This window comes from Amblyomma americanum, chromosome 1 (genome assembly GCF_052857255.1).
Source record: "Amblyomma americanum isolate KBUSLIRL-KWMA chromosome 1, ASM5285725v1, whole genome shotgun sequence".
Taxonomy (NCBI): Eukaryota; Metazoa; Arthropoda; class Arachnida; order Ixodida; family Ixodidae; genus Amblyomma; species Amblyomma americanum.
In genome coordinates, this window is record NC_135497.1 from 511,438,195 (window position 1) to 511,564,920 (window position 126,726).

At 46.8% G+C, this 126,726-nt stretch overlaps 3 protein-coding genes and 2 pseudogenes across 3 annotated transcripts; 4 read left to right on the plus strand and 1 right to left on the minus strand.

Moving 5' to 3' along the window:
- Window positions 1-10,468: 10,468 nt before the first annotated feature.
- LOC144128346 (uncharacterized) lies at window positions 10,469-15,139 on the plus strand (annotated as a pseudogene).
- Window positions 15,140-19,720: 4,581 nt separating this feature from the next.
- Window positions 19,721-29,543, plus strand: LOC144128351 (uncharacterized; annotated as a pseudogene).
- A 33,124-nt stretch (window positions 29,544-62,667) lies between these two features.
- Window positions 62,668-65,005, minus strand: LOC144106772 (THAP domain-containing protein 2-like). Its single transcript, XM_077639707.1, has 3 exons — window positions 64,929-65,005; window positions 64,588-64,762; window positions 62,668-63,009 (listed from the first exon to the last, which is right to left on the minus strand). Exons 1-3 carry the CDS (start codon window positions 64,997-64,999, stop codon window positions 62,866-62,868), a joined length of 390 nt encoding a protein of 129 aa, XP_077495833.1. The 5' UTR covers window positions 65,000-65,005; the 3' UTR covers window positions 62,668-62,865.
- Window positions 65,006-85,443: 20,438 nt separating this feature from the next.
- On the plus strand, window positions 85,444-93,634 carry LOC144128359 (uncharacterized). Its single transcript, XM_077661710.1, has 4 exons — window positions 85,444-85,491; window positions 88,085-88,232; window positions 92,899-93,115; window positions 93,583-93,634. The coding sequence occupies exons 1-4, from the start codon at window positions 85,444-85,446 to the stop codon at window positions 93,632-93,634; spliced, it is 465 nt and encodes a 154-aa protein (XP_077517836.1).
- Window positions 93,635-99,412: 5,778 nt separating this feature from the next.
- On the plus strand, window positions 99,413-104,359 carry LOC144128362 (uncharacterized). The gene is made up of 3 exons (XM_077661723.1): window positions 99,413-99,634; window positions 102,241-102,607; window positions 103,863-104,359. Exons 1-3 carry the CDS (start codon window positions 99,413-99,415, stop codon window positions 104,357-104,359), a joined length of 1,086 nt encoding a protein of 361 aa, XP_077517849.1.
- Window positions 104,360-126,726: the final 22,367 nt, after the last annotated feature.

Genomic DNA, 126,726 nt, shown 5'->3' on the forward strand with positions numbered 1-126,726 from the left:
AGTCCGCAACGAACAACAGATGTCTTAACCCACATGATGACGCCTAGCGCGCAACTAACGAACCTTCGTCCAAGGTTACACCTTGCACTCTTGACGGTAGAAAAAATTTCCGCATCGAGATCAGTGTGTGTCGCAGTAAGGATCAACGGGCAACACAGCCTCAAACGGAGTGGTAAATTGACGTCCGAAGACAAGCTGAAAAGGGGTCACGGGTAGCGTCTCCTGAAGGGCCGTGCTGTACGCAGACGTGACATACTGAAAAATTTGGTCCCATGTCCTGTGCTCTACATCAACATACATAGAAGGAATGCGGCCAGTGTTCGTTTGAGTCGCTCCACCAACCCGTTTGCCTGCGGGTGATAAGACGTCGCACGTCAGTGGCTGGAGAGTCACCACAGAAGGGGTTTAGCGTACCGTGAAAGCTGTCCGAGGGTCAGTAACAACGGTGGGGGCGCCATGACGCAATGCATTGTTGTGGACGCAAATCCGTGCTACTTCAGCAGCAGCGTCTTTGACAAGAGACGCGCTCTCAGCGTACACAGCTAAGTAGTCGGCCGCGACGACTATGGAAAGTTTTCTTGATAAAGACGTCGGGAAAGGACCAAGTAGGTCCATGCCCGCTACCTAGTTGTAAGGGGATATTCGGTGGGTCTAAGGAGGAAAGTATTCCTGCAGGTTTCAATGGCGGAGACTTGCGACGTTGGCGGTCCCCGCTTGTTCTTACGTAGGCCCGCGCCGATGGGAGTGACCTAGCTAGGCTAATAGTACTTTTGTCTAATCCGCGCGAGTGTACGGCCGACTCTCAGGTGGCCGGCGGATGGTGCATCATGACAAGCACTCAAGATAATGGAGCGCAACTGGGATGGCACAGCAAGGAGATCCGTTTCTTTGTTGGCAAATTTCGCTTGTCGAGAACATTACATTGCAGAGTGAAGGTTATGAGCACACGAAGAAAAGCAGACGGAACTAGAGCGTCTATGGCTCCAAGGTAACCGATGAGGGAAGCTAACTCTGAGTCCGTCCTCGAAGCTGCCCCATCTCGGAAGTACTCACAACGCCAAGGAAAGGAAAATAATCGGTGGTTTCTTCAGGATCCATTGCGACAGGTACGCTACAGACAGTCCGAATCCTGATGCTTACACCCCGTTTTGTAGACGAGTGTTAAGCCATACACATGCAAGCGAAGGGTCCATCGAGCCAATCAACCTGAAGGGTCTTTGAGGCCCACCAGTCAGGTTAAGGAGTGGTGGTCGCTGACAACACAGAAGAGTCTCCCATAGAGGTACGGTTGGAGCTTACTGATGGCCCATATTACTGCGAGACATTCTTTCTCAGCCGTATAATAGTTGGTCTAGGAACGCGTGAGTGTTCGGCTCGCGTAACTGATGAGCCGTTCTGCACCGTCTTGCCACTTTATCAGTACCGCACCGAGACCAACATTGCTGATACCAGTGTGGACTTCCGCTGCAACGCGTTCATTGAAGTGACCGAATGTCCGAGTACTTTGTAGACGGCTGCGAAACTCGAGAAAGCGGGCTCTTGTTCGCTTTCTCCAGGAAGGACGTGTCGTCCTGAGTCAGCGAGGCTAACGGTTCAGCAATTCTCGACAAATCTTGAAGACAGCGTCTCTAATAAGAGCACAGACCAGAAAATCGCCGAACGGCCTTCGTGTCAGTAGATCGCAGAAAACCAGAGACTGCAGCGGTCTATTCAGGGTCCGGCCGAACACCCTGGGCGCTGACAACGTGACCGAGAGAGCGCACTTACACAAAGCCGAAATGACATTTCTCTGCTTTGTGAGCTCTGCGCCTTTGACAGCCTGTAGCGAAATACGGAAACCCTCCAAGTATTGGTGACAGGTGGTACAAAATATATCGACATCGTCCAGGTAGGCCCTACAAGACTGCCCCATAGAACGCTATCCGCCAAACGTTGGAACGTGGCCGGCGCTGAGCACAGGCCAAAAGGGAACGCCTTAAACTCGTACAGGCCATCTTCGACGAAAGCCACGAAAGCCGTCTTCTCTCGGTCTCTCTCGTCCACCTCTGTTAGCCAGTATGCACTTTTGAGATCTAGTGACGGCAAGTATCGGGCATCCCCCTGTCGGTCAAGTGTGTCGTTGATTCTGGGCAGCGGGTAAACGTCCTCATTGGTCAAGCGATTACATTTCTTGTAATCTAAACAGAAAAGCAGGGTTTTGTCCTTTTTCTCAATAGCCACTGGCGATGCCTACGTGCTTGCAGACGGCTGAATGACATCTTCGGGAAGCACTTCAGCAACCATATTCTTAAAGGCTGCTTGTCTCGTCGGGGAAGCACGGCATGGGCGGTGGAAGGCGAGTCGCGTAGCCTCATCGGTGCTTATAGGGTGCTTTAGAACGACCTTAAAGAAAGGGTGAAGCAGTCTGCAAAATCTTCTAACAGGTCCGACAAAATAGCCTTCTAAACTATTAGAAAGTGGGGGTTTATTTTGACGGACTGAACAAAGTAGCGTGGACCAGCATCGGCGTGAGGGGTTCCTCCCACGGCGCATGAGCCAGGGAATTAACAAGTGTCTTGAAAGGAGGTGACAGCTATGCATTTCACGAAGCCCTGAAATTCGTTTGTAAAGATTATGAGGAGGAAGTTGGTGGAGCCATCACGTAGTTGGAGGAGGCCTCCGGCAAGTGAAAGTCCCCTCTCATGCTGCAGCGGAATAGGGCCGCCCGACATGCCATCGTAGTCGCGGAATAAGTCGGTCCGCCCAAGTACAAGGATCTGCATCGTGGTGACACCGTGACGTCGTTCTCGACAATACACAGAGCGTTGCTGCTGGGATATCAGGTGTCAAAGCGCGCCACGGCCCGTTTGGTCGTGAACGCCACTCGCACGTCCTGAAAATCAATTATAGCGCCGTCTGCCTGCAGCAAGTCATTCTCCAGGGTCAAGTCTCTGGAACACTCAGCAATTACGACAAAGTCGCCGACGTACTTGGAAACTCCGGATGCCGACTTACGCTGTGCACTTGCCCAAAGGGCAAAGTACGTAGCGCCAAACAGTGCAAATGTGGATCCCTGTACCCGGTATCAGAACCCTTTTAAGTTCTCAGGCGAATGCACTGCTCATTACGCAATAACTAGCACCGTTATCAAGAAGCGCGTTCACCTCAGCACTGATTATTTCCAGAAGCAAATCGGACGCAGCGTATCGGATACTTTCCTTGCCGGACTTCATCACGGTATCGCCAACTCGGAGGTTTCCCGATGGAGGATCTTGGCCTGTCCCGATGTCAGCGGCCTTGCCTCTAGAGGTCGCGGGTGTGTTTTCAAAGCGGGAGATCGAGAAGCCATGGCCTGTGGAGCTGTTCGGGCGGCCGGGCTTAGCGAACGTAACGGAGTGGCGAAGGCAAACAGGACACGCGGAGCCCGGAGTAGACAGGGTTTTAGCGCAACCAGAGATGCTGTTCAGCCTCACGTGGCCGCTTGCCGTTCCAGGGAAAGGAACAGGGTGCGCCGGGTCGTAAACAGCGAAGGTGACCGACCTCCTCCAATTGGTACCAATGGGGTCTGCGTTTCTGTCTGCGCGACAAATCAGTTCTAAGGTGTCGTGAAACACCGGGAGCAGGTGCGTGATAGGGAACGATTGGCCTCATGGCAGGCGTCCGGTTAGTAGGACCATAGCCAGGCGTCTGACGTGCAACAGTGTCGAGTCTATCGACCAGCGGGGGCTCATCGGGAACAGGTTGTTCTTGTGCAGCCTGGCGCACTTTGTCCTTGACACGGAGCAAGATTATATAGGAGATGAAACTCCCATTAGGAGGTGAAACTCCCGTCAGCGCGGGCAAGCGCAGGCGACCAGATAAAGTCACAATTCTATGCGCCGACGGGGTCGCATGCAGTGGCGGCGCCATGCGGCGCCTCGTAGGAGCAGCAGAGAAAAAAATATAAAAAATACATCCCCCGGGCAGGCGGCACCGGCGGCGTGCGCTCAGAGCAGACGACGAACAGACGACACGGGCATTTGCTTCAGCGGGCACGCCGTTACGTTGAATTTCAGTAGTTTCTTTCCAGGCCGCCAGGCGCCGCCAGCAGGATAGTGGCGCCGCGGGCTTGTGATCTTTTCTGGTCGCCGCAGACGGGGGAGTTTCCACTCCCATATAGTCTTCCTCCGTGGTCCTTGACGACTTTGGCCAGATATGCACGAGGCAGAACTTGGGGCAGAGGGAACCGTTGGAGTTCCTCCCGAACAATGGACCGAATAAGTTCGCGCAAGCCGCCTAGGCGCGAAGCTGGTGACATCCTGATTGTAGTGCAGGGCCTGTCGTTGGAGCGTTGTCTCCATGGTGGTCGCCTCCGTGAGGAATTCCGCGGTGGTCGCCTCCGTGAGGAATTCCGCAACAGTGCGCGATGGGCTGCGCACGGGGCCCGCGAAGAACTCCTGCTTATCTAATCCGCGCACAAGGTTTCGAAGATTCTCTGTCGTGTTGGGGTCGTCGCACTAGAAAAGACGAGCCATGTCTTCAAAGTACATGCGCGCACTTTTGCTTGTCCGCTGGATCCTGAAGGGCAGTGCAGATCCAGTTATCTCCCGGCGATCGGCGTTAGGGAAGGTGCATGGCCAGGAGATTGCGGCAAAACGTTGCTCCTTCGTGATTTTCAGGCCACATCCGGGCACTCTTCAAGCACAAAGTAAACTTTATTGAGCTTACACTCGCCACTCCAGCCGCTGCAGCGGGCAACCCGTTCGAAGGTCTCCAGCCATGTGCAGCGTCTTCAAACACGTCGCCGTGAAAAGATGGTGGTGTTCGAGGCGGGTGGCAGAGAACAGTGCCCGGAGCTGTGGTATCAGTGGTCAAGTCAGTTGGACTCAACAGCCAAGGCAGCGTCGTCCTTGTGGGGGCGGGAAGGGGCCCGAATACAGGATATTTTCCGCGGAGGTGGCGCCTGGGTCTCTGGTCCCTGTTGAATGCTGCAAGGTGTGCGAAGGTAGGGAACCGTACACAGCACTACTCTACCAGAACGTAATTACGTAGAGGAAAAAATACGAATCACTTAAACAGACAAAACAGTGGAGTACCCCAGAGGTCATTGTTGTTATTGCTACCTTAAGGAATAAGTGGCGCGTAGCCACTGCGGGGGATTGGCCAAGACACAGGCGGCGAATAATAGATGCTCAAAAATGTTAAAAGAAAGATTTGCAGATTGTGATCCAAGGTTTTCTTGTCATACAAGAATGCATTAAATATCAACAGCTTCGTCTCACCATGTCAGCGAATTATTTATTCGCCCATCTGTCCGCACCACTAGAGAACTCTCGAAAATAAAACATGAATTAGTCGCACCCACCACAGGAAGCGTATATGCTGTCTCCGCAACGTAACACTGCTCGTATTTTCACTTGCAAAACTGTGTTGTCTGCGATGAGCGTACAAAAGGAATGGCTTCAACGCAGAAAAAAACAAAAAAAAATAAAACGAACCTAAGAGACACAGGGTTGACGCCGCATGAACCACGAAAAAGTTAGTTAGCCGTATCGGAAAAAGCAGAAAAAGTTGTCAAGAAAAAAAAAGAACAATGACAAAAAACGCTCATCCACTTTCTTCTTTCGTCTATTGCGGCGTCTTGCCTATATAACGAAAATAAGTTATTTGAGGCAACATTTCTTGCAAAACCCTTCCTTTTCGCACTTCCTACTGCGAGGTTTGGGGAAGACAGGAACACTAAAACTAAGTTAATACAATAGATATCGCGGAGTAGAGTCTTTTGGGCTATGTATGACTCGCAACACGTTTCTCATTGTTTTATTACCGTATCTTTACATGCGAAAGCTGGAGATCTGTTATCGGCATGGTGCAGAGAAATTAAGTTCAGATTATTTTGACCATCTGGCTTCTTTGACGTGCGCCAAGGTGTCAGTACAGCAATAAATTCGAATGTTTAACGGCCAAAGGAAAGGGGCACTGATTCTCGCACTCTCAATGGATGCCTGAAACAAATCGTGAGAAAAGGGTTTATAATAAATAGCTCGGAAGAAAAGAAAGGCGCATTAACTGCCTCCTTCAGGGTGAACACCTAAACCGTGCCATGAGGAAGGAATAAGGAAGAAGGAATAATCAGCCTAGCCAAAGTAAACAAATTGGTAATAGTGGGAGACTTTAACGCCAGAGACACAAGCCTGGGCTATGGCAGAGCAGACAAAAAAGGCAAGAATATAAAAGAAGCGGCGGAAGCCTCGGGGTGTCAATTGATAACGGACCCATGTACCCCCATTAGGACCGGGAACAGAGACACCTGTCCAGACCTGACGTACGTCAAAAGAACATGGCAAACGTCGTGGGGGAAACCTTAATGAATATTTAGGCAGCGACCACTATATTATCAGCACGCAGATTCAGGTGGAGAATTCACACTGCCAAAGTACGTATTGAGATGTGTTCAGGCAGGCATGTAAAGAAAGCCCAACCGAGGAAATAGACTCGACTGAGGCATGGGGGAACATGCTAAAAGACAAACAACGCAGCTACACCAGGGAGATAGACAGGACAGAGCCGACCCCCGAGGTGGACCCCAAACTCTTTAAGCTATGGGATGCACGCAAGGGGCTCACCAAGCGGTGGAAAAAGCAAAGATACAATAGGAAGCTAAAACTGAAAATTGCGGAAGTAACAAAGAGGGCAGAGGAGTACGCGGGAGAACTAGCGAGAACAAATTGGCAGCAATTCAGCAACTCGCTATGCGGTATTCTAAGTACAGCCAGAGCGTGGCACATACTCAGAGCCCTCCTAGTTTTAACTAAAACCAATAACGAAAACAATAAGGCGATCCACAGCTCGTCCATCAATTTCAAGGTCCAGATTCGGAATTAATAGAAAAAGTTAGGCAGAAATGCTTCGGCAACAGCGACCCAGCAGCGTACACCGAAGACTACCGAGGACAGGAAAACCAAGAATTAGATAAACCCATAACTAGGGAAGAAGTCTACGCAGCAATTAGAAGCACAACAAGAAATACAGCCTCAGGGGCGGACAAAATTACAAATGCACTCATCCGTAATTTAAGCGACGGAATGATTGAAGAGCTGGCCGAACACTAATAAGCTAGGGGAATCAAGGACTGGTCTAAAAAAGTGGAAGCACGCGGAAATAGTAATGATTCCCAAACCAGGTAAACCATTGCAGTTAGAGAACGTCAGGCCGACATCTTTAACCTCGTGCCTGGGGAAATTATACGAAAGAATTATAACCAGACGGGCGCAAGATTGCATGGAGGAAAACGAGCTATAGTCCCATAGCATGTTTGGATTTAGGACAAAACTGTCCACGCAAGACGTCCTGCTGCAGATCAAGGAAGAAATATTAACCAACGTACTCAGATGCCGCGAACGCATAATCATGGCCCTAGACATAAAGGGGGCTTTTGATAACGTTAGCCACAAAGCCATACTAACAGGCCTGAACGATTTGAACTGTGCGAAAAGAATCTACGGATACGTAAGAGCTTTCCTCACAAATAGAATGGCTACAATAGGGCTCGGGGAAATCAGGTCCAAGTCCTTTCAAACACCCAATAAGGGAACGCCGCAAGGGTCAGTGATTTCACCCATACTCTTTAACATAGCAATGGTTAAGCTGGCTAGACAGCAAGAAACCATACAAGGCATAAGGCATGCAATGTACGCGGACGACATCACTGCGTGGGTCACGGAGGGCTCACTCAGCGAAAAGGAAGCGAAACTGCAGGCTGCCGCAACGTGCGCAGAAAATTATGTTAGAGACAGGGGCTTGGATAGCTCGACGGAAAAATCAGAACTACTAAGAGTCTGGCGAGGCAAACTCAACCGATCCGTACCGGAAACAAATAACTAAAACTAAATGTTTATCTAGAAGGGCAACTCATACCGGAAAAAACAACCATCAGAATATTAGGGATGTGGATTCAATCCAACCAAAGGTGCACGCAGGCGCTCAGACCAATACAGAACTCGGCGACACAGGTCGCCCGCATGATAACCAGGGTCTCTAGGAAAACACGGCATGCGGGCGAGCGACACGCTTGAGCTTGTAAAAAGCCTAGTGGTTAGCCGAATTACATACAGCATACCGTACTACAATTGCAACAAAGCATAAATAAAGCTAGCGGACACGATACTTAGGAGAGCATACGAAACAGCGCTACACCTACCGTAATCAACCTCGACGGAGAAGATAATGGCTCTAGGTCTGCATAACACCTTAGAGGAGCTAAGGGAGGCCCAACTAGTAGCTCAGCTCCAGAGGCTAAAAAAGACCAAAAAGGGACAGAGCTGCTCAAAAGATGCGGCTACGAGGGTGCAATGTCAGATAAAAAGATCGAAACGAATACCCGATGAACTGCGGCAAACAATTAGGGTAACACCAGTTCCCAAAATGTGGGTCCGAACCTGCACAAAGGGCGACGGGAGGCTAGGGCACAGTATGTGCAACAGAACCTAGCCAATAAAGAAAACATTACGTACACGGATGCGGCTGCATACGGAAGAACTAGACAACACAACAGAAATAGAGCGGTTGCAACGGCAATTAACCATGAGCTCAAAAAAATAGCCAGCGCAACTATCACGGATGGCACGATTATAGTGCCTAGAATATCCTACTAGTGTGTCGAGCGGAGCGCTCTCCCAATGGAAGAGGGTGGCAGCGCGCGCGATGCATTCCAACTTTGTGCGCGAAGGGCCCTGCTCGTCGTAAAGGTGCCGTCGCTGCCGGACATGCCGCAGTCGCTGCAGTTGCATTGGTCGTGCGTGGTGCAGATTATACCATTTTGGTCACATCTAAGCTTTTTTCTGTCGTTTTTTCCGTGCTGTTCCAGGTGAGGGAAAACCACACCGACTAATTATGGTAAAGTCGAAGCACCAAGGCCGGGAAAAAAACATGTTTCGTGCCGCTCTGTCGGAGTGGCTACCGGTCGAATCCGGGCAAGGCTTCCATGTTTCGTATGTTGTCGGACCCAACACGGCTTGCGGAGTGGGAGCGGCTGATCAAAACACAGGACCGCAAGTTGACTCCAGCATGTGTTGTCTGTGAGAAACATTTTGGAGTCTGCCACATCGAGAGACGGTGAACGGTGTCGTCAACAAGCTCGCCAGGGATAGACCACGTCTCATGCTCGATTTCATGCCAGCAGTATTCGACAACTATCCGAAATACGTTCTGCCTAAGGAGACATCGAAAAGAAAAGTGAGGAACCTGTGTGACCAACCTGCCGCTAAAGGGCAAACGCGCAGTGCCAGTGCAGGCGTCAGCCATAGACCGTCAAGCGCGCTCGACGATGTTTCCGACTAGCCGGCAGCAACAGAGCAGCCGAATGAGAACTCATGCCCGCAGCAGCAGATGGGTTGTATTGCTATTGAAGATCAGCATCCGTTGGACTCAGTTTGTATCCCTGCAACCTAGACCAAAATATCTGAAGCACCTGCTGGCTCTGTAGCTAGCTATACGCACGTTATGGAGCGGAGAAAAACAACTTTGCCACTTTGTAATAGAAAGGATGGTAACATTTGGAAGCTTGATGCCAGAACGCAGCCTTGTGGTCGCTACAGTGTATTTTCTCGCAAATCAACAAAGCAAGTACATGCTTACAACAAGCTCTGATTTTGATCTGTTTTTACTGTATTCCAGATTTGTAAATAAGAATCAAAGGTACAATCACCATTTTCTTTTCTTCCGTTACAAAGGGAAGCACAAGCTCATACACACCTGCACAAGTTGTATGAAGCAAGCTTTGATTTGCAAATAAAACACATCAGTATATAGTGAGACCTATTCCAACTGCTTGTGTTGATCTCGCATATGCGATCTTTCTAGACGGAACCCGTAGTGGGAAAGAGCGACAGTGTCCTCCTTTTCTTTTACCTATATGCGGCGTCATTCCGGGCTAGATGTTCTGCTCGCCATTGAGAATGAGGGCCACGACTCGGTCTTTCCACCTAGACAGAGCTAGCCGAGCGCTCACTCAGCATGAAGGTGTTTACGATATCCTTCACCCGCGATCGCGATGCGTGGATCGCAACCGACTGGCCTGTAGTCGAATAAAATCTCTATTGGAAGTTTCCATGTAGCAACAAATCATGAGTCCGGACCATACTCCATCGTTCAATCACAAAACGTAATGCGGCCAACGCATCAACTTTCGTTGCTTATTTTCAAGTTGGGTACCTCGCTGAACATTAGGCAGTCAATATGACTTCTGCTTAACTGTACGAACACACTGGCGGCAAAGCACGCGCGGCACGCCGCCGGTGGCAAGAACGGCGCGCGGCAGAGAGGCCACATTGGTTGTGCGCGCGACGGCCGCCGCGGAGTCACGTGACAGCGCTGATCTCGCCTTGTCTCGAACTGCGCGAGCATAGGCGCGATTTCGCGGTTTTCGCGCGCTTTTTCCTCTCGGTAAACAGACTACATACCAGCTCCTCGTCCCTCGTCATCTACCGCGCTGATCGCGTTGACTTCTGCAATGGCAGGTGCAGACGACGATGTTCTGACGACGATGAGTGTTTTTGTCATTGTGTGTTCCCTGCTGTTGCGACGGCGGCGCGCGCAAAAGGCACGCAGACGAAGGTTTTGGGTGCACCCCTGCTGGCGCTACCGAGACGTTGTAGGGCAAGCGAATGCTTTGCTTCACCGGCTGCGCGCCCGAGATGAAGGCTTCTTCCGAGAGTGAGTGATTACAACCTTTTTAAACGCGTAGTGTGCCGCGTGTGTGACGTGATAGTGATGTTGTCTTTGATTCTTGATTATAGCTTCCTTCGGATGCCGCCGAGCCCGTTCGACACACTGCTCCACCTAGTTCGGCCTGTGATTTAGCGGCAGGACACCCTGTTCAGGCGGTCGATATCTGCACACGATCGACTTGCCATGACAGTAACGTAAGTCCGAAAGTCCGTCACCCGGTACTGTCCAGTCACAGTGCCTGATCAGCAGTCCCTCGGAAAATATTGTGTAAAACATACCACATGAGCACTGTGATGCAACTCACCCCCTCCTCCTCATTTATACTTTGAGACGTATGTGATGAGCATACGCTTTTCAGATTTCTCGCAAACGGCGACACAATGAGAAGTTTGCAGTTCAACTTCCTGACAGGACGATCAACGGCTGGAATGATCGTAACACAAACTTGTGCTGCATTATGGTAAATACTTCAGCCAATCTATGTAAGATTTCCACAAAGAGCTCAAGAATGGAAAAAAAGTAAGTGCACTGCAGTCCGTTTTGTTACTGCGGAGAGGGTTTATAGTGTTGACAAGCGTCCAGCTTGCCTTTCTTTACCTCATTTGTAATGCCACTGACTTTCCCAAAGCCCCCTGCGTACCGACTTTTCAAATGTGTTTAACTCCTGCATCTCATAACGCATAAGACAACTAAAGGTTGCCTTATGCATTACTACAGTATTGCTTTGTCACAGTCTCATACTATATTGCCTCCCGATCACTCTTTTAGATTGCCACGGACATGCTTGTCGAGAGGAATTTTCCCAACTGCATTGGATGTATTGATGGAAAGCATGTGAACATTGAATGTCCTGCAAATTCAGGGTCACGAAACTTGAATTACAAGAAGTCATTCAGCACAGTCCTCATGACAACATGCGATGCACATTATAGGTATGGTGCATTCATGGCAGAACATAACTTTTGTTAAACTACTCCTTAATGGTGCATTTTTCTTGTGAATCATGAAAACAGTGTATTATATTCATTGAAAGAGAGTGCTATTGTATGCACTGAAAGAAAAGAGAACAGTTCAGTGGTGTAAGTTACATGACGAATTAAGGAGCAAGCGTAGACAGGTGTATGATTGCAATAGTTTTCTCATGCAGGTTGACAGTAAACATATTTGGTTCTGCACAAATAGCAGCATATGTTAAAATGGTAATCTCTGAATTGTGATTATGTGTGGCATGTATATTTAGTAAAACTATAATGCAGCACAGAAATCACTTTACCAGACTTGAACGCAGTAGTGACTTCAGAAGGAGCAAGGAGAAAGTCATGTGCTACATCAGATGCTAAATGGGCTACGCTGAAACTTCTTGCTTTATTTCAAATTTGTGTATGTGGTCGTTGGCCACTACGGGGGAGAAAGCAATGGAAGAGTTTTGTTAAGAACGAAGTTGATGCACATATTGGGCGAGTGCAGATTTGGGATCCCCCCAGCAGCAACAGTGGGCTCAGCGGGACTGATATCATAGTTGATCGTGGGCGACGAGGCCTTTTCATTGAAGTCTTACCTCATGCGGCCTTATCCTCGACGTGGCAAGTTGCTTCAATTACTTTTAACGCTGATATCTTCCTCTGATTGCCGAGATGAAATATCAATGCAGCTGTACTGTGTTTGCTGCAATTTTAATGCCCTGACCTTTTGTTTTCTCTAGCTCTTCTTGCCTACAGGGTCGCCAGTACAGCGAGTACTTGAAGAGGGCAGTGTTTAATTACCGGCTGAGTCGTGCAAGGAGGCTCATAAAAAACACTTTTGGTATCCTGGCTAGTAGGTGGCGAATACTGAAGAGACCCTTTCGAGCATCAGAAGAAACCACTGAGAACATTGTAAGGGCATGTGTGGCGCTCCACAATTTTCTAATGAAAGATTTAGTGTTTTCAAGGACAACGTACAACCATCCTGGATTTGTTGACCATGAAGACTGGCAGGGAAATGTCACAAATGGGGCATGGAGGAACGACAGTAGTGCCCTTCCTGGATGGACAGACAAGGGGTACCACTCTGCTCGGTAATTATTATTTCCTTGACGGCATGAAATCAATAATAGTTTGCATTTCCTGCTTTATTTACATCAAAGCATTTGAAGCTCATCAATAACAAACAGCGAAACCTTCAAAACATTTGATTTAACTTGATCATTTAACACATGACATAAGATCTTGTTCATTAGAGTTTGCGTTAAGAATTGTAGCAGTGCAAAAATACATGCGTATTGCATGTTTTCAACAAAGTCAGTGGGTACAGCTAACGACAAGGAGTAAAACACGCCCATTAGAACTGTGACCTAAGTCAGACATGCAGAATAACCTGAAGGAAAAGTTGGAACATCTCGTGCATTTGTGAGTTACAGGGCTGCATTGGAAATAAGGGATAGGCTGGCATCCTACTTCATGAGTGACGGTCAGGTGCCATGGCAGGAATGTGTCGTGACCCGTGCAGGACGCCAGGTAATTTCCGATAACAGGCAGCTACTTGTCAGCATGCACAAATACTATCATGTCAAAAGAAAGCCGAAATTGCTTGCTTTCATAAAAAAATATTATGGATTGCTTGCACTTTACATTTCATTTATTCGTACTGCTCCATTTCGGCTTCATACAGCAGCTTGTGGATTTGGAATGTTACCTCACATCTTTTTTTTGTGTGGTAGCATCCTCAGCTTAGCAGCTATCCAGTTTGCTGCCTCTTGACTCATTTTTCAGTGCAGGCATTCCATTTTTTTAGTTCTAACAGCGTAGCTGAGCAGCTCCCCAAGACATCTTTCACCGCATCGTCGAAGCTGTCAGACTGCCTTCTTTTGGTCCTGCATATAAATATATCCGCACAATGTTTTCTTGCAATCACTGATTATCATTAAAATACTGCAGGAAATGTGAACCATGCCAGTACCGAGAGGAAGGTCCATTGGATGCTCGCCTTTTGGCAGACCTGCAGGACAGGCCACATCATTCGACTCAAGAAATGCACTGGAAAAGTATGTCTGCATCCAAAAAAAGAAAGTGCGCACAGCTTTCTTACCCTGGATCTGGGACAGCGGCTCCTGCTTGTGAAGTTGACAACCTGCCTCGAAAAAATGTTTGTTATGGTGTCATATCCGACACAAGAAAGTGAACACCAACTTACCCTGAAGAGCCAGCAGCAGATGCCGCACCTTCTGATGTGCTGGGGAGCCTATAGAAAAAATAAAAATGCTGCAATATACGCCGTGCAAAAACATGTTGTCAACTTGCAATGCTATGAAAAGGAGCACGACACATCACACAAGCACCCGAAAGCTTGGTTTCACACCTTGTTGCAGTTTTTAGACGTGCAGTCATTAAATAGAACACTTAAGTTTTTCCCCGTACATTGCAATGCAGTGCTGAGTGTGTGATTCACTTGAAATTGCAGACCAGTGGCGAGTCATGACAGCATCTAAGCCAAGATCTTTATGCACATAAAACTAATCCATTTCTATGGTAGTGCAGCATAACACTGCATAATAGAGTAGACGCACTCTTAAACGTGAAAGGCTGGTGAAAAGGATGTATTGATATGGAACCTGTGATGCACCACAGCTAGGAAAACTGAAAATCACCACCCACCTCAAATCGCCCTCATCGGTAAAGTCATTGGGGCTGTCAGAGCACCTGCATTATATAAAGACATGGGATGTTGCTACTATTGGTGGATAATGACACCACAATCAGTACAGCTTACATTTCTTGAAAAAACGCAGCAGCCGGGCTTGATACACAGCTGCACAGGTGAATGAAATGACAATGCTGCACATAAACTGTTTCACTACAGTAACCGTTATGGTAAGCAAACAATGAGTTGCACACCTGGCTACCTGTCTCGGACTGGAAGGGCTGTTGGATGACAGTGGAGATGTCAGAATGGAGCTGCACAAAAGCACAGATGCATAACAAGTTAAATCATTTGAAGCTTTACAAACTGAAGTTACACTTCTGGAAAGAAGACTTAACGTACATGTCTTCTTCTGGGGGCACATTTGATTAAGACCTGAAATGTAAAATTTGAGGTGTTTTGATGCAAAGCCTGCAGATTTCTTGCCAGAAAAAAGGTAATGTGAAAATACCAATAGCGGAGCTATCAGCGCAGCTGAAGATAAAATAAATTCTTAAAAACACAGACGCTTGGGCAGTCAAAGCAGGTAAAAAGATATTAAACCCGAAGAAAGCGGCTTAAAAAAGAATGGTAGGACAGATGGCAGTAGTGAAGTTATCAATGCCAGGCTTGAGTTGGCGCAGATGGCTACGCAACTAAGTTGCCTTTTTTACCTTTCGGCATAATGTGGTGTGCTCCTCAGCGTGCCATCCACGATGTCAAAGAGTGTCCACTTCGTGTAGACCTTTCCGGCCTCTCCTCCGGCGCCACTTTTTCGGCTCCCATCCGACGCTGACACAATTTTCAGCCAACGATCCTTCACGTTTTTAAATTTTGCGGCTGCTTAAGGTCCTACAGAAATGCCACTGTTTATCACCGTTAGAAGTCGAAACATAGACACGGCCGAAGAAGTTGCAATAGCGCTCGCTTGCGTTGGCACGGAAGCCAGTACGATCATTAGCGACAGCAAAACAGCTGTCTGGAACTTTGGAAAAGGGAGGGTCTCGAAGGAGGCAGTCAAAATCTTGGAAAAGGGAAAACTCGATAGACGAGTGAAAATGAACAGCCTTCGCAGTGATGTCAACGCCAATTAACTCTATGCAAGCCGTCGGCCCACTTGTTTTGTTTGGTTTTTGAGGAAAGGAAATGGAATAGTAACCGTCTCACATATCTCGGTGGACACCCGAACCGCTCCGTAAATTAAGGGATAAAGGAGGGAGGGAAAGAAGAAAGAGATTGAAAGTTGGATTTTGAGGAAAGGCGCGGTGCTGCGCAGCGGCGGAACACCTGTGGCTCAGTGCTACTAGTGGCGCATGCGCACCAGTGACTAGGGAGCGAGAGAGAGAGAAATATCCGCGGCGAGGCGCGCGTTGTGACGTCATGTGCCTCCTAGGAGCACCGCCACGGCGAAATCGCAAGTTCGTGGCCAGTAAAGCTTTTGCTGTAAAACCTCACCCCGTGAGCCAAAAACCTATCCTCCTCTTCTTCGCAAAGTGCGCCACTGCTTAAACAGATGGCGCGCTATGCCAGCGCCTCTTGCTTGTCTCGTTCGGGCGCAGTAGGACCGTTCCTAGCTTTTCTAGTATTTTTAGCCCCGAATGGCTCGGTAGGAGTCGTTGCGCTACTCTGGTAGCCTCAATGAGCTCGTCCAGTGTGTTTGAAATCCCCATGTTAAACCTTTTCTGGGTGGATGTATACGGGGGAGGCCCAGGGCGGTTCTTACGCCTTTCGATGGGCTCCGGAAAAATTTCGGCCATCTGGAGATCTTTAACGTGCACTGACAACGCACAGCCCCCGGCCGCGGCGGCCGCATTTTGATGGAGGCGAAACGCAAAGGAAACAAAACTGAAAATTCCTTTTTGTGGAAAGGAAATGGCGCAGTATCTGTCTCATATATATCTCGGTGGGCACCTTTACCGCGCCGTAAGGAAAGTGATAAAGGAGGGACTGAGAGAAGAGAGAAATAGGTGCCCTAGTGGAGGGCTCCGGAATAATTTCGACCACCTGGGGATCTTCAACGCGCACTGGCAGCGCGCAGCATTTGGCCGCGGCGGCCGCGTTTGGATGAAGGCGAAACGCAAAGAAAAAAAATTGAAAATTGGTTTTTGGGAAAAGGGAATGGCGCAGTATCTGACATTTTGGCGGACACCTGATCCGCGCCTTAATGAAAGGGATAAAGGAGGGGCTGGAAGAAGAGATGCCATAAGGTACGGCTCCAGAAAAAATTGTCAGTGGTTTAGCTCGGCTATGCCAGGATATACGTAGCGAAAGCTAAGGCATACCATTGTTAGTCTTGGTTAATCTTGAATGCAAGTCCTGGTTAGTCTGGTTGTCTAGCTATGTTGTTGTCGCATTAAAGACGACACGACTGTGGTTGCGGCGCACGCGAGCCCTCCTTTTGTGGCCAAGTGGTTGAGCATCCGCCTCGCATGCGGGAGGTGCGGAGTTCGATCCCCAGTGCCGCCGGGTACCCACCGGTGACACAATGGGTACAAGCTTCCCCTGGTCTGGTGCTCAGCTTCTTTGGGGTGAAATGCTTGGGAAATGGGTCTTTGACCCCACCTTGAGAAATGGAAAATACCTTGTGCCATGGCGCTCTTTGGCCGTAGATGCCCTTGCGCCATAAAAATTCATCATCATTATCATCAATCCTCCGACATCTTATCAGGCATGCGACACAGCTGGCGAAGCAAGCGCAGGCGAGCGCCGCGACGAGGAACGCGGTGTGACGTCACACCAAACGGCGGCGGCGGCGAGCGCGCGGTGTGACGTCATGCCAGATGGCGCGGCAAGCGCGCAAAGCACAGTAACGATCTCACATACCTCGGTGGACACCCGAACCATGCCGTAAAGGGAGGGCTAAAGGAGGGAAGGAAAGAAGAAGGAGAAAACTGAAAATTGAAAGTTGCATTTTGAGGAAAGGCGCGGCGCTGCGCAGAGGCGGAACACCTGTGGCTCGGTGCTACTAGTGGCGCATGCGCAGTTGGGACTAGTGAGCGAGAGAGAGAAATGCGCCGTGTGTTGTCACTGCTTCTCGCGCATTCGCAGCACGGCTCTCCTGGAATCACGCGAAACTGTTCAACCGGCGGCCAGTAAAACTTTCACTTTAAAATTACTGATGACCATGCTCTGGTAGGCCAGGATATACCTAGCGAAAGCGCAACGATTTCTGCATCGGAAAAGGGCATTCACTAGATGCGTCTTTATTCTTGGTTATACCTTGAGCCGTCGTGGCTGAGTGGTAGCGTCTCCGCCTCAATCGCCAAAGGTCCTGGTTCGATTCCGAGCCTCGGCACTGGGTTTTCTTTTCTTTATTCAGTGAGTGTGCGGGAGGTTTCAGTGGCTCCCACAGATGCCGCCACCGAATACGTTGGTTAGCGGTGAAGCGCAGGCTCTGTTAGGGCGCGTTTATACTCCGGCGTAGCGTGCGCTGCTCGGCAACGTCGCGTCCGCTAAAGCGAAACCTTCTCTACTCCAACTGTCCTTGACCACCGACGCGTTCGGCGGCTTCGGTTAACTCTGAACGCACTGGCGAAGACCCGGAGCACGTCTCTGTTTCGGCCGAGTCTGCCAGCCGCTGCCGAAACAGCCAGACCGGTTAGGCTACGCGACGAGGCGCGTTTTGTGACGTCACGTGCCTCCTCGGAGCACCGCCGCGGCGAAATCGCAAGTTCGCGGCCAGTAAAGCGTTCGCTTTGAAATTCCTGCTGGAAGATATTCGTGAAGCAGCGTCCATGAATATCACAGGCATACTGCAACTTTACTAGAGCCCCTTTCAGAGCCCTTTTAACATGCACTAAGGACGCACAACACGCGGGCGTTTTCACACTTGCCCCCTTCGCCGCGGAAATGAATATGGACGTTAATTTTTGAGGATCGGAGGTGGCGCGCGACTCGACACGGTGACCTTGTTCTCATCAGAGGAACGCCATGACAACCGAGCCACTGCGGTTAGCTCTTAGCACACCTGCGCTTCTGGGCATTGATGACGTCGATCGAAACGACGGGGCAGTTAATCATACCTGCAGAACTACGCTCAAATTCAATGCCCATGACCAACATGCTCACTAAGAGAATGCAGCCCGTTCCTCTAGTTCGCAGTCGTAAAACACTTTTATGACAAAATGGCTTAGCTGCAGCTTTTTATGCATATGAAAGAGTTCAACAAGTGATTGGCGAGTAAAAGAAGAAATAGTACCTTTCTATATTCTCCTTTCAATCGCTCGGCTGTCCATCCGCTGTAATGGCGGCAGATTTTTCGAACCTAGCCCAACGTGTCCGGTCTGCTCAAAAAGCAGCAGGGTGGTATTTCTCTTTTGACTATTCAACACTGCACAGTACTAGGTTAGGTACGCTACAGACGAAACGTGCACCGTTTCTGAGTACTAATTCATTGGAGTGGGGGTCTAAACATACAATGAACCCGAAGTTAGATCTGACTTTAGCGCATTTCGCAAGGTCTTAAAATCCTTGGTTTAACATGCAAGTTCTACAATTGCTTCATTTTTAAAGTTCGCACTTCATTTCGAGCATTATCAAAAGGTTACGCGTATGTCAGCAATTTAGTCGGACATATTGGCAGACTGGCTACCGAAACATCGATTCCAGCCATCAGCGCTCCCTCTTTGGATATCTTCTGGCTTGGCTAAAGTTTAGTTTTCAGTATGCCGAGCCGCTGCCTGTTCCCCCACCACGAGCAGCTATGCGCTAATCTACCTGGGGCCGTACGTTTTTTCATATTCAGTTAGTTTTTTACTGCTCCATTCTTTTGCTCCTCTGTCGTCGGTACTTTTCACCTTAGACGTTCGGCTGCTAGCTGTCGAGGAATGTTATGTGCCGGCTTTACAAAAGTTTTAATAACGTCACCTCACGTTGAGAGGTCACAAAAAGAAAAAAAATGATGTCAAAAAGTCGTACGAACCACTCCTGTGAAGACATTGCAGGATATTATCACAGCCTTGTGAGGAGGTTTATCTTGCCTCTTCAGGAAATCGTCATCTGCAACATACACACCACTTTATTCAAATCTGTCGCGCTTCCAGAAAAGTTTCAACTTATATCAAGACGTCGTTTATGAGAAGATTTTTACCGTCTCATCAGTTTCCTTGTAACGAAGATCTCCTGGTGATAACTTGTGGTGATAAGTGGACCAAACTAATTTAAAGTCATTTCGCGTGTAGGCGTATGCAGTGTCAAAATATAAATTTCACACGGGTTGCGGAGGTGCATATAGAGTTTGAGGAAAATATCAACCCACGGAGAATGTACTAAATCCTTTGCACCACGAGTAATAAGTTGAAAAAGTAGAAAACTGCACGCGCGCACATAGGGCCTCACAGGGCTTTCTTCCTTTATCGCAGAGCGCACACGAGCGACCATGGCGGTCCTGGGACGAGCTGGCCTGTTGCTGCTGACCAGAGCGATGGTGGTGGAATGCGGCCAGGCCAGTGGCACCGACGACGCTGCCGCACCCATCGGAGTGGGGCCAGCGGGGGCCGAGCGCCAGCACCGTGGGTTCCAGAAGCTGCGCCTCTCGCCGCCCTGCTCGGGCACCACGTGGTCCTGCACCGGCTGCCCGCTGCGCAGCAGCCCGTATAAGACTCGCCTTTATTTCGGCCGCTGTCTTCTCGGGTCTTGTGAGGCGAAATGAGCAGTAGCTCGAGTCGAGGATACCGAGAGTGGAGCGCCCTGCAGACAGCCAAGCTCTCTCGCCTACATGTCTCTCAGCTCTCGACCAGATTCCAAGGGCCAGCCATTGTGCTTCGGGAGCGGTTTTTTTTGTCAGGCCTTCTTTCATACTGATTGAATTTCTGCAGCCACAATCCGTTCATGGCTGTTCCCATGCCTACCGAAGCCTGCCGCCCCGTATTGCGTTAAGGCGGTGGAAAAGCGGTGAAGGACACTACTCGGGGCACCGGAGTCTCATGTATCGGTCACAGCGGCCTCCGACTGCAACCTAGCGCTATACTCTCGCGGCGCATACGAGAGCCAAAAATGTCTCAGCCAGCCATTGAGCTGTGAAAAGCGGTGAGGATCGGTACAGCTAGCCCTCGGAGCGGACATATTATGCCAGTTCCGCTCCAACCCCGCAAAAAGGATGGACATGTAGCAAGTTGGCGTTGGTTCGACATGTGATTGAGGCGGAACTGGGAATGCGCAGGAAATCCGACTGCCATGTGCTTTGTTTGTGTTCGCTCCGTGTTTACAGGGACACCTACGGCAGCGCTGTAAAATGGTACAACACCTTGTTGATAAGCAAGATTGGACTTTCTGCTGAGCGCAAAGACGGCAGCACGAAAACATTGCAAGCGAAGAAAGGAAACGCTAGGAGTACGCTGGAAACGACTGATTCAGTGTCCGCAAATGTTTCACGTGAGAAACTCGCGTAACTATCGAGAATTCCGCAATGCAAAGAAAGTCATGTCATCCAGAATGCTTCTCTGTCAAACTCCTGTAAATCGCGAAGCGCTGAAAGCGGGTTTAATTTAGTGAATATAATAAAGGCAATAATAAGACAAAAAGGCCAATTCATATTCTCGTGCATCATACAGACCTCGATGACTCACATAAACTGGGACATAACTCTCTAGCAGTTCGAATAGAGTGATGGACATATCGATTACCGAGGTGAAATCATGATTAGGTATGAAAAACTGTCAAGCTTGAAAGGCAGGGTAAAATAGCCGTTTACTCTAAGCTAACTTTCTTTTCTCAAGCCCAATCAATTAATTCAACAGCATTTCATTTTGGCCATGTCGGACAGCATTCGGTTCGGTTCGAATGCACTCAAGAGTACAGAATGCAGGAAGGAATGTTCAGTCGAGCCCGGATGTATTGAATCCGGATATTTATAATTATTGGCTGTATCGAAGAGACAAATAATCCCCTTGAAAATCTCGTATAAAGGTATAGGAAAGTCGCGCATCATATCTAACTCTAATTTTTCCGGTCGTTCGATATATCGAACGGCGCACCATTCCCCTGGAAGGGCCGCTTCTCCTAAAGACTCTCTTCGATCATTTTTTTTTCGTGCGCAGGAATGAGTCAGCTGCGCGTTCTTGAGCACCTGCTGAGAGCTGTGAAAGTGTGTGCCGAAGGGAAACGAGGGGGGGGGGGGGCTTTTACTCCCTTTCAACGCCTGATCACGGTCCGTGCGGTGCAGCCATCCTAACTAATGCCTTGCAGCGGCTCTCGCCTTGTGTGCTTCCCTGTCTTCGCTGAAAAGGCGTTGCGGAATCCAACTGAGCCTTGATTTTAACGAACGATTATTCTATATACAGTGTACTGGTAACAGGATTAGACCTCTTGTACGCAGTTCCAAACAACGGTCCGCTGCGGCTTAGATGCGCGAAGCAGGTTATGCTGGCGCGCTGCCAGTAGACCGGCGGGCAACGCGTCACAGCAAGGAGCGCTTTACTAGCGTCGTGCAATTTACACTTGCTTCAAGTCTGCTGATAAGCTTATCTATTGCCATATTTTAAATATCGAAGTATGGATACATCGAAATATTTTGCGATCCCCTCACAGTTCGACTGAGCAGGGTTCGACTGTATAAAATTCGTTGCAGACATTTTTTGACATTAACTCTTTTCGCTAGTTTCAAGACTAGGCAACGACAGTTGGGATAGTGCACTTTTCAGGCTGTTTTGTGCACAGAGTACACTAAATTTGGGCGATGTGTCAACATTGTACAACACTTGTGACTTGATAGGTTTCGTCTCAAAACCTGGTCCTTATTTTCCCAAATAAAATCTATGAAGCCTCTTTGCGGACGTCGCTCTCTTACTATGTCATATGACGCCGCCTTTGATTGCCGTCGTGTTTGTGGTGCTACTTTGCCACGGATTATAACCAACTCGCTTAGTTTGCCTCCCGGATACGGAATGCACTCCAAGAAAATATTACAGCGGAGCATGCAGACACAGAATGAATATTCAGTTAGTTTCGCTTACTTTTGACTTCATATTGCTACTCACCACAACTTCTTGCCCAGAGAATCAAGAAAGGCCTTCGCACCATCAAGATCTCGAAGGCCAGGGGATTCGGAAAGCACGCTGACTCCGTCACTTTGTTTTCGCTGGACAGCGTTGACTCGATCCAATGGATTACAAGTAAGAATAGCTAATGTGATCTGCGTGGCACTGTGAGGCCCTTAAAGCTTGATATGCACAAGAAATATAAACCGGTGTTCTTTTCCGACAGTCTATTCGGGTAACAGTGTGAGCACCAATTTTGCACAAATTTTCGCAATCCTTTTTTGTGGCTTACCCGCAAGCCTACATTGATAGCAACGGTGCACGCTTTACAGGCAGCTGCGATTTTTCAAGGCAGCACGAGCGGTCCCGAATCTGGTGCTACGTCAGAGGTTGTTTACTTGGATTCCCGATAGTGTCAGTGCTCTGCAGGGCAGATGTCCACTCTAATTTTGCTGGGACGCAATGCGGTGCCAGCCAGTTAACGTTACTGTGCAGAGCATGGTCTCAGTGCTGCAGGCACATCACTCTCACCCTTTTAATATGCGTGTGGTTTCATTTTCAACAGGTCGGAAAAATTCTCGGCACCTCCTAAATTATTTTGTGATAATATGTACAGGAGGCAGCAAGTTAAGGAGCAGAAACAAAAATCGGCGCTTGCTAGGCTTTATTTAGTTTCGGTAGATCTTAGAAAATGGAAAGTTTAACGGGGTGTTTAAAAGAAACCGCTTTGCCGAGTTCTTAACTCATCTCGACGTACACACGGCGTGAAACGTTTATTGCCAGATAAGGCGACACCTGCAGTAATCACCAATTCATCTAATGACGGCTGTCGAAAATATAATAAACATAAGGAGTTTGGGACCCTGACCAAACTTACGTCGTAGCTTGTCGTAGTCCTTGTGACATTGAGTCTTTGTCCTTGACTTGAGCCCTTGTCAGAAAGGAATCCAAATATACGCTCCAGCTTTCTTTCTTTCTTTATTTCTTTGTTGCTCTCTTTCTTTCTTTCGCTCTTTCTTTCTTCCTGTCTTTCTTTTTTTCCTTCTTGCTTCCTATCCTTCTTCCTTTCTTTCTTTTTTTCACTCTCTCTCCTAGAGCGTGCAACAGTGATTGTGCCGGTACACACAAGCAACCGCCGCTACCATAAGCCCGTGAATCAAGCTCAGGCGCAAGTACCGCGAAATTTTTGCGCTCGTCACCTTTTCTCTGGGGCTCAAGAAAAAAAAGCTGAAATTATATTATAAAACCATTATGCCCCGAATGGCATTACTCGTCCTTAATGTCACGCAGAATATGAAATTTAATTATAAAGATATTTACGCAGGAACGTCGTTTTGGTGAAATAGCTGTTTGTCCATGCCTCTACGACAAAAAGGCCACTGCCACAAAATCGTTTCCTTGGTTTGAGTTTAAACAAGCACCATTTTAATTATTGGCGCTGTAAGATGATAATGAAAATTTGTTTTCAGGAACTTAAAAGATTTCATCATTTCTAGGGGGACCACACCGTGAGGGAAGCAGTTAGTGAAGAAACACAAGAGACGCGTACACGCGTGGTGGAGGCTTCCTGATTGATTTCGACCACCTGGGTTTATTTAATGGTGCTCCGAGTATTTTCATTTTGTAGATATTTCAGAAACATTGAAAACGGAGCTAGAAAACCACAGCACAAATTGTAAAGGCAGCACGCTAGTCCTGGCCTTCAAATTCCAATAAGCCGGTCGGCTGGCTAATATTGAGGGTTTCGCCAAAAAGTAGCATTTCTCCACAATAAAGAAACAAAGAAAGAATAGGGGCACAATGACAGATTGCTATCGGATTCTGTCGTCTCTTACCGTATTAATCATTATTGTAACTTCCAATCTAACTTCGTGCCTATTTTTCATTGGGACACATGTTACCCGAAAATTCGACGAAAACATCAAACCTTGACGGCGGAAATGTTCACCATCCCGCCCTGTGGTTCGGCGGCCGGACAGCATTTACTTATGAACGTCCTTGCCAGACGGCACATGATTGCCAGTGTGTAGAAAAGTTGCACTCCCAAGAAACTGATTTTCTCAGTAGCGTATAGACAACGGCAGTTAAAAGGACATCGCAGGCATTCACAAACAATCCTTGTTCACAAGCATTCCTAATAGTTATCGTTTGCCGCCTTCTGTTTATTGCAGCCTCGGCGCGTTCAAGAGGGACGCCAAGCATTCAATCGTGACTATTTCTCTGTTTTATTACTATCAAAAGGAAGTGCCCTTTAAAGCATCTCGACCTTCCTTGATGCCTTCCTTGTTTCCACAACAGCAGTCAATGATTGCCTCTTCTTGAGGTCGTCGATTTGATGGCAAGCGATAAAGAAATGTTTAGTGCTGCCACGCAAACTTATCAAATTCGGGACAGATTTGCTACATGTATCGAGCATTTGCTTTCACACTGGCTCGCACATTACGAGATACCGGTGCTCTTGTCTGCGTGTCTTCAGATGATAGTATGGGGCCCCTTGCCGAAACACGACAGGACGCGGGCGTCCTAATAAGGCATTCTTTGAATTTATATGCGCGCTGTAATTAACCATCTTGATGTGAGACAACAAGACGTTTAGAAGGATTCGCTGTTTTTATTTTGTTTAGGCGTAAAAGGGTAATCCGTAGGATCAGCTTATCTACGGCCAGACGATTTGGCAAGAGGTTAAGCCCCTGCTCATCTGACGAGTCCTACCAACCTGCTGCGTAAGCGACGCTTGATTTTCTGGTTTTTATTGTTTAATATTAAAATATTTTTAGAATAACGACCTTGTATTCTTTAAAGAAATTAAAATTATTCTACAACAGTCACTTCTAAGCACAGCATTTATTTCAATTTCAGATATTCAAAGCATTCAAACCGCACCAGCCTGAAATATAATCCATGTTCACAAAAAATGAGAATCCCAACTATTGTGTTCACACTAGCAAGTGTTGAGAACTCAATTTGAAAATTCAGAATTCATACTCCCACAGTGCCACAAAGATACACTTCTGCACCAAATCTCCGTCTTTTAAACGAGTACAGACACAAAATTTGGAACGCAAGTAAACGGTGTGATTTGCTTCATATACGTAACGAGATGCCTTCTAGCAAGTTTCAGGCGCAGGCATTGAGTGGAACATACAAGTCATTTAATGAGATTTTGAATGTTGTCCGAGGAGCCGCTCGGCATTCTCACCCGCATCTTGTAACGCCAAGGAGCACTGTAATTATAATGACGTCACCGAGCCCGGTTAGCCGCTCGACCGTGAGCACAGACGCCGACCTAGACCGAAATTGCCGGTACAAAATAGTGTGTAATTTATTGATCACGCTGCGCAATGGTGTTCTTGGTTCATTTTCACGATCACTAGGCTCCTAGAGGCTCTTTCAGGGCGAAAAAACGGACACCTCAAAACTTTGTCTCTGCACCTCTTTAACTTTTATCTTGTGCCCAAGGATATTGCAAAAAAGTGCTACACAGGATAATTCGCCGACGTGGTGCTCCTCATAAACAAAATTAGTGATGAAATTTGAAGTGCGGGATCAGGTGACGTGTTTGTGTATCACTGTTTACCTGTTGCCTGCGCACGAAGGTTGCCGGGTGAAACGTGTGATAGTCAACAGATCCCGGGAGGCTTCGTTTGAAAAAATGAGCTTCGTGTGCTTTGCTCGTGCGCTTCTCGCAGGCAACTAGCCGACACTTGGGTAGCAGAGGAGGTGGCCAAGGCAGACTTCAATGGTGAGTGTCCGAGAGATTCTTCACCAAACGGTGTTTGGTAAATTGTATGGCACAAATATAAACAAAATGAAATCAAACTACTTACCGCGTCACATTCCAAAAGGCAGCACTCGTACCGCGAACAACCAAAAAAATAAAAGAAAAGCTAGCCGTTGAGCTGAACTGGTTGTACTCAAGACAATATAGCAGCGTGTATTCGTGGCCCCTTCTTTTTCCGGTTTATTTTCTTTTTGGAATTTGGGAGTAAAATTCAGGGATATTTTTCGAGCTCAAGAAGAGAGGTGATCAATTCTTGCCCGAAGACTAATTGTGGGAAAATGTGAATACGTCCCAGTCAGGTGAGCGACCAATGTCTCGTATAGAACCTCATTTAGCAAAGCTTGAAAAATCGCTTCAAAAATTACATTCACGTTATAGATAAAACCCGATGTTCAGTACCAGCACCAAAAGGCGCTTCGGGTTGCTTATAGTCCACACGACTCGGAAACAAGCCTAGGGTTTAGTGGGGAAGGCGCTGGCGCCAGGCGAGGTTTTATTCTATCGGCTACGAAAGCAGGGACTGCCTTAATAGCGCGGTTCATCCGAAGGGAGCCCTTGTGAAAGGCTGCTTCTGAGAGCTGCACGAGATGCAAGCGCAGCAGCCAGCTTTTCATCAGACGTGGACTCCGAACCACACCAATAAGCTTCTTGCTCTGGTTTCTTACTCATATGAATAATACATGTTTGCCTCAGAACCGCGGCTAATATTTAGGGAACCTGAAATGCTATTAAAACTATGGTCACTTATTTCGACGACCGATCGGGGAAGGTGATTCCATTGTGCCGATGTGCTGGTGATGAATGAGTTGTAAAAGTGGTTTGTTTGGCATGAAAGAATACCAACTTTATGATGATGATCGATCCGAGCTGAAACGTAGCAAGGTGGCGTTATAAATTTTCTCTTAAGGATGGGGTTATCGTAGTAAATTTTAGAGAATAGACAAAGGCGGGATTATTTCTACGTTGCGACAGTAGTGGGAGTGATAAGCTTGATTTCATGGCACTGACACTAGAGTTACGGTGATAATTCGAGAGAATGAAACGGGCCGCACGATTATGTATAGATTCTAGTGTGTATATTAGTGTCTCTTGATTGGGGTCCCAGATAGATGCAGCATATTCTAGTTTACTACAAACCAACGACTTGTAGAGAAGCAGTTTTACGGAGCTAGAAGAAAGATTAAAGTTACGGCGTATGTAGCCCAGCATGCGGTTAGCGTTATTGCTTACATAGTCTATGTGTACTTTCCAAGAAAGATTATGGGAAATGAAGACACCTAAATATTTGTAAGAAGGCACAGACTCAAGGCTGCAATTATTAAGACAATATGAAGGCAATGTGGTGTTATGACGAGAAACCCGCATGTACTTGCACTTTTTTATGTTTAGTTGCATGTTCCATTTGTTAGTCTATTCAAGAGCATGATCAATATCCGATTGAAGAAGAGCTATATCAGAGTCACTGTTAATTTCGCGGTATATGACGCAGTCATCAACAAAAAGATTTATTGTTCAACATAGATTGTCAGGTAGATCATTATTATATATAACAAAAAGTAGAGGCCCTAGAACAGAGCCTTGTGGTACTCCAGATCCAACTGGAGAAGTGAAGGAAGAGACATTATTAGCGGTGACAAATTGTGAACGATTAGTGAGAAACGAATGCAGCCACCTAAGAACGTTAGGCTTACCATGTATTGATCTACGCATGGGGCTTTGACGCATGTTTGGGTGTCCATATGTTCCCAGTAGGCAGTGCTTTGTAAATAAATGAATGGCACCACTGCGAAGATATTGAGTGCAGGAAAACGAGGCGCGCATTCACGAGCGTTAACCAGTGCTCAAGGGCAGTTGCGGATAAGAGTTAATGGAGAATACCTAAATAATCTGCGATTCACTGATGACATTGGCTTGATAAGTCACTCGGGTGATGAACTGCAAAGCATGATCAGTGAATTGGACAGGCAGAGGAGAACGGTTGGTCAAAAGGTATACATGCAGAAAACCAAAGTAATGTCTCGCAAGAGATCAGTTCACCATTGGCAGCGAGGTGCTGGAAGTGGTAAAGGAATACGCCTACTTAAGGCAGGCAGCGACCGCTGATCCGGATCATGAGAGGGAAATAACTACAAGGATAAGGATGGAATGGAGTGTATATGGCAGGTTCTCTCAGCTCATGAATAGCAGGTTACCAATCTCCCTCAAGAGAAAAACATGCAGTAGCTGTATCTTACCGGTACTTACCTACGGGGCAGAAATGTGGGGGCCAACGAAAAAGCTTCACCTTAAGTTAAGGAAAACGCTGCGAGCTATAAAAAATGATAGGTGTAACATTAAGAGACCGGAAGAGAGAAAAGTTAGCGAGGAAACAAATGCGGGTCAATGAAACCGGAGTCGAAATCAAGAGAAAGAAATGGCCTTGGCATCGCGTGTAATGCGAAGGCAAGATAACTGCGGCTCCTTAAGGGTAACGGAGTGTATACCAAGAGAAGGCAAGAGTAGCAGGGGGCGGCAGATGGTTAGGTGGGCGGATGAGATTAAGAAGTTTGGCCGCAGCTGGCAGAGGACATAGTTAATTGGAGACACATGGAAGTGTCCTTTGTTATGCAGTGGGCGTAGTCAGGCTGGTGATGATGATGATCATTGCCGAAAGAATAAAGTACGGTTTGATTTACAAAGTGTTGTTTACGTTTTATTCGACTTTTCATGTGGTGCGCTAAGATGCCCTAAACACGTTTCTGGTGAATAGCCCGTTGCTTTCTGATTTGTCACTATCTTGCGGTATTCAGCACTTGCTGCAGTTTATCTATTCGAGGAAATATATTGAAACATTGTGTTCGAAAATTCCTTCGTTTCATCCGCCGGATTTTGAGCACTAGCAACAAGCTGTTAAGGGTCCGGTCGACTCAGGACGCGTTTTGCGCCAGATGACAGGGTTACAGTTATTGCCCTGTAACCACAGCGGAAGTGATAGCCGATAGTGCATGTGAGCTTTATTAGTTGATCATAATGTGTGCAGCTGCAACACCAGTTGGGACGTAATCGACTGCGAAAAATGCTGCTGATGGTCCGGGCTTGTTTTTTGGAGCAGTGGAAACGCTCATATTGCCACTGTAACGTGCAATCGACTGCACTGCAGTAGCCAAATCAATTTACGCTGCTACAAGTGCAACCACCTCATTTAAGTCTCTCTCTCTTCTTAAAGAAAAGTACGATTGTTACTAAGATGACATAAGGCTGAATGTCGCGAATGCTGATTTCTTGTACTACATTTAAAAACTTTGTTTTTCAGCGTGGGTCCACTAGCTCGTATATTGCAGTAAGTGTATTATTGTTTGGCCACTTGATCGTTAAAGACGTTTCTAAATTGACTGATTCCTCACGCTGCTCTTTCTTTTTTTGCGTTTTCAGATTTCGGCGCTGTGTATCAGGACACCTTCTAGACACTACTTAAAGATATGATCGACACGTTCCAGCGGCGGGCATCGATTGTTCCTTTCTCGCCATGCCTATAGGGTAAAGCTGTACATACGCAAAATAAATTGTCGCACAAATGCACTGAATGCTGCGGGAAGACGGCTGCCAGAATAATCTGGAGAGTTTTGAACACTATACGCTGTGTTCACAACCCACTACAGTTCTGTACAATTCTTACTTTCAAATATATATAGAACTTGTTATCTGAACTGTCTGTGTTGAAATTGAGCGCTTTAAATGATGACAAATGTTAAGACAACCTATCGACATTGAATAGACAGTCTTTTAAATGTGTTTATAGTTTGTAGTAACAACCTATCAACCGTCTTCCGACAACTGGCCACCATTACCTAACAGGCTCAAGTACATAGAAAGTCTTTAAACTTCCTATCATCCCCTTATCGACTGTTTCTACATACAGAAATCTCTCGTTATAACGAATGCAGCATGACGGCGAAAAATTCGTTATAGGCGGTAATTCGATATAAACGACCACCCGAGAAAATCTAAAGAAGTCGAGATTTAATTGTGCCACAACGGCGAGGAAGTCGAAATTACAATGTATTCAGTGAAGCAAAACTTTATTCAGGTGCAAAAAAGGCAGTGAGCTTTGGCTGTTTCAAGTTCTTACCGGGCGCGTGCAACCCCTGCCCTAATCTGACCAAGCATTGCATGAGGCCGCGGTCGCCGTGCCCATGCATTCAACCTTCGGGGTATTTCGAATCGCGAAGGTAGTGGCCGCTTTAATGAAGGTATTGCGGGGTATTTCGAAGGCCGTGGCCGCTTTCATGCGGAGGAGGGGGGTCACGGAAAGTCCGTGGCTCGAGTCTGAGGTTGTATTTGTTGCGCTCAAGAAACGATTAGCCGCTCATTGTAGCTACGCAGCGCGATCGTCAAAACTGAACGGTTTTGTTTTGGTTTATGGGAATTTAACGTCCCAAAGCGACTCAGGCTATGAGAGACGCCGTAGTGAAGGGCTCCGGGAATTTCGACTACCTGGGGCTCTTTAACGCGCACTGACATCGCACAGTACACAAGACTCTAGAATTTCGCCTCCATAGAAATTGGACCGCCGCGAACGGGATCAAACCCGCGTCTTTCGGGCCAGCAGCCGAGCGCCATAACCATTCAGCCACAGCGGCGGCTGAACGGTTTTACAATGGGGGCTTCGCATAATTATTGGGCAGTTTTTTCCAGATACGTACAGCTGTGAAGTTTGCGATTGAGTTTTTCGGCGCACAGTTGTCAACGACACTGTTCTAATTCTACGGTTCGAGTGTCAGTGTTCGCGCAGCCTCGCGTCCGCGCTGTTGACAGATGTCTAGGAACCAGTTTCAATGACTCTACCACGCATGTAGACCGTGTGTCTAGTCGGATGGCGCGAATCAAGCATGACCGGCTCGAGAAACACCGTGGTTGCGTTGACCCGCCATGTTGACAGCCTGACTCGCCGCTGGAGACGCTTGAATTTTTCGTGGTTTCGGCAAGTTATCGATCTATTTAACCGTGAAATGTGCAACGAAGCTAGGGGCGGTGTTTTATTGCGATGCAGGCCCATTATGATGAGCGAAAACCAGATTTCTAGTCCGGCTTCTCCAAGTCGTCTTCCCGATTTGTTGAAAGGTGCGAATATAGTCCGACGTAACGCAAGCGAGTGGGCGCGCGCACGCACGCTTCGTTGCGTTCGTGAAACAGCTCGGTACTGCAGCGGCCAACGTAACCGGCGGCTGCCAGCGTGCCCCGACGGGCCCGGCGCATATTTGGCTCCTGCTCCAATCGCGCGCCGGCGCCGTCGACCGCGTCGACCCACAATGCATCGCGCGGAGAAAAATGGCAGATGCCTGTGCGAGCGGCGTGAGTAGCACGAGCTGCCCAAATATTTAAATTGTGCCGGATATTGTTGTGGAACGGTTTATCGAAGCCATCAAACGACACCCTTGTGTATACGACGCCAAACGGCTGGATTTCAGAGACCACCAGGGCAAAGAGAACGCTTGGCAACAGAAGGGGAAGCACCGGTCTCTCCACGAGTGAGTTGTTCCCGTGGAGAGAGTGATCTTTCGCACATACAGTGTTGTGCGTTTTTATCGTGAACACTTAAAAAAATTATCATCATCATCGTCTGCTTTTCACAAATGATTTCTCTCCGCTTACTGCCTCCCTGTGCATTAGTGCTGTCTCATTATTTGGAAACCTAGTAATGAACGGTGCAAATATGACATTTCTTCAAATCCTAGCGGTGAATATTCTATTTGCGCGCATGCATGCGTGAGACTTTCTGACATCTTTGCTAAAGCAATGTATGAATGGTGAATACTCAAAACGTAGGAAAATGACAAAACTATTACTACTTTGAAGTAAAATAACCGACACCATCTTGCTCAACAAGTTAAATCTAGCGCCACGCCGCCCGTAGCTGCCCGTCCCTAGCGGCAAAAGGTATGAACTAGAAGGTAAGCGCTGTAGCAGTGCCAAGTGTGCAGGCATCTAGTTGAGTAGGTCTTTGACAGAAAAACCCCTGACGCTTCTAGCATGTTCTTCAGGAGGCATTGGATAGAGATTGGTTCGATGATATGCGCGGGGTCTCGCTACCTAGCTCAAGATAAGCATGCAGTGAAGAACGTTCACTGCTGTTCTTATTTTAACAGCACGAATTCACTGAAGAGCAGAAACACCATATATTGACCATATCGAGCAGACGGCATACGCATGGTGATGGTGATATGCTGAAACACTATGCAGTAACACGGCAAGACAAAAGACGAAACGTTGGACTACATAAACTACCGATATGATTTCGTGAGCTGCTGTTCGTGCGTGTGGGTCGTGAGTCAGAAAAGCATCTGAAAATATCATCCAACCGAATCCAACCTAAATCGCATCAATCCAACATGACGACTTCCACGGCAGCGGTTGGTGGCTTGTTGTGTTTCGGCGGTTCCTGGAGGATGTTAATAATTTGCGTGGATGCTGTTTCTGCACAGAACGCTGCCGGATTCCGCGATGCAACACCTTCTTTACAGGTGACCGTAGATAAGCGTGTTTTATTGTTTTGCATTCAGTGCATTGTCTGTGTAGTGCAGCGCCTGCCTTCGGAGCATTTTCCCAGGGTGCATACAGCAGTAAACGCATATAGGTATCTGTTCCCTAATGGAACAGGATTTGAGGCAGTGTTATGTCAAAGTTCGATCAATCTTGAGTCTCTCCTGAGCTGTAAGCGTCGATGCTTCCTCTCCTGAGCACTGCGAGCTGTCGGGGATGCAACAGCACTCTTATTTAGGATTTCTAGCTTTTTGCTGTATCCCTCGCTTGTGCAGCCCGCATTCAAGTCGTTTGCCATTGTCCATGGTTTTTTTTTATTACTGATTTCCACTTTGTTATTTATTCTTGGTTGCGTGCCATCAGCTGTGCTGGCGGCGATTCTCCGAGCTCGGAACTCTTCCCAGGCACGGGATCTTACCCACAGACCTCCCTTCACCGCACTCACCAGTGTTCTTTGGTATTTGTGTTTCTCTTGTCCTTACTTGCATTGCCAGTCGACAAATTTGTGTAGTTTTTAAATGTATGTAGATTTGTTAAATGCGCTACCAATTTTTTTTTATGATGCTAAGCTGTGATGTGAGATATCAGGCTTCTTGCTAGTGAAGGCATGCTTTTTTCCAGTCTCTTTTCTGATTTATCAAAGGCAGACTGGTAGCAATGTTTAATTTAATACCTACATATTGGTGCAACGCACCGTGATGGGAATTAATGAAAACCTGTGCATCCTATATTCAAATTGGTGTGTGGTATTTCAGCCAGCTCATTATTTAGTGTGATTATGACAATCATCCTGACTGTCCTCAAAGAATGCATGTGGGTGCATTACATAAAATCTGTTCATTTCTTTTATCATGGGCTAGCTCATTGGTTTTTCGTTACTTATATTACGTCTAATTTTAGTTTCTAAAGCAGGTGATAATTTCCTCTCTTGCCATTCATGACATTGCTACAGCCACTGACAGTTGTTGCTCTGGATGTATTTATTTTAGTTGCCGGCTGCAAGCATCTATTGGGCCATGCGTGCTTCCTGCCTTCCGCTGTGTCATCCCTCCTGAGCTGTTCATGGTAGTTATTCTTTTTCAGTGATGCATATCTTACCTGCCTGTTTAGAAAAAACAAATTTCAACATAGGCTTGCAGCTAGGTTTAGGAATGCATGCAACATGCACTTCACAGCAGTACCTCAGCTTATAATAAGAGGAACTGTAGACTTGTTTAAAATATAGTCGCTCATGTAGCTCTTGATGCAGCTGCTGTTAACATAAAGGAGTTGAGCCTGCTTCAGGTGCTTTGACATTGCACACTTGTTGCCTCTTATGCGCATTTGTCCTCGAAAGGTCCTATATGTTCATTTATCCCATTTAAAACATTATGCTCTACAACGATGGTCTTCCAGTATTTCTGATACAGAGGCCAAAATGCCAGTCAATAATGTAACATTGCATGATGATACCAATCGTTGTATGGCATAGCATCCTTGCAATGCACTGGCCAAGCTGCTGTCAGCACAGATTTATTTCTGCTTTATTGCCACGACATATGGTTATACGGCACAGTTTGTACCTCCACCTTCTTAAAACTGCATCCTTGAAAAATTTAAAATTAGTTGAAAGAAAATTGAAGAAAATATCACAGTAACTGCCTCACATTTTGGTGGACGCTTGAACCTTGATGTAAGAGAGTGATATAGGAGGTAATTATAGAAGAGGTGTCACAGCAGAGGGCTGACGCCCTTGTTAGATGCCCCCTCTTTAGTTAAACATACCACGCAATTAACACATTTGGTGCAAAACAAACATGAGGCTTGCACACTCACGAGGACCCTCATATCAGTCAACAAAAGGTGCCAATGTTGCCGTACTTTAAAGCTTTGGTCTTAAATGTGCAGCTGACTGCCGCTCAAAGTTGAGAGCAAAAATATGTCTCCTTTTCCTCATGTCCAGTCCGCAGTGCTGGTGCCATTTGCAATGGTGATTGACATTGAGTCGCATGATGCGCTGTCCGTTCCTTGAGTTGGTGAATTTGTCTGTCGTATGAATCTGCCGTTAAAATTACTGCAGAGCAATGGTTCTCCAGTTGATCTCGGGTAACTGTACTCTGCGCCACCTGCTACCACCCTTTTTCCTCAAATTTCCTAATCTTCTTTGGCCACCTGATTGCCACCCATTCATGCATTCACCTACTCTTTACTCTTGAAATCCTCCCAGTTTTGTAGTGCGGTATTGCTTACATCTTCTTTGCATTACACATGCATTGCACATCCTCTTTTTTCGATTATTCAAGCTACCTCGGTTCCTGTTTCTTGCATAAGCAGCTGGGCTCTTGCTCTTTAGAGGGGAGGGGTACAGAATTTTAAACACCAAAAAGTTTAAACACCAAATTTTTACTGGTCGTAAACAGGAACATCCTAGCAAGTTTCAATCACAGGTACTGAGTGCAACATAATATTGGCCGACCTAGAAGTCACTTCAACCTTTCACCTTTGCATTGAAAACAAGGGGCGCAGCCTCAAATTTTGGTACGTCACTGATATCACCTCTCAACAGTCGCTGCTTGCTAGTGATGCTGATGGGGTCCTGTGGGCTAGCTAGCAGAACTTGTTGGCATAGTCCGCTCGGTCACGCACATAAAACATCTGTGACCACTATAGAATGACTACAGCAGCACTAACTATGGCCAGGTATTCATCGGTGTGAAAGGCTTTGTAACGAGCGATGCCGACGAAACTCTGACAGCCGCCAAGCCAGGCCTGGGCAGAAAGCTGGCCAGCGAAAACTTGTCATCAACGAGACAACAAACTGAGTATCCTTCCTTGTATTTGTGAGTATGTCGAGCGGAAACAGCAACGAAATTCAGTGCGTGTGTTCATGCGAGAACACTGATGAGAGATAAACACCACACTACAGTGCCAGCCTCCATCTGTGGCGAGAAAGCCTAGTGAGTACGTTTATGTGATGATTGTGGAAAGCGAATTCTTAAGTCCTAGCGTGTGAAGTTTGTCATAAGTGTAGTCTTGGCAGCAGTGACCTGAAATCATTGGTTGCTTACTGTGTAGAACACATAGAATGAATGAGATGTGACAAAAATGCTAGATGAGGTGACCCTCTTTGTCTAGCAATGGATTGGTTTGTGAAACGCAGACTTATGGAGAACGGCTTAGTTGCATCTGATTTCGTGATGTTATTGGTGTAGCATCAGTGATGAGGAATTGTAGTTCACGATTGAGGATATAAATACTCAGTGCGCAAATTAAGAGAGCTAGAATACTAAACAGTCTGGAAACAGAACATTTTACGATAGGTAGTGAGGTAGGGGAAGTGGTAAAAGAGTACATCTAGGCCAAGTCATCCGCACATCTAAGCCAGGTCGTGCGCAAGTACAGAGCATTTGAGAGAAATGGTTGCGAGGAGATTGTGGTTTAAGGCGTTTGGCATGCACGCAGAAGTTACGAACAGCGCCTTGCTGTATACTCAAAAAGAATTTGAAACTGTATTGCTGCTACAAATCTCTCGCGCAAAAAGTGGTACACTAAGAAGTTTAAAATAGCGAAGAGTGCATTCAACCACTGAAAGAAAAACACAGGGTAATCCTAACATAGGCAGGAGAGAGCTGCGTGAGTTGGTAATAAATTAAAATAAAATTCTGAGCTGAAATCTTGAGTAGACTTAGCACGACATGCACTTTTAAAAGCTGACTGTCCTTTTGGGTTGTGGAGTGGTTGCTGGCAGCAAGAAACTCTGCTCTTGCCTTCATTTTATGGACATATTGCTTTGTGCTTTAGGTCCCACAGCCTGTCATAGGCCGCATGTATTTGTAACGAATAATCTGCACAAATATATGGCACTCGTAGACTAGACAAACTCTAAAACCTCATCAATGCTCACTTTCTCTGTAGTGAACTTTGTAAAGCCTGTTAGTCACCACTTTGTTGCTTGCCACCCCTTCACTACAACGTCCTTCAACGTGGGAGGGTTGGCTGGGTCGTGTGGCCTGGAGTGGTAGAAGGAGAGTTCTGACTTAGAAGGGGAGCAGGCTAGGCCGCGCGCGCGCGAGCGTATGAGTCGATGATGTTGAGGGCCGACTGTAGGTTGTGTTCCATGTTGGCATCACTGCCTCGATTAGCCCAGTGATGTCAACATAGAGGCTGAAATGTATTTCGGGTATTTGGGCGAGTTGGGGAAGTGGGGATTTGGAGAAGGGCTATATTAAAGAATATAGGAGGCAGTGCAGTACCCTGAAGAGTTCCCGCGCTCGCAATGAGACACCGGACAGCTGGTGGTCGCCCATGGTGAGTGTGGCCGTTCGGAGAGGAAATCGAGGACGTAATTGTACATCCGCGGGCCTACGCCTAGAGCGTGGAGGCCTTCTACGATGGCTGCTTGGCTAACGTCGTCAAAAACTTTTGTGAGGTCGACGTCGAGGATTGCCTCGGTGTCGCCCGCGGGGAAGTCAAGGTTGTGGTGCTTGAGTTGTAGACAGACGGCCTCGGTGGACAAGCCTGGTGGAAACCAAACATGCATACAGGCAAATGGTTGTTGTTCTCCAAATACCGGCTGAGCCGGGTCTGGAGAACGTGCTCTGTGAGCTTGCTCACACACGACGTAAGAGAGATGGGACGGAGGTTAGCGGAGAGAAGTGGTTTGCCGGATTTGGGAATAAAGGCTACTTTGGCTTGCTTTCACTGAGGTGGGAGGGCGCCGCGCAGCCAGCATTCGTTGATGTAGTCGGTTAGGGCTTTGACGGAGGGAGAATCGAGGTTGCGGAGTGGATTGTGCGCTCCGTCGGGGCCAGGAGCTGAGGACGCGTTTAGGCGTGGCAGTTCTGCACTCACTTCCGCCTCGGTGATTGGTTGGTCGAGAAGGTTGTTGGGGGAGCCTCAGTAGTCAGGGTGGTCTGCGGAGGGATATGCGAGGAAGTAGAGACCACGAAGCTCCTCGAGGAGTTCCTGCGGGGAGGCCTCGGATGTGTGTGAGATTTATGAGGTTGTATTTCTGGCGTGTCTTAGAATGAGTGGCATCAATGAGCTGGGAATCCCTCTTTAACAGGCTGGACGGCAACATGAGCCTGCCCCCGACCTGGAGCCTTCCAGTGTGTGTTGGCTTCTAGGAGAGGACTTCCAAAGTTGGCGGACGCTTATGCTTCGCTTTTGAGAGCAGGACGCGAGAGCATGCTGTAGCGCTGCATGGAGTCCACGGAACGCCATCGACCGTTCGCGCGATTTATGCGCCATTTTCTCTCCTCAAAAACGACTAATATGAGAAAGAGCCAACCGCGAAGGGATGAAGGTGGGAATTAAATAATAACAGAGAAATGATGAGTCGTAGCGGATGGAGGTCTCCGGAATAATTTCGACCATCCGGGGATATTAACCTGCGCTGACATCCCACAGCACGCGGGCGCGTATTGCGTTTCGCCTCCATCGAGGCACGGCCTCCAAATTTAGGTGTAATTGACACAGGACCGCGGCGGCTGCGTTTCGATGGAGGCGAAACACGAAGGCGCCAGTGTGCTGTGCGATGTCAGCGCACGTTAAAGATCCCCAGTTGGACGACATTAATCTGGAGCCCTCCACTACAGCACGTCTTTCTTTTTTTTCCTTCATCCTTTATTCCTTCCCTTACGGAGTGCGGTTCAGGTGTCGGCTGAAATGTGAGACAGACACGGCCCCATTTCTTTCCCCCCAAAAAAACCAATTGCCAATTTCCTACCTTCAGGAAGACAGTGGGATTCCTTTGCGACAATGTTGTTTCCACTCCCCTGCCGTCTTGAATTTCCTCCATCATAATTATTAATAATTGCTTTTTGGGGAAAGGAATTCGCGCAGTATCTGTCTCATATATCAATGGACGCCTGAACCGCACAGTTAGGGAATGGATAAAGGAGGAGGTGAAAGACGAAAGGAAGAAAGAGGTGCCGTAGTGGAGGGCTCCGGAATAATTTCGACCACCCGGTGGTATACCTGGAGTGGCTGGTAGCACGCTTTTTCTTTTTCTTTACTAAAAACCTCCTTGTGATCGAGGTGTTATGCATGCAAACTGTGATAAGCAGGACGAAATAGCCCCCATAAACGCTGACCAAAACAGGTATTTTAAGCAGTTTAATAAAAGATCATGCGCAAGACTTCGACATGTATTCATGGGTAGTCTGATTATAATGGTTCACTCGTTCTGAAAGAAAGCACTTAGCGCAGCTGTAATGTGTTTCAGTACACCTTTGGTCGTCAGGCATGATGACTTCTGCAGTAGTACGATTGAAGCGATGGCTTCGAAAGCAGTGTGTAAGCATTGTTGCTCTTCAATAAGGTTCCAGTTGGCGCTCGCCGCCGCCGATCTCTCCTCTGATCTCACTTAATATTGTTGGTTACGTATGCTGAGTAACCATTTTGCCGTAATTATTTCGTGATGATGGAAGTGATGACGAATGACGAAAGCAGTAGGTACCGATATATATATATATATATATATATATAACCTTTAATGGTCCTCTTGTATGTGTAGGGTAACTTATGCACGGACATGTGTTGCGCCTTATTGATATTATGTGTATGAAAAAATGGCGCTGCATGTTCCGAGAATGACACATTTTCAACTGAGCGCAGGGTTCGTTTCTGGAGAAGGGAAATGTTCTGCATATTCGTTGCAGCGGTGTTGACTCATGCTAAAACAATGACACAGGTGGGAAGGGAAAAGATCATAATAAATCACGTGTTTCATTTCAGTTGGAAGAAAATTAATTAACCGGTCTATTATCCCCACAGTACTGTTTAATTTTGATGAAAGGTATTTGACATGATCATTCCATGACATATTGGTACACTGCTCACATTCTGCCGGCGCCGCCATGCGGCCGAGTGGCATGCCTTGGCTCGTGAGAGTGCGAGGAAGACGAAGTTTCTGATCGGATGCGCGCTGCTGGTTTCCTTGGCCGTTCGATTGGCTAAAGGAGTTGAATTGAAGTTTTAAACCAACTGAAATGTGTTTTATGAGTGATAATTAAGCGAAAAAGTTTGAGTGATATGGAGTGATTAGTTAAGCGTTAGAAGCAAATTGCGTAAGGCTGGACGGGGATATAGTAGGCGGACGGGAAAGCAGATCTGGCGCCAAATTTGGAAATGAATATGTGATTGGAGTAATAGATGTAAATGCAGTAAATGTGAATAATTAACAAAAGTAAAAAAGAAGAAAATTGGTAATATAATTGCAATCGATAATCGTAGCCATTAAGAATGTTTAATTGGTAGCCGGAAATTGAAAATAATTCCTTAACTAATAAGTTCATTAATGCTAATAGGGATGTGTCGACTCAGCATTTGTACCTTGCTCTAAACTTGCCGCGAGAAACAGCTTCACCGTTCGTGTTTCGCAACATGTCCTTGAATCTGCTTAATCGTCCGATTGTTGTAGTAGATGATTTTTGAGTGCCGAGGAGGCGTCAATGCTTTCACGTTCTCCCACTGCGGGTCGCCGCACTTATCTTTAAATATTGGTAGAAAACTAATATGAAATTTTTGCTACGCCAGTAAAGTATAAAGCATCTTGAGCCTCTAAACTTGGCTCGCTATCGCAACCTTTTCCGCATCGAAAAAATTTTGCGGTTGTTGTGGCTTTTGATTTGTATACATTGTGTTGACCCGGCAATGTTTCTATCTTTACTATGCCTCGCCGTTCCACATCGCCGGGCCAGGTGACAACTATAGCCTCAGCTCGGAACTACACGCCAGGGTCGGGAATGCACTTTCCGAGGACAACTTTTATTCGGGTCGTCCCTACAGCACTCAAACTCCGCCAAGACCGCAAACCATGATTCACTCGGCGCGGCATGGGCCAGAATTGCGATGGACACCGAGGGATGCCAGCTTCGTACAACTGTTGCCTCAAAGAGAACCGCCGCTGAGTCGGCAGAAACCTCTGTCACGACGGGGGAGACCGACTTCACAACAGGAACTGTCGTCACAACAGGATCGACAGTCACTGCTGCAGGAGGAACTGCTGTCAGAGCACGAACAGCCAGTGCTGCGCAGGTGCCGCCCGCAACAGCAGGGAGTGCCACGGGTAGAGTTGGACGTGATTCGCCTGAATGGCAGGCCGTACGTAGTCAGAATGCGAGGCGCTCCGCGGACGACTCTCGCGCGGTCATCATCGAGTGCTATGCAGCACTGGAGCGGCCGACTTAGGGTCACCAGAGGACAGCGCCGACTGCAGCCAGCGAGTCCACCCGCGTAACCGCATTCTTGACGCTGTTTGCAAGTCGCTTGAGAGCAGGAACTTGTTCCTGCCGTCGTTCAGAGTGTGGATAGAAACAAAGGGGCCGAGCGTAACTTCTCTCCGGGCTTTAAACACCATTGCCGGTCGAAAATTCGAGCTTCTGGTGCCACGGTTTGCCAACTTGTTTCTCTGCGTGTTGTAGGCATCTTTGAAGTCTTTGCCGTCAGTTTTTCAAACGGCTTGTGTTCGCAACACGTGGTATACGTTGTGTTTTGGGTGCTGTTTTGGTTTTTCCTTGTTGCTATGTGTTGCCTGTTGCTTTTGAAAAAATGTCGTGGTATACATAATCAGGTAATAAAGGAAAAAAAATACCGTGGGCGCACTTCTCTGCGTATGTGCAGTGATGCGAAAGCACTTCTCTTACTGTTGCCGGTTATGGTGCTGTGTTTTTGTTTCTTTATGCCTTAGTCGTGGACTGGAAGCACAGATACGAACTCTTCACGATGAAATGAACAAATCAATGTAATCAAATTTAATTGATAAAATTATTCAGCTATAAATTAATTAATCAGTTGGATTGACTTGCTTATCAGATTGTGGAGTAATTCACTAGTTAATTCTCTCAGTATATTTAACTCAATGTAAATGAAACTAATTCAGTTATTACATATATCATCAATTTGATCGAATTCCCGACTAATTTGGGAAGTAATTATTTATATTTACTATTTTTTATTTATTTAAAAATACCAATAAAGGCCCTCACGGCTGAGGCTATTACCTAGACAGGTACAGCCAATAGATGGAAACCAAATTTATAAACACACAGACAAGAAAAACCAAGTTATTATGGGACATTTTAATAAAACACACAGCAGTAATACCTAAAACAAAATAAACAAAAATTAACAGAGCAGCACACTGTGAAAACATCTTCCCTCGACTACAACTACACAACTTCATAGAAACCACAGCCTTAAAGTGAAACAATTTGAATCATCATTATCAAAACTACAAAGTAAAAATGCCGAATGCATTGATATGAAACAAATAACGCAAAAAGTTAAGAAGCGATGGTAATAGCAGACATCAGTTTGTAAAATTTATTCGGATCAGTGGCAGTCGCGATACGTGCACAACAAATTTCAACAGATTAATTGCTTCGACGAATTAATTCCTCTGCTGATCAGCCATTTTGTGGACTTAACTTTTATTTAATGCTAGTTACGTAATTCTACTTCACTCATCTATCAATTACCCCTACAGTGGATGATTGACAGTTCTTGCGGACATGTTCTGGTGATACGCTCTGGCGATAGCCTCTGTACACGCCACTCATGAAGCAAGCAATGCTTTCGCATTTTGAAGAAAAAAATAGAGAGAGAAAAAGAGAGAGAGAGAAAGTTTAATGCATACTCATATAGTAGGCACCCCTATCTTCCCAACTTGGGTAAGTAGACCTGGGAGCGAGTTGGGGGCTCGAAAAAATCATGAGTATGTGCATTTGCATGGACAGGCGGCAAGATTGCCTGGAAGTGGAAGAGGCAGTAATTGCCTTAGCTATCGCACACTCCTCCGCTGACTTTATTGTACACATCCCAAAACAGCAATTAGTAACTATGCCAATCCCAAAATCCCTCCCCGGCTGCGAACATCCTAGCATCACCGCCCCCCCTCCACCCTGCCCACAGGAAACATCCTTCAACCAGACCGCTTACACCAAAGCCCGAGTACTCGTCAACCGGGCTGCGAGCGACCTGCCTTTGTCTTGTAGTGCCACGGATCGGCTTCTCTGATATCACGACCTCACCCAGTTTTAAAGAAATTCCCGCCCAATCTACCCTCCACCACATAAATCTTTTCCAAAAAGCGACCAAGCTTTCTGGCGTAGCCTTCAAACGGCCACAGTCACGACCCCCTTTCCTTCTCTCAATTATGACCTGCGGTGAACCTCTCCTCACTGCCACTTGTTTCCTAGCACCAGAGACAAGTTAATCACATCTTCCTGAACCGCCCAAGCAAACTCAAGCCCCCTTGGCAAGGGTCAGCACATCAAGAGCGATGGGAGGCTGCTCTGCGCAGCTGATATACAGCTTCTGACAGTGGGCTGGGCCCAAGGGGTCGACGAAGCATAACAGTGCCCGGCTATCTAGATCGGCCCGAGGACCCATCGCCGTTCTGATTCCTCTTTTCCCCTCCCCCGCGTTTGGTTCTTCCATGAATCATTAAAGTTGTTACCTATTTACCTACCTAGGAGGATGAAATTACTCTCTCGAGCGGTGTCTTTTATACGAATGTTTGCTTGTGCGTCGTTGCACTCAAAATTAGCGCCTCTTTTTAGCAATGCTGCTGCTCTTAATGTCGCACTAATTGCAAGATAACTATCACATGGCCAGGTACCCTATTATAATATTCTGTGACCTGCATGCAAGATGACCGGGAGGTATTGGGGGTGTCTGTTGTAGCAATTGCACGCGTGGACATGGTATAGCTATAGCTGCGACGCATCTACTCTTTTAATCTTTTCTTTTACATATATTGCTTTCAACCTCCTTCTGCCTGCACGCGGCAGTGACAATGAACCTGTAGAAAACAGTCATTTTCTTCCTGGTTGTGTGAACGGATGGACGGGCGAAAATACGCGGGCACAGAGAGGTGAGCGATTACCATCGCCAGTACCTCGTAAAAAAGGAACAGTAAGCTAAAGGGTAAATATTTTTAGAGCGAGAGCTGTACTGCCCAACCAAAGCTGCAAAAGCCGTATCATCTCTGAAGCCTTGCCCTTGACCTTGAAGAAATATTGCCGCGACTGCGATCCGAACCAGCGACGGCGTGAAGAGATCAGCTTCGCTGGCCACTGCTCGATAGCACTACGCTATCGGCTCAGAGTTTTCTTTTTTCACGGAAATAGCGCCAAAAAATAAAATCGGAGAATGCTCATGTTTCGAAACACCAGGCTATGCAATACGAGCCCACCATACCCCTGCATGTCTCCGTCTTGCCAAGCATCAAAAGTCTGGGAGGCGCACATGTATCTAGATAGGGGAGTTAGCTAGGCGGCTATTCTAGCGCAACATATACTCCACGCACCAAAGCGCACTGCTTACGGAACAAAGACTTCGGTGATCGCAATGATTCGGCGTGGCTCTCCATCATACGGTTCTTCTAGAGACTATATGTATAGTCCCAGCAACATAACTAGATCAAATGGCACAACAAAGTTTTTCTCCACAGGCAAAAAACAGATACTGTATGTGTTATTTCAATATCGTTCTTAAGTGTTCGCTGTAATATGTACCAAAAGAACACAGCATAATTGCACAGAAATAAAACAATGGTAAGTAGTCTCCGACGAATTGCAGAGGCGGCAATTCACCGTCCATGGCCCAAACATCTCCATAGCATGTAGCCATGCCTTGACAGGCAGCGTCGATGTGTGCAGAGGTAAGAACGTTTTGGCAGCAGAAGAAATGCACATTCGCTTAATACGTTTTAAAACACTGCAGTAAAGGAACTCCAGAAAAGGTTGCCAATAAAACGGTACAGGTTAGAAATACTCTAAGTTCCTGAGTCATCAGATTTCTGGACAGGCTATACAGGTAGTCTAACAGTGAGGAAACTGAAGGTGTCTGCAACTTCCTTATAGGGAATTCCCATAAAGGCCGCTCAAGGGTGTGTCCAGTTGGTGTGAATAGGAAAGGCAAATGAGCGCTAAGACGCCTAATAAGCTCAGCTACTAAAAAAAGATGATTTCCCGATTGGAAAATGAAAAACAAATACGCGAAACAAGCTGGTGGACGATTAATAAGGCGTACTCCGTCAGACACCATGCCGAGAAAGGTTGTAAAGACGCATCGGTTCCCGTTGGGAGCGCCATACGAAGGTAGCGAATATTTTGTGCATCACCTGCACTTTGTTCCTCGCATTTTGGAGAACCTGCAGCACAGGCAAGTTTTGCAAAAAAATAAATGTTCCAGACTTCAGCGCGAGCAAACACTGACAGTTTTCTCCCCGTTCAAGCCTGGGTATGTCGCCTCATGGACATTATTTGTTCATCACAATAGGCTCCACTGTTCCGAATTTGTTGCAAGGAACCCATAAGGGCGCCGCAGTCCCAGCTTATGCCACCAAAACGAGTTGGCCTCGTGCCTCAATGACCCAACCAAAATCTCTTGGATTTATCATTATTAAGAGCCGCTCCTGATACCACCCAAAACTGTTCAGTCAAATGTAATACCCCAAGTGAAGTCTTTCTGTCAGAGCACTAGAGGGCGACATCGTCAGCATAGGCTTAAATCTTAACTTCACATTGTGGCAGGGAAAAGCCACGGATAGTTGCGCTGTTAATAATACTAAAGCAAAGGGGTTCAAAATCTAGGGCAAACACCGAAGGGGGTAGTAAATAGCCTGGGCGAATAGGTAGCTTCAGTGGTAAAGGTTTGGTTAGCCCTCTGGGACTCCTGGTTCAAGCAGCTGGACAAGGTCGCCACCCAGCCCTCTATGGTTACATGATTTGCTCTCTTTTTTTGCGGATTTTTCACGCAGGCCCATACCATGTGATATGCGTCTGCCCACATCTCACAAAATTTACAGTACCCCGAAAAAGTTGGCTCTAGGAGGAGGAAGGGCAATGAGGTTAACCAGAAGAATAGCCGGTTTGCTACCCTGCACGGGGGAAAAGGGGTGATGGGAGAAAAAGATGAAGAAAAGACAGTTGCAGGAAATTAAAATCACTATGCAGTCACAACGTTAAGTAAAATCGCAGCCTATCGTGCAGGCCAGAAGCCCTCAAAAAGCGGAGCAGTGCCTTGGAGGCCTTCACCTCCGACGATCACCGCGGCCAGTGGCCGAGAATCTTCGTTTCCGTCAGTGGGCGCAGGTCTACATGCTCCAGTGCACAGCAGAGAGACCGTCTTTCGGCGCTGTAGGCAGGACACTAACAAAAAATGTGGGCTATAGTCTCTTCACACCCGCAGATGGCAAATGCAGGGTTGTCAGCTATACCTATTAAGAAGGAGTAGTGCTTGGTGAAAGCTACACGCAGCCACAGGACAAACAACAAAGTTGCTTCACGTCGTGGTAGGCCCGATGGAAGCCGAAGCTTCAGATCTGGGTCCAAGGTTTTTAAATGCGAATGTTAGAATTCGCCAGAATTCCACGCGGAGAGCGTGGTGTCGCGCGACAGTGGTCTAAGCCTACCCTCTGCGTCGACACTTGAGACGGGGATGGACACACAATCGCCCTCAAGGTGAGCAGTTCGCACGGCCTCGTCAGTGCGGTTGTTGTCTGCGATGCCGCTGTGTCCTAGCAGCCATTGTAAACAATATCGTGCGCTTTGTTGATGGCTGCGTGGTGGAGCTCTCGAATTTCTGCGACAAGTTGTTCGCGGGACCCATGACGAAGAGGAGATTGTAACGCTTGGAGGGCTGCCTTTTAATCAGTGAAAACATATCACTGCTGGGGTGGTTCTGCACTGATATGCTCAATGGCGACACGAATAGCAGTAAGTTCTGCACCAGTCGATGAAGTGTGGTGTGATGTTTTCACTTTCTTAACTAAAGTCCTTACGGGGATTACTACGGAGCCCGAGGAACTGGAAGGGGTCACTGAGCCATCAGTGTATAAGTGCAGTTGTTGGTGTCCGTGTTACTCATGCAAATATTCTAGAGTGGCTTGTTTTAGTTCTGTCCACGATAAATCAGCCTTCTTTTTGAGGCCCGGTGTAGAAAGAAGCACACGAGGTTGGTGCAGACTCCATAATAGAGAAGACGGTCTAGAGGCTGGTGTAAATTGGTTTGGTAGGAAGTGCCGATGGGCATCAATAATTTTCGTAGAAGATGTACTCGGGTGGTTAGCAAGAAGACTGGCAAGATGGTGTGCGGTAATCCGAGAGAGGTGATGAATATGCGCTCTCAGGGCTTCGATTGTGATATAGGCTTTCTCCTGAGCAATTAGTTCTGTTGCGGCTGTAGACGCGCATTTTGGTAGTCCTAGGCACGTCCACAGAGCTTGAGCCTGAACACTTTGCAGACACCGTATGTTCGTTTTCATCAAGTTTCCTAGTTCTGGGATCCTGTACCGAAGGAATCCCATGAAGAGTGCTTTGTACAGCTGGAGCATCGACTGCACTGATGCTCCCCACGACTTCCCTCCGAGAAAGGAGAGAACGTGAGCGATCGATGTCAGTCGCCTCTTCATGCACCAGACATGTGGGCTCCATGTTAGATTACGTTCAATGATTACTCCGAGGAAACGATGGCTTCTTTCGTAGGGTATTGTTGACCGATTTATTCGTACGGGGTAATGGGACACGCTCTTGCGTGTAAAGGTAACAACGGAACAATTTTCAGTATAAATCTCCAGGACTTGCAGGCGGAGGTAGGCCGCAAGAATGCTTGCCGCATTTTGAAGCCTTGCTCAAACTTGTGGTCGCGTAACTCCTGATGCCGAGATAGAAGTATCGTCTGCATAGACTGAAACTTTCTCCGACGCTGGTAGTACATCTACAAGGCCGTCAAGCGCAAGATTGAAAAGCGTTGGGCTAAGAACTGTACCCTGTGGGACCCCACGGAGAGTGTAATGTGAAGATGTTGGTCCGTCCTCAGTCTGCATGAATAGTTATCTGTTGGATAGATAACTGCGTATCCAGCAGAACATGCGACCACCAAGTTCTGCAGCTTACAGAGAGTCCAAAATAGCGTGATTAGTGACGTTATTATACGTCCCTTTATTATCCAGAAACAATGCCGCCGTCAAGCGATTTAGATGCTTCTGATGTTGAACTGATGACACAAGGTCAATAACGCTATCTATAGACGAACGCCACCGCCGAAACCCGGAAATTATATCTAGGTATATTTGATAGCGCTCCAGATACCACTCAATTAGCGTAAGTACCAACCTTTCCATGAGCATGCCCAAGCAACTAGCCAATGCGTTTGGACGGCACGATGCTAGGTCAAGCGGCGATTTTCCATGTTTAAGTAATGTAACCAGACGACTTCGCTTCCACGCGCTCGTTACAGTACCCGCACTCCATGATGAGTTGAAGTTGTCTAAAATAACCCAATAAAAGCCGAGTTTGGGCGAGTTGGTTTACCATGCTGAACGTAAAAGCGCAAAAAAATGAGGACGTAGAACAAGACACACAACACGAGCGCTCGTGTTGTGTGTCTTATTCTACGTCCTTGTTTTTTTGCGCTTTTATGTTCAGTAAAAGAACCCGTCGAGCCTCATGACCATGGTTTGCAAGTGCCGAGTATGTTACTCCTTCGGGCCCCGTTATGAAGACCGTCTGCAACCGGCCATGGCGGCGTCTAGTTCTTCCATGCAGAAAAAAGGTCCATTCGCAAATCCCCAGATCTAGGCACTTCGCAGCAATTCAGAGTTGTAAATTAGTTCCTGGGACCTGCTATTCTTGCGCAAAGATTTTCACCAACCTTCGCTTCGCTACGCCCTTGGTGAAGTGTGAGAGACTTGAATGATTGGAGCTGCTGAGGAGATGTTCGCAAACCACGTACGCACCACACTCCAGGTGCGTGAGAGAGGCTTTCGAGAATCCAGTGATTCGCATAATGTTTTGCAACGGTCAGCCTGCAAGATTTGAATTCCGCGCGGGATTTTCTTCTCTGTGCGCCTTATATCCCTTAAGTCGTGCAGCGACTTCGTGCGCCTGTATCTTCTCTGTGCTCTTCGTCGAAGTGATTGGAGGCGCTGCAGCTCCACATCGAGGTCTGTGAAGTTTGGCCTTAGAGTGAAGAAGCATCTCGGGTGCTCCATAGCCTCCTTGAAGGGCTCTTCAATGCCTGTAGTACTGTCTTCTTGCAGCTTCTTCCATAAAAGTTTTAAGCATAGACCAGTCAATTCGTTGTAAACTTTTGGCAAATCTGCATCCAGCGAGACAAGGAACAATAATATATGTGGGGATGTGGTGACTTAAATGCGTTTCTATGTCGGCAAACCACCGGACGCGTCTCGCAAGACACCGAGTCACAAACGCCAAGTCCTGAAAACTGCTGTAAGACAGCCCGTGAATGTACGTTGGAGAACCGTCGTTAAGGCATCGTAGGTCGTGGTCACAGGCAAAACATACAAGACTTCTTCTTTTCGAATTCATCCGGATGCCTCGCCACATGGCGTGATGCCCACCTCATTTGACCGCCCAATCAATTAGTCAGCCATTAATCAGTCAGGCTAATGATTAATAAATAAATAGATCACTAAATCTATCGAATCAATCAATCAATCAATCAATTATGCCATTCATTCAGTCAATTGATCAAGTGATGAACATATATAAATCATTCCACCAATCATCAATCAATCATCAAAATAAATTATTACATCGTCAATTCATTGATCATTCGGTAAATTTTTCAAGCTATCAAATTAATTCAGTCAATAGATCGCAAATCAATGACAGATTCAATCAATCGGTATCAATCATCAATGAATGAATCAACGAATCAAATTATTATGCATTGGTCAATTGCTCACACATGAAAATTAATCAATCACTCAATCACTCAGTCATTAAATCTATAGATCACTTAATGAATTGATCAATTATTCTATCACATATATCAATCTGATCATTGTAAAAATCGATCAATCAATGAGCCCCATCGCAGTAGTTCAATCAAAAGGGCACTCAACCGCTGCACCCGGAGACAAGGGCTTGATCCCGGCCTTGGTTCAGTGGAAGTGAAGCAAATGAAGCCCGTGTACCTCGTTATGCCAGCGCATGTTAAGGAAAACCAGATGGTCTATATTAACCCGAAACTTTTCACCAGACTAGCCCAATGCTCATAGCCTGCGTCGCTCTGTGGCGAGAGAGCCACGATGAACACATCTTTTGGGACTGCCCCACGGACCCACCGCCCGAAGATTTCCAGAAGCTTATAAGCTCCCAAAAGTGGGCACCCTGCTAGCCAGCTCTAATTCGGATGTGCAGTCGTCCACAGACCTGTGTAGAGCGCTCGAAATCCTTTCCGACTGCGCTCCGCAGCCCACAGAGCGCAGACGGTACGGAGTTTGAGCGCATGCCTGTCTAGAGCGCAGACGGTACGGAGTTTGAGCGCTCTAGACAGGCATGCGGTCATCTGTACAAGTCCGGGTCCCAGCACGAGCCAAAGAGGACGCGTTCAGCACTGACTGAGGGCAATCTCGTTGGGTCGATAGGACCCATTAATCTCTGTATCTATATTAAAGTTTCATGACTGACTTACTGGGACGTTAAACTCTGCTGAGAAGGAGAGAAAGATGGACAAGTTTGTTATAATGTTGAGTGAAAAGAGCCGTAAAAAGCAAAGGAATGAAGAAAAAAACACAAGGACAAGCTCATTTTCAACCATGTCCATATACTGAATGGCGCAACAATCAATCAGCCAATCAGTACACCGATCGCTCAATCAATCACTGAAGTGAACCAATGAATCGACATATCGTTCGTCGTTTTGATCGGTCAAATAAATCTGGGATGATTAAATAAGTCATTCAGTTAATGAATTATAAAAAAACCAAATCACAATATTCAACGAGTTAGTCATGTCGCAATCTCCCCAAACGTTCATATTAAAATACAAACTAACACAGACCGTGGGCAATCTCGCTGAATAAATAAAATTATGCCTGCCCGGCGCGCCAAACATGGCGCCCTCAAATCCTCAAGCCGCGTTTCAAAAATAATGACCGTCACGTCACCTCGCTGGAGCGGAGGAGGGCTCGCGAAACGCGACCCCTCTTTTAACACGCGCATCTGAGCGGGCGCTATTGAAATACCGTTACAAGCATCCGCGCACCTGCGCGAGCGAGTGCCAATAAGAAGTGCGCCTAAAAAGCGGCGCAAAGGCGTCAAACTATCAATACCACCGCGCGGATACCGTAAAGAAAGGCTTAGCGCGACCCGGTCCCAGTGACCTTGACAGCTCGCGGAGGACGAGAAAGTAGGTCAACATGGCGGCTCTCCGCCCCGCACCACTTACCGCGAGGCTTAGCTCGAACTCGGGTTCGAATCTGACCGCGGCGGCCGCGTTTCGATGCAGGCGAAACGCTAAGGCTCCCGTGTGCTGTGCGATGTCAGCGCACGTTATAAGATCCCTACGTGGTCTAAATTATTCCGGAGCCCTCCACTACAGCGCATCTTTGTTCCTTTCTTCTTTCATTCCCTCCTTTCTCCCTTCCCTTATGACGCGTTTCAGGTGTCCGGCGATACGTGATTATTAATTAGTTTTATTAATTGGTTTTTGGGGGAAAGGAAATGGCGCAGTATCTGTCTCATATATCGTTGGACACCTGAACCGCGCCGTAAGGGAAGGCTAAAGGAGGGAGCGAAAGAAGAAAGGAAGAGAGAGGTGCCGTAGTGGAGGGCTCCGGAATAATTTTGACCACCTGGGGATCTTTAACGTGCACGGACATCGCACAGCACACGGGCGCCTTAGCGTTTCGCCTCCATCGAAATGCAGCCGCCGCGGTCGGGTTCGAACCCGGGAACTCCGGATCAGTAGTCGAGCGCCCTAACCACTGAGCCACCGCGGCGGGTTCGATGGAGGGGAAACTCTGGATCCCTGTGTATTGTGCGATGTCAGTGCACATTAAAGGTGTATCCAGACGGGGGGTCACGGACTGGCCAGCGGAGCGGTCACGTGGGGTCGACCGCGCGTGGCCCGGCAGGGTCTGGCCGGACACGATAGACCAAATCCGACACGACGGACCAAAAGAGCAGACGACAAGACGGGCCAAGCTTCTGTGATCAGCCTGTAGCAACGGTCGTCTCACACTTCGACATTTGGCGGCTAGAACAAGCGAAATTCGCGGCAGAGATTCCGCCTAAATACCCAGTGGAAAGCGCGATCGGTAGGGACAGATTTCTGCCGCGGTGAGGAGTAGGTAGTATTCCCGCGTCGACAAACATGGCGGCACGCTTTCAAGTAGGACCGCACGCTTCGGACTGTATTCATCGTTGTTACTGCCTTTTTGTTGCGTTCACTGGCAATAAATGGCGCACCCATTTCTCGCTTGGTCTCACCTCTCCTCTAAGAAGACGTAGGAGTGAACTATTTGCTTTAATTCTTATTTAGACTGACGACTGTGCACCTTCTAGGCTTAAGGAGCGTACGTTTTTTGACAAATAGTTATCCGTCCTAATAACTAGATGGCGCCACAAGGCTGAGCGTATTATTCCGTCTGTGTTTGCATGCGCTGAACTAAAGGTGGGAAATATGAGAAATACCGTAACGTGCCGGAAAATTACCCGTGTTTAGCGTACATAAGAGTGCATGCGCTTATGGCACGTAGACAGCGTCAATTGTTCTTTTCTAACCATATCTGTGTACGTCGCGAGCGCCGACGTTGCGACTAATTGTGCTCGCTCTCGCCGTCGAATGCCCAATTATGAACGAGCCATAAAGGTGTACTAAGGCTAAAAAGTAAAACGTAGCGTCGTCCGACAACGTTGACATGTTAACAGTGGAAGAAAAACTAATTTCGCTGGTGTAGCATTGACTGCCGGGAGCACTGCGTCGGGAAAGACCAATGTGGTGTAGTTGCCAGACTTTATGTGTGCGAGTAGGCTATAAAGTCCGTAGTCCGCCGCCAGAAAAAATGCGGACCGGATCGCGCGAGACCTCGCAGACCGGAAGCGAAACCCCACGTGACCGTTAGTCCGCGGGCCAAAACAGGTCCGTTGTCCGTCGTCTGGATACACGTTAAAGAACCCCAGGTGGTCGAAATTTCCGATAACCCTTCACTACGACGCCCCTTATGGCGTGAGTGACTTTGAGAAAAGAAACGCCCATAACCAAACCGAAATGATAATGGGCACCGTAGATTTGGGGCAACGATTGCACTGTGTCGTGAACAGGTTAAGCAACCTGAAAAAAAAAGCGCACTCAAAAGCAAACGCTTTATGAAGACCTGAAACGCAATGTTAATTCCCGCTCTTCCCATGGACGCCTCAACTGCTTCACAGTTCCGCAGTAAAAGGGAAGCAGGGAGTGAAATATTAAATTGGAGGACGCTTAAGCTTCCTCTTTAGGAGTGAGCCGCGACAGCGTGTCGCAGCGTTGCCAACACGGAGGAAGGAAACCATAGGAGAGGCCCTCGCTATCCAAGCCGCATGACAAAAAACGTGCAGGAAGTCACGTGGTTTTGCAATGCCTACTGGGATTTGTTGGCCGATGGCGCAGCCAATAGCAGCGTTGGGCGCAGCGGCGTCGTCTGCTTCACGCATCACCCATGTCGGCAGACCGGTCGAGTAGAGTTGGAAATTCGCATTTTTATTCAATCGTTGTGGTCCGCGGGAGGCACAAAGTTCCAGAAGCCTGTAGTCGGTGCTGGTCTTCATTGCTGTGCGCTTAGTTCATTCACGATACCGTCTTGACGAAAGCGGTTGTTTTAGAAGCCCGCGACAGCTTTCTCTGAAAAGGCTTGGCTTGGCGCTATTCTCTTTCGGCTTTGTGCGGTTGCGTCCCTCAACGCTGCTAGCCTTGTTCCAAGGAGAAATTGACAGTGCCGACGGCTCATAAAGCGATAGACGACGGTGACACGCTGGTTTGTGGTTACAGCAGCGCGGGAAAAAAAAGTGCGAGTCGGCGCTTAATTGTTTTGTGTGTGAATACGTGTTCTGCGTGTTCCTTCATTTTTGTGTATTTTTCCCGCGCTGTTTTAACCACGAATAAATACAAACTCGTCCAGACCGTGTCCTTCTAAGCATACCCATTGCGTCTACATTCCCCTATGCATGACGGTCACAACTGGTGGCGACAGATATGCGTGGGCCGCGGTGTGTTCACCGAAGCGTGCAGTGCCAAGGAAGCCGCGCTGCATGCGATGGTATCCGTCAGCAAAGCGATACGCGAAGCAGTCTGAAGCGTACCATATGTTTACTGTACGCTGTGCGAGCGATATGTCAACTGCGTGCAAGTTTTCTCCGATATGGACCCAGTGGATCGACTGACCCGCGCTGCTGTCTCGATCGAGTGCTGTAGTGCGAGCGTAAGGACACATAGCCGGGTTTAGGAGGCGCAGTGTTAGGTTTAAAACGTTTGCGCTTAAGGGTGGTGAAGTGTAAGGCCATGCCTCTGTAAGATTGAGTGTACCTCGCAACTTACCGTTTACCGAGATGCCGAGTCGACCCTCGCGACCACCTCGCCGAGTTGCACTTTCTTGCATTCAGCTGATTAAACGGATTAATGAAGTCCAAAATTTGTATTTTATTGGACAATCAAAATATGAGCTTCAAAAAGGTTTGATACAGCATAACACTTATTACAAAACATAGCTTGCTACCTGAAGCAAGCAAAATCTTTTAACAAAAGTGATAACACATGGAAGGAGAACACACATAAAAAAGATTCAACAAAAAAGACCAGAAGAAGAAATGCACAACTGAATTAGATCACTTTGCAACCATGAACCATTCGAACAGAGAGAGTAAAACATATATAGGAAGGCAGTAAATGGGGGCTTTGAGACCGAAAAATATTTGTGGACCGATCTTGCCAAATTGTGTGAAAGCTTTCATTTCTCGGTAGTTGTTTCTGCATCACAAAGTTGATAAAATTTAAGCGATGCAAATGCAAAGTAATTGGAGCACTGCATGGAAGTGACTTGAAAAATTGGTAAAAGTTGTCGCAGCTAGTGGAAAAAGTGAATCATTTTCCTCTCTTCTGCTTCATGTATTCCTTTCTCTAATATATGTAAAGAAAGAGAGCACCCTACTGACACTGTTTCTATTGTTGCATTGTTGTATTTGACTCTTATCTGCCTAGCCTGAAACAGTATAGAAATAGCATAGTTTTCTGTCCAATTTTCTGTTCTGTTTGTTGTGTACTATGTGGTACTTGTGTGCACATGCTGTTTTATATTTGTCAAAACCACGAGCCAACCAACATAGTCTGCACATAAGTCGGGCATTTGAGCTGTGCACAACTAAGGCATGATGACAGCTAAAGAATGTTTAATATAATGCACAAATTGCGGCTGGTAGAATGATAAGGTTGTCCTCTGTATGCATGAATGTACCAAGTGCATGTGGAAAAGTGTTTTCATCATTTAAAAACATGAATTTGTTGCAAAACTTATATGCTAGTGCTTACTCTGTTGCTGCGTGCAGTGGGATGATCACCCCTTTTTGACACTATTACTTTGAAAGGCCAAAATCACCTTCAGTTGTGTTGAATATCTAGAACTAAAATTGTAAGTATGGTACACTAATTACTCTCTTGATTATTCTGGCTTCTATAGTATGAAAAACATGCACTCCATATTTTTTTTACAAAATACGAGATACTTCAGTCACCCTGTACCCTAAAGGACAGTAGTGCAGGCACGCTGTAAAGAAAGCTCTGGGAGACTGCTAACTGCAGCCCCTATTCTTGAACATCAGTGACCAATAGTACATGTCCATCTGTGAATCTACAGCATATAGATTCATGAACAAGAACTAGCATTTGCGCTCTGGACATGTACTGATTTTACTTAACTGACTTCTTTTTAAAAATGTGCGTATTGTTCATTTACCACAAAAGACGAAAATCTGATTTTAGGAAGCAGGTAATTTCTGGTTGATTCAGTAGCAATCAAGCTAAATCAAAACCCTGATTACTCCTGAAAAAAATGACAGTGACTGCCATCAATCATGAGCCTAAGTCGGTGGTGTACATGACTCATTCACATTAAAAAGCTATTCTTTTCAATACTCAGTATGACAGGTTGTAATGTACTCTAAACTGTGAGCGGCCGTTTGAATAGAATTTTATTCTGACAAAGTCAGACATGAAAGTCTGTTACATGTAAGATTCTTATTCAGCTCATATTGCGGCAGCAAGCTGCAGTGTCAACATGAAGCATGGGACCCCTATGGGATGGTTGCATTCATACTCTACGGTAAATTAAGACATGTGCTGACGAAAACCAAGTCTGATTTTTGAATTCCCACTGTCGCATGAGTCACTGCCCCTTGAATTGAGTTATTTTTTAAACATCTGCCGGACCTGAGCAGTGTGCAGGCTCTCGGTTGCCTGCTTGCCAACAAGAAACAAGCGCATGTTGATGTAATTTTCTGCAACACTTCTGACAAGGTGTATGTAATGATTGTCGAGTGGAGAGTTGTCGAACATGTGCTCATGAAGTTCATTGAAGAGCTCTCTACCGTGGAATGCGTAAAGAACCTCGTGGAGAAGATCAGTGAGTAGTGTTCTTGATGCCAATTTGTTCAGGCGCACTGCCGTCCTGATCACCGCCTCCGAGTTTTGACAGATCTTCATTACACTTTCTGATGGGTATTTCAGCCCTCCTCTGCTTTTCCTCTTAATTAGTGAGTAAATGTTTCCTCGTTCTGTTGTGAGTAGTGCACTTGTGCAGTGCTCACAAGTCAGCTTTGCAGCCAATATATGAGCTACATAACCTGCCATGTAAGCCACAATTCGGCCTCCACATTCACTGATGTAGCCTGGAGCTATGATGTAGTCATGGTCTGCAGCTGTTACCTGAGACTGCTGAACAGCATCACTGTCTAGAAGTTGCCTCCTTGGTGCAGATATATTCAAGACCTGAGAAGAAATAACTGTTGCACTGCTGCATGACAATATGGAGATGCCGTCCAGGCTCAGACAGTTGCCTGTTGATACATCAGCCAGTTCACTTTGAACAATCACTTTTTTGAAGGCAGCACGAAACTGCTGTGTAGTAGGGTTGTCATTATGCCCGCCATGTGCTCGAATCAGGCCAAAAAACAGTTTCAAATGGTCCTGGCAAATTTTGTGGGCCGGAATGTACTTCAGCACTCATTTTTCAGTGACAAGAAAATGAAAAAGACTAATCAGGCTTTGCATGCAGATGATAAAACCTAAGAAACCTGTCTTTCGGTTTGTTTCAATCATTCGTCTTCCATTTGCAGACTCCTTCAAGGAAGAGAGGTAATGGGTTGTGGTTTTGAACATGCCTTCGAAAGCTTCAATGTTCTTTTCATTTATAGGTTTCTTCCAACCTTTCTGATATGGGCTTCTAGAATTTAGGGCATGAGATGTCTCATTAATTTTCAACAAAAAATTCTCTGTTGCCTGTGGGCCAGAAAAACCTTCCAGGTCAAGTTCCCAGCACTCGGCTAGTGCTGTCGCAACAGAAGTGCTCATTACTTGGGCAGCAAGTCTAACTTTCATGGGCTGCCGCTTCCACTCAATATGAGCTCTGCGCAACTTGTTAGCCAAATGTAGGCCTTCTTTACAGCTGCTCAATATGCTCCCATGACACTGTCCTGCCTTGGTGGTCAATAAAGTACCTCTTGTGTGCCAGTGCATTCCTCACAAGTTTTAGCATATGGCAGGGATCCAAAAAAGCTGCCACTTGTTCCTGGGTGGCTGGGTGTCGAAAGGTTGTTTTTAGGTCTCCCACATGTTGGAAATCACACCCAAGCTCTTGCAACATAGCCAGATTTGCGGGCGCCCCGTCACAAGTGAGTGAAGCAACCATAGCTCCAGCATCATGTGCCTTATGAAGGCACTGGGTGACAAGGTTAGCCCTCTGTGTTCCAATTAGGCCATCAACTAGGAAGTACCCAAGGGGCAACTTCCATCGCCCATTAATAGCCACAGCCATTATAACGAATGCAGCCTTTGCTTGTGGCAAAGAGTCGCTGTCAATGCCACTGCCAAAGTCAACAAACCCTTCAAAGTTGCGTTTGTTCAACTGGATATTTTGCCGAATAACCATTTCATCAACCATGAGGCTGCAAACTGTTCGGTGCCCCTTGCTTGCTGTTTCAGCACACTTCATTTTTAGCGCATTGAAAGCTTCTGTTGAAAGTCCTGCCTGGCCATCAACAGTCTCATACCATTTTCGCAGAGTTCTGGGATGTGGGAGGCACGTGTCAAAAACATTCCTGACATACTGATAGGCTCGTGGGGAATAGAAATTTAAAGTTAAAGCAAAAGTTCTCAGTTCAAAGGAGTACTGCTTTGGAGTGCCAATTCCACCATGCTTTCCGACTTGTCTTTCAAGTAGGTGCTTATTTACTTTACCCAGGCCATCTAAAACAGACAATTGCTCTGTCAGGAGGATATTCTCTGTAGTTAAAGCTGACAGAACAGATTTTAGTTCCGCATTTTTCTTTTGCAGTCTCCGCCTTGTTTGCTGCAGCCTTTTTATGCTTTTTCTTGACTAAGAATGTATTGCAGAAAACCATGCAGCCCTTGCTCTCAAGTAAGCTTTTTCGGGTGTGTCCTCCTATGAAGAGAGATAGAAAATGCAATGCATCATTAGAACAATGCACACCCAAGCCTTGCATACCACAGTTACAACAGTGTGCACATATAAAACACAAAGCACTCTGAATGTTCAATTAAAAGAAGAATGAAGGAGCTCAGTTAATCTTCTCGTCCTACTTTAATATCAAAGTGTTTCACCTCTGATGGAAATGCTCAGCATGCCATCACTCACAACGCAGAGAAAATTCACTTGATCATCTTTTTCTCGCACATTCTACCATAGCAACAGATCATTTGCCCTGTCCCATATTTTACCAGCACCTCACCTCGCATCAAGCCGGTAATGCCTACAAGGGTAACCCTGTTTTTGTCCAGATGAAAAAGTACAAAAATTCACCTGTAACCTAATGATGAAAGAATGCAATGATTTACCTTCCAGGATTGCCATGATAACAGAGTCTTTGTTATTTCAGTCAGCATCACTTTCTTATATGGATTCCTCACACTTTCAGTAACAAAATTTGATTTCTCAGATGACTAATTCGCACCTGCTGTTTATTTTTTCTTTGTGAATTTTCGTAAGAATATTTACTTGGCAATGATGTTTCTCGACTTGCACCTGAGTGCCGTGCCTACGCTGCTTTTTTTGTTTTTGAAACAATTTTGTTCCGCTTTGAGTCCCCCCCATCTCCCCCTATGTAATGCCCCTAGTGGACCCTTAGGGTACTTGAATAGATCAATAAATGAAGCTGTGACTCACCAATTCTCCTCTGGTAGATGGAGAAGTGTCCAAGAAAAAGATTCCATAATGTGCTCCTCAGCTTGATATGCAGGCCACTCACACACTTAAAAATTCTTTGGTTTATTGATTCATCATTGCATATAATATACCATGCAGGTCAGTTAGTAGATATTAGTAAAAATTGCCACGGCGAAATCAAGCTAAGTCCATTCACACAGTCTGGGTGCCTGCACATGCTGTGTTAAAGATTATGCTAATAATGCATGCTGTGGATGGGCCACTCACGCTATCAAATACGCTCTTGGCATATGCACAAGCATTTGACATTCATGGTGTTGAATTCTGCTTCAGAAATAGGCACACTTGACAGGTCCATTTACCATTGCTGGCCTCCTTCTTCGTGGCGTCCCAACAGAGGCTGGGGCGGTTGGCAAAGTCGGAAGTTCCTGCATAAGATAAACTGTTTAGTAATGCAGCCCACCTTAGAATGCCTGTTGCCCTGTTCTCCTCCGCCATGCATCAAGGCATAAGAAGGAAAGCAGGACATGAGGCTAATTACAAAATTACTCGGCATGCCCACTACTGGGCCACGCAACAGCTTCAGTGCATATGTACTCAATGCCTTTCGATGTCACTGCAAAAGAAAAACGCTCGCACATTGTTAAACTCATATCACCTAGCATGTTAAGGTAATGTTATATGTCTACACATTTTATTTTTATTATAAACTCAAAGTGTTGCAGAAATAAAGCAGGGTTAATAGCACAACTGTGTAGAAGCGTGAATACATACAGCTTTAAAAATTTTTGCATTAAATTTTGTGTCGTGCAATCTCCTTTTCTGAATGCCCACTGGGACTGACGTTAAAGAGGTTGGCATGTACCCATATAAGAAGTATTTCATGAAAACTTATACAAGGAACAACTGAAAAAGAAGAAAACATGACAGTAGATATTTTTCATGTAGCACGCATGCCACTTTGCACCGAATACTTTCTACATAGCTGTCAATGACCTTGTGCAAAATCAGTAAAACCAGTTTGGAATAATGTGAGAAAATTTTGTAGAAAAGATATCACTGACCTGGTGGAGTATGTCTTGCATAGCCAAAATTTTTCTTGATACTGACAGATTATTTGTAGTGGAACTCTGACGAGATGACTATATTGATTTGTGTAACGAACATAAGCAATGAAGGCACATGAAAGAATATTGTGGCAGTTACTAATGTGCTTATGTGGTTCCACAAAAAGGTACCACCCTATATGAAGGATCTCTGCAGAACCTACTGCACTCTGCTACTGTCTCCGGTAAGCACGGGGCCTGACAAACAACTGCAGGTTCTACTGCACATTACATTGCAGAATTGCAACGACATCCTACCTCATGCAGTGAATAAACCTGGATGGAAACCACACAGGACGATATGAAACTTACTGGTGTAAGTTGAAAGGCTTGAGATGGCCCTGGCTGAATGTCCAGCATTGTGGCCACATCCATAGATGCTTGTAAAAAAATTTTGTTCAGGAGAAAAGTGAGTGTACCGAGACATAACAAGCGTTCAGTTTTAAGCACCTAATGAAAAGTGGAGAAGCATCACACTACTAGACCGTTTTGAGTTATGTCTGAAGGAATAAAGATATGACTGGTGTGCTGAGGTGGCTTCGTCAAAACATCCTCTGAGCCTGCGCCAGGAAGCTTTCTTTTACATAAAAATTCACCCGTTTCGTGACTCGTGCTGCGAGATAAACTCAGACACTGTCAATCTTCTAGCAGTTGCTGTCACAAAATGGTATATCGTAACATACCTGTTGTGATGGGCCTGGTAAAGTTTCCTGGCTTTCAGTGACATCCGTAGGTGCCTGTGAAAAAAAATTATTCTTGAGAAATATGCTTCTACCAAAGCATAACATGTATTCAGTTCTAAGCAACTACTGAAAAATAGAAAAGCATCACACTGCTAGGCTGTGTTTTCAGTTCTGTCAAAAGGATTATAAAAAATTACTAACGTGTTGAGGCGATTCAGAGAAAACTTCCTCTGAGCCAGTGCCAGGATGCATTCTGTTACAGAAATCTGTTTTTGGTCGCTCGTGCTGCGACGTAAACGCAGATACTGTTGTTCTTCGAATTGATGCAGTCACAAAATGGCATATTGTAAAATACCTGTTGTGATGGGCCTGCCAAAGTCTCCTGGCTTTCAGCGACATCCATAGGTGCCTGTAAAAAAAGTTTATTCTGGTGGAATGTCATCATCGTCATCATCAGCCTTACTGCGCCCACTGAAGGGTGAAGGCCTCTCCCATGTCTCCAATTAACCCTGTCCTTTGCCAGCTGCGGCCACCGCATTCCCGCAAACTCCTTAATCTCACCCGCCCACCTAACTTCCTGCCGCCCCCTGCTACGCTTGCCTTCTCTTGGAATCCACTCTGTTACCCTTAAGGACCAGCGGTTATCTTGCCTTTGCATTACGTGCCCTGCCCAAGCCCACTTCTTCCTCTTGATTTCAACTAGGATGTCATTAACCCACGTTTGTTCCCTCATCCACTCTGCCTACTTCTGGTTTCTTAACGTTACACCTGTCATTTTCCTATCCATAGCTCACTGTGTTATCCTTAACTTAAGCTGAACCCTCTTTATTAGCCTTCACATTTCTGCCCCATAGATGAGTACCGGTAAGATACAGCTGTCGTAGACTTTTCTCTTGAGGGATAATGGTAAACTGCCATTCATGATCTGGGAGAACCTGCCATATGCGCTCCACCCATTCTTATTCTTCTAGTTATTTCCCTTTCATGATCTGTATTAGCGGTCACTACCTGCCCTAAGTAGGCATATTCTCTTACTACTTCCAGCACCTCGCTATCAATTGCGAACTGCTGTTTCTACTTTGGTTTTTTGCATATTATTTTTTAGCCCCACCATTCTGCTCTGCCTGTCTAACTCATTGATCATGCTTTGCAGTTCTTGTCCTGAGTGGCTTAGCAAGGCAATGTCATCAGCGAATTGCAAATTATTCAGGTATTCTCCATTAACTCTTATCCCCAAATGTTCCCATTTCAGGCCGCGGAATACCTCCTGTAAACAGGCAGTGAATAGCATTGGCGAGATCGTGTCTCCCTGCCTGACACCCTTCCTTATTGGAATTTTATTGCTGACTATATGGAGGACTATGGTAGGCGTGCAATCGTTATAAATATCTTCCAATATTTTCACATAACACTCTTCCATACGCTGATTCTGCAGTGCCTGCATGACAGTTGAGGTTTCCACTGAGTTAAATGCTTTCTCGTAATCAATGAAGGCCATATATAGGGGTCGGTTATAATCTGTACATTCCTCTATCACTCACTGATAGCGTGAACATGATCTATTGTTGAGTATCTTTTACGAAAGCCTGCCTAATTATTTGGTTGATTAAAGCCTAAGGTTGTCCTGACTATTAGCGATTACCTTAGCAAATACTTAGTAGGCAATGAACAGTAAGCTGATCGGTCTGTAATTCTTCAAGTCCTTGACGTCTCCTTTATAAAGATAATGTTAGCATTCTTCCAAGCTCCTGGTACTCTCGAGGTCACAAGGCATTGCATATATAGGATGGCTAGTTCTACTAGCACAATCTCCCCTCCCTCCTTCAACAAATCTGCTGTTACCTGATCCTCACAAGCTGCTTTCCCGCTTTTCATTCCTACTAAGGCCTCCGTTACTTCCTCTTCTCTTACTGCTACGGGATGTCCCATTGCTGTGCGCTGCGGCTTCTCTCATTAACGTTCTGATTGCATTGGCTACTGCATAGATTTGTGTCTCTTTGGCTATTATTTATCTTATCCATATTGCTAATGATATTGCCCTCTTTGTTAACGCATACATCATGTACCAAGCATTCAAGGTGTTCAGCTTTAAGCAGCTAGTGAAAGATGGAGGTGGAGCATCACACTTTAAGACTGTTTTGAGTGCTGTCTGAAGGGTTAAGAAATATGATGACTAGTGTGTCATGGGATTCGGATAAATCTTCTGGTGAGCCCGTGCCAGGAAGCAGTGTTTGTAGCTCCTACTCCAACATATACACAGCCACTGTGATGCTTTGAATAGCTGTAGTAGTCACAAAACAGCGCTGTTTGAAAATATCTGTTGCAGTGGAGACGCTGGAGATGTGTGACTTTGTGTTAGTGCTTGCTGGGCGCCATGCTGAGCAGTGGCAGCAACAGCTGTGCCATCGCCTGGCTGCTGTGAAAGGGGTTCCTGCTGTAAATGAATAATGAGGTGCATCACATGCTCGCAGTGGAACGCCAGCCTTAGCTAAAAAGATGCATGTAATTCAACAGACAGATGTACCAATCTGAGACTGTCAATATGGAACACAGCCAGTGGGCGAGAGTGCACCCATTTCTTAAGAAAGCAACAGCAGAGAAATGCATTGTTAGTACAGCAGGTCTACCATATTTTTGAGAAGGGAGAGTGGGGTGTCTCGCCTCAGGCTCACCCAGCTATACCCCATGAAGTGTGTATGGTATGTGTATGAGGAATTATATATGCAGAACTGCCGTATCTGTATAATAAGAGAGCTAATTATACTCATTGGCATCCACCCAAGCGCAGCTATGCGGCTAAAGGAAAGCTATAAATTGTTTCCACAGAAACTTCGCAAAAGAAAACGGGATTCCCCTAAACATTTGGCCAAGCTTTCTGCCTGTGTTTTGTCTTTTTTCTTTGTCTCATGCTTCCCTTTTTCCTTATGTGTATGACATTTACCGTATTTACTCGCGTAATTTGCGCCCGCACATAGATTGTGCATCCCAAAAAGTTTCAATGAGCCAGACCACCAGCATGTACGCGGGTGCGAACTGTGCCGTTTACCCGGCTTGCTCGCGCTGGCGGTCGCTGTCCCAGACGAACAGTAGCGCGCGCCCGAATCCAAAACTCTACCGTACCGTTTGCTATACGGTTTGCCGCTAGTCAGTCGGGCCACACGCAAGGGCCCCGTTTTATTGCCCGTTATCTCCTCCCACTGCTGACTTCGCGATTGAATCTTTGCGCGTTTATTGCTTTGAGCTAAGCACGTGCCGTCATGTCATGCCACCCCGCGGGGAGCTAGAGCGTGGGGAAGGGGGGGGGGGGACGTGTCAACCTTGTTGCCATGGGGCGAGGGGTGCCAACCTTTTTTTTAGGACGTGTTCGGATAACTCGCTTGCGCGTAAATTTCGCACCCTCTTTTTGGAGCCCTAATTAAAGAAAAAACGTGCGCAAATCACGCGAGCAAATACGTACAGTGCTCTATGCCTTATGGAACTTCTTTGTGATTTTCTTTGTACACGAACTATAGTTTTAAGGAATTACAGTGCTCTCTCAGTGACACTTCCCAGGTGCTATGGCCGAGATGACAACAAAAAATGCACCGCCTACTGCTAGGCGCAAACATTTGCACACTACAAGTAATAATTAAATAGAAATGATGCCCCAAGGAAAACTGTGGTGTGCTCGATGCTCTCTTTTTTTATTTTCTTCTAATTATGAAGTGCGTAAGCTAATAAATAAATTATCATGTACAGTAAGCAGAATTTCACCAGAGCCATATATAAACCGCAGCCAGTTTAGGAGAATAATGACACAATTACTTTTTATCAGTGCGGGAGTACTGTAGCCGCGCTACTCGATCATAACGTCTAGCTAAAGCCATTTATTCACAAATCGTTCTATTTCTTGCACGAACACCTAAAACATCATATTGAACGCATGCTTATGCAGTCAAGTTATAGTAAGCACCTTCTCAATAAGAGCATTTCTTTCCAATCTCTTGAGAATGTATAGAAGGTGGTTCCTCACCTGAAGGGGGACGGCATCCGCACGTATACGAACTACGAGCGGTGACATCCGATCGAAGTGCTCGGGCAGGAAATGTTTTGAACATACGCAGGTCCATTTTGCTGGCTCCCAGTCTCTTTGGCCTGGTCTAACGGCCTCAGTCCACTGCCTCCTTCGCTCTGGATCTTTCGGAAACCTGTTTGAAAACAATACTATTCACTGCACTCGGACAAAGAGCCACCAATAAGGCCGGGGCGGTACGAATACCACGTTCACGCCGTGTCGTGCGTTATGTTCTGCGAGCATGCATTTTACTCATTACGCAGTCAATTAAATACGAAAACAAAATGCAGTATACTTACGTGTGGAAAGTGACGCCCGGTTCTTGTCCTGGCGTGCGCGACCGACACCCAGGAACGCAGCAGCTGGGCATCGCAGCGTCTTTTTTGTCAATGGGAGCAGAAGTCACTTTGCGCCGTGTCTGACAGCTGCCGACAACCTGGCGCGGCGCGAAATCGTCTGCTCGCGCCGCTCGCGTTGATCTTCGCGGCGCTCGCATGCCATTGGCTGAGAAAACGGCCAAGTGTCATGGCGGAGCCCTCGCTTCCGGCTTCAAAAAATGTGACGTAGGAGCCTCTCCTCTTTTCTTTCTTTCCTCCATGGTTGCCAAGGGGTACACAGAACGTCATCACCCGTTCGGCGCGACGCATGGCCCGTTGGACAAATTAAGGAAAGGACGCCTGTCTCACATATCTTGGCGGACACCCGAACTGGGACGTAAGGGAAGGAAAATGAAATCAAAAGCTGCTTTTAGGGAAAGGAAATGACGCCTGTCACATTTCTCGCCGGACACCCGGATCGCGTCGCAAAGGAAGGAAAACTCAATCGATCGATCGACTGATATGAATCAATCAATAAATCAATCAATCCTTAACGCTGTCGCGATAAAACTATTCCCTTACGGGGCGGTTCAGGTGCCCATAGAGATGCGTCTTTTTTTCGCTCGCGGCCAGACGCCGACGCCGACGCCGACGACACCGGCTTTTTTTCGACACGAGCTCCTTAACGCTGTCGCGTTTAAAAAAAGAAAAAACCTCGGTAGAACTACTGCTGAACCGTCAGAGAGCAAAAGCTCTGATGTATCGTGTAAGTAGACGCGGCTTGATATCTAACGTTTAGTGCGTTCCACACATACAAAAAAGTCCTATGGGCGTCTACGGAAAAAGCTATGTCCGTCTATGGCCTTTTATGAACGTCTATAAGCACCCATAGCGGTGCTTATTGCCAGCTATTGAAAAATCTACGCCACTAAAGCTATAGCTTTGGAACCATACAATTGTCTTGAGCTCTCTATAGAAAAATATATCAGCCTGTATACACAGCTATACACAGAAATAGGAAACGTCTATAGCTATTTGGGCCAAAATTCTATAGCCGGCCATAGGATATTTTTGTATGGTATAACGCGCCCACCCTGCCAGGTGGCGGTTAAATTAATGGTTGAATGTGAGAGCTTGGTCACCCAATGAAGTCGACGTGGCTTTTCCTGTAACGTTGAGTGTGTTCCGCACACTAGATAGGCAACGCGCACACCCTCTCGCATTCAACCATTAATTTTACAGCCACCTGGCAGGGTGGACGCGTTGCCTGTCTTGTGTGCGGAACGCATTGAACGTTCGAGGCCAAGCCGCGTGTCCTTACACGATACACCACAGCTTTTGCTCTCTAACGGTTCAGCAGTAGTTCTACTGAGGCTAATTTTTCGTTTTTTATTTCACTCCCTGCATCTATTTTACTGCGGAACTTTGAAGCAGGGGAGGCGTCTATGGTAAGAGCGCCAACTAACATTGCGTTTCCTTTCTTGATAAAACGTCTTCTTTTGCGTGCGCTTATTTCGAATTGCTTAACCTGTTCACGACAAAGTGCAATCATGGCCCCAAATCAACGGTGCCCATTATCATTTCGGTTTGGTTTATGAGGGTTTTTTGTTCCAGTCACCCAGGCCATAATGGACGCCGTAGTGAAGGGTTTTTGAAAATTTCGACCACCTGGGGTTCCTTAACGTGCACTGACATCGCACAGTACAGAAGCATCTAGAATTTCGCATCCATCAAAATTCCACCAACCCGCCGCGGCGGCTCAGTGGTTAGGGCACTTGGCTGGTGGTGGTGGTAGTGGTTTCTTATTAAAATAATAGTAACAAGGAAGGAAAAGATTTTTGCTAACCTCGGCATCTGCCGTCGATACTGAAGCACCTGAGCTGGGGCAGCAGAAATAAAGGATAGCAGGCAGAATGGAGAAATGAAATGAAAGAGGTGAGGGGACAGGACGAGATGATATCGGGAGAAGGAATATATAAAAACTCTTTACACGTTTGCTGAAATGAAATTGGTTTTGAGGGAAAGACAATGGCGCAGTATCTGTCTCACGTATCGCCGGACACCTGAAACGCGCCGTAAGAAAAGGGATAAAGGAGGGAATGAAAGAATAAAGGAAGAAAGAGGCGCCGTAGTGGTGGGTTTCGATCTTTAACGTGCACTGACATCGCGCAGCCCACGACCGCGTTAGCGTTTCCCCTGCATCGAAACGCGGCCTCCGCAGTAGGGTTCGAACCCGGGAACTCCGGATCAGTAGCCGAGTGGCCTAAACACTGAGCCACCGCGGCGGGTGGCGCTCAGCTACTGATCCAAAATACCTGTGTTCGAACCAGACTGAACCCGCCGCGGTGGCTCAGTGGTTAGGGCGCTTGACTACTGATCCGGAGTTCCCGGGTTCGAACCCGACCGCGGCGGCTGCGTTTTTATGGAGGAAAAACGCTAAGGCGCTCGTGTGCTGGGCGATGTCAGTGCACGTTAAAGATCCCCAGGTGGTCGAAATTATACGGAGCCCTCCACTACGGCACCTCCTTCTTCCTTTCTTCTTTCACTCCCTCCCTTATCCCTTCCCTTACGGCGCTGTACAGGTGTACAACGATATATGAGACAGATACTGCGCCATTTTCCTTTCAACAAAAACCAATCATCATCATTACAACCAGAGTGCGGCGGCCGCGCTTCGATGAGGGCGAAACGCAGAGGCGGCCGTTTGCTGTGCAATGTCAGTGCACGTTAAAGATCCCCAGGTGGTCGAAATTTTACAGGAGACCTCCACTACGGCACCTCTTTCCTTCTTCCATTCTTCTTTCAGTCCCTCCTTTATTCCTTCTCTTACGGCGAGGTTCACGTGACCACCGAGACTTGAGACAGATACTGCGCAATTTCATTTCCCACCACAAACAATTTATTATTATTTAAAATTCGAACGCCGTGGCCGGGGACCGAACCCGCGTCGTTCGGGTCAGCAGCGGAGCGCCAGAACCACTGAGCCACCGCGGCGGTGTCATTTCAATTCGCGTTGAATATAGAGAGTGGTCGAAATTCGGAGCCCTCGACTACGGCACCTATCTCACTCTTTCTTCATTAACATCCACCTCCTCCCTTCCTTCACGGCGTGGTAGAGGTGTCCACCAAGAAGTTAAACAGTTGCTGCTCCATTTTCTTTCCTTAAAAAGCAATAATCCACCCAAAATGAGCGCGCCTCCTTCTCTATGAATGGCTGCTCCAAGGTACTTGCGAGCCGATGTATATGCACCTGGCAGCTTGAAACCAGCGCCCTCAAAATAGAAGCTTCAGAGCCGCAGCTTTCTGCACGGAAGCGAAGCAAGAAAGCCACATGCGCTCCTTGCTGCGGTATCTGATACGACCGCGAGAGGCGTAGCCGCAGTGTTGACTAAATACATTTTCAGCCTCGAGTCAACTTTAACATAAGGAGTAGCTGGCGGAGATTCGGGTACACTACGAAGCTTCGAGAACCACCATGGCGACTTTAATGCCAACACAGCCCATAAGAAATGTCCTGAATGGAACAAAAAGCCACCGCACAAAGGGCCAGTAAGCGGAACCCTTTCTGTTCTTTTAGGGAATAAAAAGTTGTGCACTCATCTCAGAATGGTTGAAAGAAAAACCAAGCGCGAAAAGAAAAACCGGCACTGGCGTCCAAGCTGTTAAGCAAAGCCATCCATCAGTCCTCCTCAGGGGTCCCACTGAGGGCCTACCGCCAGCGGTCAACAAGTTCTTGACAATAAATACTGTTTCTCCCTCGATTCACATTTTCAGCGTTATTTCATGGCAATGATGTCAGGCGACATCTAAAGGCCGCGAATTTTGTGTATCCCTGTCCATGCATTTTCGCAGGATACATCAAGAACCAAGTGTGATCGCAGATTTTCTAGTACAGTTCCACGTATCTTAATCATTTGAGGTATTAATAGCAATAAAACGTTCATTTATGCAGTAATATAACCTAAAATGCCGCCCCTCTTACGCCAGGCTGACCGAGAAGCGGCTGCAATGATTCCCCTGAACCACCTTTGCCGATCAGCTGCGTTATTTTGTTATGTTTGCGAGAGAATATTGCCACTTCAAAGCGCTAATTAACTGCCTTCTTTCGTGGTTCATAAAAAAAGTAGTAATTGTCCTTTTTTATTTTGCATCGTAAAATACAGCCGTCATTGGCACACGATCCTGTAGACGCAGGGTACCAAAATTTTATTCCGCGACTTTTTTTACTTAGGCTTCGTTGATATACTTTACTTATTTTACGACCCACAAAGACATCTTGGCGCTGAGAAACGCCATTTCTTTTTATCAAAGCGGAGTACTAATAAAAACAAAAGCCGGTTTCCAAACTATCGTAAAGCTCATCTCCAAAAACCGCGTTCAAGATGCACGGAAGAAAACACAGGCCCTTGAAATCAGCGTTCGTTGCCAATACCAAATATGGTCATAGCTCCTTCGCGCTGCAGGTGTCCACCATCGACTATCTTTGCTTTTTTCTGTTATTAGTTTAATTCCGCCAGATCGCGCTCGGACGTTAATGAGCGAGAGTTGAACACGCGCGGAAGAGGGAAAGGGAACGCAAGGTGCCGTCTGCAAAGCCGTGCAAACCAGACGATTACAAAGAAAGAACAAACAAAAGCGTACGCGGAGGAGGTAGAGAGAAAGGAGGAAAGATACCCAACTACCGTCTGCTAACGGAGCGTCTCTTCATAACGCGACAGACTCTGGTAAGTGACGGTTGTTCGAAGATACGTTCGCGACTTGATGCCCCAAGCGTGACAAGGCAGAGAGACACCGAGCCAAGTCTCGCGGTAAGTGGTGCTGGGTGGAGAGCCGCCATGTTGACCTACTTTCTCGTCTTCTGGCGGCCGTCATAGTCACAGGGCCAGGGTCGCGCTGAGCCTATTTTTATGCTGTCCGTGGCGTGTTGTTGCTAGTTTCACGCCTTTGCGCGCTCCTTATTGGCGCTCGCTCGCGAAGATGTGCGGATGCTTGTGACGGTATTTCAATAACGCCAGCTCAGGTGCGCGTGTTAAGTGAGGGATCGCGTGGCGCGAGCCATCCTCCACTCCAGCGAGGTCACGTGAAGGTTGTTCTGGAAACGCGGCTTGAGGATTTGAGGGCGCCATGTTTTGCGCGCCGGGTAGGCATCATTTGATTTAGTCAGCGATATTGTCCACGTTCTGAATTAGTTTGTATATTAATTTTAACGTTTGGGCAGATTGTGACATGACTAACTCGTTGAATATTGTGATTTGGTTTATTTTCTAATTCATTAAGTGAGTAACTTATCTAATCATCACCAATTTATTTGACCTATCAATATGAAGAACAATTTGTCGATTAATTGGCTGATTGACATGATTGATTGGGTGATCGATATACTGATTGACTGATTGATTTTTGCGCCATTTAGTATATGGACATTGTTGAAAGTGGACTTGTGTTTGTGTGAAAATGGTTTGTGTGAGAATGTGTTTTTTTCTTCGTCCGTTTGTCTTTTTACGCCTCTTTTCACCCACGCATTATGACAAACTTGTACATATTTCTCCCTTTCTTAGCAGATGGGGTTTAACGCCCCAGTCAGTCAGTCATAAAACTTTAATATCGATACTGGTATTGATGGGTCCTATCGACCCCACGAGATGGCCCTCAGTTAGTGCTGAACGCGATCTCTTGGTCTCGCGCTGTTACCCGGACTTGTACAGATGTCCGCATACCTGCATAGAGCGCTCAAAGTCGTACCGTCTGCGCTCTGTGCGCTGCGGAGCGCACATGATTTCAAGCGCTCTACACAGGCCTGTGGACGACTGCACATCCGAATTAGAGCTGGCTAGCAGGATGCCCGCTTTTGGGCGCTTACAAGCTTATGGAATTCTCCGGGCGGTGGGTCTGCGGGGCAGTCCCAAAAGATGTGTCCTTCGTGACTCTCTGGCCACAGAGCGACGTAGGCTATGAGAATTGGGGTGGTGTCGTGAAAAGTTTAGGATTAATATCGACGATATGGTTTTCCGTAACGTGCCTGGCATCACGAAGTACACGGGTTCCATTTGCTTGGCTTCCATTGAACCGCGGCCGGCATCAAGCCCCCGTCTCCGGGTCTAGCGGTTGAGTGCTCTAACGATTGGACTACTGCGGTGTGGCTGATTGATTGATCGATTGATCTGATTGATTTATTTGATAGGATGATTGATTAATTAATTAAATGATCTATAGATCTACCAGCTGAGTCATAGATTAATTTTGATGTTTGATCATTTGACCAAGTGATTAATAATTTGATTGCTGGATTTATTCAATAGTGATGACTACCGATTGATTGAATCAGTCAAGGACTACCGATCAATTGATTGAATTAATTTGATAGTTTGATAAATTTACCGAATGATCAATGAATCAACCATATAATCAATTATTCAGATGATTGTTTGATGATTCGTCGAATCATTGATACACGTTGATCACCTGAATCATTGACTGAATGAATGATATGATTGGTTGATTAGATCGACTTGGCGATTCATTTATTAATTAATCATTAGCTCGATTGAGTTAGTGGTTGACCAATTGATTGGTGAATTAAATAATATTATTTGATGTATTTCAATTGCGAGATTGATCATCATTTGGCTGATTGACTGGCTGATTCGTAGATTGAATTATTGAAGTAATTTGTTGATCAGTTCACTGATTGACCAGTCATATGATTGAATATATCTTTTGAATGATAGATTTCATCGTCAGATTGATCCATTCATTAACGAATTAATACAATGACTAATTGGTTTATTGATTATTTGATCAGTCGATTGATTTATTGGTCTATCGACTGATTGATTTAATTTAGTGCTGATGAAGTCATCAGTCTACTTGCCGAATAATCAGCCAATCGGGCGTTTAATCAGTCATTTGGCTGATTGATTGAATTATTGATTTATTCTGATATGCTCGTCTGCTAATTTGATCAGTAATTGTTGCTTTATTGATCGATAGAATCTATGAATGAGCTTATTATGAGAGACTGGCTCATCTATTCATTGATAGATCAACTGACTGAATGATCGATTGGTCGAACGGTTGACTGATTCAATTGGATGTGTTTGTAAAATATCCAATTGATGAATGTCAAATAATTGATTTATTTTAAAGACTCATTCATTTTTCACTAATCGCTTTTATTGATTTTTGATTCATTCATTGATTGAGTGATTGACCTTCGACTGGTTGATTGAATCAGTCAATGACAGTCGAAAGACTGAGTGATTTGATTTACATGATCAATTGAGCGAATTATCAATCATTTAGCTGGCTGGCTGACTGATTGGTCGATCAATTGATTGATTTCATTTGATATATCGATCATTTGACCTATTGGAAAATGATTTTAATGATTGAATATTGATTTTTTAATTAAATGATAGCTTCTCTTAGGTTCTTGTTCACTACTGCTTGGAATTCTAAACGTGCATGTGCGGTGAAAATTGGGGCAATAGGTGGTCTTTGTATATGAAGCAGTACCACAATACCCTTCGTGTTTTGTTTTTCATGGCTGCTGTTGTGGTTTTCATTATCGCTTTCGCTTTCAATTTTTCTTGTTTTAGTTCTTTTTCCTGTCTGTCTTGTACGAAGCTGCCACAGTGTATTCAGCTTTTTATGTTCCGTCTCTAATATTTTATAGAGATATTTTTGCGCATTTTTGCCTTGTAGTGTGTTTGTTTTAGCGCAATATGCTGCCACGCGACCATTACATTTTTTTTCCTCCACCCTGTTTCGTGCAGGGCATCGTGATGGGAGAATAAGGGCAGGGGAGATATTTCGGAGAGATCAGCCTCTGTGTGATGAAGTTCGTTCTTCGTGTGCGAGACGTTTGTTGCATTCAGCACTCTTGGTGATTTCAATGAAAAACGGATTGCACCTAGCTCGAATAGAGTGCAGAAATCTGCATAGTTTTTGAGTTCTCCGTTTAAATCTGAAATTTATTCTCGCTTCCTTGGAGCGCTTATCAGATAGACTAAGGCTGAGTTAGATTTTTATGAGATATCCGGGATGACACCTGGCGCTGTTGCAAACGGTACTTAACTCCTTTTATCGAACCGCATGAAAATCCTCGAATTTTTCAAGTATAATTTAATACAGTTCGTTGTAAGGCTCGGTAAAAACCGGAGTAACGCCCCAGCCGCCAAGCGATGCTCAAGAGGAAAAAAAAAACCTGAGTTCTAAGTCACGTTTCCTATTAACTTTTTGTACTATTTCAAATGCTACTTTTATTTTAGTATTGTGTTAATTTAAAGAAATGGTTTAGCATAATTGCACCGCTCAGTACTTCAGTGACCTTATATTATTGTTTCCAACAGCTGCCGCTATGGAGCCCAGCGGGCTTTGTTGCTGAATCTTGGGTTACTACAGAAGTCACGATAGTATCCAGTAAAAAGCTTTATTCAATTGCTGGAGACAAATATTAGTAGAGGCGGTAAATAGCCTTCAGTTTTATTTTAGTGGAAAGGGTGAATAAATTTGCGTGAATCTATATCCTAGTGATCCGTTCGTTATAGCGGTGTCGTGCCCCCCTGGCATACGCGACGCCTGTCGTAGGATGTTACGCTGCGCATGCATGTGTTCGCTCAACGCGTGTATTGTCTACTTACAGCTTATTATGTCAGGCGATGTCGAACTAAATCCCGGACCTGTCGACAGTCATGCAGATGTCACACTTGAAACTATTGCCAACGCAATAGCACGATTAGAAGCCACCCAGAACTCCGTACTCGCAGAGCTTACACTCATCCGCACAGCTCAAACGAAATTTGACAAACTTGTAAACGACCTTTCTTTGCGCGTAGACGCACTGGAAAAAAGCGTTGAAAATCCCAAGACAAGCAGGGCAGACTCAGATTCAATCGTGAAATTGACCACGCACATTAAACAGCTAAACGACAAATGTGATGACGCGGAAAATCGACTTCGCCGATCTAATCTAATATTCTTTGGGATTCCAGATGCCAGTGACGAAACATGGACACAGTCAGAACAGCATATAATATCACTCTGTTCACAGGAACTAGACATCAGTATCAGTGACACCGCAATTGAACGCGCTCACAGACTGGGCCGTTTCAAGCCTGGAAAGAACCGTCCAATTATTGCTAAGTTTTCTCATTTTAAAGATAAGACCAAAATTTTGTCAGCTATACCGCAGCTCAAAACATCAACCTATGCAATACGTGAAGACTACTCTGCCCGAGTCCGATTAGCCCGCCAGAAATTGTACGCTTTTGGCAAGGAATGTAACAGCAAGTTCAAGATGCGTTTCGACAAACTTATCATCGATGAAAAGCAATTTATCTACGATACCGAATCCGATTCTGTTTTAGAGGTCAAATCATAGCGCTCACTGCCGACGGCTACGCTTCCATTTTCCACTCCCCCTCACCAACAGTCTAGCCGGAATAGAATACCTGCTCATAAGGTCATGTCAGTAATGTACACAAACATCTGCAGTTATTTATCCAAAAAAGAGGCCATTGAAACCCTCCTTCATGACAACGACACCGACATTGCCATTTTCACAGAATCGTGGCTGAATTCTGACGTTGATAACAGCGAGTTACTTGACGATGAAAACTTATTCACTATTCATAGGCTTGATAGGGTTGGGCGCAGAGGAGGCGGAGTGCTGGTTTTTGTAAAATCTAGTATACCTTCATTTCCAGTCAAGATTACTTGTAGCCACGAAATAACATGCGTCCGAATATCTCTACCTTCTAGCACTGTTATCCTCACAGCTTGCTACCGTGCGCCTGATTCCGATAGTACATTTGTTGACGATCTTTGCAGTGTCCTTTCAAACTTGCATTTTCGCTTTCCAAATGCTGAACATGTGGTCTGTGGGGATTTCAACTTCCCAGACATTGACTGGAACAATCTGTATGCACCTTCTCGTCAGTCCAACGAATTTCTTGACATGGTACTCACATTTAACCTCATGCAAACAGTTAAAATAGCAACCCGGGGCACTAATATTCTTGACCTTATCCTGGTATCAAATCCAGATTTTATCCGGTCACTGTCATGTGTTGATTTCCTCAGTGATCATAAATTGCTGTTGTGTGATCTTTCTATTCCAATCCCCATGAAACAACCGTCAATAAAATACATCCGTAGTTACAAAAGAGCCGATTTCGCTAAGATTAATTCCGACCTTAATAAGTATTTTCCGTACTTCCTAAATTCTTCTCCTGCTCGAACAATAGATCAAAACTGGCTACTCTATAAAAATAAAATTTTATCGCTTATTGATGCTTACGTTCCCCTCATACGTATTCGCGGTGATGCTAGGAAACCGTGGTATTCTAACACACTAAGAAGACTATCGAATAAAAAGAAACGCCTCTACCGTGAAGCGAAAAATTCTACTTTCGCTTCTAAATGGCAAAAATACCTGGCATGTCTTCACCAATATACACGGTTATTACGACACAGTAAAAAGAAATTCTTTCATCAGGACTTGAAGAACATCATTCGTAATAATCCAAAGAAATTTTGGTCCATACTGGCACCACACACTCACCGTTCACGAGACATCACCTTGTTTGACGAACGTGGTGCATCTGTTCCCACAGAACTCCGCTCAGATACAATGAATTCATATTTTTCATCGGTGTTCACCCATGAGCCCCCTCAAAATATACCACCAGTTCCCAATTCAAATTTTTCTCAAATGCCCCCCATTCACATTGCAGCGGAAGGCATTGTGAAAATAATTGATGGGCTTAAAACGTCGAAAGCACCAGGCCATGACGGAATTCCTGCAAAATTTCTTAAGAGCACTAAGGAAAGTTCTAGCCTATTCCTTCAAGTTATTTTCGAGCAGTCATTGACTACGGGTTTGCTTCCGAAAGACTGGAAAATAAGCAAAGTTGTGCCGGTGTTTAAAGCGGGTAACAGATCAGATCCCTCAAATTATCGCCCAATATCTCTTACATGCATTGCCTGTAAGCTTCTAGAGCACGTCATATATTCACATGTTGCATCACACCTCGATCAGAACAATTTCTTTTTTACTAAGCAGCATGGTTTCCGTTCCGGTTTTTCGTGTGAAACTCAGCTATTTGAATTTACCACTGACCTCCACTTAAATATGGACTCTTCATTCCAAACTGACATTATCTTTTTAGATTTTTCTAAAGCCTTCGATCGCGTGCCCCATCTTCGCCTCATGTCTAAACTCTCCGGACTGTCCATTGATCCTCTCGTTTTATCATGGATACATTGCTTTTTAACAGGTCGCTCCCAATACACAGTAATCGACAATCATCCTTCAGGCACTACTAACGTTATCTCTGGCGTTCCCCAAGGTTCCGTTCTTGGCCCACTTCTTTTTCTAATCTTCATTAATGACCTTCCTTCCGGTGTTTCATCCACTATTCGGCTTTTTGCGGATGATTGCATCCTTTATCGTCGCATTGTCACTAACAGGGATCAACTATCGCTTCAGAACGACTTACACATAATAGAACGGTGGTGTTCCGACTGGCTTATGCAGCTGAATGTCTCAAAGTGCCAATTCATGCAAGTATCGCGAAAACGTTCCAACATCAGATCTGCATATTCACTCCTGTCAAACACGGTAACCCAAGTCCAATCATATCGGTACCTTGGAATCACCATCTCCAGCAAATTAACCTGGTCGGAACACATCTTATATCTAGCATCTAGAGCATCAAAATCACTTGGCCTCATCCGAAGATCCCTGTACCTAGCCCCTCCTTCTGTTCGAAAATTAGCATACGAAACATTCACCCGTACCATACTTGATTATGCAGCGGCTATATGGAATCCTCACCAAGCATACTTAATTAACACCTTAGAAGCCGTTCAAAACAGAGCAGCCCGTTTTATATCCTCAAATTACAATAGGCACAGCAGTATCACCAGTATTAAATCTTCACTTAACATCCCGCAACTAGAGCTCCGACGGAAAATCGCACGACTCTGCCTCTTTCATAAGTTATATTACAATTTTCCTGATCTTCGTGACACATTATTACTAGCTCCCATCAGAACATCGCGCCGCCTGTTTAACCTCCTCAGCATTCAACGTATACATGGATCGACCTTGGCATTTAATAAATCTTTTCTTCCAACTGCAATAGAAAATTGGAACCTGCTACCCGACTACATTGTTAACGAGCGCGACGCTACTAAATTTCGACAGGCATTAATTAATCACTGTACTGAATAAAAGACACTTCTCAAACTTCACCCAGTTAACTTATTATTTTTCTTGTTGTTTTTGTAGTTGTTACCACCTAATTCAGCCTTGTGCCCTTCATTATTGACCAACGTTGTATTGTGATGTATCGTTTTTCATTTTATTGTATTGCATTATGTTTTGTTGTATTAACGTATTATTCTTAGTTGCATTTGCTTTGTCCCCCCCCCCCCCCTTATGTAATGCCTCAACAGAGGCCTTTAAGGGTATAATAAATGATGATGATGATGAGCACTACGCTGCGTTTCCGCTCGTGGCGGTGTTGAGGAAACCTCCTCATCAGCCTGTAAGGTCGCGAGCTCTACTCTCGGTCGCTGCGGCCGCCTTCCAAAACTTTATTCAGCTTTCTTAGTCGAGGAAAAATAAAAAGCTTCCCAATTCTGAGGATTCAGCCTTGCGGCTTGTATTTTCGTGAATTGAATTGTGTTGATTAGTAACGCGAAGTACTAGAATTCGGAAAAAGCGCTGATTTTTAGTCTTCAGCGCCACACACTACGAAGCGGCAGCCCTGGGAACTAGAAGCCCTTGTAAAGTTTTTCTGCTCTTTCAAATCTTAGCTTCACTAAACACGATTGAGATTCCCGAGCCCTTGTAAAGTTTTTCTGGTCTTTCAAATCTTAGCTTCACTAAACATGATTGAGATTCCCGCGATTCGAACATTCGTTCATGAGCTCAAAAAATCCCAGTATAGGGAGACGTATCTAGCGTTTAAAGCACAGAGGAACTTTCTGCGTTGCCTTAGCTCAGAATTGTACTTAGTGTTTCGCCGAAGATGTTCTGTAAGCTTTAAAACTAGTGTATCTAAGGGCATTATTGACTTAGACGGACGCTTTTCTTTCGACATAGCATGATCAGCGGTGTAGCATGTCAGAATACAGCTAACACGTGCTAACTACTAAGATGGTTACTTGTAAGCTTTTTTTTATCTTAGTCTCTTATTTATTGAGAAGCTTTTAGAACACTGTAAATGAGATCTATATAGGTTTTTATTATTTCAAAAACGCAATTACCCTCGGTGTTGATGCCCAAAACATTTTGCCCATTCCGAAAAGGTGCGCGTATTAGAGGGGTTGCATCGCTTGGAACCTTCTCAAAGGCCGTGGTGTTTTTTTTTGCGCTGCCGGCAGTATTTGTTGGGCGACAGCGCCGTGGGTAACTGCAGTTTGTAAATTATAAAACACATATATATTTTACTCACTCTTAGCTAAAAGCTTCTCAGTAAATAAGAAGACTAGCAATAAAAGTTAGAAAACTAACTATTGAGTATTAATTAACCAGCCTACTAAGTAGCGCCTCTTGTGTCTAATGCGCTACGCCACTTAAAATGCAAAGGTGGGAAAGCGCCGTACTAATTCAAAAGGCAGAACATCTTAGGTGAAACAGCCGGTATATGTGCACAGCCAGCCCTTCGGTCCGTTTGTTTATATTGGACGCCAGTATTTGTTTCTCCGTTATTAAGTGATCATGAAATAAAAAAACGGCCGTGGCTTAGCTTGGTTAAGCCTGGTGATTGCGAAGCTTCTCGTTCTTCTGTCTCCCTAGCTCGCTGATGCTTCCTCTTTGCATTCTGCCGAGCTGCCTTGTTCTTAGGCACCATCGTAACATCTGGCTGTATGACTGCCTTGGCGAGAGGAGCGGAGCTGTTTTATACAGCTGGTGTGACGTCACTCTGACCGTAGCGCCCCTGGTGAGAGGAGCGGGAGTTAGGCCGCCGTTGGTGGCTACCGCCTCGCCTCGCGACGGCGTGAGATGGGGCCCCGTTTTTACACAGCTGGTTTGACGTCACACCGACCGTAGCGCCCCTGGTGAGAGGAGCGGGAGTTAGGCCGCCGTTGGTGGCTACGACCTCGCCTCGCGACGGCGTGAGATGGGGCCCCGTTTTTACACAGCTGGTGTGACGTCACTCTATGTCACGTGGTGTGACCTCACGCAGCGAGGTAACGCTAAAGGTCAATGGTGCCTACCACCGCCTCGCCACAGAACGGGCTGAAGTGCGACCTAAAGTAGTATTGCTTCGCAATAAAAAAGATTGATTGGTTTCATTCCCCGACGAGAAACATCGACGCTGACAGGGCCTGTTCTTGAAAGCTGACTTTTCCTGACAGACTCTCTTCTTGAGAGGAACACCCCCTCCGGCTATGCGAGTCATTCGACTATACCAAACAGGTGCACGTGCGCAATTTATGCACGAGGGCTTGATGCCTCCACGCTCTGATCAGCGGTCTTCATCAATTCTTAATAACATCTAACCTATGGTTGAAAGCTACGTCTCTTCGCATGTCACAAAATTATACCAAAATGACAGGCAGTTATTTCGCTGGAAAATTACAATTGACGTCGTGTGAATAGGGCTTGTGCCGGAAATAAGGGGGTATTTTGTATATGGCGAGGAAGTGAATGTCCTTTGTTGGATAAGAAGGCAAAAAAAATAGGTGCTACAAAACGAAGTCAGGATAGCATAAAATGATGCACAAAATCTTGCATGGAGGGGACCAAAAAATAACAAACTTTGCACTGCAGCCGGACGATACCTCGATGAGGGGTCTAGGGCGGCTGACCGAGGGACGAGAGCAACAATATGATGGCACTAAGTTCCCGAGAACTCATGAGAAACAGAAATTATGGCGGGATTGATATGTTGCCTGCAGGAAGAATCAGCATCGTTTTTATCTAGAATGGTTGGGTATTATTGGGGAATCTGCGCTGTCAACATGGCGTACGCGTCTGCCCACTGGGATAGCAAAAGCTGCTCATATCGTCCTATCGGGTCACCAAGAAAACACGTAGGGTCAGAGTGTGTCTATGATGTCCCTTCGTAAAGAAATATCAAACTCATCCTAAGATGTCACACTGAAGGAGATGCATTTTGTTACGTCTGCGGGGGGGGGGGGGGGGGATGGGGGGGATTCTTGGCTATGGGTGCGGGCGAAATCGCGGCTCATAGAAAAAAACTCCAAGCGAAAAACTCTCAAATATGTTTCCGTTTCAGAGAAAACCCTGTCTGCTTACGAGCGGAAATGCGAGAGCCTGTCCGTGTACTGTCATGTCCTCTTTCTCCCTGCATATTTCTTTTTTTTTCTGCAATTTTCTGTTTATTTTTACGCGACAACGTATACAGATCGTTCGGTTGAATGCTGTCGGCGTCGTAGTAGTAGTAAACAAAACGCATCGAAATTATTCCCATACGCGCGGATCGGGTGTCCACCGAGATATAAGACAGGCGTCATTTTCCTTTCCTTAAATTGAGCAACGGGCAAAGCGTCGCGGCGAACGGACGAAGGTGTTCCGTGGACCCCTTCCGGCTGTTTTTTGCCTGCGCAGCCCGTTATGGATTCCCATACTAAACCGCTAGTTATTAGAGAGAAGGTCCCCGGTTAAGACGTAGTTTCAGTGGTCTGGAGTTGCACGAGACGAAGACGAAAGACGGGGAACCGAACGCCTTCTCTATCGCCGTGATTTACTAGGCCACTTACAGTGCTATGCAGAAAAAACTGGACTGCTAACCCATAAAGGTTAGTTTAAAATAATTAATGTGAATTAGCTCAGCCATTCCAGGTTATGCAATGCAAAAGATGTCAGCATTCGAGTGTTCGTTGCCGATGACAATATTCTAGACGGCGATGGCTTTGAGGAAAGGAAGGGCACATAACTGGCTCCCTGGATATGTGGACGCCTCATTCGTGCTTTGATACATGTGGCGGCGGTAAGTGAGAGAGAGAGAGAGGTGAGCTGAATACATTAGCGCTAACAGCGTTGTGGCCGGCATGTGGCACTGCATCAATAGCTACGCCGCAGCGTTCGTTTGGTGATCAATCTCTCGCGATCAACAATTAACTGCATGCCACCTCTCAGGGCTGCAGGGAGGGCGCGCTACCTATCCAGTGTGCGAAACGCAATCAAACCAGTCTTTTACGGTTGGACACCAACGCCACGCACATGAAAGCGAGATTGATCTCTCCGCTGACCCACAGAGCCTGTTCTGCGCCGTTCCTTTCGTGAAAATGAACAGCCTTCACAAAGTCTTCAACGCCAATGAACTCTATGAACGCTGTTGTCTCATTTGTTTTGTTTGGTTTTTTAGGAAAGGAAATGGCGTAGTAACCATATCACATATCTCGGTGGACGTCCGAACCGCACCGTAAGGGAAGCTATAAAGGAGGGAGGGAAAGAAGAGAAAACTGAAAATTGAAAGTTGGATCGAAACGCAGCGGCCGTGGTCGGATTCGAACCGCGACGGGTTCCACATACGCATACCCGCCCCCGATCCTGGCCAACCATACATTCCGGGAGGTAACATCAGACGGGTGTACGCACTGCCGGTTGAGAGGGTCCCTCGACTGTCCCTGTATAATCTGGGAATGCCCATATTCTCCTGAGAGGGCGCTCAATAACAATAGTAAAGAAACCTGGGAGACCCTGCTTTGTACTTCGGACGCTGAACTTCCCCTCCGCCTCGTCTGACTGGCTCAAGAGACCGCCGAGGCACAGGACCTCCTCGCCAGCATCTAAAGCGGTGCCTCCTAGCTCTCCGGCCTAGTGCTGAGGGCTTTGGGCCAGTACCTTCGGCTTCTTGTACGCGAAGAAAAGAGACAACGCGAAGTTATCCGTCTCTCCCTGGCCGCTGCTGAGATCCAGGATATTCCGGACGACGGCTCAGAGGGTGGATATGGCTGAACCACGCTGCGCCTCGAATCTCCACCAACCTTTCTTTTTGTTTCTCTCTCTCTCTCTTTCCGCCCGCATTGCCTCAGTGTTCGACTTCAAAGCGTTAGCTCCGAGAGCTTCAACTGATAAGTTGGTGCACTTAGCAAACGTCAAGACCAAATTCAAACATTCGCGGATGTTTCCTTTCCGGAAACATTTCTAAAACACAAGCAGCGCCATCTACCTCAACATTTTGTACTGCTATTGTGTGGAGGGTTCTGGAATAATTTCGACAACCTGGGGATCTTTAACGCATACTGAAATCGCACCGCATACGGGCGCCTTAGCGTTTCGCCTCCATCGAAACGCGGCGGCCGGGTTTCGATGGAGGTGAAGATGGTTTGCATGTAGGTTTTATGCGGTTTAACGCCTCAAAGCAGATCAGATTCAGCACGCCGTTTTTCTCGTGATATTATTTTTTGTTAAATTTTACGGCTGATTAAAAATCTAAAAAAACGGTTAAATTCAGGTTTCCCACGTCTAAAACTTCGTAACAAAAACAGTTTCTCTCTGGGCACAGCGCACGAAAGACAGGACTGAGAAAGAGACAAACACAGCGCTGACTTACGACTGAATGGCTTTATTGCTCGCATGCAATAAATAGGCGAAAAGGAGCACAATCAACAGTTCGCCTATTTATTCGCCTTTTCGCCTATTTATTGCATGCGAGCAATAAAGCCATTCAGTCGGAAGTCAGCGCTGTGTTTGTCTCTTTCTCAGTCCCGTCTTTTGTGCGCTGTGCCTTCATTTAGTACCATGTACCGACTAGCCCCGACAAACACCTTATTGCAGTTCTCTCTGGGAACCACGCGAAAACAAATGTACCAAATTACCAAATCCGCCAACGCAAATACTGCACAAGTTGCTAAACTTGTTGCTAAAATGAAGCTACACAATTGTAAAACAGTGTGAGGATTCCACGATTCATTCCAGTCTTTTGCTTGAAATTCACGGCTTCTAACAAACTAGCAATTTTCTGCGATTTGCTATCAAAAATTGGTGGCCTTGCTCTTTTAGGCCGGGATATACGTAGCGAAAGCGCGCAGACTTCTGCATCGAAAGAGTGCATTCATTAGATGCGCCTTTATTCATGGTTAGAGCTTGAGCCGTCGTGGCAGAGTGGCAGCGTCTCCGCCTCAAACGCCAAAGGCCCTGGTTTGATTCTGAGCCTTGGCACAGGTTTCTTTTAATTCAATGAGTGCGCGGGGAGTTTCAGGGGCTCACATAGATGCCGCCACCGAAAAAATTGGTTAGCATTTAGGCGCAGGCTCTGCTAAGGTGCGTTTATACTCGGGCGTAACGGGCGCGCACGCACTGCACGGCGACGTCACGTCGGAAAATGCGAGCCTCTATACTCTGCGCTTGACCGCCAACGCGTTGGGCGGCTTCCGCGCTTTCTGAACGCGTGCGAGTTCACGTTCATTGCGGTCGCCCCGCCCATCTCTTGCGTCTTCTCACTTTTGTGACACGTGACTGTGGAGAGGGGGACGTGCGCAGGCCTTATAAAGAAAGGATGGACTCAAGAGGGACATTTGGAAGGGAGGAGACGCAAGTACGAGCTTTTCAGGAGACCTCCGCCGCTTCAGCCAGTGCGTTCCAATTGTCTGGACTGTTCCCGACATGTGCCTTCTTTTGGAAGCGCTCTTAAAACGCATCTTTGCTGCTTTAGCGATGGAAAAGAAAGTGACTTGTAGCAATGACAGCAGAGCCAAGCGATTGGCCGTTATAGTGAAAAGAGAACATTCTTATTCGAAGACAAGCAGTGCATATATCGCCCAGGGACGCCCAAGCTGCAATCGCGGTAACTGCCCTCGACGATATTCTGCCACAGTGGCCTACATTCGCTTACTCTTTGGGTTATCAAGGGCATGTCATTAATGTTTATTACGGTATTAACGGTTTTTTGGCGAGAGCCTCTATACTCCAACTGCGCTTGACCACGGACGCGTTCGGTGGCTTCCGGGCTTTCTGACCGCACTGGCGGAGACTTGGAGCACGATTCTATTCCGCGACGAGTGCGCCAGCCGCGGCCGGTCCAGCCAAACCGGTTCGGCCCCGCGGCGAGGCGCGCGCTGCACGTCACGTGCCTCCTCGGAGCGCCGCCACGGAGAAATCGCAAGTTCGCAGCCAGTAAAGCTTTCACTTTAAAACCTGGAAACCTGCATTGGCAGATTGAACACAAATCGGAGTACACAATGTTTAAGCACATCGTTTCCACGTATTTTCTGTTTTCGAATAGGACAACCAGGGTGGGAGAAGAAAAATTGAAAATTGGTTGTTAGGGAAAGAAAATGGCGCAGTATCTTTCTCAAAACTCGGCGGACACCTGGACCGTGTTGGAAGGCAGCGGATAGAGGAGGGAATGAAAGAACAAAGGAAGATAGAGGTGCCGTAGTGGGGGGCTCCGGAATAATTTCGATCACCTGGGGATCTTTAACGGGCACTGACATCGCACAGCTCACGGGCGCCTTAGCGTTTCGCCTCCATCGAAACGGAGCCGCCGCGGTCGGGTTCGAACCCGGAAAACCAATTTAAAATATTTTCCTCCACTGAACCAGGGAGCCAGTCATGGCCCCCTCCCTTTTCTGAAAATCATCGGTCTAGAACGTTGTCAACGCCGAAGCCAATGAACACAATGAACGCCCATGGCCCATAGCTTCAGTGCCGCGTTTCCGCCACAGCGCTGTCAGCACTGCCAACGCATGCGGCGCACATTTGCCACTACCGCCTCGTAGCGCGACAAATGTCTTAAGTGCCTGTCGTATGCTTTCGAAGCTGCCGCTATTTATCGATTTCAGCACAGCTCCGGCACGGCGACGTTACGTGGTTCTCCTCAGTTCTAGGCCGTATGAAACACATGCCGAACCATCTATGGAAGAGAGTAGTAAAGCTTTCACTTTAAAAAGTTACCTGCGCTTTAGCTACTCCTTAACGCGGTTGGAGAGCGAAAGCTGTGGTGCATCAGGCAAGTAGACGCGGCTTGGCGTCTGTGTTGAGTGCATTCCTCACACTAGATAGGCAGCGCGCCCACCCTGCCGTCCTGGCAGGTGGCAGTTGAAGTGAGTGAGTGAGAAAAAAAGTTTATTGAGCTCTAGATTCACAGGTCTTCTGATGGCTTCGTCCATCTTCTTGCAGAACGGTCGGTTGTCTTTAAAAGTCCAGGGCTCCGCTCAATGCTTCTACCAGTTGTGCTCTGAACACCAAGAAAAGATCAAATATTCGTTTTTAAGAAGCATTCGACAAGCTCACCTGCTCTAAAGCTTCACAAAACTGGAGTTTACCTTGTGTTATAGAACAAGGATGGTATACTTTGGAGTCTGACTCTTTCAGTTCCTGCTGTAAAGAAAGCGGATGCCTGTCGCGAGAAAACTTTGTTCTGAAAACACATGCCGTCACATTTGCTCTTGCGCAGGCCGAAAACGGAAAGCCAGTGGAGGCGGACGCATAGGACCACAACGAGCCCGGACGTCTGAATGCAAAATGCAAAATCCAGAGACGACCGACTCAGATACGGTAACTGCAGCTATGCATCACGAATCAGGGGCGGCGGATGTGGAACCGCTTTGCGTCGAGGTGAGTACGACAGCGACTCCACCACGCGTCCGTGGACACTGCAATTCGGATGGGGAGCGTACCAGTCCGCCGAGCCTTCGCTGCTTCCCTGATGTCATTAGGCTGGAGGCTCTCGAGGGTAAAGAAGGGCGAACTTCCAGAAGTGGTAGCACTAACTGTATCGCTTCCAGCCATAAATTACCAGGGCACTTGTCTCCTTACACGGAGGAAAGCGAAAGCATGGAACTTTCTAGACCACGGATTTTCCTCCACGACGCTAGTGCGCGATTTATTTATATTTCTATTTTTGATTTTGTTACTTTCTTTTTCATTTTTACTTTTTCTTTTTTTTAAATTTTTCGTATATTCGTATTGTTTTTTACTTTGCTTATCACGTCCAAGTGCTATGTCGACGTCCGTGGCTATTATTTCGTCGAAGTGTAATTAATTAGGTAATTGCAATTCATCGACCAAATGTTTTCTATACCAAGATCTCATCACGCACTAACTGACACTGTCAAAGTTGTGCACATTTATCTTCACAGAACGACGTAATCGTGCTGAGAATGTTTTTGTGACATAAAACAGGCACAAAAACACGGGCTTTGTGACGTCAAATGTAATTTTCGCGTTTAATTAACTAGTTCCAATTAATCGGCCAAGTTTTGCCCATAGCTTGACCTCATAACGCAGTATATACCACAGTCAAACTTTTGCACATGTATTTGTTTAGAACGACACAATCGTGCGGAGAAGCTATTTCGATGTCTTTGGCGGTTGTAACGTCGAAGTGTAATTTTCGCGTTTAACTAATCTTACTACATCCACCAAATTTTTCCCACAGCGAAAACTCATCGCACACTAACGAACAAACCAAACTTTTGCACATTTATCATCACATAACGACGTAATTGTGTGGATAATTTTTTGCTTATACGGAACTCGGGACATAGCCATCTAATGCTTTCTCATTAAAAACAGCCACTTGAGCATGGCACCTCGCTATGCAACTCACAGGTGGCACGTTTTAGAGTGAGAGTATTTCTCCTGGGTATTATTCCATTCGAACATCTATACCAGCTGAAGGATTTCGTTTTCACTGGCGGCATACCACGGACCCGATCGACGCAGGTTCAATCCTGGCCGCGGCGGTCGCATTTCGATGGAGGCGATATATTAGGGGCCTCCTCCTCCTCTACGGAACGCCTCGCTTGCTTCTAGAGTCGGCCATTTAAATGACTTGTTCACATCTTTGTTATATTTCGCGGAGGTGTTCTGAATTCCTGTAGTTCTCGTCGTCTATGATGACTTGCATGCTTCCTGAGAGCTTCATGTAAGAGCGCCAGATTGTATTCTTGCACCTGGCGCGTCCTTCTTGTTTCATCCTCCACGCTCCTAGATTTTTTTTAATGCAGTAGCATTAGAGTTATCCTCACGCCATAACCCCGCTGACGACTAGTGTGACGTAGTTTCCTTATTGGTCGCTACGGTGATAACGGCACCTGATGTTGTGCGCCCACAACGGACCATCCAAAGAGTGCCACCCACAGGAAGCAGATTGAAACCACTAAATGCTAAGTAGACTGTGCAGGATGGTGCGACAGCGTTAGTGGTCTTGATTCATGTGGAGAGCAGTTGGCCGTCCTGGTCGTGAAAAACTGGCATGTCTAGAGTGTGGTAATATTGAAAGAATGCGAAAGCATCTTTTGACCTAATGGCCTTTACCATAAAGACCCTCACATAAAGGCCTTCAACCTAAAGTCCTTTACCCAAAATGCCTTTTCCCAGAATGCATTCACCCTATCGTCCTTTGACATAAAGGGATTTGCATATGCCTATGAAGTCACTATCACTATTAATATGTCTCAGTGCGTTTACTCATTGACTAATTGCTTTTTTCTTGTTGCGTGACGACTTGATATCGAAGGAACTCCAAAGGTATAGCCTTTCATTCAGGGCGACAAAATTACGATACCTGTGCAGTACACAGTAAAGCGCCCCTGCCTCCAAGAGTTCACGTATACTCCTGACGGGACCAGCAAAATGGCATGACGAGTAAATGGCTACGTGTAGCAGTACGCTCATGTGATCACATGTTGGTTATCCTGGTGGGCCTCGGGGCACCTTAAGAGATGCAATGGCCGGGAAGTGAGCACTCTAGGCGACATCATTATGTCACGTGATCTGTGGTCAGATAATTACATAGCCGAAAATAACGTGACATGCTCACGCTATCTACAGCGTCCGTCCATGTCTCTCGCAGCCTTGGCCCACATATGCAGCGTGAGTTCTGGCAGTAAAAGAACGTTTTTTGCGGTTGCGACATATTATAATTTCCAGACCATTCCGCTCTGAGACCTTGCTCCGTGCAGTTTTAACAGTAGTAAGTTATTCTCGAGCCAATCTCCGTTTTTTTTTTCAGTCTTAAAAGGAGTCTGTTACAGGAAAGTACTCGTGCTGAGAAGAGTTCACGAATACTACGCCCATTTTCGGCTGCTCGGTGAGGCTTCATTAGTAGGCATAATTTATAGCTCCGCTAGTAGAGCTTCTCTTTGCAGCTGAGGTTTTGCAGCGGCTAGCGCAATGTGACCTGTCCTCGTCGCCCCTCCCACAGGTCGAAGAGGAAACCGATGCTCTCTCCAATGCCTACGTGTCCAGCATCATGCCGGACATGAGCACCATCGTCCAAGCAGCGAGCGACGTTCCGTCTTGTGCTGGCCGCCAACACCTCTGCGACGAACCAAGCACGAAGAGACGCCGAGGTGAGTGAGAGCAGTGCGCTACTTGCGCAGTCCGATGCACTCCGGTCGGCAATTTAAAATACCAATTAGGCAGTGTTATTTTCGTTCCGCACCATACACATATCCGCATCAGGTCTCCAAGGGGAACAACATGTAGTCTTTGAACCAATATAGGTAAGGGACGTCGGCAGAACGGATTCATTACCATGCGAACAGGACGGTAAAACCCTTCACCTTAGGTCCCATTATGAAAACGATGTGCGCCTCGAACAGTACCCGTAGAGGTCCCTTTATGTAGACGTGGAAAGCTTCCAAGCCCTACCGGTAGTAACAGCTAGCGGCTGCTCGAATTAGAGAGGATTAGAACCGCGGAGACGTATCAACGTGGACGTACACCGGAATATCGAATGTCTACTGTGAACTTTCACCCGCAGGTGCTCCCCTCTAACCACATAGCTACCACTTCACATGCATAGCATGTCGCTGGTAATCCAGTTTACCGGATTGTCTTTACCTTGATATGCACTGTACCCCCGGTAGCACATGTAGACGCAATCCTGAAACTATAGTGACGATTCTCGCTCTGATGCTCGTCAAAATGGGCGCGTGGGTGTGTGTGTTTGCATTTGAACAGTTTGTGCTCGACACCTCGCGAAATTGGTGGCTGTGCAGAGCAAACCTGGCCCACAGATACGGGATGCCGCAGTTAGTGTATATGTCCTTCACTTAGAACAAGCGAAAAGAGCAAATGCTTACGGTTGTGGGGTTGTATATGTACTGACGCAGAGTCCTGTATGTGTGCGGACTTGTATGCTTAGCTCATGCTCACGCCAGAGTGGCCGCCATGCAAGTGCACAGTGTTATGGCGCCAATAAATGGATGCCCAGTAAAAAAAAACTTACCGAATCGTGCTCAATTTATGACAGTATGTTCTGTAAGTTTGTGGCAACAACATATGATTTTTCTGTAGTATTGCACCATTTTCTGTCGCATTCCAGTAGTTATATCTGATACTTTTCTGCAGTTTTTTTGAACAATGAACAAAGTAAAAACACAGTACACTGTACTGATGGGCTTCTTTAATGCGAAAGTGGGGAACAAGCAGCCTGGCGACGAGGCGGTAGGCGACTACGGGATAGGTTCTGTGAACAGCAGGGGGGCAGTTATTAGTAGAGTTCGGAGATAGAAATAATTTCCGCATCATAAATACCTCCTTCCGCAAACAACAGAACAGAAAGTGGACCTGGAAGAGCCCTAATGTTGAGGATAAAAATGGAATTGACTTCACACTATGCGCTCACCCTGGAATCGTGCAGGATGTGGAAGTCTTCGGAGAGGAACGTTGTAGCGACCACAGAATGGTAAGGTCTCGAATTAGCTTAGACTTGAAGAAGGAACAGAAAAAGCTAGTAAAGGGGAAGTGCATTAACGAGCTAGCGGTAAGAGGGAAAGTAGAGGAATTCAGGATATCGCTGCAGAACAGACACTTAGCTTTAACTGAGGAAGACGATCTTAATGTTGATACAGTGTACGATAATCTGACAGCTATCATTACGGAGTGCGCAGAAGAAGTAGGCGGTAGGACGGCTCGACAGGATACCGGCAAGCTATCTCAGGCGACGAATGATCTGATTAAGAAACCTCAAGGCATGAGGGCGTCTAACCCTACAGACCGAATTGAACTAGCAGAGCTATCGAGGTTAATAAATAAGCGCAAGGTAGCCGACATAAATAAGTTTAATATGGAGAAAATCGGGCATGCTCTAAAGAACGGAGGTAGCCTAAAAGCGGTGAAGGGGAAATTAGGCATAGGTAAAAACCAGATGTATGCGTTAAGAGACAAGGAGGGCAATGTCATTAGCAATATGGATAATATAGTTAAAGCAACCGAGGACTTCTACACAAATCTATACAGTAGCCAATGTATTCAAGACGTTAATGATGGAGACAGTAGCGCACAGCAATGCATCATCCCGCCAGTAATGAAAGATGAAATAAAGAAAGCCTTAGGAGAAATGCAAAGGGGGAAAGCAGCTGGTGAGGATCAGGCAACAACAGATCTGTTGAAAGACAGCGGGGAGATTTTTCTAGAAAAACTAGCCACCTTGTATACGCAATGCCTTATGACCTCGACCATACCTGAATCTTGGAGAACGCAAATATTATCTTAATTCATAAGAAAGGAGACGCCACAGACTTTAAAAGTTACAGACCGATCACCTTCTGTTGCCTACATGGTATATACTGAGATGAACGCTAATAGAGTCAGGGCAACCTTAGACTTTAATCAACAAAATGATCAGGAAGGCTTTCGTAAAGGATATTCCACAATGGATCACAATCACACTATCAATCAGTTGATAGAGAAATGCGCAGAATATAACCAACCCCTATATATAGCCTTAACTGATTATGAGAAAGCATTTGACTCAGTGGAAACGTCTGCATTCATACAGGCATTGCGGAATCAGGGTGTTGGTGAGCCTTATGTCAAACTACTGGAAGATTTATATATATATATAAATATATATATATAGGAATTGTACAGCTACCATAGTCCTCCACAAAGTCAGCAAGAAAATTCCAATAAGGAAAGGCGTCAGGCAAGGAGACACGACCTCGCCAATGCTATTCGCCGCCTGTTTGCAGGAGGCATTCCGAGGCCTGAATTGGGAACAGCCTGGGATAAGAGTTAATGAAGAATACCCAAATGATCTGCGATTCGCTGATAAAATTGCCTTGCTGAGTCACTCAGGAGATGAACTGCAAATTACGATCAATGAGTTAGACAGGCAGAACAGAGTGCTCTGTATAAAAATTAACATGCAGAAAACGAAAGTAATGGTCAACAGTCTAGCAAGAGAACAGTAGTTCACAATTGGCAATGAGGTGCTGAAAGTTGTAAAGGAATTCGTCTGCACAGGGCAGGTAGGGACAGTTGATCCAGATCATGAGAGGGAAAGAACTAGAACGCTAAGAATGGGGTGGAGCGCATATGGCAGGTTCTCTCAGATCATGAATAGCAGGTTACCAATATCCCTCAAGAGAAAACTGCACACAACTGTATCTTACCGGTACTCACCTACGGGGCAGAAACGTGGAGGCTTACGGAAAGGGTTCGGCTTAAGTTAAGAACAACACAGCGAGCCATGAAAAGGAAAATGATAGGTGTAACATTAGGAGACCGGAAGCGGGCAGAGTGGGTGAGGGAACAAACGCGTGTTATTGATACCCTAGTCGAAATCAAGAGGAACAATTGGGCTGGAGCAGGGCATGTACTGCGAAGGGATGATAACCGCTGGTTCTTAAGGATAGCGGAGTGGATTCCAAGAGAAGTTAAGCGTAGCAGGGGGCGGCAGAAGGTTAGGTGGGCGGATGAGATTAGTAAGTTTGCAGGCATAGGGTGAGCGCAGCTGGCAAAGGACAGGGTTAAGTGGAGAGACATGGGAGAGGCCTTTGCCCTGCAGTGGGTATAGTCAGGCTCATGATGATGATGATGATGGTGGTGGTGGAGTTCTTTGCGGGACAAGGGACAGCACAATACTACTGAAAATTTTATTGTCTGTTATGGCAGACATTTTTCGTCTGTGTTGTTATACTGGTTGCGTAATTTATCCGATTCACTTAACAAGCGCATCGCAAAGTGTGCGCAGGCGCAATCTCCGCGACGTCACGTGACATTGGAGTGAGGTTGCCGTCGTTGTTGAGTATTATCTACTTAATAATATAGACGGATTGCCCCACGACCCTGTTCTGACGCAATGAGTGATTTGCCAACTCGTCCCCTATGCTGACAAGGCGAATTTGAGACAACTGGGCAGCCCTCCCCGTGCACCTGCATATCCTGCACTAAATCCTATCCATGCCCTCTGAAAACGTTACGACTACCGAGTGTTTTTGAAGGGAGCAGAACATCTTGTTTTCCTGCTTTTTAAAATATCAGGATCTCATCCACGCGTAACTGCGGATGGGCAGAAAAATAGTTATAAAACCTTATAAGTAATAAATAATTTATAAATCGTGTGGTGTAGAGCCGCTAGCAATATGTTTCCCACGTTGTGAGTACTTGAGCTAAGATAAAAAGTGTAATAAACGCATTTCGATCTCCGTGAAGAAGTTTAGCATCGTAACATTTACCACGAAGCAGCAGAGATTAAAGAAAGGTTTCCATTGCCAATACCAACACGGTTAACAATACGGGAGGGAGGGGAGCGAGGGGACAAACACGCACAGAACGGAAAGGCATGTGCTTTAGTGCTGCGCCACAGCGCTGGCTTTTGTCTTTATATCTGGACTGGAAAGACCACTGAAAAATGACGTCCAACACGATGCCTCTAGATTAACATGTGATTGGAGGCGAATTTTAAGAACTCTTTCATATTGCACAGCCTTTTACATAAAATTGAACTCTGAATTACTTCTTTTGCCACATTGGGCTTGGTCAATACTTGACAGGGAGACGACACAGCGCCTATTGCTGGATGTCGATTTGAGTTTGTGCGCGGTTCTGTCATTGCCGGCGCTAAAAAAGCGGTACTCGGGGGAAATTTCGCCGCTCAAAGAAGGGGTAAAGGAGAAAACGGGCGCAATTCAGAATTACTGTGCAGGAAACAAATGGCGTAGCTTAAAAGAATGGTACTGCTGGCTGGCGCCGCCATCATTTGTTGCTGATGGCCGTCCCTCGCAGGAGCTGGCTTGCAGTCGACCTTCAGACGGCAGAACCAACCAAATACAGAGGACACATGCACGGTGGACAGGGTGCCACCTGGTCCCCTGGGGGAACTGCTGCCCGCGGGCACCTGCCTTCGGCGTCCATCAGGCTTCTTGGTGGAGCACATCGCTAACGCTATCCACAAGAGTCCGCGGCAAATGTTGCGCGCGTCACACATCTACGAGGCACTGAGGTCAGCCCCTCTTCTGACGCATGATCTAGAAGGTATCTTGCCTGATCGCGAAGACCTTAGGTTGCACCACCCTCTCCTAAGCTTTTGAATGCTTATAAACTAGGCAGAAATGACGAAAACAGACCTTTCCTGTGCCCCACTCCCGCACTTTCTCTTGCTAAGTTTTTGGTCTCCCCCGGCTCAGTATGGTCACGTGGGGTCCTGACGGACTGCGCCGCGTCACGGAGACTGTAGGAAACAGCAGTCCGGGAGTACCCCACATAACGTGCATTTCAGGCTACATCGCATTTTGTCTCGCGTGTGAGCAGCTCTCTTCAAGATGTGCCCAGCTTAAAACGTCCTAAACGACTTGCGCTTCTCGAAACGAGTAATATGAGCAACACATCATGGAGCTCGATAACTGAAGTTACTCTGAATCGTTGCTCGTCATTTCGGTGTTCTCTCTTACCTGTCTCACGAATGCGCAGGAACAAGTTCCCGTTCTACCGCTTCGTGGATATGGACGCCCAGGCCACTTGAATGGTGAGTGCAACCGGGAAAGAGAGAAAAGGGAGGAGAAAATGAGAAGGGCCTTTTCTGGAGAAGACTACTTTTGAGAATGTATTTAAAACCACCGACATACTGGTCTGCATAGTTGTGACTTAAAGGGGAAAAAGGAACAGAAAAAATATTGCGCAAAAGATATTTACAGGAAAGTATTCTGCTAACGGGAGCTGCAATTGCCGCAGCCTCTCTATTCTATAAGAAATACCTTCTTGTAATTCCTCTGGTTATCTTTCTATCCTTTTGAACTCATTGAGGTGACATACATAATCTTTTAACTATGTGGTTGTGCACGTAGTTATGAGCTAAAGATGGCCATGTACCCAATGTGCGCTTACAAAGAAACCCAAGCAATTTATCATTATCTAGCAGAGTTTACACCACTTTGTTGATCAACTGGAGATCTGCCGTGCTGACGAAAAACTGCTGCCGAGGAAACCGGGCCTGCAAACCCTAGGCTAGCAAAAATCTTTCCTTCCTTTTTACTATTTTTTCATTAAAAAAACCACTACCACGTGCACCAAACCCTAGGATGCATTACTGCATGCACCAAACATTTTCTGCTCTTGTCCTGGATGCGGGATGTAAGCATTCACTACATTTTAGTTAACAGTCCCCTTTCATAGTTTAAAACGAGAGCAGTTAGAGGCTCGTTCCTTAGGTTAAGCGCCGTCCTAGAAGTAGTACTAGTTTCTTCAGTAGTAGTGGTAGTCGACGTAGAGGGTGGTCACCATAGTGAAGGAAGAAGGAATTTTCCTAACGTCACTATTAACGTCACTAGGACGCGCATGGCAACTGACTCCACTGAGTGGTCCTAACCCAATGACGTGACGTGTGACACCGTAGTTCCTCTCCCTCGTAACTCCTCTAACTGCCGTGATGACCTCCCGACACACATCATAAACTTCGTCTCGCATAACTATACATTGGTCCGACAACTCGAACACATCTCTTGCCACTTCTCAGATCGCGAAGCTTCCTTTGTGACTATCAAGGACTGAGAGAGAATGCTACGAGAGCGAGTATGCTTGAAAAATGAAAAGGGTTGTCTATAACGCTACAGATATGCATGGCCTTCTCAATTGTCTTCAGTACATTACGAAAACACCATATCTCAACAAGTCTCCCCGAATCTCGCATTATACAGTGGTAACAGTCTTGTCAGTTTCGTGCTTTATTATTAGAATGGCCAACAAATATTTATCGCCGTTGCAAGTTTAAAGCTTGGACTCCGCAGAGGAGACGGAAATGAGTTGAGTATTTTTGGTTTTTGAGGAAATTGAAGGCACAGTAACTGTCTCACTCCTCGGTGGACAACTCAAATCGTCATTAGGGAAGGCACAAAGATGCTAGCGAATGAAGAAAGGTATAGATAGAGGTGCCTTGGTGGAGGGCCCCGAAATAATTTCGACCATCTGAATACCTTTAACGCGCACCTACATCGCACTTTACACGGGCGCCTTTTGCGCTCCGCCTCCAACGAAACGCGTCCGCCGCAGCCGGGTTCGAAACCGGGTATCCCGGCTCAGCGGCGCACCGCGCAAATCACAGCGCCCAATCACAGCGTCCAAACAGTGCCGGTGGGGAAACGATGAGCTCGCGGGTGAGGGGGATTGGGAGATCATTTGGCTCTCGTTCGACGCCTCGCCGTTGGCACGTGGTCCGTACAGAGCCAGCTCGTTACGATGACCGTTTGATGAAACGCTGTCGTGTACTCCACACAACGCCGTCGCTCGTTCAGAGTGGCGTTGTTACTGTCTTGCGGCTGCACTGAGGCGACTCCCGCAGACCCGATCATAACAGCCTTGAGTGAATTCAGCTCACTAACACAAATCGAAGTACCCGGGTTCGAACCCGATCGCGGCGGCAGCGTTCCGATGGAGGCGAAACGCAAAAGGCGCCCTTGTGCTCTGCGATGTCAGCGCACGTTAAAGAACATCAGGTGGTCGAAACTATTCCGACCTCAACCACAACGGCATCTCTTTCTTCCTTCCTTGCTTCTGTCACTCTCTACATTATCCCTTCCTTTACAGCGCGGTTCAGATGTTAGCCGACATGTGAGACGGATACTGTGCCATTTCCTTTCACCAAGAACCAATTTCCATTTCCCAGCGATATGGGACACCTATGAATGTATAGAATGACTTTCTGCATATATGGGAATTAATCCAATTTGCCATCGCGTCATGCCCTTGCTGCCCAGAGAGAAATCTAGGAGGCACGTGGGACACCTATGAATGTATGGAATGACTTTCTGTAGAGATGGGAATTAATCCACATTGTTATCGCGTCATACCCTTAAGGCGAAGCTGAAGTTTCCCCTCCCATTTTTTTTGTCTTTTTGTAAATCTGTTGAGCGCGGCCAAGATTTTTCTTCTAAATGTCCTTCACTATGCGGTGAACTATCGCAGAGCTCGGTGCGCCATGCCCTCTGCCAGTGCTGGTTTATCAAGGTGCCCTCCAGCAAAGCCCGAAACAGCTTCTGGTCTCTCAACTACAGTGAAAGGTACGCATACGTGTCTCTGCCGCGCGCTGTGTGACGGAACTTCCTCGCAAGTTTATTTCTTTCTAACTGAAATCAGGAAACGGAAATGAACATGCGCAGGGCATGCACTGCTGAGGACAGATAATCAAGGGTTGCTTGGGGGAGTGCAGTGGCTTCTAATTAAAGGAAACATACCAGTGCACAGTATATGGTCCGGTGGACGGATGAAGTTAGGAATTCCGCGTTGCCAAGCTAACAGCTGCTGGCGCAGGAGATCGTTAAATCGAGATATTGAGAGAGCAATTTCTCCTCGAGTAAACGAAGGCAAATTTATAGTAAAAGTAACAAGTACTGAACCGACGATTTCAATACTACCTTATGTGAAATTTTAGCGCAGCTTGATTTTGCGACATATTCGGGCAAAATACTTTCATGACAGTTACTATGACTAGCATGCCGTTTCTCGCACAAGGCCTCTTATCTACTGCACTGAACGAAACCTCCTTAGTGGTAAATAGCGGCACGGTGCAGCCATTGCCTTGCGGCGTCCTCTCCCGTGTATGCTGCTCCCAGCGAGGACGCGCTGCAAACCTCATACCCGCCCAGACGAAGAGCGATCCTCTAGCCGAAACGTTGGCAAGCCCCCTGAGGCTTTCCCCTCGATTCTAAACTTCGCGATAAATTCTGCACAAATGCATTTTTGAACAGGAACGAGTTTACGAGCGCAATTTTTTCATACATTATACGATATCACTGCAACGATCAATATACCTGGAGATCTCCTGTCATCAGGCTTGATATTTTTTGGTATTAACGTTATTCCTAACATCAAAAGAGTTCCCCATGGTTTCTTTACATCAATTGTAACTGCCTAATGTGAGGAATGAAAACACTGTAAAAAGATTTTGCTACATATCTGAAGAATTGGCCGATTACCTTGAATATGTCTATAGCAGGGCCTTATAGCTTTCCAATATTAAAAATATTTTGTCCAAGAATGTTGGACATGGCTTCTCTCATGGCTTCAAGTAAGAACGCTGAAGGCACACAGGACGAGTTTTTGTCTGGAGCGGGCCACTAGGCGAGTGGCCGGCACATCCAAAGTAGCGCGTGCCCGTTTCCACGGGAAACAGCGTGTCCGCCATTAACGTTCCCCATAGACGCCCCTGTATTTGCTGGTTCAAGGTTCGACGGGAGATTCAAGGTTGACCCAAGTTGCAACTAGCAGTTTAGTGGTAGATCTAACGTTGATTTCAATTGAATCAGTCACGCTAGTGTGCGAAAATTAAGGGGCCCGCAGTCTTAATTGCGCAAGGACTCCGCCTCACTTGGGCAAGGCAGTGCGCCGTTTTCAATGGACCCTCCAGTTTATGCCGCCAGTAATGGAGCGGTTGCTGGGATATCTGCTTGCTACCGCATTCGCCACAGTTTCTTTTGCTGCTGCGCTAGTGGGTTTTCTCATGGTTTCATTTGTGATATGAGTCTTGTCTGTTGTTCTGTGTGTTCCCCGTTGTTACTCCTCGTTTTCTTGTGTATGTCAAATAAACTTCTGGTAACCAGTTCCTGTTGAGCAGGCTGTTTCAGCACATGTGGTAAGTATGACGGGCATCTGTAAAGTCGATTGTGAAGCCATTACGCAAAATTAGCGCGACCTCTTTCAGCCTCCGCCATATCCTTCATCTCCACTTTCCATCTTACGCTTCTACCTTTCTTTCTTCCACTGCTACCTTTTCCGCATTCTTTGCTGAGCTCATCGCTTTATTGTAGCTGCAGGTTACACCGACGACAACGACGACGAGGCGCAAGCCAGAAACGGACGCCTAAAAGCTGCTCTCTAAAAATATGTTTCAGGATTTTCATGCACACTTCATCGCAACACAAACTCCCGTGGTCGTAGCGTACTCTTTATGGGCTGTCTTCTCTCCATCTGTGCAACTAATTATGAAAGACTGCCTAGCCAGGCTAAGCGGGCAGCTTTTATTCCTACTCTACTCAATTCTAGCACAAAACAAGCCTGATATCCTTGAGAGGATAGGAAAAGATTCAATTAATCTTTGGATAATCCTTGTCTGCCTTTGCAAGATTCTTAAAAGTACATCGCTGTTTATGGGGCTTTCACTGCACCACGATGAGTGTGGCTCCCTTCAGGAGGCAAAGCCAGCCTTTGAGCATGCCATGATGTTAGGTCAGTGACGTGTGTAATTGTGTTATCTTTTGACGAAGGTAACGAGGCAACGGGGTTTGTTTGCTAGCCACGTTGCGGAGCACTTATGGCACCCCTTTAGCTTTAAATCTTAGTAAGGTAAGAAGAACCCTTTTCCTCACCTTTCTAGACATTTTATTTCTGAAGGGTACCGTAAGGGTTCGGCGATATGCCCGAGACGCAAACCCGGTTTGTCTGGTTACTTTTGTCAAAAACAGTATAACGGTGGCAAGCTCTAGTTCGCTCACGGTAACCGCAGCCAGGAGACTGTGCTTGACTGTGATACAAGCACACAAAAAAAGAGCACATTTACACGTACGTTCGAAGCGGGTTACTTGAGCTACAGGAACGACCGCTCCGCTCAGACAAGCCCGAAACCAAATTCGCCAAATTCCTCCGTGGTACGTAGCGTCCCTCAAGGGTGGCTACCTGTGAGGCTAGAGACTTCGTTGCTATGGTTAGCAGGTGTCAGTGAGGCACCTGGGTTGTCTACTGTCGGACATTGTCGCCGGAGAGAAGCTTCAAGGGGGAGCGCGATGACGCCTGCAGGAGGCGGCTACGAAGCTATAGACTTACACGCAATCTTGGGGAACGTACGTCAAGCGGATAAACGGATGTCATTGTAGCCACAGAAACACCCAGCGAAACACAACGTGTTTCTAATGTAAACGTCCGCGCTTTCGTTTCTATCCGGAATGACATCCGCAAATGAGCGCATTCCCTGAATGGTAGTAGACCGCAGCGCGTTTACGGGTTCCGTCCAAGAAAGCCTCAGACACCGCTTAGCGCTGCAGCGACACTTCCCTGGCCTTTTAACGTCGCTCGTTTCAAGTGCTCCCCTCGGACTTCGCAAGTGCATATCTGCGCGCTATATAGCTTCAGGAGGAGAGTCTGTCAGACGCGAGAAAGGCACCTTAGATTAAAGGCGCTCGAATCTTTGTTGAGACGCGGTGGCAAAAGTACAACAGGACCGGTCATCTCTTCCCCGGGCTTCTTTGGGTCCGAACTCCTGACAACCTTTTTTTTCTCCTGATGGTTTTCTAAATACAGACCTCGCGTGTGGATCATGCCCGAGAAAGAAGAGCAGGGCCAACCACTTGAGACAACAGAGGCATTAACTTCAGCTGGCGACCTGGGGCTGATGCCGTCCTCAGCGAGGACACCGCCGAACTTGGAGCCACCAAGGGACATCAAAATGTCGTCGGTGCCCACGACGGGGGCGTCACAGCTGCCAATGGTCTCATCGCAGAGCCAGGAAGAGTCGAGTACCTCAAACTCGCCTCTGCCGGTACTGCTGCCACGGTCGACGCAGGCAACGCCGAAGTCGTCTCCCTCGAGTTGTAATCCAGTGTCACCGACGCCACAATACAGGGACACCGCCGTCTCGAACTCGGCTCCAGCTCGTGCAGAGCCGGCACCGGTGGGCAGGTGCATCGGCGTCAAAGATACTCCAACGGTCAAATATCCAGGTCCGTTACCGGTGCAGGTACTTACTATCGGCACCCTGAAAACCGCTTCACTCTTCCACTGTACGCAAGCCGGAACCACGCGACTCGTTTGCAGAAGCAGACGCACGCGGCAGCCTCGTGGCTTCAGTTCATTCATTTGCATATCATTTCGTACCACATGGTCGAACGTGATGCCCGACTCTTCTTGAAAAACGTGTTCACGTTTCCTCATTCAGCCTGCCCAGTATAAATCGGTATGTATTCAGAAATTGCTGGCTTTGCAAATGAAGCGCTGCTAGATGGTTGTTTAAGCTCGGAAAACGTGCTTTTATTCTCGGAGTGCTTAAGACAGCCTTGGTCATAGGGCTGAATTTGGTATAATATTCACCCGTAATGGTGGTTCTCGTCTGAACAGCCGGGAAAACTCACGGGATTCATCCAAGTATGGACCTGTCCTTCATTAAAATTGCCTTCAAAGTTACCTCCTGAATTTCCATCGACAAGGCGCTTTGCACGGCGTCTGTTCACATCTTTTCGAGCTGATTGGTATTACAGTTACTGACTTACCCGGAGCGCCTTGCGAAATTGAATAATGTTCGTGTTTTACTTGTCGGCTGCGAAATTGGGAGCCAGGGAGGAGTTTTCCCTCGAGTGTGACAATGTTGTAGCTTGATTAATCCAAGCCGTCGAAGTCTCGCAACACGCGCGTGGTACGAGAATTCTACGAAATGAAATAGTCAATCAGTAAAAGCGCCCCTATATTGTCTGTGGACATATGCACGCTAACAGTGGTGACAATATAGATTTTAAAGCAAAAGCATTTCTTGTTTCATGAGTGACACGTACAGGACCTGCAATAAGAGCCTGTCGACAAAGCGTTTCATCAGAGGGTGTCCATGCGACCTTCTCTCTTATGCATTATTGGAGTAAGTTTTAGAATAGTTGATGAAATAAATATGTAATTAACATAAATTATTCGTTCGCCATATTTACAAATTAATTTATTCTACGAATAAGTTGAAATAACCCATCTGTTCAAATTAATCAGTGATTTAATCGAATCGATCAATTAGTCGATTACTAAATTATTCGAACAGTTCCAGTCAATAAAGTCAACCGAATTATTGTCTAAAACAATCATTAATTACCTGAATGAATTAACTGGTTCAGTTTGGTAAATACTTGACACATTCATAGTTAAATAATTGATTTTGTGAATTTAATATTGCATTCGGTAATTTAAAAAAACTAATTAGTACTTTGGCGTGCTTACTAGACGCTCTAGTAATGAAATCGATGTCTGGATTTGGTAAATTGAAAATTGGTTTTGAGGCATGGAAATAACGCAGTAATTGTTTCACATATCCCGGTGAACACCCGAACCGCGTCATAAGAGAAGTGGTAAAGGAGAGAGTGAAAGAGGAAAGGAAGAAAGATGCGCCGTAGGGGAGGTCTTTGGAACAATTTCGACCAACTGGGGACATTTAATGTGCACTGACATCGCACAGCCCGCGGGCGCCTTTTTGCGTTTCGCCTCCGTCGAAACACGGCTCCCGCGGTCGAGTTCGAACCCGGGTACTCCGGCTCAGCATACGAGCGCTTTAACCACTGAGCCAAGTTAGAGCGAAAACACTACTTAGAAACGATCAACGCATAAAGAAACGCACACCCAGCAACATAATCGGCAGGAGTAAGAGAAATGATTTCGCATTACAGCACCTAGGCAGACTTATGTGCACCCATGGAATTTTAATTAATTATGAAGTTCACAGCATTTATCATACTGTCACTTTGTGACCGCTTCATCGCATCACCTACTTGCTTTTCAAAAAACAGATTTTATGCGCTATTTCTCCTGAATGTTTTTGAAAACCTGTTTCTAAACGCCAGGTGCAAAGAACTTTTCCAGTAGCCCAGTTTCGATGACATAATACGCCACTGATATTGCGTTATGTTACTCTAACATAACAAGGAGACCACAGCAATAATCATCAACAACCAGGAGCTTATTATTCTTCATCTGCTCCCCACGGCATTGCCCTAACCCGTTCATCATTTTCCCATTATGCTGAGCGCCAGGGGGCCGTTCAGCGGTGGCGTTGAAGCGCGTAGTCGGCAGTTGTCTCTGGCCGCCGCTGGTGGCGCTAAAGCTCTGCATTATAATAAAGTTAGCAAAAGACAACCAGAAGATCATTGGCGCAAAAGCAGACAGCTGACAACGTCGGAAGGGTACTATTAACAATGTAATTGAAGAAAATGAAAAATATGTAGACCGATTTATAACACCGTTTAAGTAATATAAAGAAAAAGTGAATGAAAAAAGCCAAGCATGGTGGCAACTGCCACCGTGCACTCTGTTTCAAAGGGGATCAACCATGCGTGTACCCATATAGGCCGCCTTTTGTAGCTTCCCCAGTGAGTGTCATCGTCTGTTCACTGCGTGCAGGAACCTGCGCCAAGGCCCAGCAGCGCCCCACCGCGGCTCGGCAGGGCCACGTCTCAACAGACGGCGCTTCCGTTGGTGGTTGGCCGTTCAAGAGAACAGCACCAGCCGCAGGCAGGGCCGCAGCCACAGCCGCAGCTGCAACCGCAGCGGCAGTTTGTGGGATGGCCTCATGGCAACGCGGAACGTTTCTACGCACTGCACGTACCATCGTTGCAGGACTACGCTCCGCAGCCACAGCCGCAGCTGCAACCGCAGCGGCAGTTTGTGGGATGGCCTCATGGCAACGCGGAAAGTTTCTACGCACTGCACGTACCATCGTTGCAGGACTACGCTCAGCAAGAGATGCAGCCACCATACGGACGCCGAAGTAAGCACCCTTACAATGCCCCATTTCCGTGTGGGTGTATCTCTGGCAATACTACGCCGCGAATTTTAATTATTCGGCTTGAAGGCCGTGGAAAGCATGTGGCGAGCTGTCATATCGTCGTGCCCTATAATGTGACGTGCCAAGATTGTAGCAATATATTTCCCATCGATATAAAATAAAAAGAACATTAAAGAGTGCGTACGTGAGATGAACGCCAGTGGTCTCGAAGTGAGAACGATGAAAAACTCAGTGTCTGCGTGCTTCCGAGCATGCCAGTCACCTTAGTGTCACATCGTTATTGAGGCTGTCCAGTCTAACGCAGTTGTCAGGAAAGAAAAAGTATTCAAAGGAGCCGTTTATGTTCACATTGTTACTGTCCGAAAATAAAGCTTATCTCGTGGCGCAAGCTTTTGAGAAGGAATGTACAGTATGTTGCTCGAAAATAAAGCTTATCTCATGGTGCAAGCTATTGAGAGGGAATATGCAGTATGTTGTTTTGTACGTTATAAATGCATAAATTGGCTGTATCAGTGAGGTCATGTCATCAAAACGCATCCGCATACGGTGTGACGGTCTTAGAATAGGTAGGATCGAACGAATGGTTGTAATCGAAAGAGCATGATGTGAGGATGATGAGAAAACAAAATTGTGTCGATAGGATGAATAGTTAATTAGAGCCAAAAATGTCGATAAACCGACGAAATAGCGTGGACGTCGATATAGTGAGTGGATGGGAAAAGTACCGTGGACGGCAAAAGGGTGCGAAAATAGGCAAATGAGTTGAATTAAAGTTTCAAACGACATGAAATGTGTTTCATGAGTGATAATTAAGCGAAAAAGTTTGAGTGATATACAGTTATTAAGCGTTAGAACCAAATTTTGTTAGGCTGGACGGTGATATAGTAGGCAGATGGGAAAGCAGACCTGGCGCCAAATTTTAAAACGAATATGTGATTGGTGTAAAAGGAGATGTAAATGCAGTAAATGTGATTAATTAACAAGAATAAAAAGCAAGAAAATGGGTACTATAATTGCAATCAATAATCGTAACCATTGAGGACGTTTAATTGATAGCCAGTAATTGAAAACAATTCCTTAACTACTAAGTTCATTAATGCTAATAGGATGTGTCGACATATGATTTTTATAAAATAATGCATCTTGAACATCCATCCGATCACATCCCATCCCATCCTACAAAGCATCTTGAGCCTCTATACTTAGCTCGTTGTCGCAACCTCCTTCCACACCGCAGGGCCAGGTGACAACTACAGCCTCAGCTGGGACCCACACGCCAGGGTCGGGAATGTACTTTCCGAGGACAACTTTTATTCGGGTCGTCCCTACGGCACTCAATCTCCGCCAAGACCGCAAACCACAATTCACTCGGCGCGGCATGGGCCAGAATTGCAATGGACACCGACGGACGCCAGCTTCGTACAGCTGTTGCCTCAAAGAGAATCACCGCTGAGTCGGCAGGAACCTCCGTCACGACGCGAGAGACCGGCTTCACCACAGGGACTGTCGTCACAACAGGATCGACAGTCACTACTGCACGAGGACCTGCTGTCAGAGCATGAACAGCCACTGCTGCGCAGTTACCGCCCTCAACAACAGGGAATGCCACGGGTAGAGTTGGACGCGATTCGCCTGAATGGCAGGCCGTACGTAGTGCGGAATGCGAGGCGCTCCGCGGACGACCCTCGCGCGGTCATCATCGAGTGCTACGCAGCGCTGGAGCGGCCGACTTAAGAGTCACCAGAGGTCGGCGCCGACTGCTGCCAGCGAGTCCCACGTCCTCGTCCACCCGCGTCACCGCATTTCTGACGCTGTTTGCTAGTCGCTTGAGAGCAGGAACTTGTTCCTGCCGCCTGTTCAGAGCGTGGATAGAGACAAAGGGGCCGAGGGTAATTTCTATCCTGGCTTTGAACACCATTGCAGGTTGGAAAGTGCGCGCTTGTGGTGCCACGGTTTGTCATCTTGTTTCTCTGCGAGTTCTAGGCGTCGTTGAGGTCTTTGCCGTCAGGTTTTCAATCGATTTGTTTTCGTAACACCTGGCATACGTTGTGTTCTGAGTGCTGTTTTGGTTTTTCTTTGTTGTAATATGTTGCCTATTGTTTTTGAAAAAATGTCCTGCTATACCAAAATTATGTAATAAAGGAAAAATTTCCGGGGGCGAACTTGTCTGCTTATGTGCAGTGATGCGAAAGCACTTCTCTCACTGTTGCCCATTATGGTGCTGTGTTTTTGTTTCTTTATGGCTATGCCGTGGACTTGAAGCACAGATACGAACTCTTCATGATGAAATGAACAAATGAATGTAATCTAATTCAATTAACAATTTTATTCAGTTATAAAATATTTAAACGGCTGAATTAACTTTCTTATCAGATTGTGGAGTAATTAACTAGTTTATTCTGTCAGTATATTTAACTGAACGTGATTGAAACTAATTCAATGATTACGTAAATCATCGATCTCATAAAATTAGTGACTAATTTGAGAACTAACTTATCTTATTTATTTTTTTATTTATTTAAAAAATACCTCTAAAGGCCCTCACGGCTGAGGCTATATTACATAGACAGGTAAAGGAAATAGATCGAAACCAAATTTAAAAACAAACAGACGAGAAAAACAAAGTTATTATGGGACATTGGAATTAAGTACATGGCAGTAATAAAAACGAAATAAACAAAAAATGAAGAGAGCAGCACACTGGGAAAAATTATTTCCTGGACTACAACCTATACAAATTCATTGAAACCACAACGTTAAAGTGAAACAATTTGCATCATCATTAATAAAACTAAAAGGCAGATATACCCAATGTATTTATATGAAACAACGCAAAAATTTAAGAAGCGATAAAATAGCAGACATCAGTAAAATTTATCCGGATCAGTGGCAGCCGCGATACGTTCACAATAACTTTCAAGAGAATAATTGCTTCACCCCAATTCATCAACTGATCAGCCATTTTAATGGCTTAATTTTTATTTCATGCTAGTTACCTAAATATTCTTCTCATCTATTAATTACCCCTATAATGGATGATTGACAGTTCTTGAGGACACGCTCTGGTGATACGCTCTGCCGATTGGCCCTGTACAGGCCACTCATGAAGCAAGCAATGCGTTCGCATTTTAAAGAAAAAATTACAAGATAGAGAGAGGAAGTTCAATGTCTACCGATATAGCAGGCACCCCTACCTTCCCAACTCGGGTACGCAGACCCGGGAGGAAGTAGGGGATCGAAAAAATCATGAGTGTTTGCATTTGCATGTACAGGCGGCAAGATTGCCTGGAAGTGGAAGAGGCAGTAATTGCCTTAGCTATCGCACACTCCTCCGATGACTTTATATTTCACATTCCAAAACAGCAGTTAGTAGCTATGCCAATTGCAAAACCCACTCCCTGGCTGCAAACTTCTTTGCATCATTCCCCCTACCCCTCCACCCTGCCCACAGCGAACATCCTTCAACAAGGCAGCTTACACCCAATCCCGAGCACTCGTCAACCGGACTGCGAGCGACCTCCATTTGTCTTGGAGTGCCAGGTATCGGCTTCTCAACTATCACGACCTGATCCTCTTTGAAATTCCTGCCAAATCTACCCTCCACCGCATAAATCTTTTCCAAAAAGCGACCAAGCTTTCTGGCGCAGCCTTCAAACGGCCACAGTCACAACCCCCTTTCCTTATTTGAATTATAACCCGCAGTGAACCTCTCCTCACTGCCACTTGTTTCCTAGCACCCGAGCCGGCTTTAATCACATCTTTCTGAACCGCCCAAACAAACTCAAGCCCCCGTGGCAAGGGTCTGCACATCAGGAGCGACGGGAAGCTGCTCTGCGCAGCTGATATACAGCTTCTGACAGTGGCCTGGGCCCAAGGGGTCGACGAAGCACAATAGTGCCCGGCCATCTAGAGCGGCGCGAGGACCCATCGTCGTCCTGCGTCCTCCTTTCTTCTTCCCCTCCCATCTGCGCTATCGGCGCAGTTATTTTTTTTTTATTGCACGGAAATTCCACCGAAAAAGAAAATCGGAGTATGCTCGTAATACGACTATGTAATACGCTATAATAAGGCTATGTAATACGAGCCCACCATACCCCTGCACGTCCCCGTCTTCCCAAGCATCAAAATTCTGGGAGGCACACACGTATCCAGATAGGGGAGACAGCCAGGCGGCTCTTCTAGCGCAACATATACTCCACGCAACAAAGCGCACTGCTTACGGAACAAAGATTTCGGTGACTACAGTGATTCGGCGTGGCGCTCCATCATACGGCTCTTCCAGAGACTATATAAATAGTCCCAGCAACATAAAGAGATCAGCATGGGCAACAAAGTTTTTCTCCACAGGCAAAAAACAGATACTGTAGTATTATTTCAATAGCGTTCATAAGAGGTCGCTGTAAAATGTACCAAAAAAGCATAGCATCATTGCACAGATTTAAAACAATGGTCAGTAGTCTCTGACGCATTGCGTAGGTGGCAATTCACCGTTCATGGCACAAACCTCTCCATAGCATGCAGCCAAGCCTTGACAAGCACGTTGCTGTCTGCAGTTGGAAGAACGTTTTTGCAGCAGAAGGAATGCACATTCGCTTAACACGTTTTAAAGCACTGGTGTAAAAGAACTCCAGAAAAAAAGTGCCGATAAAACAGTACAGGTTACAGTTACTCTAAGTTCCTGAGTCATCTGCCTTCTGGTGAGGCTCTACAGGTAGTCTAAGAGTCAGGAAATTCCAGGTGTCCGCAAATTCCTTACAAGGAATTCCCATATAGGCCTGCTCACGAGTGTTTCCATTCGGTGTGAATAGGAAAGGCAAATGAGCACTAATACGCCTAATAAGCTCAGCTACTAAAAATAAAAAAGGATGGTTTTCCGATTGGAGAAAGAAAAAACGCAAAACAAGCTGATTAACGATTAATAAAGCCTCTTCCGTCAGCCTCCATCCTCCACTTTCTTCCTCGCACAATGAAGAACCTGCTGCACAGGCAAACACGGACAGTCCCCCCCCCCCCCATTCAAGCCTGGGGACGTAGCCCCATGGACAAAATCTGTTGATCACAATACGCTCCACTGTTTGAAATTTGGTGCAAGGAACCCATAGGTACAAAAGAGCGCCGCAGTCCCAGCAAATGCCACCAAAATGACTTGACCTCGTACCTCGATGACCCAACCAAAATTTCTTGGATTTATCTTAAGATCCGCTCCTCACACCTCCCAAAACTGTTCAGTCAAATGTAATACCTAAAGTGAACTCTTTCTGACAGAGCACTAGAGGGCGACATCGTCAGCATAAGTCAGGCTAAAATATTAACTTCACATTGTGCCAGGGAGAAGACACGGATTGTTGCGCTCTTAATAATACTAAAGCAAAGGGGTTCAGAATATAGCGCAAACAATGGAGGGGATAGTAAACACCCTAGGCGAATAGATAATTTATGTGGTATATGTTTGGTTAGCTCATTGTTAATAATTAGCCTTGTGTAGGACTCCTTGCGCCACAATATTGTGCCCCTGAGGAAAATATCTCCAGTATTTGCATGCTCAAAGACCGCAAACAAGAAATCGTGAAGAAGAGTTAGTTGGCCGGTCACATCTGATACTGTCTCCAATGCCGAACCTCCAATCTGAAAACGGACCCGCCGCGGTGGCTCAGTAGTTAAGGCTCTCGTCTACTCAGCCCGAGTACTCGCCTTCCAACCCGACTGCGGCGGCCGCGTTTCCATGGAGGCGAAACGCAAAATGCGCCCGTGTGCTGTGTGATGTTAGAGCACGTTAAAGGTCCCCAGGTGGTGGTGGTGGTGGTAAAGCTTTATTGGATGCACTGAGCGGGTTTTAGAGGAGAGTGGAGGTTTCCACCGCACTATGCATTGCCTGGGTGGTAGTCCTCATTCCGGGACACCATTGGCGCTAGCCGCTGCCTGCGCTCTTTGAACCAGAGCCCTCTGGGACTCCAGGTCCAAGCAGCCGGACAAGGTCGCCTCCCAGCCCTCTCTTGTTGGCTGATTTCCTCCCATATTTGCGGATTTTTTTGACAGGCCCATACCATATGGTATGCGTCTGCCCACAACTCACAAAATTTACAGTACTTCGAAAAAGTTGGGTCTAGGAGGAGGAGGAGGAGGAAAGATAGGGAGGGTAACCAGAAGAATAGCCGGTTTGCTACCCTGCACGAGGGGAAAGGGGTGAGGGGAGAAAAAGATGAATGAGGAAAGAAAGTTCCAGAAAATAAAGTCACTATGCAGTCACAGCGCTCAGTAAACTCACAGCCTATCGAGCAGGCCAGAAGTCCTCAAAAAGCGGAGCAGTGCCTTGGGGGCCTTCACCGCCGACGATCACCGCGGCCAGTGGCCGAGGATCTCGTTTCCGCCAGTGGTCACAGGTCTAGATGCTCCTGTGCACTCACAAAAAATGTGGTCTAAAGTCTCATCACACCCGCAGATGGCAAATGCAGTGCTGTCAGCCATACATATTAAGGAGTAATGCTTGGTAAAAGCTACACGCAGCCACAGGCAACACAACTAAGTTGCTTCACGTCGTGGTAGGCCGGATGAGAGCCGAAGCTTCATATCTGGGCCCAAGGTTTTTAAACGGGAATGCGAGAATTGGGCGGAATTGCACGCGGCAAGCGTGATGTCCCACAACAGTGGTCTGAGCCTACCTCCTGCGTCGACTCTCGAGATGGGTATGGACACACAATCGCCCTCAAGGTAAGGTGTTCTCGCGGCCTCGACCGCGCGGTGGCTGCCTGCGATGCCGTTGTGTCCTGGCAGCTATTGGTAAACAATATCATGCCCTTTGTTGATGGCTGTGTAGTGGAGCTCTCGGATTTCCGCGACAAGCTGTTCATGGGACCAATGACGAAGAGCAGATTGTAACGCTTGGAGGGCTGCCTTTGAATCAGTGAAAACCGACCACTGCTGGGGTGTTTCTTCACTTATATGCTCAATGGCGAAAACGAATAGCAGTAAGTTCTGCACCAGTCGATGAAGTCCGATGTGATATTTTCAAACTATGGCCCTTACGGGGATGACTACGGAGCCCGTGGAACTGGAAGGGGTCACTGAGCCATCGGTGTATACGTGCAGTCGCTGTCCGTGTTTCCCATGCGAATATTCTAGAGTTGTCTATTTTAGTGCTGTCGACGATAAATCAGCCTTCTTTTTGATGCCCGTTATAAAAGGAAGCACACGACGTTGGTGCAAACTCAATAATTGAGAAGACGGTCCAGACGATGGTGCAAATTCGGTTGGTAGGAAGCGGCGATGGACATCAATAATTTTCGCAAACAATGTACTCGTCCGGTTAGCAGGAAGACTAGCAAGATGCTGTGCAGGAATCCGAGACAGGTCACGAATATGCGCTCTCAAGGCTTCGATTGTGACATAGGAAGTCACTGGATTCTCCTGAGAAATTAGTACTGCTGCGGCTGTAGACGCGCATTTTGGTAGTACTAGGCACGTCCGCAGAGCTTGAGCCTGAACACTTTTCAGACACCGTATGTTCGTTTTCCTCCAGTTTCCTAGCGCAGGGATACTGTACCGAAGGAATCCCATGAATAATGCGGTCTACAGCTGGACCATTGACTGCACTGATGCTCCCCACGACTTCCCTCCGAGAAAAGAGAGAACGTGAACGATCGATGTCAGTCTCCTTTTCATGTACGACACATGTGGACTCCATGTTAGATTACGATCGATGAATACTCCAAGAAAGCGATGGCTTCTTTCGTAAGGTATTGTTGACCCATTTATGCGTACGCGGTAATGTTACATGCTATTGCGTGTAAATGTAACAACGGAACACTTTTCAGCAGAAATTTCCAGGCCTTGCAGGCAGAGGTAGGCCGCAAGAATGCTTGCCGCCTTTTGAAGCCTTGCTCGAACTTGTGGTCGCGTAACTCCTGATGCCCAGATACAAATATCGTCTGCATAGCCTGAGACTTTTGCCGACTGTGGAAGTACATCGACAAGGCCGATAAGCGAAAGATTTGTAAGCGTTGGGCTGAGTACACCACTCTGTGGGACCCCACGGGAAGTGTAATGTGAAGTTGTTGGTCCTTCCTCAGTCTGCATAAAAAGTGATCTGTTGGATATATGACTGCGTATCCAGCAAAACGTGCGACTACCAAGTTCTGCAGCTTCCAGAGAGTTCATTATAGTTTGCATGTTAAAGGGGCGTATGATAACGTCACTCATCAGAGACAACGCCGCGGTGATGCGCTTCAGGTGGTTCTGATGTTGAACTGATGACATCAGGTCAATCTCGCTATCAATAGACAAACGTCCCCGCCAAGACGCGGACATTATATATGGGTATATTTGATAGCGCTCCAGATACCACTCAATTCGCGTAAGTACCATCCTTTCCATCAGTTTGCCCACGTAACTAGCCGATTCGATTGAACGGTACGATGCTAGGTCAAGCGGCGATTTTCCAGGTTTAAGGAATGGAACCAGCCGACTTGGTTTCCACGCGTCCGGAACTGTACCCGCACACCATCAGAAGTTGAAGTGGTCTAAAAGAACACGTCGAGCCTTATGACCAAGGTTTTCAAGTGCAGAGTATGTTACTCCATCGGGCCCCGGCGATGAAGACCATTTGCAACCGGCCATGGCGGCGTCTAGTTCTTCCATGGAGAAAAGAAGGCCCTTTCGCGAATCCCTAGATCTAGGCACTTCGAAGCAATTCAGAGTTGTGGATTGGTTCTTGGGACCTGCTATCCTTGCGCAAAATCTTTACCAATCTCCGCTTCGCTACGTCCTTGATGAAGTGCGAGAGACTTCAATCGTTGGAGCTGCTGAGGAAATGTTCGCAAGCCACGCACCGCACTCCAGATGCGTGAGATAGGCTTTCGAGGATCCAGTGTTTCACAGAATGCCTTCCAACGGTCAGCCTGCAGGATTTGAGTTCTGCGCTGGATTTTCGTCTGTGTGTGCCTTGCATCCCTTAAATCGTGCAGCGACTTTGTGCGCCTCTATCTACTCTCTGCTCTTCGTCGAACTGACCGGATGTGCTGCAGCTCCTCATCGAAGTCTGTGAACTTTGGCATTGAAGCGAAGAAGCATCTCGCTTGTTCCACAGCCTCCTTGATGCACTCTTCAATGCATGTTGTAATATCTTCTCTGTAGGCTTCTTCCATAAAGGTTTTAAACATAGATCAGTTTATTCGTTGGAACCGTTCGGCAGATCTTCATCCAGCGAGACCAGGAACAATAATATAAGTGAAAATGTGGTCACTTCCATGCATTTCTGCGTCGGCAAACCACCGGACGTCTCGCAAGACACCGAGACACAAACTCCAAGTCCAGACAAGTGCTGTAAGAGAGCCCGCGAATGTACGTTGGAGAACCGTCGTTAAGGCAATGTAGGTCGTGGTCACAGGCGAAACAGACAAGACTTCTTCCCTTCGAATTCATCCGGGTGCCTCCCCACATGGTGTGATGCGTATTAAAGTCACCAGTGACTATCCAAGGTCCAGGTGTTACAGCCAACAAGTCCCTCAGTCTGTCAGCGCCAATCCTTGTTTTTAGAGATAAGTACGCGCTCGCAAGAGTAAACGTCAGGGTGCGCCAAGAAACAAGTTTCTTCAAGCTCTTAAAGATGTCAGCGCCAATCCTTGTTTTTAGAGATAAGTACGCGCTCGCAAGAGTAAACGTCAGGGTGCGCCAAGAAACAAGTTTCTTCAAGCTCTTAAAGATAGCGCAAGAAATCCAAATAATCCAAATACACAACAGTGGTGCTACTTGAGCGCCACAGATGGTAATTCGCTTATCGTATATCCCGCGCCCAATGCAAACGCTAAACTCATCGGAGACTCGTTTACCTGGAACGCCTCGTATATTGCCAAATGAAATAAAACCGTCATCGGCTCTGTTTCTTGGCAGCTGACGCTTCTCGTGGCGCAAGACACGTGCATCTAACGACGGAGAAAAGAAAAAAAGGGGGGGGGGGGGCTTCTTTTCTTGCGCCTGGTGGTGGCGGTGGAAACTTTATTAGACACAGGGGAGTTTAGGACGCGCCGGTCCTCGGGCACCCGCGCGGCCCCACTGAACTCAAGCGTTCATGTCCCGGAGGCGTTGGCTTGCTTGGCCGGGTACTGGGAGCCCGCGCACCCACGCACCGGCTCGCCGCCGCCGAAGCCGCGACGCTCGCCAGCGCCATCTCTCGCTCGCAGCAAGCAAGCCGTGGGTCACGTGAGACGAGCTCGCGCTGTGACTGGCACGTTTTTTGTGGGGCGGGGCTCCTTCGCCGCCGCTCTACGGAAACGTAGAGCAGCTAGGGCCCAGCGGCTCCGGCCGCCTGATTTGGGGCGAAACCGGATCAAATTCATCCCCCTCCGTCGGCTCCGGCGGCGACAGGGGTGACGGAGGAAGGGAAAAAACGGCTGTGAGAATTTGGCCTTGGGAGCCAAGACGCTGCTGAATGTCGTCACCTGCCACTTTATCACTGCGGCAGCCGCTACTGCACAATGGCGCCCACGAAGCTGCTACAGTCTCGCGAGAAGGCACCGGAGGCAAGCTAGCGCCCTCTCCCAGGAACACCTGGGTGCCTTCTTGAGCATGCTTTACTCAAGGTGCCACCGAACACCCGACTCATGTAATGGAAACTTTTTAAGGCGCCTGTGGAGAGTGCACTATCTAATGGACTTCACATTCAAATGGCATCGCTGTATGACGCGATACATTAAAGAACACGAATCGCAAGAGTGCAGTAGCTTCACTCTCACTATAGCCAATGTCATTGCTGAGTCATAACTGCGATATGTCCGTAGCTACCACTTCGTCGGGTGTTGAAAGCACAAGGAAATATTTCCGGCCTGTTGTACAAATGCTCGTTGGTAGAAATTGCCGCATTGACAGTTGACAGCGGGACCTAGAATTTCAGTTTTATTAAAAAAAGATAGCACGATAATCGGCGGTCATGTGAGCAGTGTTGTGAGCGCCCTTACGGTGAAAGCGCGGAACGTTCACCAAGAATACTCCGCATGAGAGAGTAGTGACAAAGCTCGCTTAGCCCCGCCACGGAGAGATAGTGAGTAAACGTCGTGACAAAGTGCATTTATATTCCTTTAATCGCACAAGATATACATGCTTCTTGAAAGCACAGGCACGCATCACTCACACATTCCACTAAACTTGCCACTCATCTGCCAAATGAGCACACAGTCGATGAGGTTTCCATTACAAAAAATTGCGCAATGGCAGAAAAGGCAGCCAATAAAGCCGCGAATTCATTCAAGCCGCAACTCAGCAGCAACACTACATTGTCTGGGCAGATCTGGCCTGCTGCTTTATTCTTTTGAATTTTCTGCCACGAAGGCTTCAGCACACTAAGTGACATTCCAAGATACCAGCCTTCACAAGTTGAGCCAAAGCACTAATCTTTAATTAAAAAGGAGGGGGCCAATGAATAACAACACTCTAGTGACCTAAAAGATTTTCAGCCTGATATCCACCTTAGCTGCTAGTGTCAACCAATGTCTATTTACATAACATGCATAAAGATGTCCTCGTTATGATTTGTTGTCAGAAAAAAAGGTATACACTCAGGAACGCTTTCAAACACTACAGTACAAATGTTACAGGCAACGAAGACTAGTATCATGACCAGCCCACTCTTAATAAAACCAGCCTCAGGGCGATATAAGCTTCATTACAGAGACGGCGAATGCACAACCATTGAAAGAAAGCTTGGGGTGCGTTCTAGAAATTTTGTTCGTTTATTTGGCACCAAAACACGTCCTGTGGCGCACTGCGCAGCCGCTACACCACGGCACCATCAGTAGTGTGGGGACTCCCAGGGATCTATCAGTGTAAAGAGGAAATGTCCATTTCCGCATATTTTATACCAAGTCGTAAACGCTTTCGCGTCATGCCGTTAAGCTGAGATTGCGTCCCCTCCAATTTTTGAATTTCCTGCCCTTCACCATTGGCTCAAGAAAACGAAAATTTAAAAATGCTTTTTGAGGAAAGGAAATGCACTAATTCTCTTAGATCTCGGTGGACACACGAGCCGTGCCGTATGGGGTGGGGAGGCAAGTTGGAGTGAAAAAATTGGCTGTGGTTTAGCTCTGGTTAACCCTAGTTGAATTGCGAAAGCTTCGTTCTCGGCACGTCACCTACACAGTGTCTCATTCCGACGCTCTCGAGAACTTAAACCGGTCCCTTCGGCAGTTGGAGAGTTACTCCGGGACGTGGCACGACTTCTTCTAGACGCATCTTCGTTACGACGCTTCTCGACTCGTGCGGCGCGTTCTTCTGGCGTCTCTTGAGCGCGTTGTCTCTTCCTCGCTTCATTCTGTTGTTGCGTCTCTCGCGCTCTCCATAACGACTGCAATACACTGAGGCGAAGCGCGCATATATATATATATATATATATATATATATATATATATATATATATATATATATATATATATATATATATATATATATATATATATATATATAGCCAGCGCGAGGCGACACCTCCTCTACCTCTACCTCAGCGGAGCACATCTGGCGGAGCCAGTGACGACAGCAGCGGCGTCGACGGTGGCGCCATCTGTTGGAGCGCGGCTGCGCCGTTGCTCGGCAACGGCGGCTGAAGGTCGTTTGTAAACCACGGCAAACGACATACCGCTGAAGTGCGCGACAAGCCGAAATGGCTGCCTGGCTGGCGTAGTAATGCTTTCGCTTTAAAAACTGGAGGACGCTTAAGCTTCACCGTTAAGTCGAGTGCGCTTTTCTTCTGGGCTATTGCGAACTAGCGTTTCTTGAGAAGATAGGTAAGCTGGGCAATTCGGAGAGACGCTCGGGACCACACCGGGCTTCAATTTTTTCAGCTTGACCGGCACCTCGGTTACCTTCCTTGTAATGCTGGCGGTGTAGATTGTCGTGGATACGGTCACTTACACGGAAGTGGTGCTCACAAAGCTGCAACATAAGCATGAACAAAGCTGTGTAAGAGGGAGCAGCGATTGACACCAATATATATAATAACGCATCAAACAGCTAACACAGCCAAGTATATGACAGGGGCAGGTCACTTAAACCAGTTATTTAATACGGGAACTACAATCGCATGATTGGCAGCGAAGGAGTTTTTTTCTATATGGAACTTATTTAGGCTACAAGACAATTATTTTTCGACTCTCAAAACGTGTTGAATGATAACCGATTATTCGTAGCTATGCTCTAAACTGTGGCTCAATATGGGCATTCGTACGCAATTTCATTCCTTACTAATTCACCTAATCGTCACAAGAACATTCTCGGACAAAAATAATGAAAATTGAAAAATTGCGAGATACTGTTAAGGAAATATTGAAGGTGATGGTTCATTCTTTTCATAAGTAGCGAAAATCTTTCCTTTGGCATCTCTCTATCGATCGTATCGATAGATTTGATAATTTCCGGAATAATTTCGATCACCTGTGTGTCTTGAACGGGCACTAACATCGCACAGCACACGGGCACGTTAGCGTTCCGCCTCCATCGAAACACAGCCGCCGCGGTCGGGTTAGAACCCGAAAAACAATTTTAAATTTTTTCGTGGACTGGCCCAGGGAGCCAGTTATGATCCCCTTCCTTTCATGAAAATCACTCTAGAACGTTGTCAACGTCAACGCGAATGAACACAATAAATGCCGACGGCCTATAGCTTCAGTGCCGCGTTTCTATACCAACTTTGTAAATGCGAACGCATGCGACGCACATTTGACGCTACTCTTCCGTAACGCACCTGGGGTGTATTATGCGTCTTCCCTTTGCTTTCGAAGCTTCCGCTCTTGATCGGTTCAAACTCAGCTGGGGCTCGGAGACGTCACATGGCCATCCTTGGTTCAAGGCTATATGAAACACACGCCGAACAAGCTACGGAACAGAGTAGTAAAGCTTTCATTTTAAAAAGTTACCTGCGGTTTAACTACTCCAGAACCTTGTTGGAGAGCGAAAGCTGTGGTGCGTCGGGCAAGTAGACGCGGCTTGACGTCTGCGTTGTTGAGTGCGTTCCCCACACTGACTAGGCAGCGCGCGCACACTGCCCCACTGGCAGGTGGCAGTTGAAAACTTTTTTTTTTGGGGGGGGGGGGGCGGGAAATTCGCAGTATCTGTCTCGCATCTCGGCGGGCACATAAACCGCGTTGTAAAGGAAGAAATAAAGGAAGGAGTAAAAGAAGAAAGGAAGAAAGAGGTGCCGTAGTGGAGGGCTCCGGACTAATTTCGACCACCTGAGGATCCTTAACGTGCACTGACACCACACGGCACACGGGCGCCTTAGCGTTTCGCCTCCATCGAAAAAAACGCTGCCGCCTTGGTCGGGTTTGAACCCGGGTGCTGCAGATCAGTAGCTGAGAGCCCTACCGTACACTGAGCTACTGCGGCGAGTACCAGCTAATGGTTGATCGCGAGAGGTTGGCCACTCAGTGAAGAGAGGAGGAGGATAAACTTTATTTTGGTCGACCAAGGTAGCAGTTGGTGTGGGGTTATAGCCCCATCATGTGGCCATGAGCCCGTGGCGTTCGCCGACTTCTGTGGCTCTTGTCACAACCAAGTGAACGCTGCAGCCTGTTGCTGTAGTGCCGCGTGTCTGCCACAACGTTGACAGCGCTAATGCATGCAGCCCACATCTCTCTCGCTCACACACACACAATAAAGTTCTTTGTCTGTCTGTCTATCTCTATCTCATCATCTCCGTGTACCTCAAAGCGCGATTCGTCCACTGACCCAGAGAGCCAGTTATGAGTCCTTCCTTTTAAATCATTGGAGTCTTCCCTATCCTCTCTTCCTGCCTCCTCGCCTTTTTCATTTCATTTCTCCATTCTGCCTGCTATTCTTTATTTCCTCTTCCGCAGCTCAGATGCTTCAGTACCGATCGCAGTTGCCGGGACTAGCACAAATTTTATATTTCGTTTTTATTATTATTATATCCATACACCACTGCTGCTTGGAGTCTTAAGCATTGTGAACGGCAACGCCAATGAGCACAATGATAACCGTCGTCTTATAGCTTCAGTGTCGCGTTTCTGCCACAGCGTTTTGAGCCGGTTCCTACAGGAATCATCACACGCGTCTCTGGGCTCATTGGCGTAGTTAGACTGACAGTTTCGTACAGAGCACCACCCAGGCATTGTAAACTAACTCGCTCGCAAACTTCTGTGCAGCACTGTTCAGAAACAACGCAAACACAGTCCAAAATGACGCGCGCTGACAATGTGAGCCGCGACATGCCACTGTATTCCGAAGCGGCGTTCCGTTTCGAGTTGTTCGCGTTGACACTGGCGTTTCAGTTCGCGTTCATTGCGCTCGCCCCGCCCATCTCTCCCTTCTTCTCACTCACGTCATTGTCGAGATGGGGACATGCGCAGGCCTTATAAGGAAGCGACGAAGCACTCAATAGAGGAGAGCTGGGAGTGAGGAGACGCGGGTACCAGCTTTTCGTAAGACCTTCGCCATTTCGACCTGTGCGTTCGCACTGTCTGGACTGCTCCCTATTTGTTCCCTGTTCTGGAAACTCTCCTTATACGCATCTTTGCTGCATTAGAGATGGAAAAGGAAGTGACTTGTAGCAATTACAGCAGTGCCGAGGGATTGGCCGTTACGGTGAAAAGAGAGCGGACTTATTCGACGGGAAGCAGTGACTACATCGCCCAGGGACGCCCAAGCTGCCGTCGCGGTAAGTTGCCTTCTACGATATTCTGCCAGAGTGTCCTAGATTCTTTTACTCTTTGGGTCATCAAGGACACGGTAATACCTTGACCGCACGGCGCTGCCTGTCGTGTAGGTTCAACGATATGGGAAGGCTTTTCTCGCCCGGCGTCCCTTGGTATGTCAGTAGCGTCCTGTTCGAAAAGCATATGGCCATTTCTGCTTACGCAATGGAAACAGCCAGTTATCTTATTATCGTGAAATCATCAACGCAGGGATGACGCCCCGCGTGACGGAAGCACGAATGTGTGTGTTACGGTAGGGTTATAGCAAGCGCCTAATTGTTTGTGAAATAATTGGACACGGGTATGAGGAAAGGGCGCCTCGACACAGCTTTTTTTTTTGGGGGGGGGGGGAGCTTCACCCTTCCAAAGGAAGCTGCATCGACGCATCATCCCTAGGGATGTCGCGCAGCGCGTTTCCAAGAATCTTACCGAAAGCATTCGTCCTTAGTCCAATCTCGCATTATGTCTAGGCTATAAAAGTTCCGAGGAGCGTGTGTCGGTGCTTTTGAAGCAAAATGCTTCGCTACGTTAGGTAAACCAGACTTCGGGAAGGCGGCGAAACGACTTTGACCGACCTTTACCCCAACTAAGGACTGCCGTGGATGAACACATGTATTGTAGTTACGATGTCCAACCCTTCACTCCTGACCATCACCCATTACCATTATTTGACCTTTAACATTGGGTTACCATTGAGGTGACCATTGACGCTAAGAAAAAAGTATGGGGTGATGTGAAGCCACGTGATGAGTAGCCTCGTGCGGAGAAGCTTTTCGCTGATTTTCAGGGACAATGTTCTAGATGGCTATGAATTTGTGCAAAGGAAGGGCGCATAACTGGCTCCCTGGATATGCGGGAGCCATATTCATGCTATCATACATGTGGCGGTGGTGAGAGAGATGTGGCCTCAATAGATTAGCGCTGACAGCGTTGTGGCTCACATGCGGCACTGCAGCTGTAGCTAGACCGCAGCGTTCATTTGGTGATTAATCTCTCGCGATCAACCATTAACTGCATGCCACCTCCCAGAGTGGCAGAGAGGCCGCACTGCTTATAGAGTGCGCGGAACGCAAAGCAGGCTTTTGCAGTTGGACACCAACGCCACGAATATGAAAGCGAGATTGAGGTGTCCACTTAATAGCGGAGTCGATTGTGCGCCTTTCCTTTCATGAAAATGACAGCCTTTGCAAAGTTGTCAACGCCAATGAAGTTGTAGGAACGCCGTCGGCTCACCTGTTTTGTTTGGTTTTTGAGGTAATGAAATGGCACAGTAAAAGGTCTCACCTATTTCGGTGGAAACCCGAACCGTACCGTAAAGGGAGAGATAAAGGAGGGAGGGAAAGAAGAGAGAACAGAAAATTGAAAGTTGGATTTTTACCCGCCGCGGTGGCTCAATGGTTAGGGCGCTCGACTACTGATCCGGAGTTCCCGGGTTCGAACCCGACCGCGGCGGCTGCGTTTTTATGGAGGAGTGAGTGAAAACTTTTATTGATCCATGCAAGAGATTCGCGGATTCGAAAGCTCCGTCGTCTTCGTTCTTGGCGCTGGCGATCGCAGTATTCTCTTCAGCATGGGTGGGCCCCTATTCCAGGGCTCCACTGAGCCGTGCTGCATCGCCCGCGTGCCTCACTAAGGCCCGTTGGGCCATGAGCTCGCTGCTGTTGAGACGGCTCTCCCATTGCTCCGCACTCGGGTGTTCGTGTTTGTGGAATGCTTTGTTGCGTTCGCACTCCCAGGTAATGTGATAAAGTGTGGGTGTGGCTCCGCACCACGGGCAGGTGGCCCTGTATTGTGATGGGAACATTTTATTTAGTATGTGTAGGTTAGAGAAGGTGTTTGTCTGTAGTCTACGCCAGATGGTGGCCTCCTCCTTTGTCAGAACTTTGTGTGGTGGTGAATATTTGATTCTGATCCCCCTGTGTAAATTTAAATGTTCTGCGTATCCCCCCTCGCAGGCTTGCAGATGGAACTCCGGGGCGTTAGACTGTCCTGCTCGGATTGCTTCGCCTCGAGCTAGGCTGTCTCCCCTTTCGTTTCCCTCTACCCTCGCGTGGCCTGGGATCCAAATCAGATTGTGTCTGGGTTTGTTTAACACGGTAGGGGCTACTCCGCTGAGTATCCTGAGGGCCGTTTTGCTAATTCTGCCCTTCGTGCAGTTTTTGCACGTTTCTTTCGAATCTGTTAAAACATTTAGGGGGCGGCCGGTCCTATAGCCTTCTGCTGCCGCCAGCGCGACGGCAATTTCCTCGGCCTCCGCTGCGCCAGCGACATTCGCCGTGGCGCCCGTCACTAGGTGTCCTTCGTTGTCTACTACCACCATTGCGGCTGCATGTTCTGCTCCGCATGGATAGACGGCAGCGTCTGTGTAGACAGTGTTGTCTTTTGGGGCTAGCGTTCGTTCAACGTATTCTGCCCTAGCCTTGCGTCGGTTTGCGTGGAGATTAGGGCCCATGTTCTTTGGCATAGGCCCTATGTTAAAGGATTTTCTGAGGTGGTCCGGAACCTCCGCGTATCTATCGACTAGTCCGCGCGTGTCCCGACCCAGCCTTTTCAGGAGCGCCCGTCCTGCGGGGGTGCCTCCGAGTCTGATGGTCTGTGCACCCAGCAGCGCTTCCGCGAGTTCGCTGAATGTGTTGCTGACGCCCAACTGCAGGAGTTTCTCGTTGGACGTGTTTCTGGGTAGGTGGAGGGCTGTCTTGTAAGCCTTTCTGAGGATGGTGTCGGCTTGCTCTCTTTCAGGCGCCCGTGTGCTGTGCGATGTCAGTGCACGTTAAAGATCCCCAGGTTGTCGAAATTATTCCGGAGCCCTCCACTACGGGACCTCATTCTTCCTTTCTTCTTTCACTCCCTCCTTTGTACCTTCCCTTACGGCGCGGTTCAGGTGTCCAACAATATATGAGACAAATACTGCGGCATTTCCTTTCCCCAAAAGCCAAATATTATTATTATTATTTTTATTATTATTAATATTATTATTATTATTATTATTATTATTATTATTATTATTATTATTATTATTATTATTATTATTATTATTATTATTATTATTATTATTATTATTATTATTATTATTATTATTATTATTATTATTATTATTCATCGGCTGGCCCAGGGAGCCAGTTATGATCCCCTTTCTTTTCTGAAAATCACTCTAGATCGTTGCCAACGTCAACGCCAATGAACGCAATAAAATCCAACGGCCTATAGCTTCAGTGCCGCGTTTCTGCAACAACTTTGTAAATGCGAACGCATGCGACGCGTATTTGACGCTACTCCTCCGTAACGCATCTGGGGTGTCTTATGCGTCTTCTCTACGCTTTCGAAGCTTCCGCTCTTGGTCTTTCCAAGCTGAGCTGCGGCTCGGAGACGTCACATGGTCATCCTCGGTTCAAGGCCATATGAAACAGACGCCGAACAAGCTACGGAACAAAGTAGTAAAGCTTTGATTTTAAAAAGTTACCTGCGGTTTAACTACTCCAGAACCTTGTTGGAGAGCGAAAGCTGTGGTGCGTCGGGCAAGTAGACGCGGCTTGACGTCTGCGTTGTTGAGTGCGTTCCCCACACTGACTAGGCAGCGCGCCCACCCTGCCGCACTGGAAGGTGTCAGTTGAAAACTTTTTTAGTGGGGAGGGGGGGGGGCGGGAATTTCGCAGTATCTGTCTCGCATCTCGGCGGGCACCTAAACCGCGTTGTAAGGGAAGAAATAAAGGAAGGAGTAAAAGATAAAAGGCAGAAAGAGGTGCCGTAGTGCAGGGCTCCGGAATAATTTCGACCACCTGAGGATCCTTAACGTGCACTGACACCACACGGCACACGGGCGCCTTAGCGTTTCGCCTCCATCGAAAAAAACGCTGCCGCCTTGGTCGGGTTTGAACCCGGGTGCTGCAGATCAGTAGCCGAGCGCCCTACCGTACACTCAGCCACTGCGGCGGGTACCAGCTAATGGTTGATCGCGAGAGGTTGGCCATTCAGTGAAGAGAGGAGGAGGAAAAACTTTATTTTGTTCGACCAAGGTAGCAGTTGGTGTGGGGTTATTGCCCCATCATGTGGCCGTGAGCCCGTGGCGTTCGGCGACTTCTATGGCTCTTGTCACAACCCAGTGAACGCTGCAGCCTGTTGCTGCAGTGCCGCGTGTTTCCCACAACGTTGACAGCGCTAATGCATGCGGCCCACATCTCTCTCTCTCTCTCTCTCACACACACACACACACACAATAAAGTTCTTTGTCTATCTGTCTATCTCTCTCTCATCATCTCCATGTATACTCAAAGTGCGATTCGTCCACTGACCCAGGAAGCCAGTCATAAGTCTTTCCTTTTAAATCATTGGAGTCTTCCCCTATGCTCTCTTCCTGCCTCTTCGCCTTTTTCATTTCATTTCTCTATTCTGCTTGCTATCCTTTATTTCCGCTTCCGCAGCTCAGATGCTTCAGTACCGATGGCAGTTGCCGGGGCTAGCACAAATTTTATATTTCCTTTTTATTATTATTATTTCAATACACCACTACTACTTGGAGTCTTAAGCATTGTGAACGGCAACGCCTATGAGCACAATGATAACCGTCGTCTTATAGCTTCAGTGTCGCGTTTCTGCCACAGCGTTTTGAGCCGGTACCTACGGGAATCTTCACACGTGTCTCTGGGCTCATTCGCGTAGTTAGACTGACAGTTTGGTACCGAGCACCACCCAAGCATTGTAAACTACCTCGCTCGCAAACTTCTGTGCAGCACTGTTCAGAAACAAAGCGAGCACAGTCCAAAATGACGCGCGCTGACAATGTGAGCCGCGACATGCCACTGTATTCCGAAGCGGCGTTCCGTTTCGAGTTGTTCGCGTTGACACTGGCGTTTCAGTTCGCGTTCATTACGCTCGCCCCGCCCATCTCTCCCTTCTTCTCACTCACGTGACTGTCGAGAGGGGTACATGAGCAGGCCTTATAAGGTAGCGATGAAGGAATCACGATGGGACAATTGGGAGCGAGACGACGCAGGCGCCAGCTTTTCATGAGACCTTCGCCATTTCGACCTGTGCGTTCGCACTGTCTGGACTGCTCCATATTTGTTCCCTGTTCTGGAAGCTCTCCTTATACGCATCTTTGCTGCATTAGTGATGGAAAAGGAAGCGACTTGTAGCAATGACAGCAGTGACGAGGGATTGACCGTTACGGTAAAAAGAGAACGGACTTATTCGACAAGCAGCAGTGACTACATCGCCCAAGGACGCCCAAGCTGCCGCCGCGGTAAGTTGCCTTCTAGGATATTCTGCCAGAGTGGCCTAGATTCTTTTACTCTTTGGGTCATCAAGGACACGGTAATATTATGACCGCACAGCGCTGCATGTCGTGTAGGTTCAACGATATGGGAATGCTTTTCTCGCCCGGCGTCTCTTGGCCTGTCAGTAGCGTCCAGTTCGAAATGAATCTGGCCATTTCTGCCCAACTTGCTTGGTGGAGCCGTTTCAAAAATTTTAATAGCGATCGCATATTAACCGCAAGAAAATACAATTAGAGGAGCTTACGCACTGGAAACAGCCAGTTATTATCTTATTATCGTGAAACCATCAACGCAGGGATGACGCCCCGCGTGACGGAAGCACGATTGCGTGTGTTATGGTAGGGTTATAGTGAAATCTAAAGTCTGACGAAAACTCGTCTGGTCGGGTAGAAGATTCATGTATGAAGAAAAAGGAACGCCGACCAAAAGGTTGTTGTTTAAAACGAAGACGTTTCGGCTTCCATACAGAAGCCTTGATCACTCAGATGTATGAAGAAAAAGGAACGCCGACCAAAAGGTTGTTGTTTAAAACGAAGACGTTTCGGCTTCCATACGGAAGCCTTGATCACTCTGAGTGATCAAGGCTTCCGTATGGAAGCCGAAACGTCTTCGTTTTAAACAACACCCTTTTGATCACGCTGAGTGATCAAGACTTCCGTATGGAAGCCGAAACGTCTTCGTTTTAAACAACCTTTTGGTCGGCGTTCCTTTTTGTTCATACAGGGATGTCGCGCAGCGCGTTTCCAAGAAGCTTACCGAACGCATTCTTCCTTAGTCCAATCTCGCATTATGTCTAGACTATAAAAGTTCCAAGGAGCGCGTGTCGGTGCTTTTGAAGGAAAAAGATTCGCTACGTTAGGTAAACCAGACTTCGGGAAGACAGCGAAACGACTTTGACCGATGTTTACCCCAACCAAGGATTGCTGTGTATGAGCACATGTAATATAGTTACGATGCCCAGATCTTCACTCCTGACCATCACCCATTACCATTATTTGACCTTTAACTTTGGGTTACCATTGAGGCGACCTTTGATTTTAAGAAAAAAAGATGGGGTGATGTGAAGTCACGCGATGAGTAACCATGTGTGCAGAAGCTATTCGCTGAATTCCAGGGACAATGTTCTAGATGGCGATGGATTTGAGCGAAGGAAGGGCGCATAACTGGCTCCCAGGATACGCGGACGCCTCATTCGTACTTTCATACACGTGGCGGTGGTGAGAGAGATGTGGCCTGAATAGATAAGCGCAGACAGTGTTGCGGCACTGTAGCTGTAGCTGTACCGCAGCGTTCATTTGGTGATCAACCATTAACTGCATGCCACCTTCCGGGGTGGCAGGGAGGGGGCACTGCTTATAGAGTGTGCGGAACGCAATCAAAGCAGACTTTTGCAGTTTGAGACCAACGCCACGAATATGAAAGCGAGATTGAGGTCTCCACTTACTCACGGAGCCGAAATTGCGACTTTCCTTTCATGAAAATGAACAGCCTTTGCAAAGTTGTCAACGCCAATGAACTGTAGGAACGCTATCGGCTCACTTGATTTGTTTGGTTTTTGAGGAAATGAAATGGCACAGTAATAGGTCTCACCTATCTCGGTGTACACCCGAACCGTACCGTAAAGGAAGAGATAAAGGAGGGAGGGAAAGAAGAAAGAGAGAACAGAAAATTGAAATTTGGATTTTCAGCAAAGACGCCGATAGCTGTATCTCCGTGCTACTAGTGGCGCATGCGCAGTAGTGACTAGGGAGCGAGAGAGAGAAATAGCCGCTGCGAGCCGCGCGTTGTGACGTCATGTTCCTCTTCGGAGTACCGCCACGGCGAAATCGCAACTTCGCGGCCACTAAAGCGTTCGCTTTTAGAGCGACAGCTGTCCGAGTCCATTGTATTCATTGGCGTTGGCATCCACAACGTTCTAGACGCCGATGATTTTGAGGAAAGGAATTGCACTGAACTGGCTCCCTGGGTCAGTGGACGCCTTAGCCGTGCTTTGAGGTACGTGGCGGTGATCAGAAAGAGAGAGAGAGAGCGAGATGTGGGCTTCATGCATTAGCACTGACAACGTTATGGCAGACACGCGGCACAGAAGCAATAAATAGGCCGCAGCGTTCAGCAAACCTCGCCATCAACCATTAACTGCCACCTGCTAGTGTGGCAGGGTGGGCGCGCTGCCTCTCCAGTGCGCGGAACGCACTCAACGTTACAGACGCCAAGCCGTGTTTAGTTGCCCAACGCACCATACCTTTCGCTCTCTATCCATGTTCAGCACTAGTTAAGCCACAACTGAGTGTTTTGTGCAGAGTGTATGTAAGGAACACTCAAGTTTTCTGTCTCCAGATTTTCTGAACGGGGGACTTAAGAGCCCTTTCATGGGTTGAACGCTTTCCTCGGCGTCGGCCTCGATCTCGGCGTAGCCGTTAGAGCGAACGAGAAAGGCAGCGGTGGAATAAGATACGGCGGTAGCATAGACCAAACGAGTAGAAGAGCGGAAGATGGTTTGGTTCTTGGTTTTATGCGGTTTAACGTCCCAAAGGAGATCAGGTTGAGCAAGCAGTTTTTGTCGCGGTATTATCTTTTGGTTAAATTTTACGGTCGAATAAAAATTTAAAACCTTTTTAAATTCAAGATTCCCACGTCTAAAACTTCGTAATGAAAACAGTTTTTCTCTGGGAACCACACGAAAACAAATCTGCTAATTTACCAAATCCGCCAACGCAAACATTGCACAAGTTGCTTAACTACATTACGACATTCCCCATTTGCTGTAATTGCGAAGCTACACATTTGTAAAACCTTTTCAGGATTCCGCGATCCATTCCCGTTTCTATCTTGAAATTCACGGCCTCTAACAAACAAGCAATTTTCTCTGATTTGGTATAAAAAATTGCTGATGGCCTAGCTTCGTTAAGCTGCGATATACGCAGCGAAAGCGCGCAGACTTCTTCATCAAAAGAGTGCATTCACTAGATGCGGCATTATTCACACTTGAAGCTTGAGCCGTCGTGGCGGAGTGGTAGCGTCTCCGATAGATGCCGCCACCGAATAAGTTGGTTAGCGGTTAAGCGGCGACTTCTAGGGTTCTTGTCACAACCCTGTGAACGCTGCAGCCTGTTGCTGTAGTGCCGCGTGTCTGCCA

Excerpts from the sequence above, each read along its gene's own strand:
- LOC144106772 (XM_077639707.1), bottom strand. The coding sequence starts at position 64,999 with ATGCCCAGCTGCTGCGTTCCTGGGTGTCGGTCGCGCACGCCAGGACAA. Across the intron at positions 64,763-64,928 it reads CCGGGCGTCACTTTCCACAC|GTTTCCGAAAGATCCAGAGC; the intron begins GTAAGTATACTG and ends GTTTTCAAACAG. Across the intron at positions 63,010-64,587 it reads CGGATGCCGTCCCCCTTCAG|CAGGAACCCCTTTCACAGCA; the intron begins GTGAGGAACCAC and ends ATTCATTTACAG.
- LOC144128359 (XM_077661710.1), top strand. The coding sequence starts at position 85,444 with ATGCATCACGAATCAGGGGCGGCGGATGTGGAACCGCTTTGCGTCGAG. Across the intron at positions 85,492-88,084 it reads TGGAACCGCTTTGCGTCGAG|GTCGAAGAGGAAACCGATGC; the intron begins GTGAGTACGACA and ends CCCCTCCCACAG. Across the intron at positions 88,233-92,898 it reads AAGCACGAAGAGACGCCGAG|GAGCTGGCTTGCAGTCGACC; the intron begins GTGAGTGAGAGC and ends CGTCCCTCGCAG.
- LOC144128362 (XM_077661723.1), top strand. The coding sequence starts at position 99,413 with ATGCCCGAGAAAGAAGAGCAGGGCCAACCACTTGAGACAACAGAGGCA. Across the intron at positions 99,635-102,240 it reads CCTCAAACTCGCCTCTGCCG|GAACCTGCGCCAAGGCCCAG; the intron begins GTACTGCTGCCA and ends CACTGCGTGCAG. Across the intron at positions 102,608-103,862 it reads GCCACCATACGGACGCCGAA|GGCCAGGTGACAACTACAGC; the intron begins GTAAGCACCCTT and ends TCCACACCGCAG.